Below are 144,179 nucleotides of genomic sequence, written 5' to 3' on the forward strand. Positions count from 1 at the left end.
GGGTCAACCTATCCACCACAGCATAATGCGGCACCACCAGATTATAACACCCAAGATTATATGCAGTACCAACAAGCAAAAGTGCTGCAAATGCTACAAACACAGCAAGTGCCACAATAGCACATGCAAAAACCACAGAAGGTGGTACAATCTCACATACTGAAAACACAAGTGCAACCACAAATACACCAGACTCCAGTAGTACAATGAGATGCACGCACATGTTTCCTGCAGGCACCTGTAGCACCTAGAGCAGGAGAGGTGACAGTAGTGTGAGAAAATCCTTTTACAGGACAGGACTGACCCTGTATCCACAATAGGACAGCCCACAGCCCACAGCGAGACTTAATGCGCTCAATTCTATCTATTACCCCAGGCCCAGGCCCCCAAAAGGAACCAAGGGACAGGGTGAATATAGGTGACAAGACCCTGTCCTTCTTGGTAGATACGGAGGTGATGAGATCCTATGTTAGAGAGAAGACGTTTCCAATGTCAGGAACATCAATATATGCACAAGGGACATCTGTGGCTATGCCAATGGTTCCTGTCACAGAAAAATTGTCTATCAGCATAAGAGAGCACGGGATGGGTAAATGAAACATGACAATTTCTTTCACTGAAAAGGGAACTATTTGATCTACATGAGGCATCTATTATATACATGCTTGGGAGATCATTTGAGCATTCTTGAGTACACATATTATTGGCATTGCTTACATTAAAACAAGATACACTGTTGAGATTACCTGCAGAATTCTTCCTTAGACCAGAGATACCCGTGTATGTGGTGGAAGGGAAGATAATCACATTTGAATTAGAAGCAGAAATTGTGAGAAAAGACAGAGTAATTTTGCATGGAGTTGATAGCGAAAGAGTGACCTGGCATACCATAGTAGTGCTTGACTCAATAAACAGACTAAATGACTTGACTGTTGACCTGTTTGCAGATGACGACTCAAGTGACAAAGTGATTTTTTATATTTTTCATATATATAATTTGCAGAAAGTGCACAAAGAGGGCCCCAATTAATATTGTTGGTAGGGAAAGTACCATCATGTATGCAGGAACGTTTAGCAAAGGTACAGAGTTCATTGTGGACCAAGGATCCATATGATATTGGCCTATTAAAAAGGGGTAGGAGCAGTAAAAATAAAACAGAAGAACAATGCCATTTTACCATGAGTGAAACAGTATCCCATGTCCAAGGAAGATGATGAGGGTATCTCTGAAACTATTGCTGCCTTGGTGCATCAGGGTATATTAGTGCTTTCAGAATTGCCATGTAACACGTTTGTATAACCCCATTAAAAAGGCAACAGGGGGCTTGCAAAGTTATACAGAATCTACGCCTTCTGAACAACATTGTTGAAGCTGAATTCCTGATAGTGCCAAATCTGTCAACAATATTATGTAACATATTGGGTACAGCTCAATGTTTTACAGTGATTCATTTCTTTCCCATTCTCCTGCAAGAAGACTCACAAAATGTGACCACATTTACTTATCGTGGAATCCGATCACAGCACAGCCGCTTTCCACGGGGTATTGTGACCCAGTGTATTTAATCGAGTGCTGTAAATGAACTTGTGAAATGTCCAAACTGCCAGCATGGCATACAATATGTGGATGACTTAATAGTTTTCAGTACAAAAAGTAAGAATGCAGGACACACTGGCAGAAAAAGGGTACAAGGTGGATAAAGAAAAATTGCAATATTGTCAGGAAGACATATTGTGCATAGGCAAGCTAATATCAAAGGAGGGGAGGAATGCGAAACATATAAGCTATTAGCCTAAAAGCTATTTGCAACATGGCCGGACCAAATGCTTTGAAGGAGATGCAGCAGTTTTGTGGGACTCTGCAGTTATTGCAGAGCATGGATTTTTCACTAGAGTGCATATGTTAGAAGAATTGAAAGAAGCACAGAAAGAAAAGAGATATATGGTATGGGCAGGTGAGGTGATAGATACATTTGATGAATTGAAAAAAAAAACAATCAGCACAGCTCTGGTGTTTGGGATCACAGATTACATTCAAAACTTGCTCTTGTTTTACCATTCAAACGGAGTGGTGATGATGGCTGCCCTCACACAGAACTAGAGAAAAGACCAAGACTATTAAGTCATCGGTGTGGGCCGCACACCCTTTACCCACTCTTGGGTTCAGCAATTTAGTGTAATAAGTTAATTAATTCTCATTCCAGTATATTTGTATTTTGGTATTTTATTTTCATAGATGCTTATTCTGTTTCAATTTTTCAAAGTTCTAATGATAGAGCTCCACCATTTAGGCAAGTGCTGAGGCAAACAAGAGTACAACCCTATGTGGCTGATGCATTTCGGATCAAAAGATCCTTCTTCAGAGCCGGGTTTTTAAAGTTATAACTAATTCGTAGACACCCCAACATAAGGCCATATGTTGTGTATACGCATATTCACATCATTTACATATATCAACGTTGTGTATAACATATTAAGTTATTACAAATTGTGCAGGGCGCCCACAGTTACATACACACAATCAACAGATAAGAAAAACAAAAACAAAAACATGAAAATTCATCAGTGCATTTGTTAAAGCTGTTTGTAATTCCCATTTACCATGACATCTGTGAATTGGCTCCGTTGATAGTGTCACGGTGTGAATATTATCATACAATGAATTGTCTCACATTTGTCTACTAAGTGTTTATCTGCCCTTATTCTGTCCTTTACAAATGCTTATGTGCACCATGCTCTTGTCGTGACCTGACATGCTTGTGAAAGTGACTCTGTCTATCACTCTGTTTACCAATTTGTTCCAAATAGTGTTCTTATTTACTGGATATAATTCATGCAACGTCTGTGCTGAGCTCGGATGGTAGCCCAAAACCTTATCGTGATAGGTTCTCGTGAGGATGCATACTCTAAGACGGTCACTGACCTGTTTGCCGCTGTAAACCTTATCCATACGGGGATTCGCAAGCCCGTTAGTTGAAATCTAAGAACAAAATGGGTATCGATAGTGTTAGCGGTGTGCTACACGTTTTGCTAGATAGATTTGCTATAGTGAGTGGCGATCGCTGTTAACTTACCTTGCGGTAGCGTTAGAGCGTCCTTACTCTCTCGCGCGCCGGTTGCAAATGCTGCTTGTGTTACTGAGCGTTGCTATGTCAACTCTGTGTCCCAAAATGGCGGCATGCAGTGGCGCATGTCGGCCATCTTGGTAGGGGCATTTTGTTGATGGTTATGGCGCCTACTATTGTGGGATGTTTTTATCCATGCATCCAAGCCCTACCACAAAAACTGTGCATTACTGGCATTGAAAACATCATGATGGCCAGAGCTCCCCAGAAAATGCACAGGAAAATCCCATTTTGCCTATGTTGTGAGCACAGAGGGGCAATGCTGATTGCCAAAAGCAAACCCATAACTGTTGGGAATTCATTTTTCTTGAATGTCAAACATGGCAAAATCATGGGCACAGAATTACTTTACTGCAGAAACACACCAATGCCATGTCCTGAACATGGACAATATACTCCATGTAATATCACTTGCTGAAATGAATCAATCTAAAAAAAATCCCAAGGATGGATGCAGTAACCACAAAATCCTGAGGGTGGCGCTAGCGGTCTAAACTCTGACAGGAGAGCTGTCTGTCTAGTGCAAAGAAAGGGGTCTTATTTAATTAAAAGTTCAAAGGGGTTGCCTGTACTGAGAACTCTTGACACTTAAGAACTCAACACAAGAAGCCAGGAAATCACAGGGTTCTGTTAATTAAATGCAAAGTGGCTCCCTGGCCTCCTGATCTCAGCTTCCCAGAGACCACACAATGGCCCCTTTCCTCTGAAAGAAATATGTTGATTTTGACTGCTTCCTGTCAACAAGAGCTGCCTGTGAGCAGAGCCAGGTCATCTGACCCACCCAAGTTCTGGGGGCGGAGACAAACGCTTTGGGGAGGGGAGTTGCAGCAAAAATATATTTTATTGAAACACTGATAACTTATCGTGATTAAATGGCAGGAATGCACAACTTGGAGTTCCTTAAAATGACGATGTTGCCTACAATTGAAGTCAAAATTCGAAATTGTGGGATATTCTGGGACAAAACCCCGCTAATTATTAATATTACAGACACTGTGTTTAAGCTAGACAAATGAAAATTCATTGGTATAAGTATGGACAGGCTGTGTACATTTGTATGAAGTTGGAAGAAAATCCGATATTGGGAACCAACCTAAAACGCGCAAAATGTTGCCATTTCTGGATGCAAGCTCCTAGAAACGCCAGAGTCAGAACAGGGGCTATCATCAGTAATGCCTCATGTGTGTATGTCATTATAAACCACTGCATACTTGTGCAAATATGTATTTTGTTCAAATCTAGATTTGTGTGCAAGTTGACAGGAGGAGTGGACTTTCTGCAGGCTGTAAAATGACATCACGCTGACACACACTTCAGTTTCCCAATCAAGTGAGAAATGGAAATTTGACCAATTAGAAGCTGAGAGAGAGGCTGGCTCAGTGATGCTAGCACACACCCACATTCTAAACAGATAAAAGCAGATAGTGCAAGCCAAATAGGAATTCATTTTCCACTTGCAGCTGGAAGCTCTGCCAAAATTCCATACCTTACCTCCATCAACCTTCAGAGAGCCAACACTTAGACTCCAAGATAAACAGAGACTACAGAACCTTAACCAAAAAGGCCACTGCCAGCAAGAGTATTTGTCAGCAGGCCTCAAAATCTTTTTGCAACTGAACTCTTCAGACAGCCGGGCGAGCCGTCTGAATTTTGCCAAGAACTTTTGCAAGAACCCGGTGACAGAAATATCCAAAGAGAAGGCAGGACCCGACCCAGAGAACCGGTGCCTAGCAGAACCCAGGACAGGAGTGCAGTGCTGACCCAGAAAGACTGTCCATGGCCAGAAAACCGGTGTCCAGGACAGAGAGCAGTTCCAGAGACCAGACGCTGTGTGCCGAGACTGTCCGTGGCATGACCCAGATCTTCTAAAATATTTTGTGAGTAATTAGATCAGATTGTGCGAAACCAAATCTCTTAGTTTTAAAATAAATCTAATCCAAGCTATTTTAATCTAAGTAGAACTGTCCTTTGCAAGCTGCACCCCTGTCATTTGTTAATTCTGCAGCTGCACAACTGACACATGTCATTTTCAAAGCTTCACTTGTCAAATTGAGTAACTTTTAAAGTTGCAAATCCTGTCCTAGAGACATGCAGTAACTTTCTTCTGAAAGCTTAGAATCTCTGCTTTTAAACGAACCCAGAACCGCATTCCTATTCTTTATAGTTTTGCCGCAATCGCGAAACACGCATTCGTGAATTTTGCCGCGATTTGAAAATGTCTCCACTTGCAAAAAGATAGCTGCTTTTGCTTTCCTCTGAAAAAAATCTTTTGCCTCATAAAAACTATCCCTGAATAATTGCTAGAGTGAGCCTGAGCTAATATTAACTAGATACCACTCACCTGAACTCCTAAAGGGAATTAAAAGCCTTTTTCAGCCTACTTCTCTCTTCCTTGCATACCATATTAAAGCATTTGGGCCTGTGTTTTGTTTTTAAAACTCCTATCTGTTTTCTTTAAGCGTGCTGGGGGGGAAACTGAACTGAATTACATTGTGATTGTATACCTGAACTGTGTGCTTTCCCTCCCATTGCCTTACATTGCATTAAGGGGGGGGGGTGGATTGCCAGAGAAAAGGGGTTACATTGTTTTGTTGAAACCATATTGAGTATTTTCTGTACTGCATTTCCATTGAATCTTGCACCCATCTGAGCTTACATAAAGCATTCGTTACCACCTTGTTCTTCAGTTCCTATTCCTAAGTTTGCTACCTTATCTGTTATACTATTCCTGAGTAACCAAATCAGTTTACTATTAGAACATTATTCATTGTTCACTACTGCTCATATTTTTAAGTGTGATATTAATTATTCATTCCTATAAAAGTGTGATAGATATATATTGCTTTACTTCTCAAATAAACCTTCTAAACTTGCAAAACAGAACTACTTCTTGGCTCAGTGGGGTCAGGGGGATTCTGAGAGAGGGGTGTTATATGAGGGTTGTCATCCAGAGTATGAACCTGGACATCAAGATATATCAATAAGGGTTTTTCATTCAGCATCCCTGACCAGGCATTGACTTGGCTGTAGTGCTGGATTAAATATTCTTTACACTATATGCATGGATACTTGCATTAATGATCAACATATGTGGATGACTGTAACCACTATGTGGTCCATATATTCAAGGCAATACCGTATGTAGTGTTCTTAAAACATACACTTGGGAATTATCTTTCTAACTATATTTTAAAGTACATGAGCTATTTGTTTTCTTAACAGTGTTAGTAACTGAACATTTTCATTATATGATAACGTGTATGTATACATCTTTTCACGTTAACATATATACAAGTTTGGACAACATAGAATTACATTAATTTCATAAAAAACTATTTAAGTCCAATTCTTCATTAGGACCTTTCGGGCACAATGCCTCTAATCGGTCTATCCAGAAGGCTTCTTTCTGTTGTCTTCTTTTCTTGACGTCCATGTGGGAACCTTGTGTTTCTATGATTTCCAAAACCTGAAACCTAACTTGTGCTATGCTGTGTTTCTTCTCATTGAAATGTCTCGCAACTGCTGAGTTAGTATTTCTATTGCGTATACATGACTTGTGTTCGTTTATGCGAGTTTTGATTTTTCTGCCTGTTTCCACTACATAGTATAGCCCACATGGGCATTGTATGCAGTAGATGCAGTTCTCTGTATTGCACGTGGCATAGTATTTGATTGAGATCTTCTCTCCGGTGTATGGGTGGGGGGCCACCCCTCCTTTAATGATGTTATTGCAATTGCTGCAATTCAAGCAAGGAAAAGTTCCTGTTTTTTTGGGATTGCTCTTTTTCTTTACTGTATCTCTGGTGTTCACTAGCATGTCTCTCAAATTGCTGGATCTTTGATAAGCAAAGGTCAGGGCATCTGCAAAGAGGTTTTTAGTTCTTTCGTCGTTTTTCAATATTGTCCAATGCTTATTAATGCATCTTTTAATTTGCATACTCTGTGCTGAGTATTTTGACACGTGTACCAAAGACGGTGGTTGTTTCTTATCTTTTAGTGTTAGTATGCTTTCTCTGGTTTTAGCATCCACCTTGTCCTTTGCTGTTTGTAAATTTTCATCGGGGTACCCCCTATCTTTCACTTTTTCTTTCAATTTTTCTAACTCTTGTTCACATTCTTGATTGTCACTAATAATCCTTTTCAAACGCAACATCTGTCCATATGGTAGATTCTTCAAGGTGTTCTGGGGGTGAAAACTCATACGGTGTACTAGATTATTCCTGTCAGTTAGTTTAGTAAAGAGAGAAGTTGTAATCTGATTATTGTATACATTCACTTTGATGTCCAGGTAATGTATGTCCGGAGTACCAATTTCAAAGCTGAATTGAATGCGTGGATCTATATTGTTGATATAAACCATAAATTCATTGAGTGATTCTTTTGTTCCTCGCCAAATGCCGAAAATGTCATCGATGTATCGTACCCATTTGGTTAGTTGGTTTCTCCATTCAGGTTTTTGTAGTATGTGTGTGGTTTCAAATCTATACATAAATGCATTGGCGTATGCAGGTGCCATTGTTGCGCCCATAGCAGTCCCCGAAGTTTGTAGATAAAAATCGTTCTTGTATTCGAAATATGAGTTCATTGATATGAATGTAAGTAGATTAAGGATGAATTCCTTTATTGCTCCTATTTCTCCTTCCTGTAGAAGTAACCACTCTACTGCTTCTTGCCCCAGATCGTGGGGAATGCTTGTGTATAGATTCGTTACATCAACGGTAAAGAGAGTGTCTTGTTCCGTTAGGTCTATTTCTTCCAAGATGTTCAGAAAATGAGTGCTGTCTTTGACATAAGTTGGTGTTTTTTGTATCAATGGCTGAAGGAAGTAGTCAATGTAGGTACCTAATGGTTGTAGAATGCCGCCAGTGGCGGCCACTATAGGTCTTCCAGGTGGGTTATTGAGACTTTTATGAATTTTTGGCAGAAGGTAAAAATGTGGGGTTTTAGGATTCGAACTTAGTAGGTATGTCTTGGTTTTTCTCGTTATCATTTCTCTTTCTTCGGCTTTATCAAGTATCGAATCCTAAAACCCCACATGTTTACCTTCTGCCAAAAATTCATAAAAGTCTCAGTGCTCATTTCCCACTGGATCAAAGCAGGTCAATGCACACATCAAGATGCCACCTCAACTGCAAAATTCCTTGTGTGAGATGTGTTTTCCAGATGGGGGTGTATGTGAAGTGCTACACTCCGATAATGGACCAAAGTTGGCCAACAAAGTGTATGAACTGTTAGAACAAATAAGATCCCTGTTGGGAATGAGACATGGATTCTCATCTGCCTACCACCCCCAAGCAAGCGGGTTTTGTGAACGCCTCAACAGCCTCTTGAAGGAACGCATTACAAAAATAAAAGACACATTGCATAAGAGTTTATTGCATTGCCTTTCCCTAGTGTTGTTTTGCCTTACGCAACCAGCCAGGCTCTGACCACAACCAGACACCTCATGGGCTTGTTAAAGGATGCAGAATGTCTGCCCAATTGCTCCTCCCACACGGGCTCAAACAAATGTCTAGAATGCACCTACTGTACTTGAGAAATACATGCCTAAATATTTGATGGCTATGACTAATTATTTGAAATCTATCTCCAAACAGGTCAGTTGAGGCAGAGGGGCTCACGAGTCACCGGAAATTCAGATGGACACATTGATGCAGATAGATTGTTACAGCCCTTCAGCTCTATCCAGGGGATGAAGTGCTATGCAGAAACTTTTTGAGGCTGTGGCATACGCTTAGGTTTGAAAGGCCTTATGTTTTAGAGGCAGCAACCTCTTCTGCAGTTAAAGTACAGGGAAATAATTCCTGGCTTCACTTGAATAACATCAAAATGTATTGTCATGATCCCCCCCGTCCATCGATACAGAGGTCTGAGGTGAAGAGGACCTCTGAATACCTCAGATGCAATCCATGACCAGAGCCAATCGGCAGCAGGAGGAACACAAATAAATACAACATATTGGTTATTTACTAAAATAAATGTTTTTCAACATTCTCCAAAGGGGCCTAATTCACCAAAGTGTTTTATCATGGCAAAATCCCATTGGAAAACACACTGTGAAAAAGGTCCAAAGAAAAAGAAGACTATTAGCTGTTTCCCATAGACATCCTGTTTTTTCTGGTCCTTTCATTTCTTTCAGAAAACGTATCCATTTTAGGAGCTTGGGGCACTTGCATAACGGTTTTGTTGTACAACTTAAAAACATATATTGTCCTAGAAAGACATTTCCTTTCACTCGTAACAAAGTTTTTCCTGTCAACCTGTATTCACTTAACAAAGAGTTTACTTGGGGAAGACATATTGGCATCCACTATAGTGCCCTAAATATGCCCCCACCCCAGCCAATCAAAAGCCTCAAAGGAATCTGCAGTGAAGCAGAACCGATTTTCTAGAAACAATTCTCCTTTTGTATGACATAGTAATAGTATTTTCTTTCTATTTCTAGTGCAGGTGGAGGGAGTATTTTCCAAACCATGCTTGGGAACAAATACTATTCCATTATGTTTTCCTTTTCAAGCATGAGATAGAATAGATAGAAATGTATATGTTAGCATGTGCACACATAGAGGGAACTCCTAAGCTTATCATGTGCCACATCTAGATAGAATTGTAAATGTCATCGTATGCCGCACTTATTTGGAATCCTCAACGTAGTCTGCGTCGCATCTAGATAGAATTGTGAATGTTAGCATGTGCACACACAGAGGGAACCCCTAAGCTTAGCATGCGCCACACCTAGATACAATTGTAAATGTCAGCACATGCCGCACTTAGTTGGAATCCTCAACGTAGCCTCTGTCGTATCTATACAGAGATGTTATTCAATGATTGATATACGAATCTCCTGCCAAGCCTAGACCAAGCACGCAATCATGAATGAATAATCAACCCACTAACAATTTCACTCCTCTGCATACACCTCTCAAACTCAAACCAAACACAACCACAAGCCTTAAACGCAGCAAACCGCACAAACCTCACTACACTACAACAACACAACAAACCACAGATAGACTTGCACAACAGCACACAACGACTACCAACTGAGAAACACCCCAAGCCCAGCAAACGGACCCACCGGGCTGAGGCTGCCAACAGCACATCACTGCTATCTTGCACTTATCCAGCTCATTCCCACTAACACCCCCCCCTCCCTTTTTCAGAGCCTCCAGAGCACCAGGGGACCACTCCGGTGGTGATAGTGCACGGTACAAATATCCTTTAACATTAACATGAGGGAAATGTACATTTTCTATTGCCTACGTGTGGGCAGACATGTTCCCTGCTGCTGAAGGGAGGTATGCCAAAGGGGGGTATGATCCCTTGGTAAGGGAGGCATTCGAAATTGGAAAAGCAAATAGTGCCCACTGGACAGCCGCTCCTGATTCCCACTGAGATGTGGGATTGTGTTCATGAATATAATTCATGAACACTATCCCACAGCTGAGGGGCACTAAATATTTAAAATGGTGACCCAAAATATTTGCTTGTAACAATTGCAAGTTTTTGACCCAGATTGATGTTGGCCACTGGGGACTATGATAGTCCTGTCACCCTTTTTTCTCTCTGTCCTTGTTGACCCAAGTTATATCAGACAATGACAGTATTATCGGCTACATTTCTACCCTTGTCTACCCTGGCCTTCAAGAATCTGTTCTTAATTGAATAGCACTAGAATGTTCATTTGAAACTTTCTTTGAATCAAGGAACTTGAGTTAGATTTATATTGCACCTCATACCTTACTCCTCTACTGGAGTACTTACCTACTCTAGCAGACTTTATTATGATTGATTAAGTAAAATGATAATTGTTTTTCTTTATAACGAGCTTCTTAATATTGAAGAAGTTTCTAATCGCACACCCGGGATTCGAACCTGTGTTGTTCTGCTTAGTCTTGTATCCAAGACGCACGTTGCCGCATGAGCTCTACTACCAGTGCCCAAAAAGATGAAGACGCATCCTGCATGCACCTTTCCAGATATCTCACCCAATGATTTCATTTGCAGGGAGTACTGTGACAGAAGGGACATGGAACACCCCTCCCCCCAGCCCCACTTAGTCACTCCACAACTGAAAATGGACATTCCATCTCTGATGATGTCCCCATATATGTTTACATTCCTATTTGCTACCATATACAATATGAAAACCAGAATGTATTCTATTGAATTATTTCAGTTCTTTTTCAATTATTATGACCCACAACTTATTCGAAACAAAGTTGAAGTTTACAACACAAAACAATCGGGCATGGACTGCGTATGGGTCTGCTCCAAATGGAGTGATGTTATTGCAGACATACATGTTTACCATGGAAACACAGGCTGTATTCATTTACAACATGTATACCAGTTGTTATTTAGCGCGGGTTTTCTTTTACCGATATGGATTAGAATTCCAGTACAAACAATGTGCTTCCTCGGTGCCCAGCGGACACATACCCAGACGTCCTTGCGCGTCGTCTGAGTCAATACCATTGCATTGCTTAATTCGGTAAATACATTTTTCAAAAATCAATACATCGACGCGACAAAAGTTTGTTCTGTCAAGAAAGCACATGAGGCTTCAATACAAATGAATGCATGAGGACCATAGAGTGTTGCGTTTGTTTTGAAAAGCTACATTCTGCAATGTGTGTAAAACATGTCGCGTTTATTTTCAGTTTAAACATTCACAATAGGGTACCCATCAACTTCGCCAGAATCGAATCGTTCATTTGTACGATGGAACATAATGACCCTTAACTAGGGAAATCTCTACACATGCACACGTACACAATGTGAGTCTCTAAAAGGGAGTTTGAATGAGTGTGTGTGTGCATACGAGTAAGTAAGTCTGTAGGCATAACAGCCTGAGTCTGAGTCAGTGTGTGATTACGTGTGTGCACAAGGGAGTGTCTGTTTGGCACGGCAGTGGGCACCTCTGAATTAACGTGGGACGCTGGCATATGCTTGTGGGCACCATCATGAACATAGTTAAAGTAGCACTCCTGGCATATAGTTGAGAAGAATAATGCAAGTGATGTTCAGGTCCATGCTGCATATAATGAGGGCATGATCAGTGGCAACATTGGCACATATTTTGGTGCAGGAAGACTTAACATAGGGTTTTGCAGAGCAATGTTGGCATATATTGTGGACACCTGTAATAAAGTATTTTGCAGTGGCACAGCTGGCATTAATTTGGGCACAGGCAGCATGAATCAGGGTTTAATCGGACCACGTTGTCATATATTGTGAACACAGGAGCAGCGTAATGAGCATGGCGAGTATGTGCTTTACGATGTGTGTGGTGGAATAGATTGTGGACATCATGAAGTATGCAATTCTGGCATCCACATCCCTGAACAGAACAATCAGAAAGAAGAGATGCAGCCATGCAAAGCTGAAATATCAGTGCTGTCAATAACTTGAAGATGGCCATCCGTGTTCCTAATGCCAGCAGGGACCTCAGAGTGGGCAACACACCAGCATGTGAGGAGTACTGGACGTGACATCATATGGGGCATGGCCTGCCCTATTACTTTGCAGGAAGTGACACCACGCGTTCTTAGACGCCACAGACATCAACACACGTACCACCACATGTGGACCTTTATTGAAATACCAGAGCAATACTAAATCAGTGTACTTAAGCTGATTAAAATGTTATTGCGGTCGGCAGCCAGCCAGTGGAGGTAGGTGATGACGTTCTTTTGTATATGTTTGTATTCTTGCTTATTTCTTCTTCCTTCAGTCTTAAGTGCTAACATGTTGAAGAGAAGTGCGTTGCATGGGGTCGGGCGGCATTTTGGCTTGAAATTGGTCAATTTCGCTCTATATTCACTATCAACATCTCATGGAAAAAAAGGCCATGTTTGGCAGCACATTTCGCGGGTTTGAAGGTCCGAAAATGTGTATGTCGCGCAGCTCCAAAAAATCGCAGTTTCATAAACTGCCATTACACTTTGAAACTTTTTTTTTCACTGGGAAATGTACATTTTCACTTGGGGTGACATTGCGTCACACAATATCTGCAAAACGGATTCCAACACTTTTGCCCAGCCTTCAGCCTCACAAGTAACTTTAAAGTGCACAGTGAGTACTGCAACACACATTGAATGCCGCGTTCAGCATAGGGTAACCATACAAAACCCGGACAGCGCAACTGACATAAAAGTAGGACTACATCTTGAATTTGGCTGTCAAAGCAATACACCTCAGTTGCAGTTGCGTGAGAAGGAGGTTTAAGTGCTATTGGTGGCATGAACACATATAATAATTGATTTATCACAAACTACCTCTATCTTTATTCATAAAATGCAGCATTTCTTCTGTGTGAGATTGGGCATTCCTGCCTGTCAGCTGTGAAGACCTACTAACAAAAACCAGGACCACTGCATTTGCCAGTGGAAAAATAATCTTGCGCAACGGGGGCAGAGCACCCAATTGCGGGACTGTCCTGTCAAAACCGGGGCGTCTAGTCACCCTAGATTAGCACTCAGTGGTGGAAGGTCCCATAAATTGGGACATTTGGGTAGGAATGAGAGAATGTTACGTGATGCAAATTCGGACAAATTATCAAGAAGTAATTACTTGTTTTAAGGATGTTAAACACTAAAATAATGCAATGTACACTTTGTGTAGCAAACACAACCGGTGTATCTATTGGCGTTTGATAGTAGGTCTCGTGATTACAGTACGCCATGTAAAGACCTTAGAAGGATGGAAGAAAGGTTCTTCCCTGTTGGGAATTAAGCTCAAGACTGCTGGCTGAACCTAAAGGACCGCTGCTGGCACCCTGCTCAGTGAGCTATCTTAATATTTATAGGTGGGAATTGTTAAAATGCACAGGCAAGAGCCTTATAATTTGTACAGAACATAGTGGACCTGATTCACAGAGCGTTTTCCAATGGGGTTTGCGCCATTATAACACGCGTATGAGAATCAGGCCCACTGTCTTTGGTATGCATGTTCGTGCGGCGCATAGGTCCATAGCATTCTGTTATGATATGTGTCAGTTTCAGTCATCAGGGGCGGGTATATATGATCGGCGTATGACATATTGACATTAGACTGTGGAAGAGAACACCTTCAGATAAACATACCTTGCACTGCCAAGTTGAATGTGCACAGCGAAGCACTACATAATGCAACCTCCTCACAGGCTACTCTAAAAGAAACCATGCAACAAGATTCTGTGCATAACCCATCTTGTTTGCTTGCATGCGTTCTATTCTTGTAAGAGCTAGGGAGCATGAGATCGGCTGGGGATCTTCCATCATGTCTTACAGTCATTTGATTGTCATCAGACTTTGTACTGGGAACATCATTTCAAAGGCATTGCTTAGTGGAACATTAATAGCACCAGTGACTGTCCGGTCAGCCCGGTTCTCTGTTTCAGGCAGAATCTTGGGAACCGTGTAATTAGGCCAACCCCCACCTCGGTGCCAACCCCCCTCGTTCTTGACTGTTGGGCACAGAAAAGAAATGACTGGCAAAAAGGCAGAGGCGTCTTAATTGTGGCGCCCGCTTCTTATTAGCAATTGGAATCCCTGACTCAGGAACTGCAGTGACGGCAAAGGTGCAAGGTAAGTACTGGGAATCCCCATTTACAAACAATGGAAGTGGGTTCACATATGTGAATCAAGAGTCTGAGTACCCGAGCTCCTGATAGGTCACGCTCGAATGGCTATTGTCTCTTCAGTCTCAGACCGTGCAGTTGACCGTGTGGTTGCCGGATATAGTCCTGCTTATCTCACTGCGGGACACATTGGACTAGGTGAGCCCCCCTGGAGAGTTCCAAGAAATCAAGTACTTGAATAGATACAGCGTTGAATTCTAAGACAGGTGTTTAGAAACGATGTCCTCGTTGTAAAACGTCCCTGTGAACATGCAATAACCCCAGTTTGTACCGGGCAAGGATTCAAGTGATTAACAGTGATCTGACGCAAAAACGAAAATCATTGGGTTTTAAAAGTATTCCCCTTTAAACAGATAGGCTAAATACGTAGTTAACTGAGGACATGCGCATGGAGCAGGCAATCGTAGCAAGTGTATTTGCGAATTGTTAAACGCTGCGGCAGTTTTCGCCTTGCAGCCTTTATTCTGTTGCAGGGAAATAGCAGATCGGAACGTCATAGCGTGTGCATTCAGTGCAAGTGCTTCAGGCAAGTGCTGTTGGCTGCGCTCGGCTGTCCTCCACTCAACCTCTTTGGACTTTGAACTAACTTACACAGACTCTTTGGCTCCACCCAGCACCGCCTTCAACACCAGGGGCTCACACGCATTCAGGCACGCATGCATTCAGAGCACGGGCTTCAGTCAAGTGCTGTTGGCTGTCCTCGGCTCTCCTCCACCCAACCTCTATGGACTTTAAACTAATTTACAGAGATTCTTTGGGCGACGCCCACTCTCCCAGCACCACCTTCGAAACCAGGGAATTGTGCGCGTTCAGGCGCACGTGCATTCAGAGAAAGTGCTTTAGTCAAGTGCTGTTATCCTCCACCCAACCTCTTTGGACTTTGAACTAACTTACACAGACTCTTTCAACTCCGCCCACTCTCCCAGCACCACCTTCAAAACCAGGGGCTCACACGCATTCAGACACGCACGCACGCATTGAGAGCAAGTGCCTCAGCCAAGTGCTGTTGGTTGTCCTCGGCTGTCCTCCACCCAACCTCTTTGGACTTTGAACCAATTTACACAGACTCTTTGGTATGGAAATACTAGCTATCTGACAAATGAATGTACTTTAAAATATGTTCTCTATGTATATATAATATGGGATAATATAAGCTAATATTTTTGTTATTTGCTGTTATTTTTCATTTTCATTAGGATTCCACCCACTCTCCCAGAACCACCTTCAAAACCAGGGACTCGCGCGCATTCAGGTGAACGTAAATTCAGAGCAAGTGCTTCAGTCAAGTGCTGTTGGCTGTCCTCGGCTGTCCTCCACCCAACCTCTTTGGACTTTGAACTAACTTACACAGACTCTTTGGCATGGAGATACTAGCTATCTGACAAACGAATGTACTTGAAAGACTTTCTCTATGTATACTATGGACTAATATAGGCTTATATTTTTTTTATTATGTGTTATTTTTCATTTTCATTTGGGCTCCACCCCCTCACCAGCTCCACCTTCAAAACCAGGGACTTGCGCGCCTCCAGGCGTGCACGCATTCAGATCATGTAAAGGATGCGGGGGACACCCCCACAACTGCCAGACCCATTATACAATTTAAGGTGAGCGGGGGCCACCCCCGCAACCCCCACTCCCCTTAAATGGTATAATGCGGTGAACCTTTACCGGGTCAAACTACAGCAATTTTGCCGCAATTTTTTTTACCAGCGACATTTTTGCCACAATTTTATTACCTGATACCGAATGTCTGACCTATTACTTAGAGTTTCACTTGAGGAAGCAACCAACATGCTAGATTAAATAAAAACCACATGACGTGGCAGAAGGGTATGTCCTACAAAAACAATAACTCACCCAGCCACAATATCAAAAAATATGAAATTAACCACCTACTTCCCGAAAGTCCCATTTCTTTCTAATGTAGATTAACTCAATGCTGCCAATTAACTTAGAGCTGCCTCTAATGTATCACTAAGCTGTGTTGGAACAAAATGTGTTGAAACGCTTACCAGAACCTCCACCATCTTTAGCAGACTCAATCGTACATGTCTTCCAGTCCACCCAATCACGAAATCTGTCCCCTTCTCACCTGCAAATAGAATTAAGACTCTAGGTCTGTCCACAGGTGATCCACCTCTAACCTGCCTCCCTGTTGTGTCCGTTGTGCCCGTTGACCCATCCCTGCCTAGTCATTCAGACCACATCCAGACAGTAGTCTTTGCCCAGATCCATGCTGCTGAGAAACTGAAGGCCTTACCTCGTCCACCCTCTCTCCTCACTCTCAACTTGATTGATGAAACATCTGATTTAAAATACCTGGTCTCCCATACCTGTGAGGCTGACGCTCCCCCCCTACATAGTTGCCCCTGTGACAGCTGGCGACCTTGAAGAGTACAGTCGATCACCAATTGATTTGTCCAACTCCCCGCTCCGAAGAGTGTCCTTGCCCATCCCGTCATCCACAGCTTCCCACATCCCAGACTCAGGCATCATCGACTCTGACGGCATAGCCAACTCCAGCATTTCATCCGATGAGATATTCATGGCATTAGAGCGCCTTCTCATATCGCTGCTTGAAAAAAGTGAGCACCTCAAGAATACACTAAATATACAGTCGGTGCTCCTATACAAAAGTATCAATCAGGGCAGGTCAAGTATGTACCTCTATTCCAACACAACCGGGGGTGAAACAGGGCTGTACAGTTGCTGCAATCCTCTTCAATCTATATTTGGTCAACCTCCCACATGTTTTTAGTAATCTACATCTATGTCCATTAAAGGTCGGTACCCACCGAACTAGTTGGCTCACCTACGCAGACGAGTTCCTGCTCATGGATCACACCCTGACCGGTCTTCAAGCCTGGTAACTTTCTTTCAGTGGGTATGCAATCACAAACGGTCTGTCAATTAACATCGCTAAGAGCAAAACCATGTTATTATCCCATAAATACCCTCTGCGCAAGACTATCAAGTGTGTCCTTAACAGATCGAACCTCGAGTGTGTGAGCTCCTACACATATCTTGCCATTTCTGTTTAGAATACGCTCAACTGGTCTACTCACTGTCTTAATATGAAAAACTAAGTGCATGAAATCTTTCAGACCAAATAATAATTATATTGGTCGTCAGGGTGGTATTTCGATATCGACTGTGCTGCTACTATACCGAACAAAGATACTGCCCATCCTCTACGGTATTGAAGTTTGGGGTCATCACTATTTAACCAAACTCCACTGCTTCAAAGCAACGGACTCTCTTTAGAATGCCGTGTGCATTATGTATAGAGTATCTATACTTGGAGGTTGATATAAATGGAATAGATTGCGACTTCATACAGAGGGTGGTGTTGTGCTGAGAACACCTGTGGGTTCTTCTGCGGGTTCTTCAAAACAGTACCTTAATGGTTTCCTGTTTCTCTTAATTTCTTCAATTAGATAGATGTAACTCTTTAGGCGCAGTCATTTACCTCTCAAATGAAAGATAGGCTTATGAACCTGTCACCCTCTGGCGACCTGTATCTGGCATAATCACGACTATAAACTGTGCCACTCTAACTCAGTTATGAACAAATAGTGCCATAATGTGTCAATATCTGTTACTGAAATTTAACATCAGTGAAGCGCTTGCAACCAAAGGGGCCATCTATGGGATGGGCAGATCAGAATGCAATTGTTGGCTATGTAGCACCTTGTTTTCGAAACCTTGGGACACTTACTGATTGACTGTGAGAGTCTAAAGTTAATTAGGCAAACTAATCTGTTATTTTACATGGTAAAGTTTTACTGGAGATACGTGGACATTGTGAATGTTTTAGGTTGTTGTAATTGATTCATCTTGATGACCTTATTGATGTCCCTTGACTAATTGTAAATAGTAAATGATGAATTTTATGCTCTGTCGACTATTTATGATTTATGATTTTACTTAGACTTTTTTACTGATTTTCTAAACAGCAAGTGATTTTCATGTTTTTCTGTTCTCTGACCAATCGATTGTATATTTGCTCCATGTTGTTGATCCATATGTTGTGATAACCTGTTTTGTGTTATATGCTTTGTTGAACTTCTATGTACAAAGTGTAAAGAAGCCACAAACTTGGTAAGTGAAAGCCAGTTTATTTGGAACAGCTTCAGTAACTCACTTAAGACCCCCAACACAGGCAGCATCCAGGGTATAACTGACTTCACTCCAGAGTAAACATCTCCAAGCACACATCATTCCAGAATGGCACAGTAGCCATAAATCCATTCTGGAATTACAGATGATGTGCTTGGCATAAACACAGCTGAAAACCATAGCAACAAGAAAGCATACAAAGGTTTAGCTTTATACAACAAAGCATACAAAGGTTTAGCTTTATACAACACAAAGCCATTTGGCTACACGTAGATCATCAATAAATAAATAAATAAATAACGTTCCCTGCTGGCCATTTTAGGAAACACTAGAAATGCCACTCTAGTTACAAAAAAGTGCATGTGGCGGCCATCTTAGAATTCTAAGGACCTTTATAGAGCCATTGAAAAAACATGGCAGGAATCAGTAATTTGATTAGAATCAAGATTTTACTCTTCATAACAGTAGATGCTTCATTGCACCCTGATACCTACGGGTCCACATGGGTTGTCAGAGATGGCCTGGCAATAATGGAGCTGTCTGGGGACGGACCCTAACAGTGACCCAGAGAGAATAATAATAGCTTTATGGAACGTCTTCTGTGGCTTGCGACCTCTCCCAAGCATGTCATGTTGGCTGTGCAAACTTTAAGTAACTAAAATACACTTAAGCATGATGGCAAGTACAAAGCTAATGAGGTCATGAAGGAAGATATTTCTAGGCAGATTATTGGTAACACTGCTGTCTGTGGGCCGCTTGAATGGATGCTTTTAGAATTGATTCCTAAACTCTGCCCTGGTGAACAGATGTTTAGAAGGCCACCCTTGTTATAGTGAACAGGGAGCAACTTCTGGGAGTTCAGTCAAACCAATCAAGATAGCATCGGGAGAGGCCAAGGCTAAATCCTTGGAAAGGTGAGTGGGGTCAGGGGTCCACAATGAGTCCACACAGTGAAACACCAATCATTACCCTTAGACAGTTAGTTATAAAAATAACACATTTATTATAGGCCCAGAAAACACATGAAAAATGACTAATGGCAAGTCATATTATCACACAATACTAAACACTATAAAACATATATATACAGTCACTGTAGTTGTTGCAAAATAAAACAATCTCACCCCCAATATCTGTAAAGGAAGGCAGGTGATTAGGTTAGAACTTACTGTCTACAGGAATTGGCATCCTTACTTTAGAAGTCCAACCCTAAGTTTTATGGGGCCTTGTGCCCAAAAGTTTACAAAGTTTTCCAGTAGTTGAGGAGTTGGGAAAATAATTAGGAGAGGGTTCCTGGGGACATGAAGATGGATCCAAAATATATATGAAGTAGAATTATAGTGAATACAACTGTTTCCAGCTTTCGGAGAGCTTTAAGAAACAAGTCGTGCCACAATCAAACAATTGTAAATGTTTTAAAAGGTATGCAATCTTTTCAAAGGTGGAGATGGGGACATGTAATTATCAATATCGATACAACTTACCACCCATGCTCTGATTTCTCTTTAGACTTGGGGGGCGGGTCATCTGAAGGTCACCTGAGGTAAAATTTCCAGCTTTTATTTCTGGTTGCTAGTGTCCAGGAGCTGAGGGTGCAGGAAGAGTTCTGGTCGGGGATGGAAGCTTGGTGCAGCCTCTTCTTGATGACCAATGCAGTGAACCACCACTGCAGCAGTCCTCAGGGCACTAGACCAGGCACAGGAAATCAAATTACAGGGACGGTCACTGTTGCACAGTGACACCGGGCATCACAGTTGTTGCGGTCAAAGGAAGTCTCCTATCTCAGGACCCGTAAAATGCAGGGAGCTGAAGTTTTGCAGGGAAACCTCTTCTAGCACAAGCTGAAGACTCCTGGGGTACTGTGCCGAAACTAGGAATAACAGCGCTTATGTTGTGATAGCCCAGTCTGGAGCTGGTCAGTCCACTGGGTGGTGCAGGGACAATTCAGAAGATGCCAGCACCAGTGGTGTCTGCTTGTCCAGATGTTTGAAGCACCAACAAGGGTCTTCAGAGATCAGTAGCCAGACCGGGCTCCACCATTACTCCGGCAGGACTCGGTCACCAGGCCTCTTCAGGGATCATCCACAGGTCTTCCATGCATTTTACAGTTATGACAGAATACTTGACTCCTCTTCAGAACTGCTGGAATGACTGCAGGACACCTCTTCTTAACCCAAAGTAAGGTGAGTGATGAAACTCAGCCCTTCAATGGCTGCATCAGCCCCACCTTACAACACCAGCAGTGGTCCAATCAGGGAGCACTGTGGGTTTCAGGCAAGCATGCCTGCCAGAGTCTCGGGTGCCAGTATGGGGATTCAGACCAGACAGTCCCAGCCCACTTACTGGGCATCCCACTCATGTGGTATGCACTTGCCCATGAAAAGCACACCTTTCCTGGGCAAGTGCATAACCAGAAAAGGAAACGCCTTACCTGGCAGGGAAGGAAGAAGGCCAAGGGACAAGATGGCCATGGAACAAACAAAAAACCATATGGCACTGCCATGTTGGGACACTAGCCACTATTAGTAGCCAAATGTGGTAAATGTGGTAAGGTTAGCACACATTAATTTAAAAAGTAAGACAAAGTAACTGCTGCCACCAGTTTGCCCTCAGGCATACATTGGGTAACCAAAAAAACACTTTGTGTGTAGTATAGGGTCATGCAAAAGAAACCCCATTGCGGTGCATTGGAAGATGCATTGTGCAATGATAAAACGTTACCGGAAAAATTAACAAAGTCAAAAGACTGAGGAAAACATAGGTGCCCTGTACTGACAGCCAGTGTCCCCATAATATTAGAGCAAATATCCCAGAGGAGTGAAACTGAAGGCTTCACTTCACTGCAAACAGGTCAGTGTGAAAAACAAAAGCAAACAGTTTGGGGGTCCATAGAATATGGAGGGAACGTTTCTAAAAGAGAAAACGTTCCAAACAGATAGCATCGAATATGCCTGGGGTACCACATTGCAACAAATAGGAAGAAACAGATACTCCTGTCAAACACTGATTCCCTCCCCTAATTCCCTTGCTGGATTGCCATGTACATCACAGATGTTAGGTTAATTCTCCAGTTTTCTCTCAACGGTTTTCTATGCTGCATGACAATTTCAGGATTTCCAAATCAAAAAGGTAATTCAAATTCACTAGCAGGCCATATAGATGTGGCAGACTGCTTGAATTCCACCTGCATTGCCACTATGAGACAGTGCAGGATAGCATGACTGGTCTGATGTGTCTGTGAGATTGCAGATAGAGTAGCAGCCTAGCAGCCACATGTGTCCCTGCTGAATCCTCCCTGGTCTGAACTTAGCAAACACCATGTGTAGACCACATTGCAACAATTAAACATGGAGGAAATTAAAACATTCACCAGAGAGGATTTTCCAATGGACTAGTTTCTGCAAATGAAGCAAATCATTGCTTCAAATGGGAACAATTTGAAGACCCCGGATTGAAAAAATACTGAACTATTCCTCACCTGACAAAGTGCGCCTGGGCCCAGAATCGATGGAAATCATGATTACTTGTTTGTATTCAGCTAAATTTCAACGTGTTTCATTTAATTCAAGTTAAAAGCAGATGTTACTCTATACCCCTCCAAATGGAGGAGAATGTTGGTGTCATCAACACACATGCACACTAACATATGAAGAATAGAACATTTCAAAATCTTCATATAAATAGTAAACACAAGCGGCATCTGGTCGCACGCCTGGGGAACGTCATATTGGGTTGCCTGAAAGTCAAAAGATGGACATTTCTCAGGACTTTCTTATATCTGCTGTTGGCAGACAACTTGGACCGGGGTCCGTATCGAAACAGTCCAGGAAGGCTACTGAGTGCATGTGTTGTACCTGCATTTCTGCAGCACATGGATCCTGAAACATGAGATAGGCTGGGTGGACATTTCTTAGTCATTGTGAGGTTCGATCAAAATGACAGACCACGTAAATGCATAGCCTCCTCTTGGGTAACAATAAAATTGGAGGCCACCATAGTTGCCAGTGTTGAATACAGATGATCATACAAAATCAGGGCAGTGACACATGAACACATATATTCCCCCTATTTCACCATCCAGCACAAAGGTGTTGGAAATCACTGGAAACAGAATCCATTCTCAATCTGGATAAGTGTAGTCCATCCAAAAATAAAGGAGTGAGTCTGAGGGGGTTGAAGGTTGCAATGATGTCAATGGGCATCAAAGAAATACTAAACTCAACCAGTAGGAGCTGAAAGTCCCAGCAGATGAGGTGGCAAAATGTTATGCAAGCTGGTGGGAAATGTCACGGCTCCCAGCAAGTGTGCTGAACTGTGGGACAATGCCTAGAAGAACTGTGTTCACACATCCCTGTAGTACTATGGACTGCCACTAGCAGTGGGCTGACCTGAAGAGAGGAGTGTGTTGATGTGACATATTGGATTCTACCCTGCAGGAGTAGAGGCTACAATGCCCACTCAGCCCTCACACTTCAACAAATCAAGAGCCAACACAATTGTAAATGTTAAACATGCACAGTTAAGAGAAATAACTTCTTTGCCTTCTGTGGTAATGAGGGTAGAGGTAAAGCTATGTTCTTGAGAGGGTTGTGAGTGTGCTCCAGTAGTGACCCAAACAACACAGTAACACAGTCCAAAATAAAGGGAATGTCCAATCAAAGGTCTTTACATTATTTATACTGTAATTAGACATGCAATCTGCAAGAATGCTAAATAGAAAAAACTGAATAAATCCCCCCACCCCCGTGAAAAGAACAGAGAAGAGGCAACAGATAATAGCACTCTGAGAATGAAGACAGGGGTGATAGGCAAATTATGAACCACAAGGGCAACATAAAGGATATTTCTTTGGATTCAAATGGTGCAAAAGCGACCTAATCGGTCTCTAGGGCCCGAAATGAACCAAGGGGGCAGTTACTGCTTGAAAAATTGTAGAAAAGAGGTAAGAGGTATGGGCGCCCCTATGCGAGAACGAGCACAGACTAATGATCTGTTCTATGGGAAGGTGCCCACTTGAGAGTCCGCAGCCACATTTGAGCTCACTGTACCTTTCACAAAGGAGGAATATCCATTTGCATATCAGTCTTTATCCCACCCACTTGAGCAGCCCAGCACTGAAGTCCTAGGAAATCTTCCTTTGAACAAGAGTACCAACAGCAACCCCAGACACCTGGTTCAGCCTAGTCGGGCCTCATCAGTGAGGTGGAGCTGTGCCTCTCTGCGCACAGGGAGCAAGGGTTCCACGTCTGGATAACCCTAGGTCACTTAGGGTGAGCAATCAGCTACATGCTGTAACACCTCCATTTCACACAATGTCACATCCTGCTGTTCCAAATTGTAGGATGGAAACAAAGCAGAATTTGCATCTCTGCTCTGCCTTCCTCCTCCGCCGTGGAAGAGCAAATGTGTTTCTGCACACATGAGATCACTCTGCTTTGTGAGTGTTGAAAACTGCATGCAGGGGAGCCAGCATAACATACATGCTAATGTTGGTGGTCCCCTGCATGCAATTTGTATTATATAAGAGATTCCATTTGTTATATTTCTGCAACTCAGACATTTGTGAGATTAAAAGCATCATCAACAAGTGTTTTGAAATTAAAGCAAATACTAAATGCAGAAATGGTAAGGTGCAGATTCCCAATTGCAGAATATACATTTTCCTTGCATCCATCTATGATCCTGTTCTAGGGATCAACTCTGTTGGTTCCAACAAAAGATAAAACAGAGATGTGCTATCAGCAACGCGTTTATCTTGGAAGCAAGACAACACGGCGCAACACAGGTTCGAACCCGGATCCTGCGCATTGAAACCGATTGCTAGTATTAAGCGCGTTATAAGTGAACAATAAAATAAAATAAATTAAAATTGTATTCTGGCTTAACTTAAAATATCCTGAGACTCAAGTGAAGCTGAGACCAAATATTACTATGCATATCAGGGAATCGGCATTTGCCTCACAGCGTGGGTTTTGAAAGGTTCATAAAATGACTTGAAGTTCTTAGAAATATTTCAGTTCGGTGCTGTCTCACCTGAAAAAAATAACAATTTCTGTGTCTGTTCATTTCAAGTGAGTTATTACTTAAGTCTGTGTGATTTATAATGAACACATTCCAAGAGTGTCACTTTAACAGTTTTGAAACTTTTTCTTTACCTGTCAATTGATAGCCATCTAAACAAATGATGACAGCTATTTTCCCAAGATAGTTTCTCACCTCTAATCTAAAGGAATGGGAAAGATACTACATCTATCGTTAGATGAGGACTTAGGGGGATGGGAATTTCACTAATATCAGGTGAATAGCATATCTTGTATCTACAAAGGAACTGTTGCCCCGCAGATTAGCAGATATCTGCTTGGTGAAAACAAATTTAAAAAACGCACTTTCACTTATTATGTTTAACACTGAATAAAATTTACAACAATGACAGATGCCATGAGAATACATTTTGTATATGTCACATAAAGAAAACTTGTTCTTTTCGAAAATATAATTTTGCACAGGTCGAGTGTGTTTTGGCACAAAAGAAACCATTTCAAATCTTTGTTTCTACACATCACTTAAAACCCAAATTATATCATTCAAAACATCTTTCTTTTACAAATTCAATATCACCATTTTTGAAATTTTAAGGTGTTTGCAAATCCTGTTTTTTAAGCATGATATTGATTTCATTCAAACTATTCTCTTCATGATTTTACAATCTCTGCGGTGTGTTCGGCTTGGAGGGATGAGTAGAGTATGTAATAATTCCACTTGGAGGGGTGATGTTAAATCTGAGAGAATCGGAGACAATCACAATCACTAAAATCACATTTAGTAAATCTGGTCCTAGTGGTGGAGAAACAAAATATAGTAAGAGGAACACATCTTGATAGTGTATCCAGAAAATGGTAAAGACCTATATAAACTGACAGCCTAAGGTTAATAGGGAGTGAACCAGGAATACAACATAAAGGACATAAAAGGATCATGTCTGAATTATTTGTAGATCCAGAAACATTTTCTGAAGGCTGGGAATAAGGCCATGGGAATCCAGTGCATTGAAGTCCTGTCATAGTGCCTACACATTGATTTGGTTCCTTTTGCCCTGATGGCCTTGTCCTGTTGATGCCATTGGGTATGAATCCAGGCTTAACTAATGGAGACCATCAGCGTGAGTTGTACCAATGGTTTGTGTACTACAAATATACATTGAAACCCTGAAAGAATATTTCAAAAACATTACCCAACATTAACCAACAAAATCTAAAGTATATTTAATAAGACACATACTCCATTAGTTTCCCCTGTGATTACATCAACACAATTGTCTTACTGAATCTGTGGGGTATGACTGCACAGCAGGCTTCACTGATGAACAATGGATTTGCACAATTCAGTTCCTTCTGCAAACCTTATGTTGAATAATAGTCCTTAATGTGCATATATTAACACAGGCTATAGAAAAGCAGAAAAGATGGTGGCATGATGATAGAGGAGCAATAGGATTCCTGAAACCTGAAGGTAAGTCTTTGAGAAATGTAGTGTCATTTTAAAAATACCTGTGTCAATTTATCTGAATTTTGAAGCATCTCAAGAACCATTAACTAGTGCTTTCTGATATTCATTACACAAGGTTTATGATTGTTGGATTTCCATTTAAAATAAGTACAGTAAGTAGGCTTTAATGCATCACTCAGAGCAACCATCTACCTGTTGATTTAAAGGTAGGTGTTTGCTTTGAATCAGTTATGGAAATTAAATTTTGCATTGTTTATTCTATTGACTGGTGAGAAAGCTCGGTAGACGGCATTGTTTCATTTGCATTGATTATGTTCGTGGATTTGCCAACTGTGTCTCAGGTGTACTTCCCTCGTGTTGTGAGAAGTAAATCACCTGTGAATTACATTATCCTACAATTACATTTAAAGAAGCTATTATTACAAACTACTGTTTCTTGGCCTAGAAGTGGAATTGGGGTCGTTGTACATTGAGCCCCTCTATATTAGGGTTGCCTATGTCTGTAAAAAGGATGTATAATAAATTGCTTTGTAATTCTTGCTTGAGGTCAGATTGGTAAATTGCCCTGAATAATACAGAACATGTTAGGTAAGGTTTTCAAATCTATGATAAAGCTTCCTGACCTCTGTCAACCCAAGAACGGTTTGCCTTGACTAGGTAACTATTACACCTTGTCCCTAAGTGAAGGGGAAGGATTTCCCCTCTCACCTACTCTTTTATTCTTTGTATGGGTGACCTTTTTCTGTCTCTCCATAGTGTATGGTTGAAGTTATAGTTTCCTACAACGTTTGGGCTATGGCTGGGTTGCCCCTGGGGTTCCCTTGTTAATTGCTCTTTTATGTACTTGGGTGAACTACAGTAACCAAGTAGTAAAAAGGGATTTTCACTCCCCCCTACATTTTATATAGTGAACCAGCACACCCCACCGTATGTGAAATACTGGGGGGATAATATGTATCCCCTTTCTTACTTACCTGAGCGTTCATGACTTTACTCATGTTTACTTGCAAGCTGTCAATTTAGCCTCAGTAATACACAGAAGTGCAACCATTTTTCTAAAATCGTGTGATCCTTCTTTTTTCACCATGTCTTGCTTGCTTGTGGTTTATGAGGTATTCCCCTGCCATTCTAGGTGGGAACCACCTAAGTGGGAGTTTTGTCTTTGGCGGGAATCCTTTGTATTCCCCACAAGGCTCCGGAGTGTCTGAGAAGGCAGAAAGTGAGGGAGGTGTCCAAAACTCTTCAGCCCTTTGCCTTTCACCTTGTCTGAAAGGAGTCCAGTCTTAATGGGGGTCTGGCTGTCCTTTTTGGACAGCCAGACCGCCCTTTTCTGTAAAATTCAGGGAGAGAATGCAGAAGCTGTGCTGTAGTTCTTGTTAAATACTCTGAACCTGGAAGCTGCTGACATGTCGACCACCGGAGCTAAAACCAAAAGGGGAAGATGAAAATATGACTGTGTCGATTTCCAGGGACCAGAGAGCCTGCTATGTAACCAGAGCATGTTGTTACCCTGCTTTCCAATCAATCTGGGTGTCACAAAAATGACAACCCTGATCCAGAACCCGGTGAGATTTACGAGACTCAAGAGCAAGAAGGCCTGTAATTTGAGCCATCCCACTGAGTGCTGCAACCCCCTATACCCTGGTCACATCATGTGGTGCATAGTTTTCCAAATATCAAATTGAGCTGAAACCTTTGTGGCCTCCTCTTGTCCCTGTAGAAACAAGAATACAATCCTTGAAGTCTGCTCACCAGAGTGCTGGACCAGATTAGAGATGAGAATCCATCCAGCGATATTCAGTCTTCTCCTGGCCCTTGAAAAGGGTGCCAAATCCACAGAGGTGCATCCAGCAATGATGGAAATCTTCCCTGGAACCGTTCCCATTGATCCCTGCTACAAAATCTGTTTCAGTGTCCTGTCTTCAGTCTTCATGACAATGAATTAATCGACCAGGTTTTCGGAAGCAGATCCTGAAGTCTCCCTCTCTGCAAACTCTTCTTCTGCAATGAGGTACTGTGTTGGCTGGAGTATGTACTTATCTTAAGCCTGCGTGATTTCGGTATAACTTTGGGGTGTTTCTTGTGATTGGGTGTCCTCTCACTCAGTTCACCCAGGCCCACTGTTGGAATCCTCCTACGGTGTCTTCACAAATGTCCCTGGACCCTAACTAACTTTAAAGTGAAATATTTACTTCTTTACAGAGATTTCCTCAGGAACTCTGACTTTACCTGCAAATGAACCTTATCTCACTCTGCTTACAGCCGGCTCCTAGACCACCAAGCTCATGGAATGGACTAAGGAAGGACTGGATAAGAAAATAATTCAGCCTTGAAAAGTATAACAAGTGTTTCAAAGTTACTTCTGTGGGAAAGAGTTGGTTGGTAACTGCTCCTCTGAGGGTTAACAGTTACGAAAGTGCTTACTTACTTTGAATGTGTTCTGCCATTCTGAAAAATACATGTAAGGTTATTTTACTCACCTGTGAATTGGTTATGCTTCTTTCCAAAAAGTAATGCTGTTGACTTCACTTAAGCATTTCTTTCAGAGAATTAGTGTATAGGTTGACCAACTGGGTCTTGCTTCCCCTGACCTGCTCTATAGCCTCTCTAGAATAAGTCTGCCTTGAGGTTTGCTTATCTTGAATAGCTGTGTCCCATCCTAAAATGGTTCCATGTGTTAATAGCCCCGCAAAAATATTGTCATACAAGAATGGCGCCATATTTTTACAGCAATATTAACCCATATTGTTTTAAAGAATGAGGGGGACACCTCCTCAACCCCCACTCCCATTTACCCAACACATTATCCCCACTAATAATATTGCCTATGGCCGTTCCTGACAACTATATATATGGCAATATTATTGATGAGCATAATATTACCTGATAAAGAGTTATTTATTTATTTATTTATTTTGAAATTGTATTTATTTAATTTATAAATCACACAACAGCCCAAGGGCATTGTGGCACTGTTACAGTGTGTTGTTACATACAGTTATACAGCAGTTACGATTTGCAAGCATAATCAGTATATGTGACGTACATTTCAAGGTGCCTACCTTAGGTATCGGTGCAGACCTGGTATTGTTGAACAGCTCGTTTTTAAGGATTTGCATGAAGCCCAATAGGACGGTTCAGCTCTCAAGCAGGGCGGCAGGGAGTTCCACTGTGTGGCAGCAATGAAGCGAAAGCTAGCACTCCTGCTTTTCCCTGCCATTTGTTGCTTATCTTAGTCTTTGTTCCACTGATCTGAAAAGCAACTGTAATAGTATATTACACCCTTAGATTGTACCTGCCTAGAATAGCTGTATGCCATTCTTAAAAAGTGTCCTCTAGGTGTAGCTGACCTTAGTCTGCCTGGTGAAATCCCGAATTAGTATAGAAAGTTATTGCTTACCTTAGTTTGTGTTCCACTAATCTGAATACCAACTGTAATTGTACATTACACCAAAAGGTCTTATTCTCCTGGTATAACTGAGTGTTATACTGAATGCAGTTATAGGCTTATTCTGTTCCATGAATTTGTGTTCCATTATTCAGAAAAGTATCCTGGTAACAGGGTTGTCTTTTTTTACTTATTCCTTAACAGAGTGTCACTGGATGACTGAAAGTGTCTACTACCCTTGACCTACTGTAAAGTAATCTAAAAGTAACTGATGGTTTTACTCCCCATGAAAAGGTGTGTCCTATACAAAATGGGTTTTATACGGTCTGACTTCCCTAGAATTACTGTTAGTTATTCTGAAGAAGGTGTATGCTTTGGTATGTGTACATTCAAGCACTGTGTTGTGTTTTTATAATGTTTTATGACTCTATGAAAAAGTACTTACCCAAAGATTAACTTGGCCTAATTGTATTTATAATAAACCTTTAATTTGTATAATATTTCTGGTTGGAAGTGTTTCTGTAGAACCCTTTGTATACTACAAGTTCTTTGTACCTTCCTGCAGCCCTCTCCCCCTCCTAAAATAAGCCTGACTGCTCTGTCTATGCTACTAAATACTCAGGTGTTACAGCCTTATACTAAGAGTGGAGTTGTGTACTGTCTCAGTTGTATGGTTTTACTAAGCCCTTAATTGGACTTCAGAAAAACGGTCCTAACAGCACCCAATTCAAGTGTTTGTTTGTTTGTTTGTTTATTCATTTGTTAAGCGCACCAGACTCGTGAGTAAAAGGGCGCAGTTATATTGAGATGCAAGACTTACATAGTTGCGTATACACAGGTTACAAAATTTACATAATAGCAAGATATACAGTTTTATACATGAATACAGGATATATACAATGTACCAAATATGAGGAAGAAAAGAATAACCAATGAAATAATAAATGATCAGTAGGCACTGTACAGAGGATAAAATGTGCCACGTGGGTCCCTTTGCAAGATACTAGGCTCCCGAGTGGATCACAATGCGCAAGGTCTTCAGAGATTAATGCAAAAGTCAAAATTAGTACAGTAGTCCGCTGTTACTGCAGGATGACCAAGTCACTAAGGAAGTGGGAAAGTCCTCTAAGGGTGGTGGGAGAATAAGGATCCGTAGCAGTGATATGTTTTATAAAATTTTTCCTGAAATGTAAGCAGGGTTGGTCTGCTCTCAGCTCCTGAGGCAATGAGTTCCAACTTTTAGCTGCCTTAACAGTGAAGCTGTTACCCCCAATGGTGGTGAGCTTATATTTAGGAATAGTCAGACAATTAGTATTCCCAATTCTAGTAGGTCTGAGAGAAGTTCTTCTCTGGAGTTCATCTAAGAGGTATCTGGGGGCTGCGTTGTTAAGGGCTTTATGTGTCAAGGAAAGCGTTTTTAGTAGTATTTTGTTATATGTGGAATTTATGTTGACGTCTCAAGGAGGAGATGTGAGTTTTCTTATTTATGCCTAAGGCTGCTCTTAGGGCGTTTTTCTGTAGTGTTTGGAGACTTTGAATGGTAGATTTGTTGGCACCACTATAGAGGGCATTGCAATAGTCGATTCTGGAGAGTATTAGAGCTCTAGCCAGGATTAGGCAACTATTGTCAGAGAGGAACGGTTTACCAGCTCTGAGTAATTTACAGGTGTAGGCCGTGGCAGAGGTAAGGGATATGACCTGTTTATCAAAAACAGTGTGGAGTCCAAGTATAATCCAAGGGTTTTTACTTCCTTGGAGACTTTGATGGTCTTAACGTCAATATTGAATGATGAATATTCTTGGCCTAGTTTTTTGATATTAGCCTGCAAGCCCAAAATTATAAGTTCAGTCTTATCATCTTTCAAGCACAGGCCATGAGTGGCCATCCATGCTTGGATGATAAGGTAAACTTTGTTCACTAAACCCATGTCCGTACCATAATCCCCAGAAAGTGGGAGGATAATCTGAGTATCATCTGCATAGTTAGTGTAGGTGATACCCAGCTGGTCGAGATCGTCGAACAGTGGCTTAGTGAAGATGTTGTAAAGGTTAGGCGAGACGCAGGACCCTTGAGGAACACTGCATAGGATGGGTGTAGGGTCGGCAGCTGCTGAGGGGGAGAAGACGCTCATGGTTCTCTCACTCAGGAAGGACTCAATCCATTTGATGGCACCCGTAGAGAAGTGAGCTGCAGAATCAAGGTGCCGGCATAAGACCTTGTGGTTGACCAGATCAAATGCGGCAGAGAGGTCATTTAGGAGCAAGAGTACTGTCCTTCCTTTGTCTCTCGGCTTGTCTAATTGGGACTTTAGGTCGATTAGGGCTGTCTCCGTGTAGTGGACGGAAACCAGATCGTCTGTTGCCTAGTAGTTTATGCAATTCCAAGTGTTTTAGAATTTGAATGTAAGCGGCTTTATCCAATATTATTAATAGAAATGGGACCGTGGTAATGGGCCGGTAGTTCGTGGGAATAAGATGATCTAGTGTCTGTTTCTTGAGGAGGGGTAGCACCCAGGATTGTTTGAGGTTAGCAGGTATAGTACCTGTAGCAAATGAGGCATTTATCTGTTTAGTTATGAATGGGGAGAGTTCTCTGGCAGCATCTTTTATTAGCTGTGCTGGGCAAATATCGCCTTTCAAGTTTTAGGGCTTCAAAGATAGGATGATTTTTTATACCTCTAGGGTAGACATTTTAGAAAAATGGAAGGTAGTATTATGAGCCGATGGTGACTCGTTAGGCAGGAGAGTGTTAGGCGAATGCTGTAAATTCAGAACTTCTTTTTTTTGTTGAATTTTATTCTGGAGTGTGTCAATTTTATTCGCTAAGGCATGTTGGATGTCTGTACACCAGGATTTGTCCTTAGTGCAGACATCAGGAATAATAGTTGGTGACTCTAATTCTTTGAGTATGCAAAAGAGTTCTTTCATACTTGAATTTGAGTTAGCAATGCGCTCGTCGTATGAATTGCGTTTTGCGTGGCAGATTTCCTTCTTGTAGTGTGAGGAAAGTGAGGTTAATTTGGCTTTGTTCTCGCTAGAGGGGCAAAGTCTCCAATTGGTTTCACTTTTATTCTTTAAGGTGCGGAGGTCTTTAAGTTGTGGAGTGAACCATTTGTTTAAGTGGGCTATTGGTTTGCTAGGCCTAAGTTTGATAGGGGCAATTTTATCCAGTGTGGTGAGCATAATATTGTTAAATTCCTGAACTAGGCTACTAGGGTCAAGATTTTCAGGTAGTGCGTTAAGTGTGGGCAGAATGGCAGGGATAACTTTTTCTACCGAGATACTTTTTTTACTTCTGGTTGAGCATGGTGGCGCTAGTGGTTGAGCCAGTGGAGTAGGTCTTGTAGTGGATAGGTGAAAGGAGATCAGAAAGTGGTCTGTCCATGCTAATGGTAGGGTAGATGAAATAGTGGCTGAGCAATTAAGGTCCACTATCCAGTCCAAAATTCTCCCTTTAAGGTGGGTAGCTTTATTGACTTTTTGGGTGAGGCCTAATGCTTTGATCGTATTGGCTATTTCAGTTGCATTTTTATCCATTTGGTCATTAAAGCCTAGGTTAAAGTCACCTAATAGGAGTAGTTGCGTGGTAGGTTTAAGGTTATTCGTAATTATATTATGCAGGTCTTCCTCAAAGGTACCAAGAGGGCCAGGTGGTCTATATATAAGGTGTATAGTAAGGGATTGCGAGTTATTTATTTGAATTTTGGCAGTGAATGTTTCACATGATTGTGATAGATAGGTGGGGACTTGTCTGAGGCCAAGAGCAGTTTTAGAGATAATAGCAATACCGCCACCTCGGGCATTATCACGGTCTTGTCTAACTATGGTATAGCCATCAGGGATAGCTAGCATAAGAGCAGGTCCTGCTGCATTATGGAGCCAAGTGATTAAGTCGGCAATATCAGTGGCGTGTGCGACTAGTGATCTTGCGTTGAGAAGCGGTCCTTTGAGAGGGAGGGCCTCAGGTGTTTTGTTGACTCGGGTAAGTTTGTCAGAGATATTGCAAACTTTAGGCTTATGGTTGTTGAAATGAGGGGTATTCGCGAAATGTCACTACATTAATTCCAGGGACTTGGCAAGCAGTCCAAAGAAAGGCATGTGATGGTTGGCAATCTGCAAGGTTTGAAATTACAGCAGATAGAGATCGCCTGCCAGCGAGATTGTGCAATGGATCCCTTTGGGGCCCACCTGCTTTATACTGGTGCATACAGCTGGTAGGCCTCATAGGGATATCCAGCATCTGTGCCTGCATGAAAAACAGGAGCATTTGTAAGCAGTGAGAAAATGAGCATTGAAAATGCAAGTTGCTTTCCATCCCTCCTCTCCGCCATACACATGTTTGGAAATGAGCCGTGGCTTGAATGGAAGGCAATAGAGCCATACACACTGCTCTTACACCTTCCATTCAAGTTACGGATCAGTTGAAAATGAGTTCCACATGCGGATGATTGTATATATGCATGCATACTAAGTCCTGATGGGAATCATAGCTCCACTGGACTGAGAGATAGCAGAGCAAAATTCTTAAAATGTTACTGCTGGAAGTAACTCTTGAATCATCATTTGCACCCAATGTTAAAAACCCGAATAGGTGTATTAATTGGGGGGTATGCCTTGGTAGCAGCATGCCTTTAGCAATACCGTTTGATTTGTTACACAATTAAGAATGAAACTGCATGTGTTATTTCACATGTAGTGTCTCCACGTGTGTTAAATATCACTCACAGTGTTTAGCAGAAATCTGGGTGCATTATTTGCTTCCTCGCCAAACATCGGCAAACTGCCTGAAAACCTCCAAATATATCTTCACGATAGTACTCCAGGCAAAGGGTGTTGTTAATGGTTGGCCGATCAGACAAAAATGCACGATGAACAATCTCGATCTTTAAATTGACGATGTATACAGTTTCACATGGAAATAATATGTGACTCTATCACCAAGAAATGTTCCAAATGCAACCAGGGACGTCATTTGTGGGTCGCCAGAAATCGCAATTGCGACCATTGGGTCGCAGGTTTCTTTCCTGGGGACCCCGTTGCGACCCCAATGATTTGAAAGAATAAAAACAAATCTTTTTAAAAAAAATAAAATAAAACTGAAGCTCATGGGGTAGCAGGTGCCTCCATAGCCCCAGCGGTGCGGGGGTTCCTGCCACACCAGGTCTGGGGTTCCCCTGCCCAATCCTCACCCATCAGGGTGAAGGCTGGGCCAGGGACGCGCTCGGTAGTTGTTGGCTTTGGAGCTGACCATGACATGTGGCACATGTCACATGCCATGTTCAGCTCCAACCCCTTCTGCCTTGGCATCCTTGCAGCTCACATACACGAACCAGGAAGGTCTCCCAGATTCCTGTTCTGAGCAGCCCGGAGGAGCCAACGGTGGCCTGGAAAAACAGACCAAAGTAGAAAGGTAAGAAGGCTTTTTTTTTTTTAAAATGTGTGTATTTTTCTACATGTGTGAAGTGCATGTATGTGAATGTTGGGTGCATGAGAAGTGATGTGATCTGTGTATTTGAATGTTCTGGGTGGGTCAGTGTGTATCTGTGTAGAGAATGCAATGAGTGGATGCAAGAGATGGTGTGTTTTTTGAATGTTGGGTGGCTGTGTGCCTGTGCAGAGAAGATATGACTGACTGTTGGGTGAATAAGTATGAATGTGATGGTGTGATTAGCATGTTCTGGGTGGGTGGGTGTCTGCCTGTGTAGAGAATGGAATATCTGGATGTAAGCGAAGGTGTCAGTGACTGGTGGGTGAATGGGTATGAATGTGATGGTGTTTTCTAATGTTCTGGGTGGGTGGGTGTGTGCCTGTTTATAGAATGCAATGGGTGGAGGTAAGAAAAGGTGTATGAGTTGGTGAATGAGTATGAATGTGATGGTGTGTTTTTTAATGTTCTGGGTGGGTGGGTGGGTCGCTGCCTGTGTAGAGAATGCAGTGAATGGATGTAAAACAAGGTGTGAGTGAGTGACTTGTGGGTGAATGAGAATTAATGTGATGGTGTGTTTTTGAATGTGCTGGGTGGGTGGGTGTATGCCTGTATAGAGAATGCAATGGGTGGAGGCAAGAAAAGGTGTATGAGTGAGTGACTGGTGGGTGAATGCGTATGAATGGGATGGTGAGATTTTGAATGTTCTGGGTCGGTGGGTGTGTGCCTCTGTACATAATGCAATGAGTGAATAAAAGAGAAGGTGTGATTGAGTGAAGGGTGAAGGGTGGGTGATATGAATGCAATGGTGTGTTTTTTTAATGTTCTGGATGGGTGGGTATGTGCCTGTGTAGAGAATGCAATGAGCGGATGAAAGAGAAGGTGTGAGTGAGTGAGTGAGTGAGTGAGTGACTGTGGGCTGAATGAGTATGAATGTGGTATTGTGTGTTTGAATGTTGTGGGTGGGTAGGTGGGTGGACAGTGTTCCTGAGTTGTGAATGCAGTGTGAATGAATTTGAGAGGGGGTGTATGGGTGAGTGACCGGTGAGTGAAAGGGGATGCGTGTGTGCATGTGTGTGTTTGTAAGGCGCTGGTAGACTGGGGATCACTAGAGCATTTTTGACACATTCTTTATTGACTTTGCATGTTTTACTGGTATTTTCGGGCAACACCAATTTCATGAGTGTAATTACCTGGCTAGACTGGTATTTTGGTACAGTCAGTCTAGCCATTGCTTACTGTGGCATAACTTTTATTACTCGTAATCTTTAAAAAAGCAAGCATGGTAAGTAGTGTTACCTTGCTAGACTGATGTTTTGGTGTAGCGGCCTGAATATTTTTTATGGTAGCATGACGTTTTATTAACTGAGCATCTATGATGAATCAAGCATGATAAGTTTGCTCATGGGTTTAGACTGGCTTACAATGGAACCAGTTTGGACAGGTTTTCATATTGTGACATGTTACTTTTAATAGCCAAACCAACAGGAGTATGTTCTCACATAGGAGTACTGCCATTTTTGTGCCCAGTTCCAGTGATGATAATTTAAAAGAACATCTTGAAGCGAACATGAGTATGGTTTTATATGGGAATACTAGCATATGTTGGTGTAGCCAGCATGGAAATGTATGGGCACATCCAGCATGAACGTGTTTTTTATGCAGGTATGTATTTCAGGGACCAGCATGATAATGCATTGGGAAATGCCCTGTGCACGTTTGGTGACTTGCATCTATTGTACCTTTTTCATGATTTACCCTACAGTCTGCAGCACTGATTGTTGGCCATTTACCCACATTATCACAGAAAGTGTGCTCTGTAATGGGCCATTTTAACCCATTATTCAAAACATTTTCTCATAAGAGGGGGAAGAATCCGCCCCAACCTCCAAACCCCTTTTCATTCATTCGTGCTCCCTCCCTATGCTCGGGCATAATCGCATACTTGTGGCAAATATTGACATAGTCCAAAAAAACAAAAGACTCACCAGCCACCACTGGTGGCTAGTATATTTGTGGACCCGGCACTGCCCACTTCTTTCTGCTCTACGTGAAAGATTAAAGCTATGATTAAGAAACATATTTACTTCGTTCACCAGTAGTGCATGCCCCTGCAGCGGCATAATCATCATGGACATTGCACAAATGTGGTGGTCCGGTCCGGCCCAGGGTTTGGCATTCCCTGTTCTTTGTTAAAGAGCTTGTGGAGGGGGGCGGGCCCATAGCATGGCCCACAGGGGGCCGTCAATTTTGTGCTACGCCATTGTCTGACAAAGTGGTAGTGTTAAGTGCACGCCTTGAAGTCTGCCATTGAGTCCCCGAGTGATAAGCAACTTGTGGGTGATTTCAATTTAAAACAAATGTGTGGTGCCACGGATTTATGTGTGCAGCAATGATATTACATTAAATGGTGGAGGCCTTTTAAGTCCTCTGGCACTCGCTTAGATAATAAAAACTATGGGGGGCGGTATTGGGTATATTGAAAGAACCTTTCCCAGGTATTATACTCCAGAAAAGATAAAATTATCAGGTGCACTCCCCTGTGTGCATGCATACCAGTCTAATATGTTTCTTCTATCGAAGTGGTAGCTGACTCATAGATACATTAATTTATTTTTAGTTTACAAGATTTTTATTATGAGAAATCACATACAAGATATTCAAAAACATTAATAATAAACAAGAACAAGTGTCAGTTCGTAAATAAGAGATATCAACAATATTATTTAAAGAAGTGCATATGTTTTACAACAATATCCGGTATGTGAAAGTAAAAGGGTGTGGTTAATATCAACAAAGCAATATTTATTGATATCAAAGAAGGGGGGTAACGAAACAATAACATAATAACAGGTTGTACACATAACAAACATGACAGACAGGACGGAACACAAACAAAAGGAGAAGTGGGAAGGGAATAAAGAAATACATAATGATAGTATTAGTGGTAATCTGTATTAGATAAAAAATCAAGAAATGGTTGCCATTTCAAATTATGTTTGCATAGTAGAGCAGGAGAGGAAGCTATACAGTTTTATAGCCTATGAATGTTACAAATTATTCCACCAACACTTGTAATGAATGCGTTGCAGACTTTTCCAATTAGTAGTGATGGTTTGCAGTGCAATCATGAGACATAGATCAAAAAGTTTTTTTGTATGTTTGTTGGCTATTACTGCTTGTAGGACGGAGCTCCCAAAGATGAGGAAGTCGAAACAAAAGTCTTGCTGTGTTTTAAAAATGAGTTTGATTGTTTGCCATACAGAAATCCAGAAGGGTTTAACATGTTGACATTCAACAAACATATGTTTAAAAGAGCCTGAAAGTAGAGAGCAACTCCAGCAAAGGTCATTAGGTAACAGGCCACATTTGAAAAGGGAAGCAGGGGTAGCAAGGCCCTATAAAGGAAGAAAAATAGAGTTTGAGTTAGACTAGCTGACGAAGTTATTCTCGAGATGCATTTCCACTGTGGAGGCCAGTCATATGGAAGGTCCGGCAGTGTACAGTCATCTCTCCAATCATTATGTAGCGGACCAGCCTCTGGAGTTGCCATCAGAGAACTATAGAAGAAAGATGCAGTACGTGTTAGTATATAAAACAATCTTAGTACATCGGGTGTATTGGAGTTATGAATAAGTTGATCGTTATTTTTGAACAGAGCAGCAATAATAGTCAAGTATTGTTTCATGGCAGATGCAGGCGGGTCGGGAATGCATAGATACATTTATAACCAGGGAATTTTGTTGATACGAAATCCTGGTCAATTATTTAATTTTCAGGCCTTGCTCGTGAAGCATTTTGCTCCTGGGTAAAAAGCAGCACACGCCTTCCGAGGTGAGCACTTTTTTGGGTTGTTTAACACAGCAATGACACAAATAACAAGTACTTCTCTATCCATTGATCTATAGATGTTTCAGACACTATCTGTAGCCGGTATTAGAGATTTTGGCTACCCTGTTACAAGTACTGCATTATGTATGTTTTACAAATAGACGCCACGTCGAATATGGAAAATGACATTCCCAAATATGTGATCACGGACAAATCACGCCTCAATCTGTGCCTCAGTTCTCATTCTTGGCTGAAATTAGAGTGGCCGGAAACACTGGTGTTAGACGCATCTCAACAATCTGAAGGTCATTGGCCATCAATTCCTGTGATGACACTTGGGGCGGGGTTAAATGGCATCAGTTCCTGTGATGTCTTCAGGGGGGTCAAGGGTCATGTGTTGTCACTTCCACTACCCCTGGCATTTTGATGAAATGATGTCCTTGATGGCAACTCCCTCATGAGGACACCAAGCTACCCGACATATTGTAGAGGAAGACATATCTTGTGAACTGTGAAATGTGTAGTGTTATTTAAAAAAATATCAACTAAACTGGTCAAACAAACTATAGATGTTACCTGTTTGTGAGTTTTGATCTCCGTGAAGATCCCTGCTGTTATCTCATATATGTGCTAATGGTCTGAGCAATGTGTAAGATTCCAAGTGGACTCCAAGTTAAGATTTTCATCAATTCCCACACCCACTGAATTGCATGAGTTTTGTTGTGATAAAAACTGATCCCTGCATTCAGCTACATGGAGCTGGTAGGAGCCCCATCTCTAGTGGGTGCTGCAGGAGCAGCGTGGAGTCATCACTTTGCTGGTAAACCCCACAAGCCTGTTGGGCCCAGAATTTCAATTTCAATCGCCCTTTAAATTAATCACCGTAATTACGGATTTCATCCTCCAATATGCCCAATGTCCAAGATCTAGTAGACCTCTACATGTTTCATGCTTCCAACCTAAGAAAACAGTGAAGCAACACTTTTCCAACTACTTGCCTGTAAGCATTTCAATTACTCGTAACACCGACTGCAGTATTTCAAAATGGCAGATTTGTTCAGCATTGAAGAGATGGCCCTCTGCCCTGCCTGCTCTCACAGTGCCTCATGTTGATTGGCGCAGACACTGTACTTGAATGCAATCACAACACTGGCAGGTGTAAGCTAGCACCTTTCTTCCGAAGGCCCCGCTTTCAGAGGCTCCTATCTGTGCCTTGACCGGCATTGATACCTGCATTCAGCTACATCGAGCGGGCAGGAACCCCATCTCCAGTGCACGCTCCAGGAGCAACGTGGACACATTACTTCGCTGGTAAGCCCCAGAGGCCTGTTGGGCCCATAATTTCAATTTCAATCGCCCTTTAAATTGACCGCTGCAATTGCAGATTTCATCCTCTAATATTGCCCTATGTGCAAGATCTAGTAGACCACTACATGCTTCATGCTTCCAGCCTAAGAAAACAGTGAAGCTCTGCTTTCCATTTACGTGCCTGTAAGCATTTCAATGACTCGTACCACTGACTACAGTATTTCAAAATGGTGGATTCATTCAGCATTGAAGAGATGGCACTGTGCCCTACCTGCTTTCACAGTGCCTCATGCTGATTGGCCCAGACACTGTACTTGAATCCAATCCAACACCGGCAGGCGTAAGCCGGCCCTTTTCTTATGAAGGCCCCATCTTCAAAGGCCCCTGTCTGTGCGTGTCCGTATTGGGAGTGTCACACGCAGCACCTCCACCTTGACTATTTAAAGTATGTCACTGAGAACGCTATACCACTATCAACCTCTGCTTGGCTATAAACATATCACTGCACAATGCTTGCCATGCATCGCACCTAATAACCATCTTATCGGCTAACTAATTAACACGTCGGATGCTAGCCAGATAGACCGACTCTGCCGTGATTTAAGAGCTTCACACAAAGGTTCCAAATTAAATCTGCATCTCTGTGGCAGCCCCATTAATAACCCTGATCTAATAAAAAGTGCTTTAGGGGACTATGACATCATGACTATCTAACCATCGCTTCACATTGCCAATTCACTTGAATGTCTGCACTATCCTGATATCACATGCTGGACAGTCACCCCACTACACTGCCCTCCAATGAGCCACAATCAGTTGCACGCATATGAGGTTTAACCTTCCGTATGATTTGTTAAATGGAACCGCCTTCCTCCTTGCCGCTGTACACTATTAATCACACTTGTATACCTGTACATGTTGGCATGCCACACATATGATCTGGTAAATATGCCTTGACTTTGTTGCGCACAGGCGCTGCTATATGCTTACTTTGATGTGCTGAATTTACCGCCACTCTAGTATTGTATCTCTGATTTGTAGCCTATCGGCATACCCCATCTATGTTTTGCCAAATTGAGCCTTGACCTCGTTTATCACAGGTGCTGCTATATGCTTACTTTGATGCGCTAAATTGAGCACCACTCTAGTGTTGTATCTCTGATTTGTTGCCTGTCGGCATACTGCATCATTGTTTTGCCAAATTGAGCCTTGACCTTGTTGCGCACAGCTGCTGCTATAGGCTTATTTGATGTGCTAAACTTAACCGCCTCACTGGTATAGCACCCTTTTCCATGAAATTAACTCTCGCCCATATGTACTACAATCTACCAAATTAGCTTGGACCACCACTTTGGTGCTGTATACATGCAATCCCCATGCAACGTATTATCCAGTTTCATCCCATTGCGTCTACGTACTAAATTATGTTCAACACCTAGTCGAGGACCACAATTCACCTGCCAGTAGAACCTTACTTAGGAGACGGCACAGCGACTTGCTTAAACCCTAAGGCATCACCCTCCACTTAGCACCCTGTTCTGGCACTTAATGAATTCACAGCCACCGCTCCCCAGTAGTCCTACACACCAAATATACTAAGAGGCATTATGAACAACCAAGGCAATGTGAAACCCACCACTAGTTCAGTCACACCCTGCCACTATGACAACACTCATCATAAACCCACTACAACCCTAAGCATGGCTTTAAACCTGCCAGAATCACATACCATCTCCGCCACTCGCTTTCTGCCACCTTTTCACAGGGCCATCCCCAATGACCCCTTAGGCCCTAGTGATCCTCAATACAAGTCCTGCCAACTCAAGCATCTGACCACCCAGTGCGCCACACACATGGCCAATTTCTGCTATCAACCTTATCCACTCTCCACACGCAAACGCAGTCCCACACCGTAGACAAACACAACCCCTAGACCAACACAAACCATTATTCCATCAATATCATGGAAATATACGCAATATCATGGAGATATGGAAAGATGATGCTTGTGGAGTTGGTGAAGCTCCATGAACACAAACATGTTAAACACACACAGCAAAAGGCTCACACTCTTACCAGGTGAAAAAAATAAATCTAGAAATCCAGCAAAGCTGCTGAGGGAGATAAGGGAAATTAGCCATTCTGGAGAATTCTCCCTAACACTGACCCCCCCCCAGATTAAGGGACAGGAGGATCTAATTCCCACCAGGATGAATCTCCTGTTGCAAATCGGTTAAATGGCCTGCTGAGTACACCAGCAACCTTTTGTAACCCTTGCTAGGACATTTTTTTACCATTGGTTTTCATCTGTAGACTATATGACCTACAAACCTGTTGTGGTACATTTCTCTTTTTTAAGGTATAGGGGATCTGTTCTAACAGTCCCTCAGAAGTTGTAACAACCTCTGAACCCACAATAGACTTTTTCAAGGGGTCCTTGGAAAGGGATCCCTTAGATCTAGAGGGGCCTCCATGCTTCCTAAGCACCTCTCTCACAAGAGCAGGGTGGGTCTCAGGTTGGAGGGGCTGTGGTCAAGCAAGGTACATGCTGCCACCTCCTCTGAGATCTGACCTTACCTATTTTAGAAGTTTCTCTCCTAATACTAGGAGTTACATTGGAGTCTTCAATAGAAGCTCCAATTGTTAGTAAAAGACCCAAAACAAACCAGAACATATGGGCAAAAGGTGTTAAAAGGGCTCAGGGAGGTAAATATGCATGTGTGGTACATCATGGGTTCTGTTCTGATAATACACGCTTAGTGAAATCCAGCAGGAGAAAGGTGCTGCCCTACAGGAGACTGCTATGTCCTCTCTGTAGGGTAAAGGCACATCTGTACTACATTGCCCAGCATGCTTGGCGCATGGGCAACCAATCAGGGAGTGGTTCGGGTGTGGCACGCATCAACGTGCATGCCTTAGGACTCCAACATGGGGCTTGTGCTCGAGAGTCCCGAGGAGGAGGACGTGTTTTGAAGAGCTCCAGCAAAAAGCTCACGCGAGGGGCCCCGCCCCACCAGATTCTGAATCTGGCCCCTTGCCAGCCTACAGATAAGTCTCCTACGCGCAGAGGAGGGTGCGGGGACGCACAACGCAGGGAACCCCGCAGAGGGAGTTGGGGGAAGTGCAGGGGGCACTCAGCCTCAGCCCATACTGTTCGCCCCTGTGACGGCACAGCAAGCTAAGTAGCAGCACGGGGGGTGTTGTACGCAATTGTTGCAGCTGCCTCCACGCTCCGGAGGCAGTTGTAATAGTCATTAAAAGAAAGCAGCGCTGGTGTCACTAAGACAAGGAATAAAGTTAGATGCCTCAAGCCACATACGACGAAGTTCGCGTTGGCATTAGTAAACAACTTGGTTGCTAAGACTAGTCCCATGCGAATCACAGTCCGTGGGGAACCACGTTTTAAATCTAGCTGGGGAAAATAATGAAAGTGTGTGTGTGTGTATGGATGCGGCATGAACAATGAATGACTGCATGAGTGCATTCAAAGAATAACACGTTATTCTTTCTTGTAGCGTGAACCCAGCCTGCACAACCTTCAAGGCACAGCTCAACACTGACGACTTGCGACTGGTGACAACAAGAACCACATTTAAGGAATGGACAATGAACAGAGCAAAGTGATATATGCATGGCTAATCTGTGTCAGTGGTCTATCACTGTGTGTTTGTATTTTGAGGTTGCATAAGATGTTTAACCTTATTCCTGTGTGAAATTAACATGGTGTCAAGAGTCTTAACAAAAGCAACGAGGGGATAATTTGTCAGTTCACAAGCAATGTATGCTATGAAGGTGTGCAGCAGTTAAAAACTTTCCCAATCTCCCCATACCTACCCACAACCTCTACCTTAACCTTTTTCTGTTTTTCAAAAATACCCTAACCTATCCAACCAACGAGACCCTAACCCTCTTTCCCTGCCCTGGTCGCGAATGCCTGCGTAAGCCTTGACTTGCAGGTCTCAAGACCACTGTGGGGGTCGTTGGTTAAATCCACTCCTGTGCCAGGGATTGAAGTGCCCCTTGACAGAAGCACAAGCCCACATATTTTTACGGTACCTGAGTGGGTGTGACCCCCCCCCCCTTTTTCCCTGCAACATGGAAGGGATTGCAAAGGCCCTGCAGGACATGCAGAATGAATTGGCAGTGTCTAGACAGGATTATGCCACCCTGTTGGTACAAGTGCGCAGCCTGGCAGCGCAGGCTTCACCATTGCCTGGTGCAGCCCCGGTTCCAGTACAAGTGCAGCTGTCGCCTGAACCAACGATTCCACTAGCGCCCCCAGAGCATTATTCAGGGGATCCCCAGAAGTTTACCACTGTTATTACCCAGTGTCGCCTTCAGATTCTCACTAAGCACTCGGCTTTTCGATCCACACAATCCAGAACAGCTTTCGTTATCTCCTATTTTACAGGGGATGCTGCCGCATGTGCCAATCCTTTAGTACATAAAGATGACCCGTTGCTGTATGACTGGGATGAGTTTTTGAGTGAGTTCGAGAAGGTATTTAATAGACGGGCAGCCACCCTGTATAAATATAGAGAGCTGTTGACGCTCAGACAGGGCAATAGGGAATTAGTGACATATGTCACACATTTCAATCGCTTGGTAGCTGAGGCCGAGTGGCCTGCTGAAAAAAGAATGTCCCTATTTTATCAGGGATTACGGGACGATCTGAAGGATTTGATTGCCCAAATTGATCCGCAACCAAAATAATGTTCTGACATGATTGACCTTGCCTTATGACTCGATCACCGTCAGGCTGAGAGGCGCAGCGATAGAAAAAAGACGGAACCCCGCCCAATGGTCCGGTTAGACCAGTCACGGGGATCCTGTGGGTCTGTGGAAAAGTCAGGTGGGGAGGAACCTATGCAAATATGTTCCATCTGAGGACCCCTGTCCAAAGAAGAGAAGGAGCAGAGGAGGAAGGAGGGTGTCTGCCATTATTGTGGCTTATCAGGACATTTTGTTTGAGAATGCCCTACCAAACCTAAGGGTCAGGGAAATGCCTCTGGTCGGCGGTAGTGGGGGTCACCCGACCAAGCTTTCCTGAAAGTAGGGCCCCAATCGCTGACAACCCCAATCATGCCTCCCATATTAAGACATTGGGCCTCATTACAGGTCGGGCGGTCCGGAATTAACAGTGGCGGTAAACCCGCCGCCACTGTTAATTCCGGACCGCCCGATCCCGAGTCCTGCAGGCGGGAGGTGATCTTCCCGCCAGGTCTCACCTGGCGGGTTGAACACCTCCCGCCTGTAGGCGGACGTGGAAACACCGGCACCATCACGAGATGGTGCCGGTGTTTCCTCTTCCCCATTCCCATTGAGTCCAATGGGACTCAATGGGAATGGGGATTAACACCATTACACCTCCGTGACTCCCGGGACCCCGGGGCTGTAATGCCCTGGTAATTCCAGGAGTCACAGAGGCGGAATGGTAATACAAGTCCGGCGCTAACCAGGCAGTTTTACCGCCGCGGTTACCACCAGACTCGTAGTGAGGCCCATTGGGTCAATTGAGTTTTGCAGGTCACCAGAGGTCAGTATCTATGCTGGTGGATTCAGGAGCAACGGGAAAATTTGTAGATGCCAAATGTGTTGCTGCACTAGGCATCCCCGTTCAACCAAAGATAAAACCAGAGCCGGTTCAGGCAGTCAATGGTTCTCGCCTGTGTTCTGGACCTGTTACTCATAATACCCAAAAAATTACCCTATTATGTGGGGACTCTCATTGGGAAAAAATCACCTTTGATGTGATTGCCGCCCTACAGATCGGATTCATTCTGGGGTTACCCTGGTTAGGGAAACACGATCCTGATATTCAGTGGGGCTCTGGCTGAATTGAATTCTACTCCTCTTATTGCCGATCGCATTGTAAGCCAAAAACCACTGCGACCCTGTCTATCATTGGGGCCCTTGAAAATCAATCGGCCGTGGTAAGTCCCACAGCTTTGCCTGAGGAATACACTGACTTTGCTGATGTGTTCAATAAAAAGGCAGCAGAAACCTTGCCCCCGCATAGATCATTTGACTGCGGAATAGACCTTGAACAGGGCGCTGTTCTCCCATGTAGTCGTATCTATGCCTTAACTGAGGCAGAAAATGAACACATTTGCGAGTATATCACTACGAATTTACAGAATGGTTTTATTCGCCATTCAAACTCGCCAGTCTCCTCTCCCTTATTCTTCGTTCCCAAGAAATCCGGGGGGCCTCTGGACCTGTATCGATTATCGCGGAGTAAATCGGATTACCATCAAAAAACTATATCCCTTTCCCCTCATACCAGTATTATTGGATCAGGTATGAGACGCGCTAATCTACATTAAGTTTGATCTTAGAGGCACTTACCATCTAGTGCTGGTGCGTGAGGGGGACGAGTGGAAAGCGCCTTCCGTACAAGGTTCGGATAATACGAGTACCAGGTTATGCCATTCGGCCTCTGCAACGCGCCCGCAGCCTTCCAACACTTCTTGGATGAAGTCCTCTGAGAGTATTTGGACATATGTGCGGTTTTCTATATCGACAACATCCTAATATACTCTCGCAGTCCTCAAGTACATGTTCAGCATGTGCGAACTATCTTGTCTAAATTACGGGAGCACCACATCTATGCTAAGTTAGAGAAATGCGAGTTCCACTGGGACAATACCCACCGGGGTACAAACGGACCATAAAAAGGTGCAGGCAATATTAGATTGGTCATCCCCTACTAACGTAAAAGAAATTCAGTCCTTTCTAGGCTTTGCCAATTTTTATCGGCAATTTGTTACAAATTTCACGGAGCTGGTTACACCCATTACCAGATTACTAAGTAAGGGATATCTTTTTGCGTGGGATCAAGCCGCAGAACTGGGTTTTCAACAGCTCAAAAAGGCCTACCTGTCCTGAGACATCCTGACTTAGCCCAACCATTTGTAGTAGAGACCGATGCCTCTAGTTATGTCTTAGGGGCCGTACTGTCCCAAAGGAATCCTGAATCAGGCCTACTCCATCCAGTGGCCTATTACTCACTTAAACTGCTTCCAGCTGAGGCAAACTATACCATTGCGGACCGTGAATTATTGTCCATTAAGGCCGCCTTTGGTGAGTGGCGCCATTACCTAATGGGAGCCCGCCATACGGAAACTGTGATAATGAATCATCGTAATCTGCAATTTATCAGAACCGCTAAAAACCTAAGCCCACGTCAATTGCGTTGGGCTTTATTTTTCGCAGAATTTGATTTCATTATCACGTACAGACCAGGTACTAGCAATAGAAAAGCTGACATACTGTCAGGGTGTCCTGACCAGGTCAAAGACCAGGAAAAGACACCACAGACCATAATTCCTTTAGCACGTATTCTGGGCACCACGTTCAACTTATCTGAGGTGGTGCAAAAAGAGCTAACCGTACAAGACTTACGCAAGTGGTTTGAAGAGAACCCACAACACAAGGTTGTTGCTGGGCTTCCATATCACGTTCAACTGTTATTCCTACCTACTAAGGAACTGCAAAAAAAAGGCCATGTCCTGGTGCCACGATTCGTCTCTGGCAGGCCATCTGGGCAGAACAAAAACCCAAGAATTGATCTCACAATATTTTTGGTGGCCTACTTGGTGACGGAATGTTAACCAATATGTGAACAACTGTGATACATGCGCACTTAACAAGGCAGATCACCATAAACCTGCAGGATTGTTGTGTCCTTTACCTACCCCCTCTGTGCCTTGGCACACCATCACTATGGATTTTATCGTGGACTTACCCGCAGTACAGGGGTTTACTTCCATATTAGTGGTGGTGGGTACCTTTTCTAAAATGGCACATTTTATCCCCTGTATAGGGGTACCCACAGCGGGTCAGGTTGCTGAATTGTTCCTCCAACATGTAGTGCGTCTCCATGGACTACCAAACCATATCGTGACCGATAGAGGACCGCAATTTACCTCTCGGTTTTGGCGTGAGTTTTGTAAAATCATAGGAATGGAGATAGGTTTAACATCAGGCTATCATCCAGAAACCGATGGTCAATCGGAAATGGTAAATCAGGGTCTAGAACAGTACCTACGGTGTTTCCTCACCAGTAGGGAAGTATCTTGGCTACAACATGTGTGGCTGGCAGAACTGGCGTATAACAACGCAAGCCATACATTCACTAAGCAATCACCCTTTTATTGCCTTTAAGGCCACCACCCCAGGGTACATCCTGTTGCACTAACAGCTTCTGAGACAGCCCTTCCAACACTCACGGGGCAGAGGAAGTGTATAGAACAGGTATGGAAAGAGGTACAGGATAATCTCGTGCAATGCAAAAACAACTACAAAAACTATGCCGACAAACATCGTCAAGCTTGTCCCCAATACCAGGTAGGGGATATGGTTTGGCTCTCCACTCGAAACATTTCCTTGCATGGTCCACGAAAATTGTAGCCTCGATATCTAGGACCATTACCCATAGAACAAATTATAAACCCAGTGGCCATGCATCTGAAATTGCCCCCTCAAATGAAGATTCACCGAACATTCCATACCTCATTACTGAAGCCTGCCCCCAAGACCACCAAGACCCAAAAGCCAACACCCATTCTAGTACAAGGGGAGCCCGAGTATGAGGTCCAAGCAATCCTGAATTCCAAAAAAGACAGAACTGGGCGAGTCTTTTATTTGATAGATTGGTTCGGGTATGGGCCTGAGGATCGCTCCTGGGAGCCTTCCACTCATGTGCATGCCCCACGACGGCTGCGCACCTTTCATCGCAATTTTCCAGCCAAAACCCCGGCCACTGCCAGCCTTCTGTGGAGGGTGCAGTGATGTCAGGATAAGACCCAAAACAAACCAGAACATATGGACAAAGGGTGTTAAAAGGGTTCAGGGAGGTAAATATGCATGTGTGGTACATCATGGGTTCTGTTCTGATAATAAACGCTCAGCAAAATCCAGCAAGAGAAAGGTGCTGCCCTACAGGAGACTGCTTTGTCCTCCCTGTAGGGTAAAGGCACATCTGGACTACATTGCCCAGCATGCTTGGTGCATCGGCAACCAATCAGGGAGCAGTTCGGGGGTGGCACGCATCAATGCGCATACGTGAGGACTCCAGCACGGTGCTTGTGCTCGAGAGTCCCGAGGAGGAGGACGTGCTTTGAAGAGCTCTAGCGAAAAGCTCACACGAGGGGCCCCGCCCCACCAGATTCTGAATCCGGCCCCTCGCCAGCCTACAGATAAGTCTCCTACGCGCAGAGGAGGGTGTGGGGACGCACAACGCAGGGAAGCCTGCAGAGGGAGTTGGGGGAAGCGCAGGGGGCACTCAGCCTCAGCCCATACTGTTCGCCCCTGTGCTGGCACAGCAACCTAAGTAGCAGCACGGGGGGTGTTGTACGCAATTGTTGCGGCTGCCTCCACGCTCCGGAGGATTTTACACTGTGTGTAATAACGCGAGTAACAGTCATTAAAAGAACGCAGCGCTGACGTCACTAAGACACTAAGACAAGGAATAAAGTTAGATGTCTCAAGCCACACGCGGCGAAGTTCGCGTTGGCATTAGTAAACAACATGGGGAACCACGTTTTAAATCTAGCCGGGGAAAAGAATGAAAGTGTGTGTGTGTGTACGGATGCGGCATGAAGAATGAAGGACTGCATAAGTGCATTTAAAGAATAACACGTTATTCTTTCTTGTAGCGTGAACCCAGCCTGCACAACCTTCAAGGCACAGCTCAACACTAACGGCTTGCGACTGGTGACAACAAGGACCACGTTTAAGGACTGGACAATGAACAGAGCTAAGTGATATATGCATGGCTAATCTGTGTCAGTGGTCTATCACTGTTTGTTTGTATTTTGAGGTTGCATAAGATGTTTAACCTTATTCCTGTGTGAAATTAACATGGTGTAAAGAGTCTTAACGAAAGCAACGAGGGGATAATTTGTCAGTTGACAAGCAATGTATGCTATGAAGGTGTGCAGCAGTTGAAACCTTTCCCAATCTCCCCATACCTACCCACAACCTCTACCTTAACCTTTTTCTGGTTTTCCAAAGTACCCTAACATATCCAACCAACGAGACCCTAATCCTCTTTCCCTGCCCTGGTCGCGAATGCCTGGGTAAGCCTTGACTTGCAGGTCTCAAGACCAGTATGGGGGTGGTTGGTTAAATCCACTCCTGTGCCAGGGATTGAAGTGCCCTTGACACCAATAGTCTTAAGGTGTTTAGCCTCAGGCATATTTTTCCTGGTTTCCCACCAGCTTTGAGAATAACCAGTTCTCACAGGCCTAGAGAGGGGTCCGATTTGTCTATCCACCTCTTCCTCAGAAGCCGGGGGAGTCAAAGACTTTACAATTGGATGGGCAATGATGGAGCTTTGTTGGGGCTCCCATTTCCCTACTATACTAGCCTCCGATTTTCCTGGGTTAGAGGTCAATTTACTAACACCAGGGCTTGAAGTGGGGTTTTCTGTAGAGGTTCCCATGGGCTCAGAGTGGTCTCCTAAGCATACATGCCAACCCTCCCAATTTAGGAGGGAGACTCCCGATTTTTCGGTCAAATATATTGCTATTTTTCACTGTCTCCTGCCTGAAATACCTGTAGCTCAATGCATTTCTATGGGGAAATGTTTGTCTCCCGATTTCCCTGTGAAAATCTCCCTCCCAGCTGTGTCTGAATGTTGGCATGTATGCTTAGGGTTGCCTCTCTAGCCAATTTGGTTTGGTTCTGTTTTCTCTCACTGAGAGGCCTGGAGAACTGGATACTACTCCTAGAGTTTTAAGATCATTCCCCAACAGGACTCTCCCAGGCATCTCATTCTGGATACTGACAGGGATCCTCACTGTCATATTATTACACTGAATGAGAGCTTGCAGAATTGGAGCCAACTGGACAGAGCCTCCAGAGAATGTAGTGGGACCTTTGGGTGCCTTAGCAACATCCTGGCCATTGATAAGAACACAGTCCATATAATACCTTCTAGAGTTTTCTGGAATGGAGTTGTACACATCCATATACTGTTTCTTACCCAGACCCATGGACTCTAAGGATATAGTTGCCTGAAGACCTAAGGGTGCTTCAGCAAATAGTTCAAAGTGGGCACTAGCCAGTTGTACTTCTTCCTCTGGGGAGAAGGCTAAGGAGGCAGTGCTGATCCCTGAAGGTTTACCCTTGCACCTGGGATCTCCTTTGACATGGTCAGTTGATCCACACACATAGCATTTACCAAATGCTCTTTGGAATGGGGGCTTCTGCTGACCTCCCTCTGGTTGAGCACCAGAGGATTCACTAGCTCTATTTGGTTTCCCATGTGGCTTACCCTGGTTATGTTTGGGGGCCTTTTCAGGATGTTAGGTATTCAAATTCTCCTTGTTATATCTGTTTGGCTGCTTTCCCTTAGCCTTCTTCTGAGTTGTCCCAGAATCCTTGTGAGTAGCCCTGTTGGCAGCCCACAAGTCAGCAGCCTTAGCTAACTTCTTTGGATCTATTTCCTTAGAATCAGCCAAGTGCTGTCTGAGCTCAGGAGAGCAGGCATCATACATTGACTCCAACATAACAGGGTTTCTCATAACTTCATAAGTGTTAACTCTGTAACCCTTACCCCAACCATCTAAGTTCTTCAAACATTCACATACCCAGGTATCCCAAGGGGAAGCATCATGTTTTTTGAGGGTCCTAAACCTCTTAAGGTACTGGGAAGGGGTCCTCCAAAATCTATCAATTAAAGCTAGCTTCTTACACTCATAATCCATCCTATCCACCTCCCCCAACTCCATCACAACAACAGATGCAACAGTGGGTAGCCTAGAGAAGAGCCAAGGAAGCAACTGATTCCCTGTAATGTCTTGAATCCCATGCTTATATTTAAACATTGCCAAACAATCCAAAATACCAAGCTTAACCTCATACATACCCACAATTTCTTTAGGCATACAGGGTCTCTTAGGACTGGGAGAGAAGCATTTTCAATAGACAACTTTTTCATTTCTAGGGCATGGTTCATCTCCATTTCTCTGAGCTTAAGTTCTTGATGCTTTTTTCAGTTTGAGCATTTAAACTTTTAAATTCCAATTCAAGCCTCATCTTTTGTAGAGCAATGAATTCAGGACTGAGTATAGGACCTGTAGGGGTCCCAGTGGATAAGGGTTGAGGTTGCTGAGCAGGTAAAGGAGCAGTGAGGCCTACATTGTGGGACACATCTGTTTCATCTAACTCATCAATAATAGACACATTATCATCCTCACCATTTTCCACATTTGCTGGGGGGTTAGGTATTTCAGACCCACCCTTCAGACTTTGTTTCTCTCACAACCTTTCAATCAATTCAGACGTTTTGCCTTTAACAGAGAGATTCCTTTCTCTACACAGATTTTTCAGATAATCCACAGTATAACTAAGGAGGGTTTTCTGACTGTAGCTTTCCACATCAGACATGATTAATTGTGCTTTTTAGTGATGTTTAGCCATTTGGTTACTTGATCCCTGGTAATAGCAGCACTCTAAGTGTAATCACTTTACTTGATCCTCACCGCTGTACACCAGTGTTAGGCAGAATCATATGCAGCACCCTTTGGGAACACCACACACAATTAAGTCTACAAGTGACAGTACAAATTCATCTTTGGTACAAGCCTGTACAACACAGTAAAATGGTAGCGATGGATGAGCAGCCAGACCTATCCCAAGAGTAAAGTGAGCAGTACCAATAGTTACACAAAGGACAGCAGTTACTATGGTTCAAACAAACACTGACTCAAGGTTTCTGGGTAAAATAAAATACTTTTATTTACACATCAGTTATAAAACATTTCACTATTATCAAGCAGTTGAAAAATAACAATCTTAATACACTACACCACACCCAATAGATTCTGGACAAGTTAAGCTCAAAATGAAGTGTGAGCAAAATGGCACTCCAGTAATTTAAAAGGGAGGGAAAGACAAAGTTAGACAAAAGTTGAGTAGCACCAACAAGTAAGTAAGCAGGGCAATCTAGAAAAAGTAACTACAGTGAGGAAATCAAATCAAGAGGCCTGTGCCAAAGTCAATGGACCAGAGTCTATGCAAAAGATCACACAGTTCAGAGTAGTTAGTTGTTAAGTCTTTGCCAAGAGTTCAGAACGAAGTTGGTCGGACGAAAAGTTACTTTAAATAATAGAGAAGGACAAGCCCTCGGATTGGCAAAAGCTTTCAAGCAATTTTACCACAGTCAGACGGAACGAGTGACCGGATTTTAACAGTACCTTAAATGGAGAAGAAGGCTGTAGCTGAGGCAGACGTTCCTGGCAGGTCCTGCAGGCTCACAGTTCCTGAAGCGAATGTCGGACTGACACGAAGTAGGAAGAATGGAGGGTGCTGCACTGCCCAGGGAAGAAACCAGTAGCAGAGCAAAGCAACAAATAAAACGTGCGCTCCTTAAAACCCAAGCAGGGTCTGATCCTCCTGGCTATCCGGTTCACTGTAGCTGTGCATAGCAAATTTGAACAGAGGAGGGAGGCCTGACTTGCAGTTTGGCGAGCTGGTGTTCACACCAGCTCAAGGGGAGAAGATTCCTTGCAGATCTTCCCTGTCGTCGAAGTTTGAAGATTCAGACCCACAGCAGGGCTTCACCGGGAGTTTCAGACGTGGTAGAGGTCCTCTTCTGTCAGCTTCTCTTCAGTTCTCTGGATCCAGTGGCAACTCTGCCTTCTCAGTCCCAGAGACCTGCTTTTTATGCAGTTTTCTCCCGTTCACACAGCCTGGCTGTCAATCACACAGCCGGGTGGCTGTCCCGCCAGGACAGTCACCACAGCCAATCATACCAGAGTGTGACATGGGTCTCCAAGGAGACCCTGTGCAGGGAGTCTCAAACCCCTTCCTCACATCCTGTCCCCTTCAGACATTCAGGCGCCTAAGGAGGGCTTCTGTGCAGAAGCCCGCCAAAGGACGGCGAACAAAGGAACCAAACCTGGTTTGGTGCACCGAGTAAAACACGAGAAAAACTTTTACAAAAAGAAATGGCGAATAAACCCAGCCAGAACCGTATCAAAGTAAATATGGTCAAGCGGGTTTAAGTTCGAGGCTACTAAGATAGCCTAAAACAATACCGAGGCTATTTAAAATAACAGCAGTAGAAAAAATAGGGTAGTTACTACTGCCACCAGCCAAATCTTAATGAAAAGGGAATGAAATAATGTTCCATGAGAAACAGACAAAAAGGGATAACTATTAACCCTTTCCAGAACTCTATGTAAGATAGTTTGTACTGGGTCTGTGAATTTAAAAAGACTAATAAAGTCAGTGGCAACTTTACATGTTCTGTGAGACAGCAGTCAATCCCAGAAAATGGAGTCAGAGTGGGGAAGTCTTAAAAAGAGAACCCTGTGTCACTGCACTAAAGGTGCTGTGTAACACACAGTAAAAAGATGATGCCTGTGGAGTAGGTGAAGCTCCACAGTCTATGAACACAAAAATGTTAAACACACAAAGAAAAACACATGTAAGAGTGGGAATAAAGGCTCACACTCTTACCAGGTGAACAAAAATAGATCCTAGAAATTCAGCAAAGCTGCTGAAGGACTTAGTAGGAAAGGGAAATTAGCCATTCTGGAGAATTCTTCCTAACAGTAGCTCTACGAGAACAGCAGAAACCACTTGGACAAAATCACCCACTGCATCGACTAAAAACATCTTTACTAGTACTTCTAAAAAAATCAAAGAAGCTATCCTTCAAACGAAGAGATCCATTTACATCGACAGAATCACCAAAGCCAACTTTGGCACCAAAGAGATGTTTAGCATTTTACGCAAACTTGAGTCTCCATTCCGCTGCCTGGTGCTTGACTTACAAAAAGCTCTCCTTGGAAAATTTTGCCACACTTCAATAAAAAATGTTACTAAACAAACTGAACCTCGCTCATAGCCAACTTACACCGATCCCTATATACTCAGCACAAAACTCGAATTCCCTCTTCACTTAGCTTCAGTCACTACATCCAAAGTATTGATCATAATCACAAGTCTCAAACTATCTAAATTTCAAGGTGACATAGGCCCAGCCTTACTCATTACAGAATGCGCATGCAAACTCAGCCCCTTTATTACCACATTAATCAATGCCTCCTTTGAAACTAACACTGTCCCCACCAACCTTAAAGACGCTTGGGTTCTCCCACTATTAAAGAAACCTACCCTAGATGCCTACATTCCCACAAATGACCACCCCATAACAACGGTCCCATTCCTTCTCAAAATACTTGATCAAGCAGCCTACCTGCAAATACAAAAACACCTTGAAATTAACAACCTTCTAGGCCTCCACCAATCAGGCTTCCGACCATGACATGGTACCAAAACAGCCCTGTAGGATCTCAAAATATAAATGAATGAACTTAAAGACAACAGCAAGTTAGCCCTCCATCTCCTACTCAATTTATCAGTGGCCTTTGACTTAGTCGACCACAACATACTTTGCAATCAATTCGCATCGGCAGCCCACTTCTCAACTGATGCCATTGACTGGATACAATAATTCCTTACAAACAGAACTATGAGGGTCTTCTCACCCTCAGCAGCAACGCCCCCAGCCCAAGTTTCATGTGCAGTGCCGCAAAAATCTTGTGTATTACCTACACTTTACAAAACCTCTCTTTTACCTCCTCAATGACATGTGTGTCACCTACACCAACTATGCAGATGACACCCAAATATTCATACCCCTAAATGCCTAAATCAAATTTACCAAACAATCCAGGCATAGATGGCCCAACATAGCATCTGCCTAAATGACGATAAGACAGAACTGCTCTTCATCGGTTGACAACACCAACTCAACAAACTTGACGATTCCTTCAAATCCTTTACCATAGACGGCAACACCATTAAAGTATCTAAGGAAGTTAAAACCTTGTCTTACATATCTAAGCTCATCAATGCCTGCAGACACTTTCTGTCTTCAATCATTTGTATTACACTAGCTAGAGCTCTCCTCCTATCCAGACTGGACTATTGTAATGCCCTCTATATCGGAACCAGCATATGCAACATAAATAAACTTCAATTGATCCAAAATAATGCCTTAAGAGCATCACTTAACATCCCTAAAAAAAATCACATCAGTGAAGCAAGATGCTGTGCCCACTGGCTGCCAGTCCAGTACTGTATCCTTTTCAAATCCTTCTCTCTAACAAACAAATGCATCTCGGAATCAGCTCCTAAATACCTCTCAAACAAAGTTGCAATTAACAAACCTAACAGACCTATGTGTGCTTACATACATCTACTCAACTTTCCCTAATACAAACTTCAAAAAGCAGGAGGCAATAGCTTTCCAGTGTTAGCGGCCAAACACTGGAATTGCCCTACCCTCACTACTAAGATCTGAAGCATTTTTCGGGACCTTTCCGAAAAAATATGAAAACACTTCTATTTACTCAACGGCATCCAAATTCACCCACTTCACATCAGCGCCCTGTAAATATCAGCCACACCATTGTTCTACTCTTACTGGCCACCCATCATGGCCGACACCTCTCTTTGCACGATAGCTTTAATCAGCTCTTCAACACATATTAACCTATGATGTGCAACTATGTATAACGTGTCTTGTATGCTATGTCATCCCTAAATGTATTATGTTTTTGCTACTTCAACTGCTATTGATATCATGTAGTTACCGTTTTTAAGACAAAGAGCGCCCAGATGCCTCAGGAGTAGGAGCGCTCTAAAAATGTCAAAATAAATAAATAAATACATTGGTCTATATTAGCAAAAGAAAGAAAGAAATTTGACATCCCAATCTTCCTTAAATCCTTTCAAAATGGGCTCTGCTATTGAGCAATCCCTCACATTATAAAACTCCTTCTCTCATTCCTCACTCTAACTTCTAACGTGTTACAAATGAAATACTTTTTGAATTTTAAGTTTTTGACTGCCAGTGAATAAACTCACCTGGCCTAGATATGTCAGCAAACAAAAAAAGAAGGGGCTAGACATGTGATGTCATCAGTGATATCATCAATCATATTTGTGATGTCATCTTTGATGTCATGGGTGTTATTCTTAGCATTGCACAGTGGTGGTGTGAGTTATGGTTGTTTAGCTTACCATAACTGGTGAATTTCAGGGGGTTTTCGGTTTTACTTGTAACCATAACGTCCCTTTAACAAAGTAATTTCACTGAATTCCATAGGGTTTTAGTAGCGCAACTTAATCATAACGTCCCTTTAACAATGATTTTTCATTGAATTTATAGGTTTTTATTACTGCAACTTGACCATAACGTCCCCTTAACAAAGTTTTTTCATTGAATTTCATAGGTTTTTATTAGTGCATTAACCATATGTTTTTTGGTAGAATTTCATTGTTTTTTTTTTAGTGCAACTTAACCATAACATCCCCTTAACAAAGTGTTTTCATTGAATTTCATAGGTTTTTATTAGTCCAACTTAACCATAACGTCCCTTTAACAAACTTTGTTCAGTGAATTTCATGGGTTTTTACCAGTGCATGCTATTCTCCTAGAACTTACTAATATCATACTTACCCAATATAGCAATTTATTTTGTCCATTTTACGTATTGTCACCTTAAAACTTTTCCATTTCCCACCTTCTAGAATCATTTTTAACACTTCTATACACTTTTTGCAACAATTTCAACTAGTTTTGCATCCGTAGACAACTACGAACATCTGACTTCATTGCGAAACTTCCAGACAGTGCCACATGACCACACGCTGGCGCGCGGCTTGATGATGTGTCCGAGAACCCACTGCACTTCACGATAAAATATGTACTTCGTGGACTGTTCAAAACTCCATTTACTACTGATCTAGGAACTTTCAACTTCAGAATTTCCCTTGCACAGCTCCAACAGCTATTCCTAGTCATCCATTAACAATCTAGTACACAATATATACATTTAGCAAAACTGCTATTTATCTTACAATGGAATCAGCTAATGCCATCCCTCCTGCCCAACAGACACCACCATTGCTGTAATCAAGGAGCATGAGAAACACTGCCCACTACTTTAGAAATAACACGCACAACATTTACCCCTGTCCCCCTGCCCCTCCATATTAGTGTTTGGTGCCTCTTCCCTCATTTACCTCACCACCTTTTGTTCTAAGATTTGCAGCAAAACAAACAAAATACATCCAAAAACAATAAAAGAAACGTTCCTTTAGGAACCACCTTTCACAGTTAAAAAATAGAGCTAAAAAAACGTAAAGACTCCATTTACTTTATATTTCTCAGTAAAGTACATACACTCAATAAGATTTTCCAGCATTTCCATTTGCACTTTGTGTTATGCTAATGGAAATATTGTGGCGTTTATCCCCCGTTCCAGGGGGTGGAACATTGGATACCGGCCTGGGAGCCCAAGTTATCAGCCCAAGTGAAGCGAGGATGGATAACGAGTTCTCTGGACCATTATCCCCCCATTCCAGCCCCTGTAATGGGGGATGAAGGCCATTAGCACCCTAGGTTCCTAAAGCGGAAACCTGGGGTGCTAAAACAAAGATTTTTCTTCCTACACTGGGATGCCTCCGGCATCCCGGTGTAGATAGGAAAATCATTTTCCAAGATTGACACAATGGAAAGGGAAGGTGGGGTTCCGTACAGGGCCCCTATACCCTTTCCATGGCAGCCTGCAGAAAGCGAAAAGAGAACCCTATGATCATATTACCACAATCACATTTTTCTTCCCTTTCAGTCTATCCCAATTTCTAATAACTTAACCACAAAGCGAGTCACAGGTGGACATGGCCACTTTAACCCCCTGTGTTGTCCCTCGTGGTCATGGCCAGTAGCTAGATTGCCCGGATCATGACCTTATTCCATGACCCAAAAAATCTGGCCACTGCCCATGGCCATAGACACTTGCCAAAAAATAAAACACGGGCACATTTGCAAAACCATGCTTGTAGATCCTTGCCAATGTTCCTTACACAAGTTTGCTGGAAATCCACCCAAGTGTAATTTTTTCAAAAGTGTCAAATGTATGCACATACAATAGTCATATAACCTAGCACCCACTTGACAAAATCCATTCTGACTTTACGAAAACAGTTATATCTTGATCTATGATCTTTTTTCAAACCTTTGTGTAGATTTGTCAAATGGCACCACATTTATAAGCCTACACAAAATTGTGGGACCCCCTCTAATTTTACCCCCTCTTGGCAAAATCCCACCAAACGTTGCAAAAACATGTATATCTAGATCTATTATCAGTTCGCCAAAGTAAGTATAGATTTGTCAAATGGCACCTCATTTATAAGCATTTACATTAGTTTGGGACCCCCCTCTAATTTTACCCCTCTTGGCAAAATGCCACCAAACTTGGCAACATTTTTTATATATAGATCTGTTATCAATTTGCCAAATGAATTGTAGATTTGTGAAATGGCACCTCATTTATAAGACTTTACATTATTTTGGGACCCCCCCTCTAATTTTGCCCCCTCTTTACAGAATCCCACCAAACTTTGCAAACTCATTCGGAAGTAGGTCAGGAATAAAATTGCAACATGTCATGAAGTTTCATTAAAGGAGTGCTCCGCTCAAAAATATTAGTGTCCCAAGCGTTCGGTCATGTGTATTTGAGCATACATTGATCGATCGTAAAAACTTTGCCTATGCACCTTACCGTGGTTTTCCTCACTTTTACATATGCGGAATCAGGCAGCAGGGCGCGGCCATTCTGTGCTAATCTTATCCGTTGCTGCATCGCCCTAAGCTCAAGTGCCCTTTCGGCACTAAATCATAGTCGCCACCCCTGAAGCTGATATCACCATTCCTAGCAATATTTTCCACCTATATCCATGATGCCACTGTGCAGCGTAGCCAAACTCAGCCAAACGCAGCCAATCATCACCTACGTACAGACGTCGGCATGCTAAACTTTGTTTTTTTGTCTGTTGACTTTTCTCTCGTGTAAGAAATATAAAGGAACCTTAATAATATTCTTTGGGTGCTGTGACATGGTGGGAGGCCATACGCAGAAGAGAGAGGTGGAGCAAAGGAAGGCACGGGGGTGTTTTAAGGAGGCAGAGTGGGTCAGGCACACAACCTTGAAAGTGTCTCCCAAACATTTCTGGGAAAAATACCTTTTGGCTACGTGACCAGTGAATTTTTATGGACATAATTTCGAAGAGGTTTGTTCAGCCTTAATAACCATATTGTGCAGCTTATAAAGTATCCATGTACCACGTTATGATAAGGTGCATGTCTAACATACAAATAAATAGATAGTTAACATTTACCAATTATTAATAATGAGTACACAATTATTAATTATTGGATATTTTACCTGCAGTTACATTGTCTGGCAAAAGAGGGTGCATGCAAACATATATATGTCTTGCAGTAATATGAAACGTATCCTTCAGATGTAATTTCAATTGTACATCCATGAATGTTCTGTCAGTACGAGCAGAAGGTGGAAATATGGATTGATATCAGCTGTTACAATACCCAAATGACCTTGGATCCAGATACACTCGATTGAATCAGGCATCTGCAGGAAAATTAACATTTGTTCAAGGTGATTTCACGAAACATATTCTAAAGCCAAAGCTAGTGTTTGTTGCTTGCGTTCCCTTCAATTCAAATTAAAGACCTCTGAGAAAAGGTGTTGTATAACAAACGTTCTAATGACAAGAATAGCGTGCAGTGGAGGCAGGCAGATACATCTTTCAGGAAGATTAGACCCAACAGGCAACAACTGGGGGGTTCTAAAAAGAAATACATATATATTACCAAGACAAGTGGCATACACTTTCTCTACGCTGTACTGGAAATCCAAAGATCTTAACACCGGAAAGCCAGCAGAACACGCGTAGTTAGGTCAATAGTAATATCAAACTAGTTTCCAATCAATAGCACGATTGATTATGACTGATGAATTCTGGCAAACATGAATTGCACTGGGGGTTACCTTTGTATAAAGGCAGCCTGCTGTTAAATAACCCCGCCAGTGACTTTCTAATAAACAGAGAGGGGTACATTTTATGTGGAGAACAACATATTAAGAAAGATGTCTTCCGCGAATATGCTTCCAAGGTCGCACAGATCCTCTCTTCGGATGTTGCAAAGTTGTAAGATAATTGTAATATCATGTTTTGTAGAATTTCATGCCGTATTCCTTTTGCTTGGAAATGTTATAATAATTGTGACTAATTGTCCACTGTTTCTGACAATACAAGCCTTTTATGTTATGTTATGCTAAATTGTCCTATACCATAAACCGTTACCATTGGCAAGGTCTCCAGGCTCTGACATGGCTCTGTAAGAAAGAGGATGGGGTTGGTTCGTGCAGGAAGAGGGAATAGGCTAGAGGTTGTTATTTTCAGTTATTGTGTGTAGAACCAGGAGCAACTGGTGTCTAGTCCAGGTCTGGTTTCTAGGTGTGTTTGAATTGTGCACACTGGGATAATGTGTCTGGATGGGCAGTGTCCAGTGATTGGATGTTTGTTATTGGCAGTTGTTTTCGTGGTGGATGTGTGGGTTGTGTGTTTCAGTGTGAATTAGACTGATCCGTGGATCGTGTGAGGTAAGTGTGGATATGATGGAGAGGAGTTTGAAATAAGGGTTAGCAGTTGGTGGCTTTCCATCCATTCCCATTGGCATTGTTGGCATTGTCCGTATTGTGCTGGTCATTGTGAGTTGAATAGACATGTTTTCAATCATTTTCTGAAGGTGAGGTGGTTGTCTGTTGTCCTAATTTTCTTCAGCATTGTGTTGCATAGATTATCAATTAGATGTAAGAATGCTGAATATCCTTATTGCGTATTGTTTTCGTTTCAATCTGGAGGTCATCCCTTATCTTAGGTCTCTTCCTGGTTGGTCGCTATGGATCTTGGCCTGGAGGAAATTAGCTTCTTATCCGAGTAATGATTTGTGTGCAATACACACAACTTCGAATTTAATGCATTTTTTTTTACTGGGAGCCAATTTAGGCTTCTCAGAGCTGGTGTGATATGGTCTCTTCTGTTAAGTCTCGGGAGTATCTTTTGCATAGTCAATTCTTGATAATACTAGTGAGATGATTGAAAGGGTTCTATTTGGGAAGGAGAGTTAGGGGAGCATCCCTCTAAGTCAGCGGTCTTCACACTTTTGTATGCAAAGCCCCCCATGGCAAAACATTTTTTGAAGTTGGGCCCCCTGCTAAGTAAGGTTGCTGGATGGGTTATGGACAAAGTTTTTAAGAGATCAGTTCTACCCATGTTAGATGGAGGTAGTTGTGAGCAGGAAGCATGCCAAGTGACAGAGCACCCACACACTCTAATATCTCTTAATCCCCAGTCTCCAAAGAAATTTAAATGGGGCTGCTCTCATTAATTCAATAACAGGCAATTATTTTGTAAGTACAATTAGTACAATAAGAATAATACCATTAAAAGCAGGGTGAGCTGAGATGTTTGCTTTTATGCAGTGGTGAACTGGCATGTCTGTAGATTTCCTGGTAGGCCTCTGAACCATGGGCCTCTTTTCTGAGAATATTCAGAATTGTGTTTATTGCCACAGGCAGCATATACAATTAAGATTAATTTATATGGGGCCACTCTGAAACACAAATCAGGCCTCTTATGGTTCTCAGTCCACTCATGCTTTTGTGGCAGATAGGTTTGGGAAGAAGTCTACTGCATCAGCCTTGCATCTAGAAATGTGGACAGTAGGTGCATACTTCCCCATCTGACAGCATAAATTCTGTCCTTGTCCCCGTGTTCATTCTACCCTCATGTTCTGTCTCCCACTCTTGTTCTGTGCCCCCCTCTGGTTATGTGACTCCCTCCTGTTGTGTCACCCCCTCCTGTTTTGTCCCTTCCTCTTGTTATGCCCATCTCCTGTTCTGTCTCCTTCTCACACTCTGTCTTGGCCTGTCCCTCCCTCTTGTTTTGTGCCTCCATTTCATTATCTTCCTGTCTTTCCCACCTATTGCGTTTCTCCCACTATTCTGTGTATCCCGCCTATTCTGTCTCCCACCTACTCCCTCTTACTCAGTCTCTCATTCCTGTTTCCTGTCTTCCTGTTATTCTGTCCTATTATATCTCTTCTTCCTGTTTTTTGTTTCCAGGTTTTTTTTCTGCCCTAGTCTGTCCTTTACATTCTGCCACGATCACTGTTTACTTGTCTGTCTCTCCTTTGCATAGTGTGTTTCTGTCTCCATCCTAGTCTAAATATGTCTCTCCCTCCTAGATTTCCCCTCCTATTCTGACAGTTCTCTTCCTTTTCACTCCTTTCCATCATGCCTCGCCCTCCTATCATGCCTCTGAGCTCTTGCCACCTCTTTCACACGTCTCTCATCTCCTATCACGTCTATCCTTCCATCAGAACACTCGTCCTCTTACCTAGAGTGACCACCTGCTTATCCCTTTTGACATCCTCTCCTCTTACCCTGTCTCTCAGTGTGTCCATCCTCCCTCGAGAAACAAGATGATGGGGAAATGGCATTCAGTTTCTCTCTGCAATGGCTCTTGTGGTAGAACAGCTTGAATAGGGCCTTCTTAACATCGGACTGTCTTAAAAAATGCAGTTGAGCATTTAGCTCTGTTAATAGCAAAATACCTTTCTGATAAAAACACTGTCTGCTCCTTAGTTAATTGAGAGGCTTAAGGCTGCAAAACATAAAGTAAGGCATCTTAAGGATGAGGCCTAGTCAGCTGGCCCTGACAGTCATCAATCATGTTCACTCTCACTGTCATGCCTTCCTTTGTCTTTCAATCTGTTTCAAACCTGTTCTTCTCCTATCTAAACCGAATTTCGTGTCACTCCCCACTTTTGTCTTGTATCCACTTTTCCTCCCATTCTGCCTTTTTTACGCTGGCTTCCATTCTTCTTCTCTCACTTGAGTATCCTGTTAGTGTCCATTCCTGTTTTGCACTCATTTTCTTCACCTTACCCTCATTTAATTCTGTGTAATTCTCCCTCCCTCTGAATGTCCTGCTGTACTTTCTCTTGTCCCTGCTTTCTTCTGCTCCTTGGTTGGGAGTAGCAGATAACACTGAGAGAGGGCAAAGTGCCCACTAGCACCCATGCTGACAAAGAAAATAAGCACAACATGGAACCTCTTTCATGCTGTGTTTATTCTTGGAAAGGTGCACCTATGTCGAAGCCACAGAGAGGCTAATTATTTTTCAAGCTGTCGGTCTCGCGCCCCCCCTCCCAGGTATGGTGTCATGCCCCACCAGGGGGGCACACCCCACAGAACACTGCTCTAAGTATTCTCAGGAGGTAGAAGCATTTCTTTTTAATAGTGTTGACTTTTGGTTGCAGTGAGAGTTGCTAGTTTGTTTTACTGCGTTCAATGTCTCTGGTTGTGTTCCCATGCCAGGCAGCCAGGAGCAGTTGTGAGTCAGTTGTGTTCTCCCCTAGGGGACAGATCATTATTTCTGTTTTGTCTGGGTTTAATTTTAGGTTGTATGTCGGTGAGGCAATTGTTGAGGGTTTGCTTGGTCTTAGGTCGTGGCTGTCTTGATGTTGAGTTGTGTGTCGGCTGCATAGTTGTAGGTGGTCAGTCTGTGGTTTTAAATGATTTTCATCAGGAGTACATATACATGTTGAGAGGGGGATGAGCTGGAGCCTTGTGGCACCCCACAAGCAATGTTTTTGCTGTTTTGGGTAAAAGGCAGTAGGTAGGTTCTTTCAGTTTGATTTGTGAGGAAGGATTTTAGTCATTTTATGGCAGTCATTTACACCGCAATCCTCCAATCTTTCAATTTGTGTTGTGTGACTGATTGTGTCAAACGCTGCTGATATGTCCAGTAGTGGAAGGGTAACTTTGGGTGCTGCTGTCTACATTTATTTTTAAGTTGTCTCATATGGAAAAGAGTGCTGATTCCTTTCCTCTCCTGGGTCTGAAGGCAACTTGTGTGTAGTCGAGTATTCCGTTAGTTTCTACATAGGTAAGTAGAACTTTCTATACATGGTTCTCTAGCATTTTCACTGTCTCGGGCAGATTGGATATATGTCTCTAATTAGTTGGGTCTTCCGTGCTTTCCATTTAATTTATTATGATATGATATGATAGTATATGGCATTTATAACGTGCCCATACACAAGTGTTTCAAGGCGTGACTAGGCAAGGGAGAGGGGCAGAGGTAGGACAGAGACAACAATCTTACTAGGCCAAATGACATTGGGATCGTGCAAGTGCAATGAAGAGGGGAGGGGAAAAGTGCGAGGGGAAAAGGGAGGGTGGAGTGCTGTACATGGGATCAAACAATAACAAGAAGTGCGGCCAATGGGTGGCAGGTGCAAGGATACGTGCAGACAGCAGGTGTCCAAAGTGCAGGTCTGGGGACTGTAGGGTAACAGATACAGACCCAAGTGCAAGGGTTGGCGGGAGGCAGTACGGGTATGCAACTGGGCAGGCAGGGACCTGAGCCAGAGATCAGAGGGTAGCCAGGTGACCAGTGCAGTGTCAGACAGGAAATCAGCAGGGGATAGGAAGAGAGAAGGCAGAAGCAAAGAGGAAGGTGCTTCCAGAACCAGAGATGGTTCTACTCAAGTTTCAGAGAAGCAGGGAGGCTGTTCCAGAGGGAGGTCCCAGCCGAAGAAAGAGATCTAGCACCAGCGCGTTGTCTGGAGAATTGACTGACCCTGAGGGAGTTGGAGGTGGAGGAGCAAAGAGCTTGAGTAGTAAGGTATTTATAGAGAGAGAGTTGGAGGTATTTAGGCCCCAAACCCCAGAAGGCCTTGTGTACAATGCAGAGGTTCTTGAACTTAATCCTCACAGCCACTGGGAGCCAATGCAGAGATTTCAGTGCTGAAGAGATACGATCCCTGGGCTTGAAGCCAAGGACAAGTCTTGCCGTCCTTTTCCAGATGAGTTGCAGAGAGCGGAGAGTAGAAACAGACAGATTTAGAAAGAGGCTGTTGTAGTAGTCCAGCCTAGAGAGAACCAGAGCTCTGCAGACAGTGAGCCTCTGGGGGAAGGAGAGGAAAGGAAGAATACCTCTGAGAAGGTGCAGTTGGTAGTTTGACTTCTTAGAGACATCAGAGATGTGAGGAGAAAAGGGGAGAGTGGAGTCGAAGATGACCCCAATGTTCTTAGCCACACAGGTGGAAGCAGGAAGAGGGCCAAGGGAGGCCGGCCAGAGAGTGACAGGAAAGGAGGGTGCAGGTGTGACGATGAGGAGAATCTTCCCCTTACTGGCATTAAGGCAGGGATGATTGGTGGCATACCACTCCTGGATAGCAGACAGAGAGTCAGAGATGAGAGAAGGAGAAGAGGTGGCAGAGGGGATCCTGAAAACGAGATGAGTGTCATCCGCATAGCACTGAAAGTTGGAGCAGAGTGTGGCAATGCAGTGGGCAAGGGGTGCCAGGTATTGGTTGAACAGCCAGGGAGAGAGGTTAGACCCCTGGGGAACACCACAGATAGAGAGTGAGATAGAGGAAAGGAAGGATCAAAGTTGGACCTGGGAGGGTTGATCAGAGATGAAAGAGGGCATCTAGGCCCGGGCCTGATCGGTGATGCCCAGGATATCACTGAGACGACTGAGAAGGATGGCGTGGTTGACCATGTCAAAGGCACAAGACAGATTGAGTAATATGAGAACAGAGGGAAGATTAGAATTGAGGTTAGAGTGCAGGTCCTCCCATAGGTTCAGGAGAGCAGTTTCCATGCTTCTGGCTGCTCTGAAGCCAATCTGATGGTCATGGAGACAACCAAAAGATTCAGTATGAAGATTAAGCTGGGAGATGGCAGCTTTTCCAGGTGTTTGCCCAGGAAAGGAGTGATGGAGACTGGGCGATAGTTAGCCGGGCACGAGGTGGTGGCAGAGGGTTTTTTAACAAGAGGGTAAACAAAAGAGTGCTTCAGGGGGGAAGGGAAGGCTCCAGTGGCAAAGGAGTGGTTGCAGAAGTCTGCCAGGGCAGGAGAGATGGTGCCAATGTGGTCCTTGATCGTTTTGGAAAAACAAGGAAAGAACCTGTTTTGACAAGACTTTCATAGATCAGACTTGTCTAGAAACCTTGTCAGGGGAGAACAGAGGAAAGCAGAGAAGGAGGGAGGAGAGGTGGCCTCAGGGGGGCCAGAGGTAGAGGAGAGAATGGAGGGAGGAGAAAAGGATGAGAGAGTGGACAGGATGAAATGCGAAGCCAGGGCCATGCAGAAGGCCTGGGAGGTGACAGGAGAGGTAGAGACTGCAGCAGGATTGGCCAGCTCTATGCAGATTTTAAAGAGTTTGGCCGAGTTGTTAGATGCCACAGAGCTGCAGGCTTGGATCTGGGCTATCTTCTTGGTGCGGACAGAGAGACGATATTGTCTTTGGAGCAGGCGGCAGGCCAGTTTGTCAGAGGATGCACAAGAATCTAGCCATTTCCTCTCAGCCACCCTGCACTTGCGATTAAGGGTGGCAAGGTCAGAGTTGTACCAGGAGTTGCACTTGGCTTCAGGCTTCAATTGGATCTTCATGACAGGGGCAAGAACATCAAGAGTATTAGAGGTAGAAGAGTGGAGCATGGAAAGGGCTTTGTCGGGATGTGAGTCAGCCAGAGTTGGAGGAGGGGGAGAGAAAGTGGTGGCGAAAGCCTCAACTGACACACGCTTCATCAGTCAGATGACCGAGAAGGTAGGTGGCAGTGCTGGAGTTGGCTAGGCCTGAGGGGAAGAGAGGGAGAGATGGGAGAAGAGGAGAAAGTGATAACTGCAGGAGAGAGAAGTGGAGCGAGAGATAGTTAGCGGGAGGTCTGAGGAGATCAGAACATCTAGAGTGTGCCCTGCAGAGTGAGTCGGGACAGAGGGGAGAATCGAAAGAGAGAGAGAGAGTCACAAAAGTCACAAAAGAGTCAGGAGGATGGACATGAAGCATCCAGGTGGATGTTAAAGTGTACAAGAAGGAAGAGTTTATTGGTCGAGACCAGGACAGAGGAAGAGAAATCTGACCACTCAGAGAGGAAGGAGGTGATCTGGCCAGGTTGCCGATAGATAGTAGCCACTTTAAGAGAATGGCTAGGAGAGAGAGAAAGCCTGCAGACAAAGCAGTCCAAAGAGGAGGAGCATAGGGATGACAGAGGTAGGAATCCACTCTGGGAACATCAAGGCTATACCCCCTCCATAACAGTTGGATCTGGGCGCCGAGAGGATCTTGTAGCCATCAGAGTGTCAAAGCTTGTGACACAGCTGGCCGTCAACCATGTCTCAGTGAGACTGAGGACATCGAGGTCAAGTTCTACCGGGAGGTGGCAGATGTCAGAGGAGTGTTTGATAGCTTAGCGCGAGTTGAGAGTAGTAATATGGAGATGGCTGCCATCCTTGAAAGACTTACGAGGAGGGGTACAAATCAGAGGTATGCCCTGCAGAGGTGTATATAAGCCTGAGGGGAGCAGAAGAGGAAGGAGGAGAGAGAAAGGTAGCCAAGGAGGAGGCAGAAGGGGGAGGCAAGGAAGCTGAGGAATGGAGAGAAGGGACAGCAGGAGAAGAAAGGAAATTGATGAGACGCGGGATGTAAGAGGATTCAATTCAGCACTACCGCTAAGTTAACGCCTAGTCTAGAATACTGAATGAAAACCCTTATTGATATATCTTTAGGTCCAGTTCATGCGTTCTGGATGACTACCCTTGTATAACACCCCTCTCTTGGAATCCCCCTGACCCCACTGAGCCAAGAATTAGTTCTGTTTTGCAAGTTTAAAAGGTTTATTTGATAAATTAAAATATAGATATCACACTTTATAATAAATTAATAATTGAATATCACACTTTATCTGATATGGGAAATATTAACAACGGAGAATCTGGCACTAGCACACTTCTTTATAATGACTAATGAGTGGACATGAAATGAATAAGGTAGCACACTGGTAAATAGGTACAACAGAAAAAGGTGGTAAAGAATGCTTTATGTAGTTCAAATGGATGTAATGTTGAATAAAAATGCAATACAGAAAATACTCAATATGATTTCAACAGACAATGTAATCACTTTTCTCTGGCAATCCCTTCCCCCCCTTTTTATGCAAGGCAAGGAATGGAAGGAAGCACACAGTTCTCAGAAATGCAATCAACTGTAATTCAGTTCACCCCAGCAAGCTTAAACAACAGAAAACAGATAGGAGTTTTGAAATCACAGGCCCAAATTCTTTGATATGTGTTAGCAATGGATGAGAAATATGCTGGAAACGCTTTTAATTCACTTTTAGAGGTTCAGGTTGAGTGGTATCTAGTTAATATTAGTCCAGGCTCACACTAGCAATGATGCAGGAATGATTAGCAGGTTAAACGAATTTCTCGCAAATGAAATCAGGCAGCAGCAGTTTTTTTACATGTGAAGAAATTGCAAATCGCGGCAAAATTCGCGGATGCGTGTTCCGCGATTGCGGTAAAACTATAAGGAGTAGGAATGTGGTTCTAGGTTCCTAGGAAAGCCACGATTCTAAGCTATCAGAGGAAAGTTACAGCAAGTCTCTAGCCCAAACGGTTGCAGAGATATGAGCAATTTAATAAAGGTCGTTTTTGGTTTTGTAAATTTTAAACGCACACTTTTTCAAAATGACAAGTGACAAATTTTTGCAGCTAGAATGACAGGTGACAGCTAGGAGGCAGTTCTACTTAGATTAAATAGATTGAATTAGATGAATTTAAACTAAGAGATTGGTTCTGAGTTTGGCTAAGTACTCACAAGAGATTTTGAACAGGAAAGCGACTTGGTCACGGACTTCAGTCTGGTCAACAGTCTGGTCAGGTCTTTCCGGGTTCTGCTCACAGCGCCTGGTCTGGTCTCTGCTAGGCACCGGTTCTTTGGGTCTCTCTGCTCTGGATAGATTGAAGTCTCTAGTTTGGCTTTCAGGAGGTGGATGAATTTGAAGTCTGGATCTCTGGATGTTGTATGGTCCGGCAAAGTGCGCTGCAGCAATTGGGATTGAAGGTCCCTACCTAAGTTTCAGTGGTCCATTTATATGTTCTCCAAGTGGGTGTGTGTGTCGCATCACTAGCCTTGCCCCTCTCCACTTGCCATAGGTCACTTCCTCCTCTTCCCCTTGATTGGGGGAAGAAATGAAGTGTCATCATGATGAGGTCGGTTTATGATACAGAGACCCCACCCCTGTCAACTTTACACACAATCTATATCTGACCTAAAAACATATCTGCACAGGTACACATTTGTTTAAAATTACATATACATGGTGTGGCTGAATTTAGCCATGTCTATGTCCAAATCTGCTCATTCTCGGAGCTCGCATTCAAAGAGTGTACATAATTGACTTTTTAACTACTTTTTCAATTTCCGACATGGACCCAACTTTACATACATGTGTGCAGGGGGTAGGGACATTAACTGATGAAGTTTCAGATTTTTAACATGCACACATTTATAGTAATATCCACTTTTCCGCTAAAACCCCCCTGAACATACCACCGGTTCCTACCACGTCTTAAACTGTGGGCAGAAAAATCACAAGAATTATGGTATCATTTATAACATTTTCACATGTCCGCACCATGAGTTATTAATCTTTTTCTAAACCCATATCCTTGCAGCAGGGGTGTGTCTTTTCAGGTCACATGGTACAGAAACCAGTCTTTCCAGTTTCTGCCAAGCCAGCTTGCTTCTCACAGGCAGTGCCCCTCCCAGCTTCTCCAGGAGGAAGCCACTTTTTACGACGTCCGTAATAAAAACCTTTTCCTAAGTGAGGAGGGCTTTGTTCACTCTCTGGCAGAGCACAGGAAATTCAATTATCAGATAGGTGGCATATCCTTAGTGTGGGCAGCAAAAGGAAGGTTGGCCTGGGAACATAGTTGTGACTCAAATTTCACTCCTGATGAAGTTTAGTTGCTAGGCAAAATCAAGTTCCTTAAGCCAGACCTTCAGCTAACTTTTTGTTGCTTTTAAAATACTTGTAATTTTACACATGCAGCTAGAATGCTGATTCTAAGTGCAAAACTATGACATTTCAACAGTTACAAAGGCATGTGACACCAAGCATAGGTCACTCATTTAATTTAACATTTTCGATTTTGGTGGTTTTAAATCCAGTTTCAGTTAGGCTTAAGCTGCTGACTCCATAGCATTTTTGTTATAAGCATTGTTTTTGGGCTCTTCATTTCCCAGATTTTGTAGGCACACAAAACTCCATTCTGCCAAATGTCTGCTGGTGTTCAGTAAATATTTTGCACATGTGGCAATGTTTGAAAATAGTCATTTTGGCTTGCCTTCAGAAAAACACACAGAGTGGTTTTAAAACGCCGGCTTTTGGATAGTGGTGAGTACTGGTACTGCACCCATTTTTGGGATTTTCTTGGATTAATGCATTCTAAACACATTTTGGTGTGCGCACAACTGCGCAGCTCTCCTGGATTCTGGGATGAAATGATGGGCGGCGACAGCGCATCCCCATCTTTACCCACTCCAATGATTTATTTTTGTTCTGGGGCAAAATGATGGGCAGCGACAGCTTAATCCCCACATTCACCCCGTCTAATGATTCCACATGGGTCAAAACCCTCCACAAGCCCCCCCGCCCGACTGCGCTTTGACTTGAGTCGAGGGGGAGTCGGTTGCAAGGGAGGTTTTGAACCCTGGCGCTGGTATGTCCACATTATCTTCTTCCAATTCTGTAGATGGCACAGTTCAGCATCTTCCTCTCTATCCGGTCAGATCGATCAGTTCTCCTCGCCGGTCCTGATGGGAATATTGGGCGGTCCACTGGGCCCATTGCGTCTCTGCCTCCGGTCTCCGGATCGTCCTTCTTGGTCATCCTTCATGGTTTCATCTCTCCTAGGATGATAAAGCAAAAGCGGCAATATCTACTCATAGACGATTTTTTTTCCACCACTGTTGAGATAGTGGGGAGGCATATGCATTTCATCATAACGAAACATTACATTCTTATTTTGAAAAAAAAAAACAGTATCACTAGAGACAGTTTCATGTAAATCACAATATTTTAGAGACTAAATGTGGTATGTTTTATGATTGGAACTGAATTAGTCTGATACAGTACCCGCTAGGATTCCAGAGGATTCCTCCAGTTGTTGCAGAGTGTGCCTGGGATGGCAACGTTTCAACTGGTTTATGTGGACCCACTTGTCTTCCCCCTCTGCCGAACCGCCTTTGGGGATGCGGATCTTGTAGGCCACAGGGGAGATCTTATCGACGATCTCAAAGGGTCCCTTCCATGTAGGCAAAAATTTGCGCTGCTTGGCCTGGTTCCTTTGGAAGTTGTATAGATAGACCCGGTCTCCCACCTGATATTCCTTCCTGGAAGTTTTCAGGTCATAATGGGTCTTCATGCTATCAGCCGATCTTTCTAGATTCCGCTGAGCGTAAGCAAAAGCATGTTGGAGGTGTTTCCTTAAATTCTCTACATACTCATGAGTAGTGGAGGCATTTATCAGTGTCTGCTCTTGGGTCCTGTAGAGCAAATGCTGAGGAAGCACCATCTTGCGCCCAGTCATCAACTCAAATGGTGACATTTTGGTTGCAGATGAAGGGGTAGATCTGATGGCCATTAGGACCAGAGGTAATCGGATATCCCAACTTGGCCCAGAATCTGCCACAAACTTCTTTAATATGCTCACAATTGTCCGGTTATATCTCTCTACTGCCCCAGAAGAAGCTGGTCTGTAAGCAATATGCAGCTTTCTCTTGACCCCCAGTATCTCCCACATCTTTGTCATTACTTCGCTGGTGAAGTGGCTACCTCTGTCTGACTCAATCCTTTGAGGTAGACCAAAACGGGAAAAGATGTGGTTAATCATCAAGGCAGCTGCAGTTTCTGCCTTGCAATTTGGGGCTGGGAGACATTCCACCCACTTGGTAAACAAGCATGTCACCGTCAACATGTACTTATTCCCCCTAGCCGAGCGAATCACAGGGCCTACAAAGTCGATTTGTAAATCTGACCATGGCAGTGTCATTCCCCTCTTTTGTAAAGGCGCACGGTGTGTGAGGGATGATGGCTGAAATTGTGCACACACAAGACAACCCTTCAGGTACTGGTCGAGGTCCTGCCCCATGTGTGGCCAGTATGCAACCTCTCTTAAGATTTCCAATGTTGTGTGAAACCCCCTATGACCGGCGGTGGCCGCATCATGGGCGTGACTTAACATCAGGCTTCGGAATGAGGTAGGAACCACCCACTGATCGTGGCCAGCTTTGGATTTCCTTACCAACAAACCGTCTTGGATCCGGAACATTTTTGGACATTTCATCAACACTCTTAGGTCCTCTTTCCCAATGTAATCGGTATCCGTCAGGGGAAAGTTCTCAGGGTCCTCAAGGTGCTGGTAAAATTTACCAATTATTGGATCCCCCTTCTGAGCAGTAATCAAATCAGCATCAGGGGTCTCCTTACTCCATTGTGCAATTGAGAGGTCGTTGTGAGCATTTGTCTGGGACCTAGTGATGGCAGTGACCTGGATTTCCCCCAACAGGGACTCAATCTCAATTAGATCCCCTTGGATGGCTCCGGTTTTGGCCAGCTGATCAGCTAAGTCATTTCCAGTTTTGTCTGGTCCCTCTACTTTGGAATGACCCTTGATCTTTTTCCAGTAGATGGTCATCTCATTCGAGTTGACCAGATCATCAATGTTTTGGATCAACTTCCCATGTTTCAAGGGTTTGTTGTTAGCACATAACATGCCTCTGGTTTTCCAATTAACCAGGTGCTCCACGAACCCGTTCCGTACATAATCCGAATCTGTGATTATGACCAGTTTGTGGAGTTGATGCTGGACAGCAGTGAGGATGGCCTGATGCACAGCCATCAACTCTGCCACCTGACTACTTCGGGGACCAATTTTGTATCCAGCGGAGGGTTCTGGGGACTCATTCACCCATGCATTCCCTACGCCGGCCACCAGTTCTTTCTCCCCGTTGTTGTCGACATGGTAAGAGCATCCATCCACATACACAGTGGGCATTCCCTCACACTTGTCTTCTTCAAAGACTTTGTGGGGGGAATTAAGGTATGCCTCCATGTTGTCCTTTATTTTTAGACTTTCGTCCTCGAGACAGTTTTCTCTGGCACAATCATGCAAGTCAGCCAGACCTTGCGCGAGGGGACTCTTCTTGTTTTGGCCATATCGGACCTCCACAGGAAAGCCTTGCATTGACAGAATCCAGGAAGTAATTCGGGAATTACTCACATTTCCGGCCCGGATTCTGTCACTTTGGAGATATTGCAGAGGCTGGTGTGGAGTCTCCACTATGATGTGTTCCCCCTGGATAAACGGGCGGTAATTCTTCAATGCCCACACCGTTGCCAGGAGTGCCTTCTCACAATCGTTGAATTTTTCCTCCACAGAGGATAAAGTTTTGCTCGCATAGGAGATTACTTTATTGACCTTGTCATGCTTTTGATATAATACTGCCGTCAAGCACGTATTAGAGAACCCCGTCTCCAGGAAGAACTCCTTGTTTCTGACAGGGTAAGCTAGGCAAGGCGCTTGTGAGAGGCTTCTTTTGAGTTGTTTTACTGCCTCGGCTTGTTCTGGACCCCATTCCCACTTGACCCCCCCCTTCAGGAGATGAATCAGGGGTCTGGTGATCTCTGCGTAGCCCTCAATGAACTTTCTGCTGTAATTAGTCAGTCCAAGGAGGCTCCTTAGTTCCCGCAGAGTTGTGGGGTCTTTCAGTTTCTGAAGTGCTTCCACTTTCTTTTCCTGGGGACAGAGACCCTGAGGAGTAATCTCATGCCCCAAGAAATTAACACGGGTTCTACACCACTGTGCTTTCTGAAAGGAAAGTTTTGCTCCGGCGGCCCTCAACTGTGTCAGAACATAACGGATCTCCGCTATGTGTTCCTCCACAGATGAACTTTTGATGAGGACATCATCTACATAAGCCAGGTTACCCCTTGAACCCAAGTCGGGCATGGCCTTGTGTAGAAAAATGTTGAATTCATTGCCGGAGTTGAGGTATCCGAAGGGAGTCCGGGTCCATGTGTACTGCTGGCCCCCAAAGGTAAAAGCCAGTTTGTATTGGTCCTCCCTACTGACAGGCACAGTCCAGTATCCATTGGTCAGGTCTATTGCAGTGAATACCTGTGACCCCTGGATCTGGGCCAGCCCTTGGTCAATGTAGGGCAGAGGCCATCGGGAAGTATGGACCCGTTTGTTGAGCTCCCTCAGGTCGGCGCAGAGTCTCCACTGGCCGTTCGGCTTCAATATTCCCAGCACCGGATTATTGAAGGTGCTGTGGACTGGACGGATTATTCCCCGGGACTCAAGGTTCTGAATTATTTCAGTAAGGGACTCCATTGATGCGAGAGGCAAGCGATATTGCTTCACAAACACAGGAGTCATGCCAGGGTCCGTGGGGATTGTTGTTGTGTGGATGTCAGTGCGACCACAGTCATATGAGTCTACCGCAAAGAGATCTTGGAAATCCAAGAAAACTTGTTTCAACTTTTGCTTTTGTTCCAGAGTCACACAGGCATCAGCTAGGTTGACTCTCTCTTCCACCATCTGCCTGAAGCCTGGAAAGACCTCTGGTTTGGCTATCTCCGCGGCCTCTTCCAGCTGGGTGGAGAAGTCCCTGGTCAGAGTGCTGATTTGGACCGGAGGCTTCAGGTGGGAAAGGCAGCCCTCATGGACTTGAAAAATCACCTCATCCCTCCTGAAGTCACAAGTCACATCTTCCTTACCATAGGGGCAGGAAGTGTACACCAGGAAGTTCCCCCCATGCCGGGTGAAAATCCTGTCTGGTGTTGCGTTGTCATCACTGTCACTGTCAAAACAATCCTTGGGGATGGGTCCTAACAGTTCATTTACAAGATCAATGGAGAAATGTCGGTCATCAACCGCCATTCCAATAATGGTGCCTGCGGCTAGAGTAATACTCTTTAAGTCGCTGTTATCCACCTCTATTAGAATGGGGTCATGTTCTATGTTGACTAATGGAGTCGGGTTTACCCCCAACCCTTGCTGTTGGAGAGAAGCATTTAGATGTATGTAAGCATCAGGGTTTTTCAACTCTTGTCCCCTTTTAACTTTCACTTCCAGGGAGAATTGTCGGGTCCTTTCTGGGATGGTGACTTCCTCTTTAACCTGAATTTCAACTGCATAAGGTAGCAATTGAGCTGACCTAAATGCTTTTTCTGGATCATCAAAGCCCATGGGATTATCCGCTAATCGGGACCAAGCTTTGAAGTTTATTAGGTCCAAACTAATGGCAAAGCGATTGAGAATGTCACTGCCTAAGTAAAAGGCGGCAGTGACGTCTCGCACGACCCAACAATTATGGACTATACTCTTGTTGCCAATGGAGATTTTGAGCATACACCTGCTTGGCAGGAGATGTTTTGAATTGGGTGCTTCCAGGTCCATTTCCCATTTGTCTATCAGTTTGAAGGTGGGAATGGCTGGATCTTTTGGGAGTTGGCGGAACATGGCTTCGCTGATGAAGCTCTTACCGTTGTTCACACACACTCGAGCGAGAACAGAGTCCTTCCCATCATTTAACTGAACAAGAATGAACAACTGCTCTCCAATTTGCTGAATATCAGCCAGGCTCTGAGCTGATTTCACATCTTTCTGGACTATAGGAGTGGGAGTTTCAGATTGTGGATTAGTATAGAATTTCAGAGTGTTTCCTTCCAGCGTGGAATACCACTTTAGACTGGAAGGAAGGTTGATTTTCAGAAATAGAGAGGACCCCCCCTCACCAGTCTGTTGTCCTACTGCTATTACTGTCACGTCTGGAATTTGGTTGTTCTGGAAGTGAAATTCTACTTGGTCAGATTTTTGTTCAACCATGTGGCATGTGCCGTTTAAACTAACATGGTTGACACTCTGTTTTAATTTTATGGGTCGGCTAGTCTGAGTCCAGAGGACCTTGTTTACGCAGTCTATTAGGGGTGACAACCTTCTCAGGAGGTCATTCCCTAGTAAACAAGGGGTGCCCTCTGGGGTCACAACTATGACCGGGTGTTTCAACTTATGTCGCCCGATCTTAATGTCCAAGTCTGCAGTCCCCTCAACAGGAATTTCCTTCCCGTCAAAGTTCTGTAGTTGTCCAGGAAGAGAGGTGAGAGGAATTTGGTAATCCTCTCCCCTTCCTGCATTCAGTTCGTCAAAGGCCCTTCTGGACAGAAGGGTAGCTTGAGATCCAGTGTCCACCAGCGCTGAGATTGTACCCTGCCCCTGTACTTGTACCGGGGCATAATATCTTCCCTCCTTCTCCTCAAGGGGGCACAGATAATGTACATTTTTGGACAACTGGTGGGCTAACTTTCTGGTTTTGGACATCGCTAGCGAAGGGATTTGGGCAGAATCTTGTGGAGAGCCTTGGGAATCTGAAAGAAAAATTTTGCAACTGGAGATCAGAGCCATTGTGGGTTCCCCTGGCTCCGTTTCTGGGCCGCCCCCCCCCTTTTTGGAGGCAGTCCCCAGGATGGGTTTGAACCAGGGGATTTTCTTTCTGTTGGTTCTGGGATGAGATAGTGGGCGGCGGTAGCTCAGTCTCCACATCTCCCCAGTCTGGATTTGCATCCCTAGGGACCCATTTTTCTTTGGGAGGAGTTCCCCCCTCTCTGAAGGAGAAGATCCTTTTCACAGGATCCTCTGAGGATCCCTCTCCCTCAAATTGGAAGATCTGTACCTCCTCCTCAAACTGAGTCTGTTTGGGTCTTTTGTTTCTCCTACCCCCCCTCTGCTCCTTAGGAGGCAGACTTTCAGGGGCAAGAGATTTTGTTTCCGGTTCCTGGGTTTCCAGGGGCTGTTTACAAGTGAGGAAGGAAGCTTCCTCCAAGGCTTTACACCCCCCTTCCCTTTGTGCCTCCTCCCTGGGAACCGGTGATTTATCGGGGTGCTGCCCCCGTCATTGTTCTGGAGCACCAGGTCCAGAGTTGGGTGCGTTCTGCGCTGGCACGCCGATCTGAGGGTTCTGCTGCGCCCTCAGTATATGACCCATATCCCGCGCCATGTTTTGAACCTGGCGCTCTAACTGGGACACCCGCTCTGGCTGATACGGGGCCGTGTTTTCTCCCCTGGGCTGATCCCGGGAAGGGTAGCTGTCCCTCCTTTGGTAATACCCCGGGTTGGGAAGATTTGGGTACCCCTCCACCCTTGGCCTCCCCTCTCCCGGATTCAGTGGTCTGGGCTCAGGGAATTGAGGAAAGAAGGATGGATGATTTTGGGGTTGGAAGTCGGGTGGATATCTGGGGAAAAAGTTCTGCCCAGGGTTTGGTAAATTTCTGCCCTCCGGTGGGAAGTTTGGAGGGAAGTTCCCTGGGTTAGGTGCTTGGCTGGATCCCCCCCCTTGGGCTGGAGGAGTCCACACATAACCCAGGATGGGTCTGTTACCCTTGTAACGGGGACTTACATAATCAGGAGAGCGAGGGACCCCATTTGTGGGGCTGCCTCCCTGGCTCCCTGTCTGTGACTGGCCCGAGGACCTTCTGGGCCTAGCATTATTAGGTGCAGGTAGGTTTTTAGGCCCCCCCATCTCCAAATCTAAAACGGGGGTGACCTTTACCTCTGCCACCTTGGCAGCAGCAGGGGTGCTGTCGGCTTTGGGGTTTTTCTGGGCATTGCTTTTATTTTCTATGGGCTTCTGCACCTCATAGATGCGGGTAGCCTGTTCAATGACCCAGTCTAAAGGTCTTTTCTCGTGAAAATCCCTCACGAGCTGGGTCATGATATATTTGGGCAAGGCATGGAAAAACGTGTTGATGAATTCACGGCTATCCGTGCGCACCCTTCTTGTGGTCTGTGCAAAAGCCCGCTTTAACTCCTGCACAAATTCTTGTGGGGCCTGATCCTCCCCACATTGCAAATTGTAGGCTGCCTTGCGAGCCTCTTGAGGATTTCTGTGAACAGAAAAATGTTTCAGGATGGCCGCCTTATAGGTGGACCATCTTAAATGATTTTGGTCCTCCAGCCCCGCAAAGAAACTGGAGTATTCCGGGGAGAAGGTCCACTTTACATATTGAATGCAGCTTTGGCTGTCCTTCAAATGGAAAGTCTCCATCATTTGTTCAAACAACTCTAAGTGCTCCCAAACAGAATACTTAGCGTTCTTATGGTAAGGCGTGATGACGCTCCTGATCGCCTTAATCTGCTTTAAGGGGTCCTTAAGCAAGGCCCTTTTTGCCTTATTGGCCTTTTTGGTTCGGGTAACCCTTGTCCACTCTTCGTCGGACTCAGAGGCACTGCTCCCAGAGGTTCCCGTCTGTTCTTCCAGGTTTTCCCGGATTCTGCGAGCCTGGGAATGGCTGGCAGAATGTGGGGACCTGGTCTCCTGTGTCCTGCGCAGTTCAGAGGAGTCTTCAGATTCCTCCTTGCTGCCAGGATTTGATGGGTACCCCCTCCACTGACCTAACTGGGCAGAGGTTTTCAGGATGCCCTTAATGGGCCTACTCTCCTGGGGTTCCCCACTGAACTGTATTGTACTTGGGTGCCCATACCCGGATGCCCACCCCTCCATTCCTGAGTGGTACTGGCCTATGAGCCCCATACTCTTAGCTGGATAGTAATCTGCCACCCCTGTGGCCCTGTGCTCATGTGCGCCAGGGGACATGGGGGTGGTAGAGTCCAGGGACTGGGGAAGATGAAGGCCCCTGGTGTTAGGGCTCCTGCGGTTATGGTCAGGAGTCTCTCTTTCCCAGCGGACCTCATCTCTATCCGCCCCTGCTCCCTGTTGCAATGCAAGAGCCTGCATTTGTGCTTTCAGTTCCTCTGTTAAGGCCTTACTCGACTCTATCAGTTTCTCCTGCATCGCTACCTGCTGTTGGAGCCTATCATTGTGTTGACAGAGAGCTTCATTTTCCCTCTGTGCTTCCTGGTTGGTCCTGGAGAACTGGGCCAGTCTTTGCTGCAGGAGGGTTACCTCCTGAGCAATGTCCCTATTGGCCTGCTCCTTTCTTGCTAGAGCATCCTCCACCCTTCTGGTGTGCTCTACCAAGTTCTGGTTTTCTTTTTGGAGGTCACCCAGCCCCTGGTGGGCCAGGTGATTTTCTTCAATTTTCCTTTTTAAATGGCAGACTTCCTGGCCTAAGGCGTCTCTTTCCTGACTAAGAGCCTGCATTTGTGCCGCCAGGTCGTCCCTTTGCCTTTGGAAGGCACCAGCTTTCTGGCGTTCTTCATCAAACTCTGCCTGGGTATCCAGGTCTTTCAAGATCAGCTTGTTGCTCTCTACCTTCACTCTATCTAGATGACTTTGCAGGGTGGCTACCTGCTCCGTGCATGCCCTGTTAAAGTCTAACTGTTGCTCCAGCTTTTTCTGGCTTTGCAGTAGGGAGTCCAAACCTTCTTGGTGTTCCTTCTGCAAGGCCAGAAATCTAGTATCCTGTTCTGACTTTTCCTTTTGCAGCACCTCCATATCCTCCTTTATTTTAGTAATGTACAGTCTGCTGTCATTTTCTGACTCCTGGCTCCTCTGCAGCCTCTGCTCAGAAGAGTCCAGATCAGATTGGACCTTCTGTAATGCCATCTGTTGCCTATTTGCCAGATGTTGGCTTTCAGCACATCTATCCTGCATGTCTCCCATATATAGGTACAGGTATGCTGCTATCCTGGCAATCTTATTGTGTTCCTCTTTGGCTTTAGGAGCCATATATAGTTCACTCAGGGCCACATGTAATGGACCCTGATCTCTCCATAAGTCTGACCCTGTTTCCGTGACCTGTTGCATGATGGCCTGCAACCAGACTGTTTGGTCCTGGTGAGTCCACTCACCTCTCACAAATAACTTCTGTAAGAAGTGCTCTCTGGCTATTTTCATGTCTACTAAGGCCGTCATTCTAGAGATTGGTCTCTGTCCTGACTTACAGAAGTTAGTAATTTATTTTTGCAGAACAGAACTTTTCTTGGAGTGTCCCTTTTGAAGAATGCTTCACAGCGTAATGCAGCGTGGTGATCCGACTGGATGTATGTATCCCGTCAGTTAGCACACTGTATTAATCTGCACAAATGGTAAATCTAACCCAACGTCTCGGCTCGAGCCCCCAATTTGTAAGAGGATTCAATTCAGCACTACCGCTAAGTTAACGCCTAGTCTAGAATACTGAATGAAAACCCTTATTGATATATCTTTAGGTCCAGTTCATGCGTTCTGGATGACTACCCTTGTATAACACCCCTCTCTTGGAATCCCCCTGACCCCACTGAGCCAAGAATTAGTTCTGTTTTGCAAGTTTAAAAGGTTTATTTGATAAATTAAAATATAGATATCACACTTTATAATAAATTAATAATTGAATATCACACTTTATCTGATATGGGAAATATTAACAACGGAGAATCTGGCACTAGCACACTTCTTTATAATGACTAATGAGTGGACATGAAATGAATAAGGTAGCACACTGGTAAATAGGTACAACAGAAAAAGGTGGTAAAGAATGCTTTATGTAGTTCAAATGGATGTAATGTTGAATAAAAATGCAATACAGAAAATACTCAATATGATTTCAACAGACAATGTAATCACTTTTCTCTGGCAATCCCTTCCCCCCCTTTTTATGCAAGGCAAGGAATGGAAGGAAGCACACAGTTCTCAGAAATGCAATCAACTGTAATTCAGTTCACCCCAGCAAGCTTAAACAACAGAAAACAGATAGGAGTTTTGAAATCACAGGCCCAAATTCTTTGATATGTGTTAGCAATGGATGAGAAATATGCTGGAAACGCTTTTAATTCACTTTTAGAGGTTCAGGTTGAGTGGTATCTAGTTAATATTAGTCCAGGCTCACACTAGCAATGATGCAGGAATGATTAGCAGGTTAAACGAATTTCTCGCAAATGAAATCAGGCAGCAGCAGTTTTTTTACATGTGAAGAAATTGCAAATCGCGGCAAAATTCGCGGATGCGTGTTCCACGATTGCGGTAAAACTATAAGGAGTAGGAATGTGGTTCTAGGTTCCTAGGAAAGCCACGATTCTAAGCTATCAGAGGAAAGTTACGGCAAGTCTCTAGCCCAAACGGTTGCGGAGATATGAGTAATTTAATAAAGGTCGTTTTTGGTTTTGTAAATTTTAAACGCACACTTTTTCAAAATGACAAGTGACAAATTTTTGCAGCTAGAATGACAGGTGACAGCTAGGAGGCAGTTCTACTTAGATTAAATAGATTGAATTAGATGAATTTAAACTAAGAGATTGGTTCTGAGTTTGGCTAAGTACTCACAAGAGATTTTGAACAGGAAGGCGACTTGGTCACGGACTTCAGTCTGGTCAACAGTCTGGTCAGGTCTTTCCGGGTTCTGCTCACAGCGCCTGGTCTGGTCTCTGCTAGGCACCGGTTCTTTGGGTCTCTCTGCTCTGGATAGATTGAAGTCTCTAGTTTGGCTTTCAGGAGGTGGATGAATTTGAAGTCTGGATCTCTGGATGTTGTATGGTCCGGCAAAGTGCGCTGCAGCAATTGGGATTGAAGGTCCCTACCTAAGTTTCAGTGGTCCATTTATATGTTCTCCAAGTGGGTGTGTGTGTCGCATCACTAGCCTTGCCCCTCTCCACTTGCCATAGGTCACTTCCTCCTCTTCCCCTTGATTGGGGGAAGAAATGAAGTGTCATCATGATGAGGTCGGTTTATGATACAGAGACCCCACCCCTGTCAACTTTACACACAATCTATATCTGACCTAAAAACATATCTGCACAGGTACACATTTGTTTAAAATTACATATACATGGTGTGGCTGAATTTAGCCATGTCTATGTCCAAATCTGCTCATTCTCGGAGCTCGCATTCAAAGAGTGTACATAATTGACTTTTTAACTACTTTTTCAATTTCCGACATGGACCCAACTTTACATACATGTGTGCAGGGGGTAGGGACATTAACTGATGAAGTTTCAGATTTTTAACATGCACACATTTATAGTAATATCCACTTTTCCGCTAAAACCCCCCTGAACATACCACCGGTTCCTACCACGTCTTAAACTGTGGGCAGAAAAATCACAAGAATTATGGTATCATTTATAAAATTTTCACATGTCCGCACCATGAGTTATTAATCTTTTTCTAAACCCATATCCTTGCAGCAGGGGTGTGTCTTTTCAGGTCACATGGTACAGAAACCAGTCTTTCCAGTTTCTGCCAAGCCAGCTTGCTTCTCACAGGCAGTGCCCCTCCCAGCTTCTCCAGGAGGAAGCCACTTTTTACGACGTCCGTAATAAAAACCTTTTCCTAAGTGAGGAGGGCTTTGTTCACTCTCTGGCAGAGCACAGGAAATTCAATTATCAGATAGGTGGCATATCCTTAGTGTGGGCAGCAAAAGGAAGGTTGGCCTGGGAACATAGTTGTGACTCAAATTTCACTCCTGATGAAGTTTAGTTGCTAGGCAAAATCAAGTTCCTTAAGCCAGACCTTCAGCTAACTTTTTGTTGCTTTTAAAATACTTGTAATTTTACACATGCAGCTAGAATGCTGATTCTAAGTGCAAAACTATGACATTTCAACAGTTACAAAGGCATGTGACACCAAGCATAGGTCACTCATTTAATTTAACATTTTCGATTTTGGTGGTTTTAAATCCAGTTTCAGTTAGGCTTAAGCTGCTGACTCCATAGCATTTTTGTTATAAGCATTGTTTTTGGGCTCTTCATTTCCCAGATTTTGTAGGCACACAAAACTCCATTCTGCCAAATGTCTGCTGGTGTTCAGTAAATATTTTGCACATGTGGCAATGTTTGAAAATAGTCATTTTGGCTTGCCTTCAGAAAAACACACAGAGTGGTTTTAAAACGCCGGCTTTTGGATAGTGGTGAGTACTGGTACTGCACCCATTTTTGGGATTTTCTTGGATTAATGCATTCTAAACACATTTTGGTGTGCGCACAACTGCGCAGCTCTCCTGGATTCTGGGATGAAATGATGGGCGGCGACAGCGCATCCCCATCTTTACCCACTCCAATGATTTATTTTTGTTCTGGGGCAAAATGATGGGCAGCGACAGCTTAATCCCCACATTCACCCCGTCTAATGATTCCACATGGGTCAAAACCCTCCACAGGGAAGCGTCTATCAAAGAGGAGAAGGTTGGCCTGAGGGTCTTGTACCACGACGGTGCCATTCAGTAAACATTAATGATGACCGTAGAGGAGTGGAAAGGGGTCAGGAGGGCCTCCCACCGGGTGCCATCATTAATGGGAGAAGAAGATAAAGGAGAGAGCACAGAGATCATATGAAGAGTCCATAGGTCTGGCGAGGGAACGACACAGAGCATGTCATTGATGGTCTGTCTGGAAGAAGCACTGGTATAGGTATCAGTGATAGGGAGGCCTAGGTTGGAGACCGGGATTTCCCTCTTGAACTTCTTCCTACTAGACTTTGTAAGGCCAGCAGAATAGTTGATAGAGAAGCAGTTAGAAAATATAGGAGACACAGCTAACACCTTAGAGTAGATGGGTGGAGAAGAGAAATGAAGGGGTTTGGAGGGGATGGTAGGGGGAGACACTAGGGGAGGACACAAGTAGGGGTGCAAGCAGACGAGACAGATAGGGACCACACAATAGTATAGAATTTAACTAAGACAACAAGAACTCTGATGGAAAAGCGGAGGAAACAAGGCAGTCCGACAAACACATTAGGTTACCAGGCCATCAAGAACAGAGGTGTAGCTAAAAAAAGTAACCTAGAGGAGGGTGGCACACAAAAAACACAGAACAATATGCAAAAGGACAACGTTGTCAGCAAATGTAAACCTGGAGGAAGGAAGAATGCAGCGCAACACACACAGCAATACAATGTGAAACAGGGCAGTCAGTGAGGAAAAACACAAAAAAACAATGCAAAGAGCAGAGCAGTCGACAAATGATGATCTAGAGGAGGGAAGAATACAATAGAACACAAGGATGTACAATGCAAAACAAGGCAGTCAGTGAGGAAAATCACAAAGCAATGAACACAGAGAAGAGCAGTCAACAAATGATAACCTAGAAGAGGCATGAAAACCGCAGAGCACAGAAAAATAGAATAATACAATGAACGGGGACGTCAGTGAGGAAGAGCATAAAGCAGCCATGATTTGAGAAGGACCAGCAGTCTGGGGTGCGCGATGCGACGGACCAAGGATGAAAGTGCACGGAGCAGGCAGTAGGAAGTTGCGAGGAACACGCGAACAGGGAGTTGCGAGGAAACACGCGATCAGGGACGAGCCACTGTAGGTGAAACCAGGGTGGAAGTGCGAGGAACCACGCTATCAGGGATTGCTTGGGACCAGAGGGGAAAATATTCTGTCTGCCTCCTGTCCCCTTTGATATTTCAGATTGTTAGTCCAGTGTTTAGATACCAAGGAATGCTGTTGGCACACATAAAAAATCACTCAAAATCAAATGAATATAATATTTCGGTGTTCGGCGGTTTACTTCAATATGCTTTTGAATCAAGATGATCTAGCTCATAATTTATACGCTTATTGAGTACATTTGGTGATGTGTTTATTCATTTATATACTGAGATGAAATTATATAATTTATTTAAGCCCTGCATTCTCTTCTCTTCTCTCTTGCTGTAAACATCGGTTTACTCTTTCCAAATGAAAGGCACTCCACGGCTTACATGAATTCTATTTCAAATATGTTTTCTACATTCGTACTGTATTGATTATGTGAACAGATTGGTCGGGCTATATCTGTATTGTGACATTTTTTGGATGTGAGCAATGAGATGTAAACTTAATGTTTTCTCTTGTTTTCAGTATGAAATACTGCACTACTCTCATGGTCAATGCCAGGTGTGGTACTACATCCCTTCCTTAGGCACTGACTGGACACCAATGGCATATAGGAATTCAACAATACACTCCTTACATGGACTATCGTCTCCATACATTCCAATACTGTCAATTCCCAGTCCACCATGACAAATTCTTGCTACTACTAAAGAGTAATTTTACTATAATGCAAACCTGATTCGGTCTCATAATATTAAGACCAATGTTTTCCCTAAAATTCGAAGCACAACATGGCAGAAATACAAGTGCTGATCCCTTAGTGCCTCCTATGACATGAAATGTCTTAAATTTTCCTCCTACTGCTCTGTATCAAATTCCAATTCGGGCAGCCATAATCACATCCTCATGTCACGTGTTCACTTTATTTAAGCCATTTATAGTGAAATGCTTTTGCTCATTGAATCAATAGTAAAAGGATGATACAGTACAACATTGTGACATGATCAAAGCATAGATTTAGACGATCATTTTTTAAACTTTTTATTTGTGCCTTGGTTTACATAAGAGCTTTCACAATTTACAAAGATAATTACAAAATATCATAGATTTTCTAAATAAAATCTACACAAGAAAACCCCAACATTATGTCTCCGAACCTTCAAATGTATACAAAAAACTCCTCCTCCACTAAAATGTATTGGATATCCCTAAAACTTTATTATCACTAAAATAGGGTAATGCCAATCTTAATTTTTTGTATTTTTATTTTTATTTATTGTGCATTTGCAAGGCGCTTATACAGCATGAAATTGTGTTTCTAAGCACCCACAGGGCAAAGAACATCAGACAACGGCAATAGAACACAATAATGAACAGGAGAGAGGTGGGCATACTAGGCCTTGTGAGCATTCGAGTCGTTCAAGTGCAGAGAGAGAGAAGGGGCAGGGGAAGGGGGGTAAGTGCTAAGAGATTCTCCAGGGGGAACGTGCCAAGTAGCAAGTTGCTGGGAAACGTAAAGTGATTGGCAGAGGTCACCTAGTAAAGAATTGTCATTTGACAACACAGAGAACAGTGCTGTGAGGGAACGCAGGCCAGTGGGTGCCCAGGGCAAGTGCTAGGAGCGGGAGGGGCTGAAGGCAATTGGGAGGAAGGCCAGGACCCAGGAGGACACATAATGGACAAGGCCGTCAATCCCAGCGACTGAGGTATTTAGCATGGGAGGGGTAGGCGGAAGGAGGAGGTGAAGAGGAAAGTCTTGAGGCGCTTCTGGAATTTTTGGAGATCCTGGTCAAAATGGAGAGGGAGGGGGAGGCTGATCCAGAGGAGGGAACCCGCTGAGGAAAGAGTTGGAGCCGGAGGAACATAAAGGCCTAGAGGAGAGTATTTGATGAGAGTAGATTGTAGATAGTGTTTTCCCTGGCCCCAGAAATACCTATGAATGATGCAGAGGGATTTTAATTTGATCCTTCACCAGCCGGGAGCCACTGGAGAAATGTTAAGGCTGGAGAGATACGGTCTGTTGGCTTGAGGCCAAGGATAAGTCTTGCAGCTCTATTCTTGATAAGCTGGGGGGGCAGAGAGAGGAAGAGGGTTGATTAAGGAAGATGCTGTTGCAGAATCCAGCCTAGAGAGCGCCGGGCTCTAGAGACATTCAACTTCTGGAGAAAGGTCAGGAAAGGAAGGATGCCTCTGGGGAGGTGGAGTTGGAAATGGGCCTTCTTGGCAAGGTCCATTATATGAGGGAGGAAAGAAAGAGAGGAGTTGAAGATGATAGAGGAAGGAGGAAGGTGGGAGCAGGGATACCGATTTGAAGGATCTCAGTCTTAGTGGCATTGAGGCAGAAATCATTAGAGGCACACCAGGACTGGATAGCATAAAGGCAGTCAGGAATGGTAGAGGAAGTAGCAGAGGGACAACAGGAAGTTTGAAGAAGAGTTGAGTGTCATCTTCATAGCGCTGGAAGTGGGGGTGAAAGTAGAAAGAAGGTGAGCAAGTGGAGCGAGATGAGCATTAAAGAGCCAAGGTGAGAGGCTGGAGCCGTGGGGGACACCACAGGTTGCGATATAGCTGGGAGAGGAGAAAGATCCCAAGATAACCAGGGAGGGATGGTCGGGGAAGAAGGAGGTCAGCTAGTCCAGTGCTCGCTCCAAGATACCAAGAGTATCATGGAGTCATTTTATGAGGATGGAGAGGTTGACCGTACCAAATGCAGAGGAGAGATCAAGTAGAATGAGAACAGCAGGAGAGTTAGAGTCCAGAGATGTGAGCAATTCTTCTCAGGTGTTCAGGATAGCAGTTTTACGTGCTTCTGCATGCTCAGAATCCAGAGTGATGGTTGTGTAGGCAGCCAACCAGCTCAGTATCCTGAGTCAGTTGTGGGAGGACCAATTTCTCCTGGAGTTTCCCAAGGAAGGGGGTGATAGAGATGACATGAGGAGTCTGCAGAAGGATTTTTAGGAGGGGGCGCACAAAAAAATTCTTCAAGTAAGAAGGGAAAGATCCAATAGCAAGAGAGTGATTGCAGAAATAAGCAAGTGCAGGAACAAGGGAGCTATTGTTGTCCTTAATAGTTCTGGAACAACAGGGGGGACCTGTTTGGAGGAGACTTTCATAGAGCGGACAACCCTAGAGACCTTGTCTCGTGTGATAGGAGAGAAGGAGCAGATAAAGGCAGAGGGAGGATGGGAGGCGAGGGGTCACAGGAGGGTTAGAGGGGGGAGGCCAAAGGAGCAGGAGAGAGTGCTCAGGATGTCCTGAGTTATTTAACTGAAGTGGTTGGCCAGTGCAGTGCAGAGGGCCTGGGAGGGAAGAGGCGTGATGGAGACTGCGTATGGAATGGCTAGTTCCTTGCTAAATTCACAATTTCAATCGAGAGAGAAAGGCTATTACATCAACATCAACCGTTTCCAGACAATGTCCCAAATGATCATATTGGTGTCATGGATGAACTTCCCCAAATAGCACACTCTGAAATTCATCCAAAATTACCTTTGCTTATAATCAACCCAAAACTCTCTTTGAAACTTTGGGAAACTGTGCCAATCTGTTGCCGCCTTCTCCTCTTACTCTGTCTTCTCTACAGAAATGTATTGAGCAATAGTTTCTTTGATGAAAGTATTTGTTCACTTCACAATTGGAACTTTCCAACACATCTCTGCCCATACTATGCATTTATGCCGATGAAAAATCCCAGTTTGGGTGTATTCTTCTCCTGTTTCAATATATATGTTTATCAATTCTAACCTCATTGAATACCATCGTATATATGGAGGTATTCCTTTTCACTCACAAATTATAAAAACTCTTTCACCTGAATTTTTTGGTGCAGATGTTTAACTTATCACTTACTCATGCCTCATTTCCTGAATGACTGAAGTTCAGCCTTGCTTTACCTTTGTTGAAAGAAGTTTAATTAGACCACACTGTGCAATATAACTACCGCCAGATATGGAATTTGCCTTTCATTGGGACAACCCTGCAAATGTCAGTTTCATCCCCATTGCTGGAGCTTATGGAGCAGCATCAAATGCATTACTTTGACCAGTCTGCAATCAAGGCTCAGCATGCAACTGAAAATGCCACCTTCTGGGTCATGGATGACACGTCCGGAGCTACCGATGGTGGTGGATCCTGACTACTCGTCCTTCTCGGCTTTCTGTGGCATTTGATACAGTATTTCGTGAGGTGCTCCTTTGCTATTCTAGCTGTGTGAATTTGCTTTTGTTCTTTCTTCCTTGACAGCAGTGGTCGAAGTGGCCGGCAGCGGCTGGGAGCGGTGCTTACCTACTTTTTCAAATTACGCTTTACTGTTCCTATACTGTTATGGAATTGTTTCGTTTCAAAATAAAAGTGTAGGACGAAGTTGAAACTTGCATTTCGGTGCACTGCACTGACCAGTGCTTTAAATGAGAGGAGGCATGGCGATGGGGTTTGTGGGCAGCGGAAGCAGGCCAGTGGGGAACATAATTCCACTACTTCTTTTCGTACACTTCAACCACTGCCTGGCAGATCTCAATCTGTCCTCATGTGATATGTTCCCTGTTGCTTCTTGCCCGTATTTTGTGAAGAGCATCAAGGGAGCACCTGAGGGGCCCAACCTTTCCCCAATTGTGTTCAACCTTTACATGGAGCCACTGGGAGGTCTAATGGCTGAGTGTGGAGTCAGCTTTAATCGGTGAAGTTACGTTACTCAACGTTATCTCAACATGTGATCTGAGGATGATGTTCTACACCCGAGGGAGTGCCTTGACCAGGTTCAGGACTAGTTGCTTGCTGAAAAGAAAATGCTAGTCTGCCAAGACTGAAATTCGCCTGTGTTTACCTGGCAGGCCAATGACGAGCTCTAATTTTGACTATCCATTCTGAGCAAGACTGAGATTTCTCCACTGTTACTTTCTTCAGACCATTCTCTTGCCTCGTGGCAGGACAAAAGTGATTAATGAAAGTGCATTCATTTTTCACGCCTTGAAACACTTGTTTATAGGTACGTTATAAATGCCTTATCATATCATATCAAATCACGCTGGGGAGAAATATCAGAGGGCAGTTTTTCAGATTCCTCTGATTTGCAGACTAAATTGATTTACTCCAGTGCCTCTCTCTGGATCTGTAGCTCAGGTTTTCATCCTCTCCCTTATTGATGAGTGAATGCCCCTGTTATAGGTATTCCACCATGTACACCTAGACCTGTCAGGTTAACATTTCAATGTGCAGCCTATCATGTGGAGTGTGACGTTGTCTCTCATATGTTCACTCAACTCCGCTGGCTACCACTGGAATCTTGTATCCATTGTACGCTCTGCTTTACAGTCTTCCATATCCTGTGTCTGCAGCGACCTTCCGAGCTGGCAAGGAAGCTTCAGCTTCTCTGTAGATTTACAAGATACCCACAGTAAATCACTTGCCCGTTTAGATATTGAACTCCTAGAGTGGTAGAGGAGGAGGAAGAGGAGGTAGAGGACGAGAGGGTGGACAGAGGCTCTGGGAGAGAACTGGAGAGGTATAGACAGCAGCAGGATTGGCAAGCTCCTTGCAGATTTTGAACAGTTTGGCTGAGTTCAGTATAAGTCCAAATGGTTTGTGTTAGTGTCTGAAGAGGCACACAGGCACAGAAAGATGCAGGGAAGGTTATTGTCCTCAGTAATTCGTACTGTGTTGCTTCCTAGCTACGCCATCCGACTGCAGAGGGGATGAGGTTCCACATCACAGCACAGCGGACAACACTTAGTCAAAGTACTTGGCAAAAACGTGCGCGCATACATGATTGACCGGCATAATGCTTCCTGCCTCTTCCCCAGATTTCAAATTCCATCTGTCTACATTAGCGCCTAGCCCTTTCTCTCTTTGCCTTTCACAAAGATTCAAAAACCTTTCCCTTCCTTAAGCGAGTCTCCTGATCAAGCTCACTCATTCCTTGTCATTGTCCTTTTAGTTGGACGTCACCTTTTGTACTAAAGCTCTTGCTCTGAGATTGTGCTGTTACTGTGTTCTATAGTATTCTGCAGTGTACAGTTGCACATTGTAGAATCTTTGCAGGCCATGGGGTAAGGCTCACATTATTTATCAACTTTATTAAGTAACATTTAAATAAATAAATGCATCTCAAGTCGTCTGTCACAGATGACCAAGTGAAATTAGTGGTCGCCCTCTGCACAAGAAGTCCTAAATGCAAACTGAAGGGCCACTTAGTCTTTTAATCAATAATCTGCTTAAACGTAACTTACACCATCCTTTTTGTTTGTGAAATTAGCAACTCAAAAAATGCATTCAAATAAAAAGCAAGGTCTTATTTTTCTCCAAGAGTTGAAATGAGCTGCAAGTCATGTATCACATGTTTGCTTTTCGGTCTGGATTACGCCTATATATAGGCGCTTTGAACCATTAGATGTAATGATCCCCAGCTGAAGAGGAATCGATAGCTGATAGCCAAGACCGCAGCATTCAGACAATTGGAATACAGAAAGTGTTCACATGATGAAGTGTACAGATGAAATATAGGAGATATGGAGAAACAATCTAAATGTTTAATGTTGAAGGAGTATCAGTAATATCAGGGACAATACCTGGAAATTAGTGCATTTAAACATAATTCCTCTATAAATATTTAACATTCATATTTAATTTCAAAATGATTCTCTGGAATGCAATGTTCAATGCAATGCTGGATGCACTACAGAACGAGACACGCTGTCTGTGATTCTATGCTTGGTTTTGGTTTGTGCTGGCATTTTACTATTCCAATGTTGTGGGTACAAGATTGAATCATTTGGGGAAACGATTTTTGCCCAGGAGGATTGACAAACACGATGGCATAACAACTACATCTGGTGAAATTCCACACACAATGCTTGTTTCTGCACCATTCACTCTGAGCGTTATTTCTTGAGGAGGAATCATGCGGGAATGTGTCAACCTTCATAGAAGCAGGAAGGACGTGTTGACTAAAAGGGGCTAAACGATATATTCCTGGGATACTATTGCATACAGGGCCTCATTACAAGTGTGGTGGTCTGGAAACAAGGGTGCCAGTAAACTCACCGGCACCCTTGTTTCCCTACCGCCACACTACGTCTGGCTGCTGGGGCCGCTGCACCCGACAGTCCTGACCCTGCTGAGCGCAGTGGCCATGGCCGGCAAATTTGCCATGGATGCACCGTCAGCAACAGTGCTGATGCTTCCAAGTTCCCATCCACATGGAGGGTACTTACAAAATCCGGCGCCTGACTTCCCGCACCACCGGGACTTGTAATGTCCCGGTGGCAACGGAAAGTCATACGCAGTTACTGCCAACCTCGTTACCAATGTCGCAAGGGCCGTTAGATGTTTGATTTCACGTTCCACACCTTTTTAGATATCATTAGAGCAATAGGAGTTGTGCATTTTTCCTAAATACTCACATTTGCCCAGGAAAACATGCTTTACACGATTCTTAGTAGCACTGAAGAACTTGTGAGAAACCAATGCCACTGTTAAATAACTTACATTTCACCCATTTCCTAACTGAAATCTTAGAATTTCATGATTCTGTAAGAACCTATACGATTATCATGAGATCATTATAAGGAAATCAATGTTTAATATTTGAGTGGTAACCTTCCGATTACAGTGCAGACATACTAGAAGTCGTCAGTGCCATTTTGGAGTGGATAGGGTTAAAAAATGCTTACCTGATATAGGAGGTTTGGGACAGTTGTTCACTGTATATTTGTAGGCACCACCCTACTCCCATGCCGATTTCATCAATATCACTACTGTTTTTTTAAAGTTTTTTTTTAAAGTAAAGTTGCCTAGACCCAATTATGTACGTTAATAATGTGGGTAACGTCTAGAGTTGTGGACCTGGGACGATCGACAACTCATTTGCTGGTACAGTGGTCAGTATGCACCTCTGAGAGAGAGTTGCAGAGGCTGCCACCGTGAACCAGTGGTATTGAGATTCTGGAGAGGAGAAGAGATATGTTACAAAGCCTACAAGGTGCATTGCACGGGGGCTAATGTAGGGACAAGTGAAATGGGAGAGAGCAGAGTTGCCTATCCCTGTTCCATCAACCAGATGCTGCTAATCTCTGTGTCACTTGCAGGTTTATAAAGACGAAGTGGGTGTAAACTGGCAAGTAACTGAGTTCTGAAACGTAATTCGAGAGAAACATACAACAAGAAGCCATTTGTATAGCCTCTGATATGCTTGCAGAAATATTAATTGAATACCATGATTTCATTAGTATTGTACTTATCATTACACTTTCTATTAGTTGTAGAATACCAGCGTAATACTTATGGTTTGATTGGTACAATACAAAGGGCCTCATTACGACCCAGGCGGTAAGGGGTTAACGGCGCCGTAAAAGGTGGCGGCGCCGTTAACCCCTTACCGCCTAATTACGAGGTCTCTTTGCGGGTCCCTACCTTAACGGCTGGTTTTACCAGCCGTTAAGGAAGGGACCCGCAAAGGGACCTTGGAGGTAATTACGGTACCGCAATTTGCAGTACCGTAATTACCGCCTTCCCCATTCCCATTGAGCCCTATGTGGGCTCAATTGGAATGGGGAAGGGCCAATGGTGAATGGGGAATTACCGCCCCACCAACCTTGTAATGGGGAGGTAATTCCGCCATTCACCATGGTGAAATCCGGCATCAACTATGGCGCTAATAGCGCCATGGTTAACGCCTGGGTCGTAATGACCCCCAAAATAAATTATTAGCACTGCAATCCTCCTAGCCACTGCCTCCAAGAAATACAGAAGTGGAGGCCATAGACTCACATTCAAGACCTATAATATGTGTACTGGCCTACCGATCCATAATACTTACTGAGCTTTGCCTTATCTAATTCTGCCATTTGTCTCCTCACTGCCTCTTAAGGCTCTGGAGCAAGGTTGTTTCATAGGGTGCAGACCAAATGGCAATAATAAATAAATAAATAAAGTTATCAACATGAAGTTTTTGGAATAGATGTATATGCATGTACATCTATATTCCTTCCTATTCTGCATTTGATTATGTGGCGTGAACAAGGTTCTGGATCCAACTGCACAAAGGGGCATTTCCGAGGGACTGCTTTACAGTTTGAATTCCCTCCATAGAGAGGAAACTGTACAAGTGAGAATCAACATGTCAGCTAATATTACTAGGGAGGTACATACAAAGCTTGGACTGAGGCAGGGTTGCATCCTATCACTGCAACTCTTTCATTTATATTTAGCCCACATGTTTGATGCACTGGAATGTACTTGATACTTCCCTCCAAAGATCAGTTACTTAACAGTAAGAGCACTTGCTTCTGTGGATGACAGAACAGTCTTTGATTTAACTCCAATTGGTCTAACAAGTACTATCAAAGCATTAGAGCACTTTATTAGTGACGTCAGGTTAACAATCAATTCATGGAAATCCTACGTAATGGTCAGTAGGAAGGGTAAAAATCCATGCAAGTATAAGTGGTACCTAAAAGATACGCTTATTAACATATCACATCAAATAATTTATTTGGGTTTTCACTATACAATGCAAGGAGGCCAAGGTTAATCATGGACAGATTACATGGAAAGCTAATTCATCTGGCCACGCATATGTGGAAAATGCACATTAACTATTGTGTATTTACATTACTATTACACATTTTTCTGACATTACTTTATGGTTTGAATCAGACTTCACTGGGTAAGTTGGAAAGTCTCAAAATGTTTCCAAAGCACAGACCCGTTCGCGGACACGTCATCACCAAAATCTGGCACTGCAAACAAGGTAAAACTAGACCAGCAGTTACAAATCAAATATTCATAACAGTTTGTTTGCTTCAAGCAGACCCAGGTTCATCTACGACTGAGAACAGCCATCGAGAAGTTGAGCAGTTTGCATCATGGTTTGCTTGCCTTACATACAGTTCTGGTTTGCTGGGGTTGTCAATTTCCAGACAGTTTAAGGGTTCCTGCAATGTGTACATTTTCTGCGAAAAACATACATTTCTCATCAGTGTCATGTTTGCACAAGTTAACCTTTCACAAAGTTCAAACTGTTCCCACGGCAAGGAGATATTTGTGTGCATCTAATCTATGTTTTGCCTGATGAAAGTTCGCTGTGCATCTGTGGCTGAGTAGTTTTTTAGAATAGCCCTTTCCTGGAATGTACAGAACTTGTCATGCTTTTGTTAATCATTTGTACATATATTTTCAGGCCTGGGCAATTAGTTTTGGGAGATGAGAGATGGGATGGCAAATATTTTCTCTTATCTTACTTGCACCAAGCTTTTCAATGTCTGAAGCCTGCACAAACACTGAGTTAATAATTCCTTGAAAAAGCAAAAACATGTTTTTATGAAGAACTCAGCACTTCATGCTACGAACATTGTAAGCTGGCAAATAGGGGACACAAAATGGAGTTGGATGGTGAACGAAATGTGAGAGCTTGGACTAACCAAAATGGATGGCTTTGCACAAACACTACTGCAGCCTAAGCTAACACATTTTGCTGAAACATCATCATAATCATCTATATCAATGACCATACATTGCTGGATCTCCATATCCTGCACAATCAGAGCATTATTCATGTTGATGGGGGGACAGTGTTCAGGCTGTAACTTTTCCAGAGCCCTAGAACAGCAATGGAACCGACAAAAGGTAGATAATGTATGCAGTAGCAACAGAATAAAAGGACCGCAACAAATATTGCAAATGCCGAGAATATTTTCCAGCTCTAGGCTGTAAGCAAATTCCAAGCCCAGGTACCAATGTCCCAACTACCCTCATCAATGTGAATTTTGCATCCCAGTGTTTGTGAACTCTTAATCGCCTGAAACACAGTGAAGGAAGAGTTGGCTATGTATACACAGCTAGCTGACCCGAACATTTTGCAAACTCCTCCTCTTTCAGCGAGCATGGTGCCTAGCACCATTCTATTCTGAAGTGCAACTAGTCTAATAGCTCTCTGTTCTAAAATCATATTGATTAATACATCAGTGGTCTCATTAATAGTTTTTTTCCAATACTCAGGCCAACCTTCTAATATTGTGTTTTTTTTTCCGCTGGATCCCAGAAGGAAACTATTTATTTTGACAAATCCCCTAATATTTGGCCAGGCGTGTCGTCATTTATATATGTCCTAGGGAGATGTTTTAATAAAGTTGATGTCAGGTAAACCCATGGCAACAGTATTGATATGATATGATATGATAGGTTATTTATAACGCGCCTAATACCCAGAGGTTTCTAAGCGCGGACCCGGGGATGGAACCTGTGTGGTTCCATGTCGTCTTGCTGCCAAGGCGAGCACGTTCCCGCTGAGCTATCCTCCCGAGTAACAGGTTCCTCTCCAATATTTGGGTAACCAGGGATATGTTTGTTTCCCACAGACACAGTAAATGGATCCTCCAATGTACAAGGGCCTTGTCTCAGGATCCAAAACTGCAATGTGCATACATTTGTCATATGTACCCTTATACCTAGAACCTTTCTTACTTAAACAAAATGGTTCTGTGTCAGTATTATTGTTGATGGTGTATGCTGGGGGAGTTGCTTTCCTATTTCCTACTGGTGACATTCAAAATGATATCATTGATTGATGCAGCCTAGAATTCCTGCCTGAACAGTTGATAGAAGTGGTGTTGGTAGTGCTCTTATTAGAAAAAAACAGAGCATCCCAAAGGCAATAGTACCTGTTGATCAAACTCATTTAAATTTGTCCCATGAAAGTTACCAGTTGTGCCGTCATTCCTTCTACTAAACAACATAGCCCCAAAGGAAGCATAGCAAGCCTTTGATAATGGAAGAGCATATAGGTACCAACTTAAACCGTTCTCACTGTGTTGTGGAAGGTGAGAACATACCCAACAATTGGTCTTGTTTATCCTTCATTATTCTTAAGAGGGTGTTATTGAGATACCCCTCTCTGTGTGTAGGAATGCACATGAAAAGGAGAGAGGGTAGTGAAGCTGACTGTAGGCAATAATGAACTAAGGGGGTGGGAGCTCCCAGAAACCATAATGTACTTTTTAGTATGAGTACAATATATGCCACAATAGTTATAATTACACATTTGTCCCTAGTTGACCATAAACCTTTGGACATGGTCACTCCAGTGGCAATACTTTCCATGTCCTTGCTCCTACATGCCCCAAACAGAGGCATAGGGCCTCATTACAACCCTGGAGGTAACCATGCCGCTTTTTGCAGCATGGCTACCCCCATTCCGGGTACGGGGTCTGGGATCCCAGAATGGGGAAGTACCGGGCCATTGCAACCTTGGAGGGCCCAGTAATTCCCCATCCTGGGAACCCGAACCCAGTACATCCCCATTCCCATTCAAGCCCCATAGGGCTCAATGGGAATGGGGAGGATGCAAACAACCGTCCAGTTAATGACGGGCCCGTTGTTTGCATCCTGGTCTGCTCGCGGTACCTGCTAAGGATGCCCGGTAAAACCAGGCGTCCTTAGTGGGTCCCGCGAGGAGACCTCGTAATGGGGTGGTAGAGGGATAACGGGGCAGGTATCCCTACCGGCCCCGTTATCCCTCTACCGCATACCTCGTAATGAGGCCCATAGTCTTTCAGTGTCCGTAAAGAAGCCTCACTGATACAGGCTCTTTAAGTTCATCCATGGGTGGCACCTAACCATGTGTCCAATCTTGCTTGTAGACTTCCTTTCCCTGCCCACCTCTACCTATAGGTGTCTTTGGGGGGTATGTAGGAAATATTGTTGGTTTCTTGTGGGTGCAGTATTTTGCCACACTTTCCTTCTTGCAAATGTTTCTTCCCTAGCTATTTCTGTGGTCAAAGGTTATATTTGGACACACCAGGTATAGAGTGATCTGCAAACAGGGTGCCAGTATCCAGAGGAGGTGAAAGATCTGGCTGCTCAAACTCAGGATCAGTTTTGGCATCACTGAAGGGCATGTACTTGGGGATGTACTCGTGTTCAGAATCTCATACCCCCTCCTTTACCCATTTGTAATAGGGCAGAGGCAAGGGCACTCATTTTAGGTGTGCAGCATGGATCCAGGGCTTCTTCCCGTCCAGTCTTACAACCATTTGAGTGGCCAGTAATACCAGATAGGATCCTTTTCAGTGAGCTACAAGCCTGGATTTTCGCTCGAAGTCCTCAATTAAGACATAATCCCCAGGTCGAATGTGGTGACCAGGGCCCACCTATTTATCGACAAGTGCTGAACGAACCAGTTGGTGAATCATACACACATTTTAAGTCAACTGGTCACAATAATCAACCAATAATGGGTATTCAATGTCGGACAGTTTCTTAGGCTTGGTGCGTTCCATACATTAGCAGGTCTCCCCATCACTATCTCATAGTGAGAAAGGCCTGTTTTTGCTTGAACTGTTGTTCTCATGGGCAATAGAGCTAGGGGTAGGGAAACAGGCCATTTTAGTTTACTGTGGGCGCACAACTTCGCTAGATTTTTCTTCAGTTTTCCGTTGTCACTTTCCAACAAACCGGGGGTGGTAGGCTGAGTGAAATTTCTTTTTCATCTGTACCCCATCACACACTTGTTGTATTATGGCTGCAATGAAATGAGGCCCATTGTTGGACCAGATTACTCTGGGTAACCCAAATCTAGGTAAGTACTCTTTGATCATATCTTTGGTGGTTGACATAACAGTATTATCTTTCAGAGGGAAAGTCTTGACCCATTTGCTCAATGCACACATTACTACTAACACATATTTGTAATTTTGTCATTGTTCCATTTGAATGAAATCAAAATGTATTACTTTGAATGGCATGGAAGTTGGTGCAAAACTACCCTTCAGTACTGGTGTTCCCTTCGCAATCTCATGCTGCAGATGGACCATACAGTTCTGAACTACTTGTTCTGGAATTTTTGTGGATGTTGTCATTTTTCCATACTGGGGCTAAATGTTTACAAATGCCTTTCACAACTAATGTGAGTTGGCCCATGTGCCATGGTAACTACAGCTAGTACATAAGCATTAGGCAACAGCCAACTTTGTTTATCATGATCAATCCAACATCCTTCATCATCCAGCCCTGCGGTTCCAGAACACCATTGTTTCATTTACTCTGTTATGGCCTCAGCCTGAATTTCTTTCACACTGATAATGCCCTCTTAGATCATCCCACTTTCACTGCTTCACCTGGCAGGTCCTAATATGTGCATTCCTTATTGTGGATCTGTGGCAGTTTGTTTAGCTATTCTGTCTGCAAATGCATTCCCTTTCCCAATCTTGTCAGTAATTCTCTGGTGTGCTGCGCATTTCATTATGGGCAGTTTTTTAGGAAAAGCCAATGCTGACAATAGTTGCACTATCAAGGAATCGTATTGAATCTTAGTGCCATTGGATGTTAAAAAATCCCCTCTCGGACCATAGTCTCCCAAAGTTGTGAGCTACTCCAAAGGCGTACTCACTGTCAGTATAAATATTCACTTTGAGCCCCTGCGACACAAACTCGACTCAAAGTGATTATTTCTGCAGCCTGGCAGAAATATGAACAATTCTCCCACATTCAACAATAGTGTCTAAGGTGGTGATGGCATAGGCAGCAGTAGAGTTGCCGTCCATGAGTTTAAAACAAGAACCATCACAAAGTATTTCCCTTTGCGTGGATGGCAAGGGTGTGTCACTCAAATGAATCCTTCCTTTTGTGTTTTGCTCAGTGACATAGCGACAATCATGATTGGTGTCATTAGTACTGTCCTCGTCTAGTGGAGGTAAAAGTTCAGCCGGATTAATAGAGTTGCATCTCTTAATTTTCATGTGGGGTGCAAACAGAATGAGATCGTATCTCATGAGCTGGGCAGATATGAGATGCTCAATTTGTATTCTATTCAGTTGTACATCGACCGAGTGAGGCACCATCACAGTTAAGGAGTGACCCAAAACCATGCCTTCACTTTGTTTTACTGAGGTGGCGGAAGCAGCCGCAGCCTTGAGACATTTTGGCAAAGCGCATGCAACAGGGTCTAACGTGGAGGAAGAAAAGCTGCAAGGCCTGCTCGTTCCTCCATGTTCCTGTGTCAAAACAGCCAAAGCAGAAACATCTTTTTCATGCACAAATAACACAATTCTGTAGTGTAATTGTGGTGTGCCCAATACTGGCGCGGAACATAAAGCAGTCTTGAGCAGATCAAATGTGTCTTGACAAACTATACCCAAAGGTAGAGATACATTTTTCTTTGTTAGCGCTAATAAAGGCTTAACTGAAAGGGAAACATTTGGAATCCATTGCCTACAATAGGAAGCCATCCCCGTAAAAGCGCTAACCTCTTACTTGGTACCACCATGTCAGGCATAGTTTGTATCCTTTCTGGTGCAAGGCGCCTACCCTCCTTCAACAGGAGGTTCCCTAAATAGGCGACCTACTGTTAACAATACTGGAATCTCTTTAAGGATGCCTTATGTCCGTTGTCAGCTAGATGTTTCAACAACAATATAGTACCCTCCTTACAAGCGCTCTCTGAAACTGCAGCGATAAGCAGCTCATCTATTTATTGTATTAGCGTGAAAGAGGAAGGTAATTGAAGCACATCTAGTTGTTCCTTGAGGACCCTACTGTGAATGCTAGGGCTTTCTTTGTACCCGTTTGCTATTCTAGTGAAAGTAAAGGAACGTCCACCAAGAGTAAAGGCAAACAAATATCTGCTATGTGGGTGTATGGGGATGCTAAAGAAAATCATTTTCCAGGTCTTTTTACCCAAAAATGGGTAGCCTGTGTGGGGATCATGGTTAGAATGGTAGTGATGTCAGGAACAATGGAAAACTGGGGCGTTACAACCTTATTAATAGCTCTCAAATCAGTAACAAAATGGTATGGTAATGCATTGTCACTTTTCTTGTAAACAGGCAAAATAGGGCTAGTTCATGTGCTACGAGAAATTGCCTCTATCACACCCTGATGTTCGAGGTCAGAGACACACTTTTAAGTGCTTGCTCTCCAGCAACCAAAACCGTATATTGGGGAATGTGAGGCAATGAAGCACCTCCGGTTTTGAAAACTACATGCACTGGCTCCACATCTAAAATTCCAAGATCATTGTCATTTATTGCCCACAAATTTGTGGGTACTTGGTGCAGCTCACTGGCTAAAGGCAAAGCCATGAATTGAGAGGTGGAATTCCGCTGGGGAAATGGTCAAGCAAACTCCATCTGGAGAGCAATACATTACTGTGTGTCATTTTTTGCAAAAAGTTCAGCCCCAGCAGGGTGTCACTGCAGTTCAGTGTTAACAAAAAGGGACACAAGTCAGTGAAAGGCCCCAGAGAAATGGGCGCCAGTTTGGAGAGTGGGCTTACCACCGGAGTACCAGAGATGCCTACTGATACATTTTATTGCCCTGACAGGGAGATGTCTGGAACCTTTAAGTGGTCAATGAAGCATTTTTTAGCACCCGTATCCATTAGAAAAGTGATTGCCCTATCCCAAACATTCATTTTTATGTATTTATTTATTTATTCACATTTATAAAGTGTGCAGCAGCCCTGAGGCATCGTGGCACTGTTACAAGCAGAATGACTTAGTCACATAGTACAAGGAATATTTACAGTTTAAGAATGACTTAGGTACATAATACAGTGAATATTTACAGATGGATAGAAACGAGGGGGGAGGTGAGATAGGCAAGAGTGTATTCAGGGTGTGTTCAGTTGAAGAGTGATGTTTTTAGAATTTTCCTGAAGGCTGTGAGGGAAGTGTCAGCTCTGAGAGCCGGTGGTTGTGTATTCCAGAGTTTAGGTGCTTGGTAAAGGAATCCAATCACGCCTGCTTTTGCCCAATTTATGAGCGGAATGTGTAGTTGGTTAGAGTAGCAAGATCTTGTGGGGCGTATGGAATTGGTTCTCGCAATGGTCTCTGATAGGTATGACAGGGCTGTGAGCGACATGCATTTGTTATGTAGGGACCTTTCTGCTCCACAGGATAGGGGTGGGTTCCAGATCATGCTTCGGGATCCCCTAGTGAAATAAAATATTGTTGAATGTGTAATCTTCAGGAAAATAAGTGTGGGTAGTGTTGTCAAAAATGTTTGTCGCCTGTAGTATTCTGTTGCCCACCTTGACTCCCCAAATCATTGTCATATTGCTGGTTCTGGGAGAACTGACTTCTGTTTGGCCCCTGCTTGCCACTGCTACACACTCTCTGCCTTCTACCGGGCATCCCATGCACTTTCTGCTGGAGGATCGGACACTGTGCCGTCCAATGGCCTTCTTGTTTACAATAGGCACACTGGTTCAAATTCACAGTTCTCATGTGTGGGGTGAACTGTCTTCTGGGTTGGACATTCCCTGCCCTTGGTCACCTTACAATATGCTGCAAGAGCACTCTTGTTTTTAAATCAACTTTTTTCTTTTGAATATTCTCCTTCACACTAGTCACTCTATTCTCATAATACTGAGCCATATGTCGGATTTCGGATTGTGACTTAGTCTGCCAGGCACTTTCAGAGGCATTGATTTGAAACTGAATGTCAGGCAACAGTCCACGAACACATTTATCAACAAACAATCTTTTTCCTGGTTCAGTACTCAAATCCTGGCCGCTGTAATTCAAAAACACAAATCTATTAAAGAATGATGTGGCCCACCCTCTTTTTTCCCTTGCATGCAGGCAGTCAATTTATCCCAAATAATCATTTTCTCCGGGACCAATGACTTAAGTTTGTTTACAATCTGGTTAGGTAATGTCAGTATGCATTGTGGAGGTTTTTCTCCTGCCTTCCATGTCTTGTCTGCCTGCACAAGGTCAGCCCATGGGTAGCCAAATGCAGTTGCATCGTCTACGGTTCTGACCTGTTTCCATAAATCTGATGGCAATATGACAGGAAATAACAAGTCTATGTTCCCTAAAGTGAAAACTCAGGATTTTAAAACAGACTCAATTTCCTTTTGAAATCCTGTGGGTTTCTTTCTGATGTCAGGGATGTCTGATGTCGGGGATGGACTGTTTAAGAGTGTTAACCTCCTGCCTTCAGACGGAGACATGTACACATTCTGAGATATAATGTGCGACAATAGTCCTCGCAGGTCCCTCGCTAATGGCAGGTTCTTGTTTCTGTGGTACAAGAATAGGGGGCACTTCCCTCATTGGTTATTGTGTATTGGGATTCTCAAATCTAGTACTTAGGAGCAAGGCTATGTTGAGAGACAGTGAAGTCGGCGGTGTGTCATCAGCAAACTTGTGTTTGTATATTTTCATAATATCGACCGCAGAGCATGATTTCTTCTTAAGCCTTTCGACTTGCAAAAAGTCAGCCATAACTTGCAACACTTTCCTCTGAATGGACAGGGAATATTGGGTGAACGTGTCATGGATCTCCTTAGGGGAGATAGAGACATCAGAGATCCACCTGAGAGTGTCCCTTGTGATGACGCGTATTTCTTCAGTATCCCTAATGTGTATGGGTAAAGTCTTTTTCTGTACATAGGATGTAGTGAGTGTAGGACCTGCCTCTCTATCTAATTTCGATTGGTGTTGCTGGTCTAATTCTCGTTTAAAGGAAAATAATCTTAATATGTGTTTGTGTATTTTCAGTGGTCTATCCCGGGTATAGGTCTAAAAATTCAAATCCTGCAAGTCCTGGGGGACTGGGGTGTCGGTGTGATCATCCCAAATCTGGAACAGGTATTGTCCGATTTGTTCTAACAATATTTTCTGTTCAGGGATGTTTTCGTGATTGTTTAGAGAGCTGGAAGTGGCTGCTTCATCGCCCTCTTATATATATTTCTGCTAATCGTTTTAAGGCCATTCTTTGTGCCAGGGTTACTGTATTATGAGACACAGCACTCCAGTTGCTTTGGGAGCGTGAATATTGTAGAAGAGGAGTATTGGAAGTGACAGGAGATGTCAGTGGTGAGGGCTTAGGTGATTTCAGTGTGAGAGGGGGTTAAGGCCAATACTCAGGGCATGTGTTGGGAGCTGGTGGCTGTGGCTGGACTGGCCCAGGCAGAGGTGGAACATAGGGGGGGTGCTGCTGAAGGAGGTGCTTGCCTCTCACTTAGCAGTTTGTCCATTAACTCATCAGATATGTGCAAATCTTTTGATGGGTATATTGTATGTATTTGTAAGTTCCTGTCCATGGCCCTAATCCCCTCATCCTGCTTCTGCTGGTCATATGCTAAAGCTTTTTCTTCTTGGATAATGTGTCTGAGTTAATTTCTCCCCTCTTCTGAGGTGCTGGGTGGTATCTTTGTGCCAATCCCAAACCGTATCAAAAGCAGCAGGTCTAGCCTTCTTCTGTAACAGCACTGATTCTAAGTGCTGTACTCTAGTGGGTTCAAAAGATCCATTCTCCGGCCATTGAAGGTCTACCACATGTCTGGTCTTGTGGTGCCAAATACTATTAAAAACTATTGCTCCTATCCCAAACTTAATGTACATCTCGTATGCAGGGGAACCCTCAGGTGGGTTGGGCTGACCATATTCTAACCCATGGGGATGTTTTCTATTTCAGCAGAGCGCTGCCCAACATGTGCGCATTTTATTAAAACCAGGCATTTGTTAACTATTAAACAGTCTTACTTGGCAATATATTTTGCTAAATATTTATATTTTATATATACAAACAGTTTCAAACAAACTCACTTGATTCAAAATGAAAACCAATGCCCCATCAAGCGAACCCCATCGTGGCTGGTGGTCTTTCAACAAAGCAAAAACTGAGTCGCAGCTTATGGCTTCGGGACTCTCACCCTGATGACATCTGGGTGAAGAGACAGATGTGGATCCATGAGTAACAGCTGGGAGAAACTCAGTCTTAAATTATCAGGGGCCCCCGGTACTTACTGGTCCCAGCGTCCATTTACTACATCGTCCGAAAGTGATGGATCATCTTCGGAAGAGCCCCAGGTCCCAGGCGCCAATTTGGGAAGCCAAAATATGGCACTGCAAACAAGGTAAGAAAAGACCAGCAGTCACAAATCAAATATTAATAGCAGTTTATTTGCTTTAAGTGGACCCAGCTTCATCTAGGACTGGGAACAGCCATAGAGAAGTTAAGCAATTTACCTCGTGGTTTGCTCACTTTATATACAGTTGTGGTTTGCTGAGGATGTCAATTTCCAGACAGTTTATGGCTTCCTGCAATGTATACATTTTCTGCGAAAAACATACATTTCTCATCAGTGTCATGTTTGCACAAGTGAACCATTCACAAAGTCCAAACTGTTCCCAGCACAAGGAGACGTTCTAGTGCACCTAATCTATGTTTTGCCTGACCAAAAGTCGCTGTGCATCTGTGGCTTGGTAGTTTGTTCAGAATACCCCCTTCTTGGAATGTACAGAATGTGTCATGCTTTTGTTAATCATTTGGTACATATGTTTTCAGGCCTGGGAAATAATACGTTTTGGGAGACGAGAGACGTGAAGGCATATATTATCTCTTATCTTACTTGCACCGGGCTGTTCAAGGTCTGAGTCCTGCACAAACACTGAGCTAATCATTCCTTGCAAAACCAAAAACATATTTTTCTGAAGTGCTCAGCACTTCATACTGTGAATATTCTAAGCTGGAAAATAGGGGACACAAAATGGAGTTGGATAGTGAGCGAAATGTGAGAGCTTGGACTAACCAAAATGGATCCCATTTCACATATCCGACTGTCCGCGGTCTGTACAGCTGCTACCTTGAGGATGAGTATAATAAAAGGAACATGTAGCAAATTAATGGTGCACTGGTAAAAACCTATGAAATTCAGTAAAAAACCTTGTTAAAGGGACGTTAGGGTTAAGTTGCACTTTTATAAACCTATGAAACTTCCTAGATCAGCTGGAAATGCAGTTTCAAAATTTTCGCAAAGCACTGACCCTATCGTGGACACGTCATCACGTTGCACATGCATGCGCGGTCACGTGATGCTGTACGGGAAGTCAGCAATGATGTCAGACGTTTGTGTATGTCTGCGAACAAGAAACGGTGTAAAAAGTTGTAGAAAGCTTAGTGTTAAGAATTGTGCTAGAAATTGGGGAGTGGCACGGTTTTCACTTGAAACTTCCTAGATTGGCCGTGAATGCTGCTATATTGGGAGCTAGTATGATATCAGGAATTTGGAACAAATTAGGGTGCACTGGTAAAAACCTATGAAATTCAGTAAAACACATCGTTAAGGGGACGTTATAGTTAAGTTGCACTAATAAAAACCTATAGAATTCAGTTAAAAAACATTGTTAAAGGGACGCTATGGTTAAAAGTAAAACCGAATAACCCTTGAAATTTGCCAGTTGTGGTAAACTAAGCAACCATAACTCACGCCATTTCCGTGCACATGCTAAGACTAATAGCCAGGGCATCAAAGATGACATCACAAATGAACAAGTGTTTCTGGCTTTCCAGAAAATGTTCTATGTTGATCCATATGACTGTGGACACAAGTCCCTATATTACACAAAACCTACAGATTCTGATAAGGTGATAGAATGTGTGAGACAGCACATCTTCCTTCTCATGACCATGAAATCACTCACAGAGATTATCAAAAACTTGGAATCCTATGGGGTAAGTTGTCCAATCTACAGCACTATTAATAAGTCAGTACTTGAAATACTAAATCCCAAAGGACAGTGGGGACTCTTTGCAGAAAAAAGGCAACTGAACAAGAGGCTACACATTAATCAAGGACTTTCACAGATCCAAGGTTCTAAAATATACTCTCCTCTTATTTTGACAAATAGATATTGGACTATGTTGGTACTGCCCAAAAACAGTATGTACTTGCCTTTACCTTTGTAGACAGAGGTATGTCATGATGCCTACCTCTAAGGAGCCAGGCCTGGCCCAGCAACCCGAGAGGCAGACATCATTTTCCCCAGGGAAGTCTCAGCGGGCCCAAGTCGGGGCCCTTTGGACTCAGTCCTGGCGCTTTAGGCGCCAGACTCATAGCGGACCCCAGTCCTGGCGCCTTAGGCGCCAGGCTCATAGAAGAGGATATGTGTTTAAGTGCTTGGGTGCACACTTACCTGATGCAGACCTTGCTGCTTCATCCAGGCCCTCTTGAGGCCTGAATGGGACTACTTAACCTGTAGGACTACTTCACCACCCGGGTGTGGTCGGGGAAGGATACATACCTGATTGGTGGAAGGATACATACCAGGAACTTCTTCCAAGGCTATTTAAACCCCACCCAAACAGCCACACATGCTTCGCGTTGTTCTGCACCTAGCAGCTGGACGCTCACCGTGTAAGCTCCTGCATCCTGACTTCAGCCACGCCTGCCAGCACCCTGGAACACCTGCAAGGGGAGAAAGGAAGAGAATAGGAGAAGAAAAGCCCTTACCTGCTAAATCTGCATCCCAGAGTCATTTCTCCAACGGCCCTGAAAAGGAAGACATCATTTTAAAGGCATTTCGTTTCGATCGCTGCAGCGCTGCATTTTACTCACCTTTGCAAGGCGCTTCCATCTTCAGCAGCGATCTTCCGGATTCAGCTACGCCCCGGCGCCTAGAGGAAAAAAGACAAGAACAAAGGTGAGAGGGAGAAAGGAATAAGGAAAGCTCAGTTTCCTTTTAAGTCTTACCTGTTGGATTATTCCCACTGCATTTCGGGTCCTGCCGCTTCCTGGCATCTCCGGACCCCGGCCCCTATGGGGAAAAAAGACCAAGACATTGAATGAGCGAATGCAAAGACATTACCTGAGCGTTCATCCAGAACTGTTTCACTTTGGGTCGGCGCCATATCTCCGGCACTCCGAACCCCGCCCCCTAAGGGGAAAAAGACATAAGCATTAGCGCTTGCTGCAATTAGACAACGAACATTATTATTAAGCTTGAACTTTTGAACAGAACTTTTACAGCGCCTTACCTGAACAGTCAAGCTTACCTGAACTCCCATCAATCCTCAATCCAGTGAAGTAACTGGGTTTCAACGCGCCCCTGCATCAGAAGCAGGATGGAGAGCTCATCCTTCCAAACCCTAAGGTGAGGCTTCACGGGGAATCATGGAGGAGGTATCGTGGAGGGTTGGAAGGGAGTGGGAGGCTTGAGCATTGTTCCACAGTTGGTAATACTCCCTTTTCACGCACAGGAGGGTATCCAACGAGCCAGGGAAGCCAGAATAGAGGGGCCCTTCCTGTCCATCTTCAGAGTTCTGCGCCTTCGACGCCGCGCCTCCGTGGGAACCAGGTGAGCGTTACAGAACGCGAAGCCTTACCACAATTTCCCACCTGGGCGCTATGGAGACTTCCGAGACAGATCAGCTGGCCCATCTTTTAGGGGAATTACGGGCAGAAGTGCACTCAGCCCGCCAGGAGACTAATGCTCTCAGAAGGGAACTAATCCTATCCAAGGAAAGAACTGATGATCTGGCCAAAAGGTTATTGCAGGGTCAGGCAGAGCACACTCCTTTACCTGTTTTCGGAGATATTTCTACAACAATGGGTTCGAATAACCCGGTACAAATCAATCTACCTTTGGCCCCGCCGGAACGTTTTGCGGGGGATCCCAAGAAATATGCCGTTTTTATGAACCAATGCCGTTTACACTTTTTATGCAGGCCCGGGGCCTTCCCCAACGACCAGACCAAAGTAGCCTTTGTACTATCTTACCTCAGTGGCTGTGCTGCCGATTGGTCTATTCCATTGGTAAATCAGGATGATCCCATTCTCCGGGATTTCCAGGGCTTCCAGGCCAGCATGGAAAGATTGTTCGCTCGACACTCGCAGGGACAGGCCCTTGACAACGAACTGCTATCCTTACGACAAGGTAATCAGGATCTTTTGTCCTATATCGCCAGCTTTAATAGACTAGTTGTGGAAACCGGATGGCCTGAAAATAAAAGGATCACATTGTTTCATCGAGGCCTGCGCGGAGAGCTTAAAGATGTTATAGCTCAGATAGTAGATCCACCCCAGGCCTGCGCAGACTACATAGACTTAGTGGTTCAACTTGATCACAGACTTCAAAATAGAAAAGCAGATTGGCTCAAGTATGAAACCAGAGTACCTATCAAGACCCACGTTAACTCCAAGAGTACTGACGTTTCCGAACCTATGCAAATTGGCAGTGTTAAAGGACCATTAACGCAGAAGGAACGAGAGAGAAGGCGACAAATGCAACTTTGTCTGTATTGCGGAACTTCCGGTCACTTTCTTCAAAGTTGTCCAGTTAAACCACCCAAGAAGGTGGTTGGAGCTACTGATAACGAGTTATTGACACCTGGTTCGGGAAACGACCTAGCCCGACAAGCGTAGGGGTCCGCTTGCCGAGCTTGAAAACAAACTCTTTGACCTCGCATTTTGTCATGCCAATGGTGCTTGTGAACCCAAAACAGCCTCAGCAGTTGCATGCTATAAAAGCATACATAGACAGTGGAGCTATTGGAAATTACATAGACCGTGAATTGGCTTCCAGGATTAAGCTTCCTCTCAGCCCGAAAGTAACCCAAGATGTAATTACTACAGTTGATGGAACCAAAATAGCCTCAGGGCCTGTAACGCATTCCACAGTTGAAATCACTCTGGTGGGTCAGGACGGACATCGGGAAGCAATCGTGTTTGATGTGATCAAGGCCCCACAATTTCAAGTACTTCTTGGAATCCCTTGGTTAGAAACACATAATCCGAGAATAGACTGGCGAGCAAAGAAGATAACTTTTCCTGATTGTGAACCAACCTGTTACCCAAGGAATCCAGCTATGGGTCTAGCCTCTGTAACTTCCACCCCTGTACAGCTACCATCTGAATACCAAGAATTCCAAGACATTTTTCAGAAAGAGCAGGCTACTACCTCCCCATCGATCTTACGATTGCCAAATCGACTTGGTACCCAATGCACAACTACCTTGTAGTAGGATTTATGCTCTTACTGAACCTGAGAACCTGCATTTGCGCCAGTATTTGGATCAATACCTGGCCAATGGTTTCATTCGCCCATCAAAGTCACCAGTCTCTTCCGCTTTGTTCTTCGTACCTAAAAAGGAAGGAGACCTTAGGGCCTGTATTGACTACCGCGCCCTAAATCAGATAACGATTAAGAATCGTTACCCTTTGCCCCTGATACCTGAGCTTATCGACCAAGTAAAAGATGCTCGTGTGTACACCAAGCTAGATCTCCGAGGAGCTTACCACCTGGTACGTATAAAAGAGGGCGACGAGTGGAAGACTGCATTCCGCACCAAATTTGGGCTCTTCGAATATCAAGTAATGCCCTTCGGTTTGTGCAACGCACCTGCCGCCTTTCAGTACTTCATGAATGATGTTCTTCGGGAACTTATCGATGTTTGTGTCATCGTTTATATTGACGACATCCTGGTGTATTCCTCCTCAGAATCTGATCACAGAAACCATGTTAGGGCAGTTCTTGAGAAATTGCGCCAGCACAAATTATTTGCTAAGCTCGAAAAATGCGTTTTTCATACCACAGAAGTGGAGTTTCTCGGATTCATCCTGACACCTCAAGGAATCCGAATGGACTCGCGGAAAGTGGACGCCATTCTCAAATGGCCATCTCCTAGCTCTGTGAAGGGGGTGCAAAGCATGCTTGGCTTTGCCAATTTCTATCGAAGGTTCATCCCGGAATTTTCTCGAACTGTTCAACCCATCACAGCTCTCCTAAAGAAAAATAAACGCTTTGAATGGACTCTTGAGGCTGAACAAGCCTTTCAGGACCTGAAAACCAAATTCACCTCTGCACCTGTATTGAAGCACCCGCGCCCAGATCTCCCTTACATCGTGGAAACCGATGCATCCAGTTCGGCCATGGGAGCTGTCCTGTCGCAAAGAGACCCAGAAACTAACCAACTACACCCTGTAGCCTTTTGGTCCAGAAAATTCTCTCCACCTGAACTCAATTACGCAATTACCGACAAAGAACTACTGGCTATTAAATCAGCTTTCAAGGCTTGGCGTCACTATCTTCTCAGTGCAAGACACACCATCACCGTAATTACGGACCACAGAAATTTGCAGTATTTAAAGACGGCCAAAGCTCAATCTTCGCGACAACTCCGATGGGCTTTATTCTTTGCGGAATTTGATTTTGTAATTACCTATCGCCCTGGCTGCAAGAATGGTAAGGCAGATGCCTTATCCCGGATAGGCATGGAAGAACCCAATTCGAGTTTAGAACCTGTGCCAATCATACCTGAACAAAGAATTCTGGGCCTGACTTCATTGCAAACCATTGAGGACATCCAAGCTCAAGTAAAACAGCTTTTTGACTCTTCTGCCTTACTGGAATGGAGTCAAAAGGGTCCTCACTACACCGTTAAGGATGATTTACCCTACTTCCAAGAGCGGTTATTTCTGCCAAGTAAAGAATTGCAGGAACTTGTCATTACCCGTCATCATGAATCATTAATGGAAGGACACCCCGGTATCGCGAAAACAGAAGAAAAGATCAAACGCCACTTCTGGTGGCCTTCTTGGAGAAAAGACATAAAGTCATTTGTGTTGTCTTGCGGCATCTGTGCCCAAAATAAGAGTCAAAAGAAAAGGCCAGCCGGCCTACTTCAACCTTTGGACATTCCACCAGCACCTTGGCACACCTTGTCAATGGACTTTATAACTGACCTGCCTCCTTGTGGTGGTTACAACACGATTCTCGTAATAGTGGATCTATTCTCCAAAATGGCCCATTTTATCCCTTTCAAAGGATTGCCATCAGCTTCCACCTTGGCCAAGGAATTTATGGAAAATATAGTGCGGTTACATGGTTTCCCTTCCATATTAGTCTCAGACCGTGGAAGTCAATTTATCTCCCACTTTTGGAAGAAATGTTGCCAACTAGCACAAATAGACGTGCGGTTATCCACCAGCCACCACCCCCAGACCGACGGACAAACCGAGAGAACCAATCAGACTCTCGAGCAATATCTGCGGTGCATGTTACACCAATCCGAGTTGAATTGGAAGGACATCCTTTGGATTGCAGAATATGCATACAACAATTCAGTGCATTCTGGAACCGGACAGACTCCTTTTTATACCCTGTATGGTCACCATCCTCGGACCTCTGACCTAGATCCACGTCTGACCCTGGAGATGCCTGCAGTAAATCACCTACATTCCACAATAACCCAAGCCTTCAAAGAAGCTACAACCCACTTACAGCAAGCCAAGAAAAGTATAAAGAAAACGCTGATTTGCACCGAAGTAAAACTCCTCCTTACCAAGTAGGAGATCAGGTATGGCTAGCAACTAAACATCTACCCCTCAAGGGTCAGCGAACTTTTAATCCCAGATTCATTGGGCCTTACCCCATCAAAGCTATTATCAACCCAGTGGCCTTTAAACTCGATTTACCATCCAACATGCGGATTCATCCCGTTTTTCACGCATCTCTTCTAAAACCAGTACAACCTGGAACCAGACTGTCTGAGCCCCCAGGCCCTGTCCAAATTGATGGAGAATTAGAATTCGAAGTGAAAGACATTTTAGATTTCAAGATAGTTAAGTCGAAACTCTTCTATTTTGTTGATTGGAAAGGATATGGACCTCAGGAAAGATCTTGGGAAACCAGTAACTATGTTCACGCACCACGATTAATTCAAAGATTCCATCGAAGATTCCCGCACAAACCAAAACTCCCGGAGGAAAAGACCTTGGGAGGGGCCTTGAGGGGGGGTACTGTCATGATGCCTACCTCTAAGGAGCCAGGCCGGGCCCAGCAACCCCAGAGGCAGACATCATTTTCCCCAGGGAAGTCTCAGCGGGCCCAAGTCGGGGCCCTTTGGACTCAGTCCTGGCGCCTTAGGCGCCAGACTCATAGCGGACCCCAGTCCTGGCGCCTTAGGCGCCAGGCTCATAGAAGAGGATATGTGTTTAAGTGCTTGGGTGCACACTTACCTGATGCAGACCTTGCTGCTTCATCCAGGCCCTCTTGAGGCCTGAATGGGACTACTTAACCTGTAGGACTACTTCACCACCCGGGTGTGGTCGGGGAAGGATACATACCTTATTGGTGGAAGGATACATACCAGGAACTTCTTCCAAGGCTATTTAAACCCCACCCAAACAGCCACACATGCTTCGCGTTGTTCTGCACCTAGCAGCTGGACGCTCACCGTGTAAGCTCCTGCATCCTGACTTCAGCCACGCCTGCCAGCACCCTGGAACACCTGCAAGGGGAGAAAGGAAGAGAATAGGAGAAGAAAAGCCCTTACCTGCTAAATCTGCATCCCAGAGTCATTTCTCCAACGGCCCTGAAAAGGAAGACATCATTTTAAAGGCATTTCGTTTCGATCGCTGCAGCGCTGCATTTTACTCACCTTTGCAAGGCGCTTCCATCTTCAGCAGCGATCTTCCGGATTCAGCTACGCCCCGGCGCCTAGAGGAAAAAAGACAAGAACAAAGGTGAGAGGGAGAAAGGAATAAGGAAAGCTCAGTTTCCTTTTAAGTCTTACCTGTTGGATTATTCCCACTGCATTTCGGGTCCTGCCGCTTCCTGGCATCTCCGGACCCCGGCCCCTATGGGGAAAAAGACCAAGACATTGAATGAGCGAATGCAAAGACATTACCTGAGCGTTCATCCAGAACTGTTTCACTTCGGGTCGGCGCCATATCTACGGCACTCCGAACCCCGCCCCCTAAGGGGAAAAAGACATAAGCATTAGCGCTTGCTGCAATTAGACAACAAACATTATTATTAAGCTTGAACTTTTGAACAGAACTTTTACAGCGCCTTACCTGAACAGTCAAGCTTACCTGAACTCCCATCAATCCTCAATCCAGTGAAGTAACTGGGTTTCAACGCGCCCCTGAATCAGAAGCAGGATGGAGAGCTCATCCTTCCAAACCCTAAGGTGAGGCTTCACGGGGAATCGTGGAGGAGGTATCGTGGAGGGTTGGAAGGGAGTGGGAGGCTTGAGCATTGTTCCACAGTTGGTAATACTCCCTTTTCACGCACAGGAGGGTATCCAACGAGCCAAGAAAGCCAGAATGGAGGGGCCCTTCCTGTCCATCTTCAGAGTTCTGCGCCTTCGACGCCGCGCCTCCGTGGGAACCAGGTGAGCGTTACAGGTATGGGTTGAATTGTATGGTTTTTGAGTACACAAACAGTGGGAATGAATTCAGGATATTCCTACAAGAGGCCAATCCTGCTCTTAAAGGCCCTTTGGCTATGTGGGTTTCTCTTGCTAAATAGTAAAAATGTGGAACACACTTAATGCAGATCCACCACATGCTGACACAATTAAGGACTGCAGGTGCAAAATGATCACTTCAGAAAGTAAAATTGTATAGAACCAAAGTAAAAGTTATAGGCCATAAAATCACTGCCACAAACCTTAACCCACAAAAAAGAGGCTTGGAGGTTTACCGAAGTGCAAGAACCCTGCTAATCAATGTGACTGATGCTTTTAGGATTAAGCAACTACAGTAATAGATTCATAGAGAAACATGCAGACATAACTCAGCACTAATCCATCTGTTGAAGGCAAGTTTGAAGACTGCCTGGGTTGATTCACAAATGAGGGTTTTAAAACAATTCAACACAAATATTTCCCAAATGCTGTGCTTGGCATACCTGATTAAAACTGTTGTTCCTTGAGACTGGCTTTTTCCACACCTATGTAACTCTGGTCTTTAATCAGAGACATGTCCAGCATATTATTATTATTTTTATTATTTTAATTTTGTTACAAATACTTAAAATGTTTCATTACATAAATTGATTTGTTTACAACACAAAAATGCCAAAATACCAGAATAACACAGATGGTGAGAACAATGTGAGATGCTCTGAAACCAATGATGACAACAAACAATCGCACAACAATATGTGCCACTTCATATTGCTTACATAATTGCGTACATGTGTATATAGTATTAATACAGAGATGAAGAATTAATTTCAGTCACGGAGGTCTAGAGTTTCTTTCCTCCCATCAGAAATATATGTTGATAGATATGTATGACTCTCTTCACTCTGATCAATGTTGTGTAGCAACTGAGATACCATTTAGTAATATAGGCCATCATTTATCTGTTATTTTTCAACAGATTGTAATACCAGTCTTGCAATCATTCTTAATCAAAATCACTGTGTAATTCATCACACATTAAAGGAGGCAAGATAATGTCTAAACATTGGACAATTGCAATCTGTATTGTGACTCTGGGATTCGAGAAAAGCATTTGACATTTTTCTAGTTGAGATACATGATTCTGAAATATCACCTTATTTTTGAAGCATTTGCTTCTTACACTGCTTATTGCCTCACAGTGAACTAGTAAGTGATGTAGGGTCTCAGTTTGATTGGTGTCCATGCAATAACGGCAGAAGTTTTGTTCAATGGAAATCACTTTTCTACGATATAATATATTGCGAGATGTCCATAAGTTGAGCCTGAATCTCATATATTTCCTACAGAACATCATGCATGGGTATTTTAGTAAATATTAAGCACTCACTTCCAATATGTCGCCTCTATATGATCCCAAAACTTGCGTTTTTTTGGCAACAGGGCTTCAACGCCATACAACAATATTGGTATGACTTTTGTTTTGTAATACAGAATAATGTGTTTTAATGAGAATTTACCAAATTTTAGGGTGAGTATTTTGGTTTGGGAAATCAGTGATTGCAATCAGTCATCTGAATATAGCATATATGGAACTTGCTGTGTTCCAATCTTTGGGGGATCTCCCACACAGTCTACTAAACAATTGCCTACGTCCAAGATGTAAAATTTGAACAAAAATGACGCTAAAGCGCAACCTTGTTTCAGGCCTTTATGCATTGCAATTGGAGGCGTGAGCATCCCGTCTAATGTGACGCGCACACGCATTGAGGTGTTTGTGTGAAAGAGAGTGATTAATGATAGCAAGGAGGGTGGGCAGTTGTGTTTTCTTAATTTTGACAAAAGCACAGATCGATCAATTGAGTTGAATGCGGCTCTAAAATCCACGAATCCCAGATATAAGGGTTGACTTCGTGATGACTGGTGGGCTTGTATCAAGGATAGAGCAAATATGTTTGGAGTCGTGCCTAAGCCCTTCATGAACCCCGCCTTCAACTCCTTCAATATTATTCTGCAAAAGATTTTGCCTGGAGTGTCTAGCAGTGAGATTGGGCGGTAACTGTCTGGCGATTGACGGTCACCCTTCTTGTAGATCAGTACCGTTATCACTTCTGTCCAGGTGTGTGGCAGTCTTTGGCATTTATTAACAGCACTAAAGATGTTGTATAATATAGAAGCCCATATCTCCAGATGTGTTTGCATGACAGCATTGGACAGGCCATCTGGCCCTACTGCTTTTGATTTACTGGCAGATTTGATCAGGTCTAAGATCTTAATTTCATCGAAGGACAGATTGAAATTGATTGGTGTCTTTACTACTTCTGAATTGGAGCCGTTTCTGGGGGTGGCAAAGAGTTGAGTAAAGTGAGTTACCCAGTCATGCATACTAACTGCCATAGTCTGAGCAACTATTTGATGCTGACCCACAGCTTGATTCATTATAGACCACATTTTTGAGATATTCTTGCTTGCCAACGTACACAACATTTTCGCACCATCTCTTTGTTATAATGCGGCTCTATGCCCCTTGACCCAATTCCTGTACTGATTGCGTAGATCTTTGGAGAGTACCGTTCTGATGGTTGGAGGTAGCTTAGTGAGTTTTCTTAACTCAGCTCGAAAAGCGGTTTTCCTTGATCGAATCATATTATCAAAGACTAGCAAATGATGTTGTCTTATATTGCTGGGCGTTTTTGTTTGCTGAAACGTCTGAATTGCATTACTATATATAATTCCAACGTTTTCTAATGTACTTTTGTTGCCCAAATTTGACGTCTCTAAAAGTTCATTAAAGTAATTTAAAGCTTCCTCCGACCATCAAAGACGGTTTCCTCCTGTATTTGCCACCAATCATCCCTTTGTAGAGGACTTTATTTTACAGAGACTGTGAGTTCGAGAACCCCATTCCATTATCAGCAAGTTGTGGTCGCTACCATCAGTATTGATGACATTAAATTTGAGAACATTCAGCCACAGTTCCGTATTCAAATATATATAATCAATGGTCAAGACCAACAAACCTTTATGCCATGTTGGCGCCGGTGGTATATCTGAAGCAAATGAAACATTGAGGACGTGTAGACCTCTGTCAGCAATTAAGCCCTTCCATCGCAATAGACTTTGGTTTACATGTGGACTCTTGTTATTTAAACACCTTAGGTTCAAATCGCAGGCTAGTATAAAATACCTTATGTGACTATCTTCCACTACCATATCTAATAGGTTGTTCAAATCTTTGAAAAAGCAGTCATCACTTATAGCCATAGAATTCCAATACACATTCAATACAGCGTATCTATCACTGCCGGCCTCGACACTCACCAACATCATAAAGTTATTTGGCATCACCCACAATTTAGATGTAAAGCTGTGTTTGATTTTCACAGCAGTCATGAGCCCTGGCATGGGTCTTCCCATGGTTGACTTAACAGCAGGATTCAGAAATACTTCATATCCCACCCAAATTGGGATCGAGAGTAACCATGTGTAACTCTCACCTGACTCCCACGGGGGCGCTGGCCTGGTTCGTGCTGCTGTGTCCTCGTCTAAGGTGATGCGCAGTGTGGGATGTTTTTATCCATGCATCCAAGCCCTACCACAAAAACTGTGCATTACTGGCATTGAAAACATCAGGATGGCCAGAGCTCCCCAGAAAATGCACAGGAAAATCCCATTTTGCCTATGTTGTGAGCACAGAGGGGCAATGCTGATTGCCAAAAGCAAACCTATAACTGTTGGGAATTCATTTTTCTTGAATGTCAAACATGGCAAAATCATGGGCACAGAATTACTTTACTGCAGAAACACACCAATGCCATGTCCTGAACATGGACAATATACTCCATGTAATATCACTTGCTGAAATGAATCAATCTAAAAAAAATCCCAAGGATGGATGCAGTAACCACAAAATCCTGAGGGTGGCGCTAGCGGTCTAAACTCTGACAGGAGATCTGTCTTGCAAAACTGTCTAGTGCAAAGAAAGGGGTCTTATTTAATTAAAAGTTCAAAGGGGTTGCCTGTCCTGAGAACTCTTGACACTTCAGAACTCAACACAAGAAGCCAGGAAATCACAGGGTTCTGTTAATTAAATGCAAAGTGGCTCCCTGGCCTCCTGATATCAGCTTCCCAGAGACCACACAATGGCCCCTTTCCTCTGAAAGGAATATGTTGATTTTGACTGTTTCCTGTCAACAAAGGCCTGCCAGAGGACACATGTGACTGACCCACCCAAGTCTTGGAGGCGGACTCCAACATTCTGAGAACTGAATTGAAAGCAAAATATATATTTTACAGAAACGCTGATAACTCTTTGTAATCAAATGACAGGAATGTATAACTTTGAGAGCCTTCATTTAAAAAATGTACCTTCGATTCAAGCCCAAACTCCAATTTGTGTGATGTTCTGGGGCAAAACCCTGCTAATTATGTATACTACAGACTCTGTGTTTAAGCTAGGGACATGTTAATTTACTGGAGTATGTATGGACAGGCCGTGTACATGTGTACAAATCTGGAGAAAAATCTGATGTTGCAAAACCACTAAAAAGCCCAAAATATTGCCATTTCTGAATGCAAGCTCTCAGGAAGAGCAGATTTGGACAGGGTATACCTCCTGTGATATGTGATGGGTGCATGTAATTTTAAACAAATGTGTACCTGTGCAAATATGTCTTTTTGATCAAATATAGATTGTGTGCAATTTGACAGGAGGAGTGGACTTTCTGCAGGCTGTAAAATGACATCACGCTGACACACACTTCAGTTTCCCAATCAAGTGAGAAATGGAAATTTGACCAATTAGAAGCTGAGAGAGAGGCTGGCTAAGTGATGCTAGCACACACCCACATTCTAAACAGATAAAAGCAGATAGTGCAAGCCAAATAGAGATTCATTTTCCACTTGCAGCTGGAAGCTCTGCCAAAATTCCATACCTTACCTCCATTAACCTTCAGAGAGCCAACACTTAGACTCCAAGATAAACAGACACTACAGAACCTTAACCAAAAAGGCCACTGCCAGCAAGAGTATTTGTCAGCAGGCCTCAAAATCTTTTTGCACTGAACTCTTCAGACAGCCGGGCGAGCCGTCTGAATTTTGCCAAGAACTTTTGCAAGAACCCGGTGACAGAAATATCCAAAGAGAAGGCAGGACCCGACCCAGAGAACCGGTGCCTAGCAGAACCCAGGACAGGAGTGCAGTGCTGACCCAGAAAGACTGTCTCTGGCCAGAAAACCGGTGTCCAGGACAGAGAGCAGTTCCAGAGACCAGACGCTGTGTGCCGAGACCATCCGTGGCGCGACCCAGATCTTCTAAAATAATTTGTGAGTAATTAGATCAGATTGTGCAAAACCAAATCTCTTAGTTTTAAAATAAATCTAATCCAAGCTATTTTAATCTAAGTAGAACTGTCCTTTGCAAGCTGCACCCCTGTCATTTGTTGATTCTGCAGCTGCACAACTGACACATGTCATTTTCAAAGCTTCACTTGTCAAATTGAGTAACTTTTAAAGTTGCAAATCCGAAAAACAACCTTCACAAAATCGCTCATATCTCTGCGACCGTTTGTCTTAGAGACTTGCAGTAACTTTCATCTGGAAGCTGAGATCCTACGCTGTCCTAGGACCCCAAAACGATAGTGCTAGTCCTTGTAGTTCCTCTGTAATCGCACCCGGCGCACTCGGAAAAATCTGCCGCGATTTGACATTTTGCCGCGAATTGAAAGGTAGCTCACGTGTAAAAATCTGCAGCTGCTTGCCTTCCGTTGCAAAAATTCATTTGCAACCTGACAACCATTCATAGAGCATTGCTAAAGTGATCCTGAACTTATTCAAAGTATATTTCACTCACCCTGAACCTCTAGAGGGAATTAAAAGCATTTTAGCATATTTTTCACTTCATTGCCAGCACATATAAAAGCATTTTGGGCCTGTGTTTCAAACTTCTGTAGTCTAAGCTTGCTGGGGTGAACTGAATCACATTTGATTGCATTTCTGAGAACTGTGTGCCTTCCTTCCATTTCCTTGCATTGCATAAAAGGGGGGGGGGGGTGAATTGTCCAAGAAAGTGATTACATTGTCTTTTGCTGAAATCCTATCAAGTTATTTTCTGTACTGCATTTCATTCCACATTGCATCCATTTGAAACCATAAAAGTATTGTTGCTATCTTGTCCATCCTATAACCACTCATCATTGATTATAAAGAAGTGTACTAGTGCCAGACTATCCATTATTGATTATTGATCAGATTAAGTGTGATATCCAATTATTAATTTATTATAAAGTGTGATATATATCTATATTGTTTAAATTCTCAAATAAACCTTTTAACTTGCAAAACAGAACTACTTCTTGGCTCAGTGGGGTCAGGGGGATTCCAAGAGAGGGGTGTTATATAGGGGTAGTCATCCAGAACGCATGAACTGGACATAAAGATATATCAATAAGGGTTTCCATTCAGTATCCCAGACTAGGCATTGACTTAGCTGTAGTGCTGGGTTGAATCCTCTTACAGCAGGGTTCGGAAGACGGACTGGACCGGGCCCCAGATCTGGCTTGTCTGACTCGCAGAAGTATCCTTCTGTAGGTGAGAATATGGGGTTAACTGTCTGCGGGGTAATACAATCGGCCTCCCACTTACCCCTCTCACCCTCCTCAAAACCCTTCTGTGCTTCCCCGTAGCGTCTCACCTTAGGGTCTGGAAGGACGAGCTCTCCATCCTGCTTCTGATGCAGGGGCGCGTTGGTATCCAGTTACGTCACTGGATTTTCGGATGGGTGAGAACCAAACTTGCTTGGCTTCCAGGTAAGTTTTCTATAAGTGGTTCCCCTTGTGTCCATGCATTAATGTTCTAATGCTAGTGTCTTTTTCCCCATAGGGGCCGGGGTACGGAATGCCGGGGAACAGGCACCGACCCGAGGTGAGCGGTGAAATCCTTGTGGAAATCAGGTAAGTCTTTAATGAGTGTTTTGGTAATGTCTTTTCATTCACTCATTAACGCTGATGTCTTTTTCCCCTTAGGGGCCGGGGTCCGAAAATGCCTGGATGCGGCGCGGACCCGAAATGAAAAGGGAATGACCCAACAGGTAAGTCTTGACATGGAGTTTTAGCTTCCCTTTTCCCTTCTTTCTCTCACCTTTGTTCTTGTCTTTTTCTCCCTAGGCGCGGGGGCGCGACTGCGAATCCTGATGGTCGCTGCAGAACATGGAGGCGCCCTGTAAAGGTGAGTAGAATGCGGTGCTGCAGCGATTGATGCGATGTGCTTTTAAAAATAAATGTCTTCCTTTTCAGGATTTTCGGCGAAATGTCTCTGGGATGCAGATTTAGCAGGTGAGGCCTTTTCCTTCTTCTGTTCTCTTGTTCCCTTCCTTTGCAGGTGATTCAGGATGCTGGCAGGTGTGGCAGAAGTCAAGATGCAGGAGCAGACACGGTGAGCGTCCAGCTGCTAGATGCAGAACAACGCCAAGCACGTGTGGCTGATCGGGTGTGGTTTAAATAGCCTTGGAAGAAGTTCCTAGAATGTGTCCTTCCTCCAATCAGGTATGCATCCTTCCCCGACCACGCACGGGTGGTAAATGAGTCCCACAGGTAAAGTAGTTCCTTTCAGGCCTCAAGGAGGCCGGGGTTCTGCAGCATGGTCTGCATCAGGTAAGTGCACCCAAACACTTTCATAATGAGCCTGGCGCCTATGGCGCCAGGACTGACGTTTTCTATGAGCCTGGCGCCATAGGCGCCAGGACGCTGTCCAAAGGGCCCCTATAAGGGGTTGCTGGGACCTTCCCCAGAGACTTGATGTCCGCTTTCGGGGACGCAGGGCCTGAGCCGGCTCCCCGGGAGCGGGCATCGTGACACCATGTCTCCTGCAGGAGTATTACATCATAATTGTTTAATTAATGTTGATCAGAGTTCACCAGGTGTTTAAAACCTCTAGAGTTCCAACTAACAAGAGAAAAAGTCTGGATGTCTTCTAGAAGGCTTAGTTACTTTTGTTGTTTGTTATGATGGCATAGACATTGCCCATTTGGAACATCATTGTTCCCTTTTTTAGTGTACTGGTGCTCTGTTGAAACTGATTTTGAATAGAAATGGTCACATGGTTGTTGGATTGATCAGGGCTCGCCAAAGGTTATTTTGCTTTCCAAATCAAGTTCTGAACTACTCTGTAGTTCATCCAGAGTTTCACAGCATTTAAGTTTCTTTTGTCTGGAAACTCAACCAATGCCAAATCATCTGATCTGACATCCTCCAATAGTTGAAAATCGCCATCACTGCTCTACGATTTAAATCATATTGAACAGAGGGAGAGGGATTGCAGGATAAAACTAAGGCAAAGGACGCTGGATTTTTCTTTTTACAACTGAATTTTTCATTACTTGAATTTTTGCTCTTAGTCATTTCAATTTTTGCCACACTCTGATTTGGAGAGCGAGAGGCCTCAATGTTTCTCAACGCGTTCTCTATCAGACGTGTGACCATCCCTGAAAGATCATTCATCCGCGGTGGGTCACTTACTTGCTTGCTTGTTGGTCTTGCATGGTGTGACTCACTTTGGATGGATGTTTCAGATTCTTTTTTTAGAATATTGTGATTTTCAGGGGCCTTTAATAGCGTGTCTACTGCACTCAACTCAAGATTAAGAGTCTGGCTCTCAGAGATAGAGTTGCATGATGGATGAGCTAAAAATGGATGAAGTGCAATGGATTTATGTGTTTTATTGCGTATTTCAATGCATGGTTGAGAGTGCTCCGACATAAAGGCATCAACTGCTTTTCTCATGTCACTTTTTTCTTGACTGTCGGTAGGCACCGCCTTTGTTTTATTTTTTTGTTGGGTCACGCCTTGAGTTTGATTACCAGAGTTCACATTTGAATTGATGGCTGATGCGTCATCTGAACTCGATTGCTTCAACATTTTAAGGAGTTTATCTAGAGGAGGATAATTTAATGCATGAGAGGGTTGGAAGGTCTCAGAGCTCATTTTCTTTTTAATGAGTGGTTGTACAGAGTATTTCTTTTTTATGGCTTGGGACACAAGCACATTATTTCTTTTTGGGTAAGGATATTGACTTGATGAACCGCTTGGTTGATCCATTCCCCAGCTGTTTCGGTGCGCTCATGTTTTTTGACATTTTTTGGTCAGATATTCTATTGTTTTTTTGATGTTTTTTATTATTTTTGTTGTTTTCATTGGCGTCCTTGAGCTCTATGTTCAATGACTGAAGTTCATCATTGGTCATTGCTACGTCTGTCTTTTTTTTGTTGGGCTTGGACGTAGTCGCGTTGAAGATGGAGTATAATTTCCCCAAAGAGGGTGCAATATGCCCATTGGGATTGCTTACATTCACTTCAGAGGATGTTAAATTGTCCCATTCTAAGGGATCATATATAATGGCATTGATGTGGGGGAGGGCACTTATGGGGTCATTACTTCAACCTCTTACAAGAGGCAAAGAAGCCGGGGATTTTTCTTCATGCTCAATGTCAGTCTGGCATGTAACAGAACACATGGCAGGTTTAAGTGGTAAAACTGGTGATATAGTGGACAGATGCCTCTGTATGTCAGATTTAATCGACTTTTGCGACATCAATATTTTGAGCATCAGCGCTTCTTGGGTTGCTAGTCGTGTGTCAACCATATTATATATTTTCCCAAGGGTCTGGATTGCCAAATTGATTGCTTGTAGAGTGACATCTGTTAACATGTCAGGCTTAAATGAAGCTAAAGACGTGTTGGGCCCAAGTGTATTAGTTTGAATTGTACTGATCTCAATACTTGAGGTGGAAGTGACAGTCTCCACTGAAGAACGGGAAACTTCCGTGAACATTAAGGGAGATTTAGAAAGATTTTCAGATAACATTTTGTCTGAAAACACAGAGTCATTAAGGTCTAAGTCAATAACAACAACGTCTTTTGCAGACAGAGTTGAATAAATGGATTCAGTTGGGTGCACTGTAGCAGGAATATTCTCGAGAATTGCCGTATCAGAAATAGAATGGTCTATTCTTTTGGGGTCTTGGGATAACATGCTAGACTGTTCTTTGAGTTGTTCCCTATGATGGACTAAGGGTGGGACCATTTCTTGTCTGCTCTTGGCTCTGTGAGCTGATAAGGATCCGCTGCAAAACATTTGAATGTGCATGTTGGTTGAGCCACTTATAGATGTTGTGCTTCTAACTGGCGTGGAGGTCCGAAGCATGGCTGTGTGGCGGGATTGCGTTGGGTCCGCTGAGCTAGTTGATGTAAGGAGGCTGGTTGGCATACCTGTTTTCAGGGAGAATGTCGTCATGATGTTATAACTCAGACTAGTCATCTGATCAGTGCTGCCAACGGCGATTTGCATTTTGCAAAAGTAAAGCAGCGATTCCCAGGAAGTCTCTCCTGCCTCTCTGCTGTGACGTGGCGAAGAGGCAAAGAGGTACTTGCTGGCACAGCTGATTAAATAGGTGGAAACAAATGGGCGTGGCGTCAGCACACTACGGGGACACAAGTAAGCAGAAATTAATGTTTTTTCCTAGTTATTTAAATGTTTAAATGTTTAATTAATTCCAGATACGGTTAATTACTGTTTGTTTGTCCAATACAGCACACGTAGAAACATGGAGGAGTTGATAGCAGTTGCTCGCAGATCTCGTGTCTCTCTTATCAGCAAGGAAGCAGCATCCCGAGGCAAAGAGGTACTTGCTGGTACTTCGCTCGGTGCACGTGCACTGGTGCGCACGCACAGCTGATTAAATAGGCGGAAACAAATGGGTGTGGCTTCAGCACACATTTGTTTGTCCAATACAGCACACGTAGAAACGTGGAGAAGTTGATAGCAGTTGCTCGCAGATCTCTTGTCTCTCTTATCAACAAGGAAGCAGCACCCCGAGGCAAAGAGGTACTTGCTGGTACTTCGCTCGGTGCATCAAGCATATTAAGTTAATATCATATGCAATAGGAGAATGCCACCTTTTACAGTGAAATGTAATTAATGTGAAACAGCACTCCCAACAAGAGTATGTGTACTACCATCAGTTCATCCATAGGGAACATATTTCAGTGGAGACTTCCTATCAGTCTCTACAATATGTCCTGAGCGACTGGATACAGAATGGGAATGTCTCTAATCTAAGTATTCATTCCTGCTATGTTTCTATGCAAGGTTATGTTGTGGCTCTATGCGGATGTGACACAGTTTAGTTATCACCACCATGTCCAGATTTGATGCAGGGCAGTCACCATAGCTATGTCTCCAGTGGGGGTGTAACGGTATAACGGTATACCGTCATAGATACCGTGAACAGCTTAATTGAACTATAATAATTGTCATGTTGTTTATACCGGTGTACCGTTTTAGGGCTTGCAGCTTTTAAGTGAACTTTTCAATCTGATTAGGAAAGGCTGCAGTAAGCATGTGCTGCGCATTCTGGATCTTGCACTGTGGGATGTGGCATTTTGGAGACAAGAGCATTGGGAAAGTGAGGCCACATTAGTAAATGCAGCTTTCTCTGTGATCAGTAGAGTCGGGTTGGATCAGCCAATTTGTAGTTTTCCCACCAATGTGAAAGATGGGGAACTACACATCCCAGAATTCAAAGGGGGAATGAACTGGATGCCCTTCTGATGCATGTCCACAAAAAAATGTTAGTTCTGTAGACTGTGTGAACACTGGGTCTATCAGTGCTTTGTGCTAGTATATAAACTGCCCCCACCCCCCACTGTCCTCTGTGTAGATTTACACATAGCACTACAGTTGTTGCTTCGCTTGATCCTTCACCTGTCTTCTGCATATGACGCTGGACTCAAGCAGGCAGGACAGATTCTACATTCAATTTGAAGTACCCAGAGCAATGGGGGTGAGATATTTCTCAGGTCTATCCTCGATTTGTGACACCACCCATGAAAGCATTCCTTGGTCTCAACTCACATGACAAGGGTCCTAATGCACTCAGACCTGGGGAAAATGGTAATGATGGGGCTGTGGTGATGTGGTGGTCTAGGCCATATTTGTGCCTATATGCACTTTGTCATTTTCAAAAGGTTTTTGTGCCACTATCTTTAAGAAGGTAAATGAACATGTATTGCAAGAATCAAGAAAGAAATCAACAGCACCCACTGAACGCTGTCCTGTTAGGATGACATGGTCAGTGGTGACTCCAACATCAGACCTTTATATTACACCAGGCAGATGGTTAACAAGCTATAGTGATTTGATCAATATGCAACCTTTCGGTGAGTGTGTGTTGGCTATGACATTTTTACAAAAGAAACACAATGACATGGGCTTTCAGACCTCACACAAGTGACTTTTCTTCCTTTGATGGGATAAAGAGTTATCAAAACAAACTTTTATGACTGATCGCAGCGAGGGGTCATGATGCCCATGCCATGTGGTTCCAAAATAATGCAGGTCGAGGCCGATTTTCAAAGCGATGACGTGACTGAGCAGCAAGCTCATTGCTCAAAATGTGCATATTAACACTTCCACTGGTCACTCTTTCATTCAAGGCGAACAACGAGTGAGCGCCATGAAATACCAAATCTGCAGCCACCTTAGATTCCTGGAGGATCAGCTAAAAATTTGCAGAGACAAGTTTCAAATTCTGACAATTTATGTCCTTTAAGAAAATATTTGTTAAGATTAGTTAACTCAACCTGCTATACCGTGATAACCATGATATACCATCATTTGGCAAGAAGGTTATCATACCGCCATAAAACCAATACCGTGACACCCCCTTAGTCGCCAGTTCATTTTTTCTGAGTGTGTCAGGTTGCTCGTGTGAGATGTAAGTCCATCTCCAGAGATTCTGCCTGGGATTTTTGTATGTTAGTGTAGTGGATTCTATCTTCTACTTACTAGCTTAGGTGTTGGTTTCTTAGTGTGAACTAGTGGACTCATTTTGGCTAGCAGGGAGCTTATATGTTGATTTTCCTTTTTGTTTTTGTTCCAATGGTGAAAGCAGTTCAATGCACGCACAAATAACACATTAACAGGCTGCATAAACTGATGGTTAAAGGTCTCACACACTGGCCTCACACTATAATGTATAGGCTTTATACATCATGAACCAATTAGATGGAACACCTGCAGGCAGCAGGATGCATCAGAAGGGAGTATGGAATGAGCTGTCCAAGGTTAGGCAAACTGTCTGGGAGTTGGTCCTGGTGTGAAAATTAGATGGGAGTGAGTTTGATAGTTGCATGGCCAGGCAGCGTTTTGATACCTCCTTTCCCACCAGAAGTTAATTGGACCATTGTGGATAAGTGCAACATCCAAGGGCAAAACAGTAATAAGCACATTGTTGCAACTGTGTCAGCAGGTTGTAGTGCCAACCAATTAGAACACGGTGTGATGATGCAGGAATATGATGTCCTGCATAATGGGACGGGCCCTGGACATGGCTAAAGATATGAACCTTCAATAAAGAGTAGGAATGTATAGGATAATATAGCCATTTTATATTAACAGCCAATCGTAGTTTGTGAATTTTGTTATTTATGATTATGATGATGTAATGTCTTCAGTTTATAATCCCTAAACTGAAATGAAAGGAATAGAGAATGTCTGTGGACCTTCTTCTGGCCGCTTCAATTAATAAAGCTGGTTTCTTCATGCACTTTCGTTTACTCCCTTATTTTGGTTTGGGTTGGATCATTGGGAGCGCCATTACACATGGAGGCCCCAGCAATATCTCGAGCATTCTCAGAGGCTTGAGTGCTCCTAGCTGCACCCGTTTGGCAGTGGCGTTGACCCTCTGAGACAGGAATACATGCACAAAACAAGGAGGTAGCAGGCACTGAGTTCTATGAGAGTCCTGACCAATCTTGTAGGCAGCATGCTGTGCCAGGGGAAGTGAAGGCAGTTAAGGGAAGCTCGACATTGAGGGACCTCAGAGATCTCGAAACATCAGTATAGCTGTGCAAGAAGATTGATAGCTGTGTACCTATGTTTGATGTGATTTCTGTTTAAGTGTGGCCAAGAAGAAATTAAAAAAGAGATATTTCTGGTGAACTAGGGAGTAATATCCGGTTGATGTACTCCACAGAGACCACATGGTTGTAGAAGTAGATATGATGAATAGATATTAAGATGAGGTTACCCCTTTGTTTGTATTGTGGGAGGACAGCTGTGTAGTGTAGGATGGTAATACCCCATAATAACGAATGACAAAATAACGAGGATGAAATTGCCAAGTATGTTTGATTGAATTATTTGATTTTCCTGCACTTTTCTGAGCAGAACATAGATGGGTGGGGGTGTAAGGGACTAAAATTAGGAAAGGGGAATGTGAGAGGTTTACGAGTGTCTCCCCCACATTTCGTTTTTCTAAAAAGTGCAAAAAAAGAAAAGGCATTTTAGAAATTCAACCAATTCGTCCCCATTATTTTTAATTTGGTATTTCACAGAGAACCGTGTAGGGCGGTCCCATATATCAGGAGAAGACCTGGTTGTATAGCATTGCGGTTTTGATTTTGTGTAGTTGTTGATTGGTATATTGTGTAGAGTAGGTTTTTTTGTGTCAAGAAGAGTTAAGGGTATAGGTAATAGTGAGACAAAAATAGGCAGAGTGCAGTTGTAGTTTGTTGCATTGAACTCTTAATACAACCATAGAGTTGTGTGGTGATTTTCCAGCATAATGAGTGTGGGGCTGCTTACGTTATTTTTTATAATCATCAAAAATGATTTGAAGCAATCTGTTTCTTGTCTCTGATGGTGAGGAGGATATATTATCATTACATTTAAGAACTTTATTGTTTGAACATTCATCTTTGGAAGTGTTGACCGCCTGTGTGTGTCCCACACCTGACACTGTCTTTTAGAAAATTCTAATTAGTTGCAAATGCTTCACTAGTTCCTATAAACATTGGGTCCTACACCTTACATATTTGTGAAAATCAAGTATACTATATCATACCATATCAGTCTCGGGAGGATAGCTCAGCGGCAACGTGCTTGCCTTGGAAGCAAGACGACACGGAGCAACACAGGTTGGATCCCCAGGTCCGCACTTAGAAACCTCTGGGTATTTAGCATGTTATAAATAACTTATCATATCATGTCATGTGTCTGATTGCTCGGCCATATGACAAGACGCAAACCAGCTCTGTAAGCTCCAGGTGAACTTCATGTTGTAGTGCCCTGCACTCCAAACTCAGATCAGCCTCATACCTATTTTGATATATTAGAACAACTGAATTATGAACATTGATCCTATCATTTGGAACAGAGAAGTCCATCTCAGCATTAATAGAGATAAATCCACAGACCTGCAGATACTTAGGGTATGATGCTTGAGGGCATTGCTGTTAGATTGACTGATGAGAAACGCACTGTCTGACTATTCCCTTTGGTCACACCTATTCTATGCCTCTTTAGCAGCAGACAAGCTTTTTGATTCTGCAAGCAAGAGGCCATTCTCTCCTTCAGGGGCTCAAGGTTGCTGGGTTTTCTCCCTTATTGATTCTGTCTTAGCTACTGTTGATGGAAGCTCTCAACTATTAAAAACTACCAGAGACAAATCCATTGGGTATTGTCGCCTAACTTGCTTATAGCTAATTAAAATCATGGTTTTGAATGTTCCAACCACCCACAGGACACACTGGAATCACCCTCAGAGAGTATTCTCCCTCTTTGCTGAAATTCCCTGGGTGCCCTGTGTCTGATGCACTTGTTTTGTGGCAGAAGCTGTTGATAGATTCATCTCCCAGTGCATTTTAGCCCTGCCTATGTCATGCCTACTTCAGATCAACGTATACTGGATGCAATTTCTAATTCCCTCCTCTAATCACAATCTATAAACATGATCCAAGAGTGTGTTTTGAATTGAGCCCTGCGTTTAGAATTGCCTTCTTTGCACCTAGATGAGTTGTGGATTCTGCTGGTAAACTAAAAGGGCCTTCCTGGGTTGGATGTAGTCCAGCTAGTCTCAGTTCTGTTAAATGGGGCTGCCAGAAACAAATTCCAAGTGTTTGATTATGGTTCAACATACTAACTGAACTCTGATGACAGACAGGGATTATTTTTATATTTTAAAATACTTTTGGTAACATGCTACTTTGTGAGTAGTGCTAAGACACTGCCTATGACAGAAGATTAAAAATGCAAATGAAGTATTAACACAGGGCTTCATTTAGTAATAACTCACCTTGCACTTAGCATCATCTGATTGACACAATGCATTCCCTGATTAATAGCCCTGGTGCTGATAAGGAGAGTGGTGGCAATTGAAAGCGTATAATATTAATGCATGTTCTTTACGGGGGAGGGTGGTGAGAGGGGTGGAGGGAATTGCTTTCCATGTTGTAAAATCAACAAAGAGAATAAAAAAAAAATACAAATCAGTGTGCAAAACACCAACATAATTCACGCAAATTCAAGATGCAATAAGATTAAACATTACAAATCTTAAAACTCGTATTATAAAACTTTTAACGTTTAACTTTTAACTCATTCTGACGCTATTTCTCGTTCAACAGCAATGCTCCTTCTAAAAACGTATACATCAGCTGCAACCTCTTTGGTCTGAAATACCCATAACTATTTAACAGCTTCTCTAATTGTCCTACAATTAGATCTTCTAAGTTTCAGAGTTAAAAACCTCGACCTTAGGTTATGAGATAAAGGACAGAAGAATATAAAGTGTGAGGTCACCCAAGGTGGCATGAATACAGGGACAAAAGGAACTTGATTCTGAGCCATGTTCGTCCAGGTGACAACTTAAGTCAAGTGGTATCAGTAAAGGACTAGCTCTTAAACTAAATAGATCACTCCCCTTTCGCATACTTGGAAATCCTGCTTAAGTAATCGGCATTTAACTTATTACATCCATGTACAAAATACTGAGAAACAGGGCGTTTTCTCAATACTTTCATCAAGTTATTTAACCATGGGATTTTTATGCCAATATCTGATACGAGTAGTTCCTTCATGATGTCATGTGATAAATCGGCTTTGTTTTTTTACCATAATTTGGTCCAGAATGTTAAGGATTTTAGACTTATAAAATCACTTACATAGTCCAGGCCTAATTCCTGATGAAGCAGGTAGGTTGAGGCCATTTTCATTGCCTCCAAAATGTTTTCAGGAATTCATGTTTCTTTACCTGTATAGACACATCTCAGCCCTAAACACACAAATTGCTATTGGCCTGGCTCAATAGATAGTGAGAGCAGTTTGGATGTCAAATCTCCCATCTCTGCTCTGAACCTATTAAGAGTGCCACACACTTGTGTTAGTTTTAGCGTTGAACTATTGATGTTGTAGGACCAGGTTTCTCTGCTATTGAATGTTACCCTAAGGTACATACATTTTGAGACCCAATCTATTGTATGGCCGGCTCCAGAAATGTCTGGTAGTTGTCTACTGGGCCTACCCACACACATACGTGTTGATTTGTTGATGTTAATTAACAAGTCTATCAGATCCATGTAGTCAGCATAGCTAGTGATGAGTTTTTGAAGGGGTAAGTGGTACGTGCTAGTAAGATGGCATTGGGCCTCATTACAATGTTGGCGGTCTGGAAGTAAAGGTGCCGATAGCAATGGTCCAGCACCCATTTCCAAACAGCCAAACTATAAGTATGCTGGCACGGGCACATAAATACCTGCAGACCTTAACTAACAGGAGATCAGATCCCTACCAGCATGTTTTTTCACTGAAGCACAGGCACCGTTAACAATGGTACTGGTGCTTCCGGTTTCCCATTCCCAATGAAGTCCTATGGGACTCCATGGGAATGGGAAATGACCGTACAGCCACCTGTGATATCCCAGTAGTGCCGAATGTCAGGCAGTGGTAACAGTATTACGGTGTTGCCGGTAACCCGATGCCTACTGGCTGGGTTTACCGGCAACCTCATAATGAGGCCATATTCTGCATATGACAGTACAAAGATATTTCTTCCCACTATAATTGGCATGTCCTTCGAGACTTTGCTTAACTCTGATGCTAAAGTGATTCCATAGGGCCTTATTCACAGAGCCTTTCCTATGGGATGTTGCCATTATAAAATGCTTCTGTGAATCAGGCCCATAGAGGTTAAATAGTAGCGGTGCCAGGACGCAACTTTGAATAACCCTGCGGGACACGCTGAACGATGGAGAGAATTTACCCATGTTATCCAATTTCAGTGCTGCCTTGAGATCATTTCGTAACGAAATCAGCAGGTTCAAAAAGGGTGCAGGCATTCCCAAAGAGTGTAATAGTTTCCACAACTTTTGACGATTCACCTGTCAAAGACTTGGGTCAGATCCATATACCCCAAATAAATAGGACATCCATAGACTTGCACATAGATGTCCAAAATCAACTTAAGGTTGGGGACATGCTCCACTGTACCGACTGCCTGTCCCTCAGGCAAGATGTTACATATTTCTGCCTAGTCAACTATACAGTGGTAGGCTACCCTACCAAACCATTTTGCTGAAGACTCAATCAATGATATTGGACACTAACAGCTTCGATCAATTCTGGCACCTTTGAAGAAGGGTATTATTATTGATTCTTTCTAGCTTTGTGGTAGTGTGTCCATTAGCCACCAGGTAAAAGAAAATATGGAATACTGGCACCCAGAACAGATGCTATAACTTAAATACATCCATTGCCACCTAGTCTGGGCCCGGGGCTTTGCCCGAGGGGGTAGAGAACTGGGCATTACTTACTTCTTCTGCCTCTAACTGCAGTGAAGGGTTGTGGAGCGCAAATTACCCTGAAAGAAAGGCGATTAATAGCACTCAGTTGCCATTTTCTACAATATGTTTATCCAATTCAGAGAATTGGTCAACCCAGGTTGCAACCGTTGGAAATATATTTAAGTTTTCTGGAGACAGCCTATTTCCCTGTGATGCAATCTTTAGAATCCACTTTTATTGAGGTATTTTACAGCCACCTCTAGCCGTTACCAGGACCTCTGCATCCACAGGTCTTTGGCTTTTTTTAATGTGCTTTTATTAAGTTGTCTCTCTCTTTCCGGGGCTTTAGTTATCTCCAAAAGTATGGATTTTATCTTTCTACAATCCTCCTTGTGCCAGCAGCTCCACCTTTTCGCTACAGACTTTGGGCCTGATTCGTTGAATATTTTGCACGGTGTAAAGTACTTCTCACTTTGCACTGCCAACAAACACCTTGATTCATGGAACCGTGCATAGTGTCGTTTTGCTGTGCAAAGTCACTTTGCACTGCAAAAATACACCTTGCACTGCTCCACCCTGATTCACGGATCTTTGAATTACCTGCAGTCACAGGATTCACTATTGGCGGGGTCAATAGAGCACTTGTTTTTTGAGAATGGCAAACTGAGCATCAGAAACATGGCCAAAAATAAGACCTTGAAGCACGAAGATTATGTCATGACGTTCTATATAAACTTGTATTATTCTCGTGATGCTGTATTGTTTATTATTACTATTATTATTATTATTATTATTATTATTATTAGGACAGCCGTGGCATCAAAGTGTTGATGGGGAATTTGTTTTTTGCCACCACATATAGGTTGGGTAACAAATATTGTCCATTAGTAGAACCCTTAGAGGGGACCTCACTCAGTGACATCTTATGTTTCCAACAGTGAGGTGTCATAGGGAAGGACATTAGAGGGAAAGTAAACATTCCAAACCTAAAAGGGGGGGGGGGGTATTCAACTGGGTGAGTGCCTCGGGGTGACAGTGTCCTAGATGCAGGGACATTACAAGGTACGTTGACTTTAGAAGCATCAAGCAGACTTTACTCAAGAGACATGTCCCCTCAATACATGGGCGTAGGACATGGGGGGTACAGGGGGGACAAATCCCCCCCACAATTTTAAGTGGGGGGGATTTAATGTCATTTATCCCCCCCAGAATATGTGTTTGGTGTGTCGTGCAGGGATCTGTTTTTGAAGTGGGGGGAGGGGCTGCTTACTATGTAAGCTGCCCTCTCCCCCCTCAACCTCAAAGCATGGGGGCAATACCCTGGGGGCAGATGGGTGATCATCTGCCCCCAGGGAAGGGGGGCAAAAATAAAAAAAGATGATCTTTTTTTTAAACGTAGTTTTGGGTGGGGTGGGTGCTGGTGGGACCACTAGCCACCAGGGATTTTTGTAAGGGGGGTGGCCCTCTCCCACCCCACCCTAAGTGGATAGGGGGCACCTTATGTAGCCCTCCCTGGTGGATTGTCATCCATTTGGGGTGGGAGGAGAGGCCACTGCAAATATTGGCAGAGCCACCCCTCCCAAGCCTGGGGCAGTACGTTTTGACCCCCCCGGGGGCAGATGGCCACACATATGTGCCCATCTGCCCCTAGGGAAGGGCAGAACAAAAATATATATATTATAACTTGTTTTGGGTGGGGTGGGGGGGTATGTGGGGGGGGCACTAGACCAACAGGATTTTTGTGTTTGAAAGGGGGACGGCCCTCACCCCCACCCTAAGTGGATGAGGGGCTGTAACGCTCACCTGAACTCTGCGGGAACCTTCTGGAACTCCAACTGACTTCTACCTTCCTGGGAACTAGACACAGAATTTCTGTGAAGAAAATAACAATTTTCCCTTCCTTAGTTTTCTTGTTAAATAGGAGGAACAGACTGGCAACTATAGGACCAGCAATAGCTCACCTTGGTATTTAATTTGTTGAGCTCTCCATCCTGTTCTATACAGGGGCGCAAGTCCTGAAGATGGGACACAGGAGAATGTTTCTTTTTTTTCTTTTTTTTATAAGGGGGCTAAATGGGCTCTGTGATGGAGAGCAATTATCACTGGGAAGAGGAATGAAAGTAACCCTATCCTAAATTGACCTAAAAGGGGAAATATGCTGTGGTGAGATGCGTGTGTAAAAATACAGACAAAGAGCCGTAAGAACTATTATGACTTGCCAACTTCCTCACAACAATGCGTGACAGAATAGTAAACCCCTGAAACTAAGTAGAAGGGTCAAAGAATTACTGAGCCGGAAACATGGAAGCACTTTATGACTTTGCGTAATATGAACATGAGTGTGACCAAAATATCTGACTAGAAACAAACTTCCAAGGCAAACTCCACAGCCAGGCAAGAACTCGCTAATAACAACGTAATACCATGGAATGCGTGAGGAAGCCTAATAACATTTATACACAATTCGAAGTATCTGATAAGGCAGCAAAACGAAGAAAATGCATTCGCATATCACTAGGAGTACTTGCGTGAGAGAAACTGCAACAAACTGTGAGGTGAGGAGACCGTTATGACAGGACTCCGGACTACAGACTGTGACTGGAGCTGGAGCGACTGCAAACTGGAAAAACAGGAAGGGAACTAATATCTAGTAATAGTTACTAATGGAATGAACGGTAATAGTATGTGGACAAGGAATATTTGAGCTGTGACAGGAAACGGAGGTACGCGGCGAGCGTTCCATCTGAACTCAGACGAACGACGCGAAGAGCGAGCCTGATGGGCGGGGCTTAAATAGCCGGCACATGAAAACAACTAGACCCACTAGCTAACTAACTAAGAGGCACCACCTAGCGACCATTAAAGAAACTCCAACCAACCATTAACATGGGGAAATTAGAATCAATAACCAACTAGGGCAACATGAATTCCAAATGAACCTGTATCTCTTAGGACTAGTATGGGAAACCTAACCTGTGGTCATGACAGTACCCCTCCTCAAGGACTCTCCTCCCGGTTTATTGGGGTGATTCTGATGAAACCTCTTTAACAATCTAGTGGCATGTATGTTTTCTTTAGGTTCCCAAGATCTATCTAAGGGACCGTAACCCTTCCAGTCAACCAGATAAAAAACCTTATGCCTAAAATATCCTTCACTTCATATTCAGATTGATTGTCTTCAAGCTCAACGGGAGCAGTAGCTGGTTCTAAACGAGTATCTGGCGTTACTGGTTTCAGTAAAGACACATGAAAAACTGGATGAATTTGCATCTTCCGAGGAAGGGTCAATTTCATTTCCACTGGGTTGATGATGGCTTCTATGGAGAACGGACCCAAAAATCAGGGAAGAAATTTCTTTGAACCTTTCAACATCAAATTTCTGGAGGATAGCCACACAGAGTCTCCGACTTGAAACTTAGGAGCTACACTTCGATGGCGGTCAGCAAACTTCTTCTGACTTTCCTTAGCTGCAGATAAGCTAGCTTGAGCCCTAGTGTGGGCAGTTGAGATGAATTCATGGAGAGTTTTCACAGCAGGCATCTCTAAAGGTTCTGGAGGGTCAAAGGCAGAAGTTTGAGGATGTCTACCATGTAATGTATAGAATGGAGTAAGCCCAGTAGAGGAATTAGTTGAATTGTTGTAGGCATATTCTGCCACCCACAATATATCCAACCAAGAATCTTCTGTTTGGTGAAGCATGCAACGTAAATACTGTTCTAAAGTCTGGTTAATGCGCTCCGTCTGACCATCGGTTTGGGGATGATGGCTGTTGGATAGTCGAACATCAATCTTGGCCAGAGCACAAAATTGCCTCAAAAATTTAGAAACAAATTGACTACATCGGTCTGAGATTACAATGGAGGGAAAACCATGCGCCTTAACAATGTTCTCCAGAAATATCTTGGCCAATCCAGAAGCAGTCGGAAGTCCTTGGACTGCAATAAAATGTGCCATCTTGGAGAATAAATCAACCACCACTAGAATGGTGTCAAAACCCCAACATGGAGGAAGATCGGTAATAAAAACCATTGACACGGTATGCCAAGGACTCAGTGGTACATCCAAAGGTTGAAGAAGACCGGCCGGTCTTTTCTTAGTGTTCTTATTTTGTGCACAGGTTCCACAGGTTTGAATAAATTGAATGACATCCTTGCGCCACGTAGGCCACCAGTAGTGTCTCTTGATTTTTTCCAAAGACTTTGTGATCCCTGGGTGACCCTCAATCAAGGAGCTATGGTAGTTAGCAATTACTTGTCTTCTCAGTTCTTCAGTAGGTAATTACAAGCGATTTTGATAATGAGGTATATCCACCTGCAGGGGAAATTGATCACCTCGATTAGTCCAGGCAAGCAGCTCTTCAGGAACCACATTCCTCTTGACTTCCTTCAGTAGTTCTTCATAAAAAGGGTCTGAAGTGTTTAGTAATCCTAAAACCCTTTCTCCAGCAATGATGTTGTTTGGAACTTGGGGAACAAAGGTCTCGTCTTCAATGCCAATCCGGGACAAGGCATCAGCTTTCCCATTTCGAACTCCTGGCCGAAAGGTGATGACAAAGTCGTACTCTGCGAAGAATAAAGCCCATCGCAGTTGTCTAGCCGATTGGGCCTTGACTGAGCGGAGATACTGCAAGTTTCGGTGGTCATTAAGGATGGTGACTGTGTGTTGGGCACCTAGCAAATAATGTCTCCATTCTTTTAAGGCGCACTTGATTGCCAACAGTTCCCCGTCTGTAATTGTATAATTTCGTTCTGCAGCTGACATTTTTTTCGACCAAAACGCCACTGGATGCAAAACTTGAGTCTGTGGATCTCGTTGTGACAAAACAGCCCCCATGGCAGCACTAGAGGCATCTGTCTCTACAATGAAAGGTAAGTCAGGATGAGGATGTCTCAATATATGAGCCTCGGTAAACTTGGACTTGAGAGTCTGAAATGCAACTGTGGCCTCCGGGGTCCAGGCAAACTTCTGGTTCTTTTTAAGCAAAGACGTGATGGGATGAACCAACTGCGAGAAATTTTCCACAAATCTTCTATAGAAATTTGCAAAGCCTAAAAAACTTTGGACTCCTTTCACAGAAGTTGGAACCGGCCATGATAGAATTGCCTCCACCTCACGAACATCCATCTTAACTCCTTGAGAGGACAGCACAAACCCTAGAAACTCTACTTCAGAAACATGAAATGAAAATGTTTCCATTTTCACAAAAAGGGAGTTCTCTCGCAATTTTTTAAAAACTGCTGAAACGTGATTCACATGCTCCGAGGGGGTTGCTGAAAAAATCAAGATATCGTCAATGTAGACTACTGCGCAGACATCGAGCAAATCTTTCAAAACGTCATTCATAAAGCACTGAAATGCTGATGGCGCGTTGCATAACCCGAATGGCATGACTTGGTATTCGAAGAGGCCATATTTTGTGCGAAATGCAGTCTTCCACTCATCGCCTTCCTTAACTCGGATTAGGTGATACGCCCGTCTAAGATCCAGTTTGGTGAATATCTGAGCTCCTTTAATTTGGTCCAACAAATTTGAAATGAGAGGAATAGGATATAGATTCTTGACAGTAATCTGGTTGAGTGTGCGGTAATCGATACACGTTCTGAGATCGCCTTCCTTCTTGGCGACAAAAAAAAGAGGCGAAGCAGCAGGAGACTTAGAGGGTCGAATGAAACCATTGGCTAAGTATTGGTCTAAGTATTTCTTTAGGTGAGAATCTTCCTTCTCCGTTAACGAATAAATCCGACTACACAGAATTTCACCTTCAGGAAGAAGATCAATTTGACAATCATAGGGTCGATGTGGAGAAAGCTCCTCGGCCAATTTCTCTTCAAAGACGTCTCGGAATTCTGCATACTCGGGAGGTAGTAAGCCGATTATTCCTAACGTTGAAACAGAGACCTTCTTCATTAAATGGGAATCGTCCTGGGTGTTTGTTTTACAGTAAGATTCTCTACACTCAGCAGAAAAGGTCAGAGTCCGAGTTCGCCAATCAATCCTTGGGTTATGTTTCTCCAACCAGGGCAAGCCAAGTATAATTTGGAGTTGGGGAGCGCTAACAAGGTCAAACGTGATTCTCTCTTCATGTTTCCCCTGACAACACATAATAAGGTTCGCTGTGCATTGAGTAACAGGACCTGAAGCCAAAGGCGTACCATCAACTGCTGATACATTTTCAGCTTCGTGCTTGTTCACACGAGGAAAACCCATCCTAGTTGCCAATTCGATATCCATATAATTTCCAACTGCTCCACAATCGATGTATTCTTGCAAAGTCTGCGTTCTGGTGGGCAGTTCTGTACTGGATAAAGTAATGGGAAAAACAAAGTGTGAGGTCACCAAACCTTTTTCCATGCTCGACAAGTTGACCTCTACACTTGTCGGGCACTGGAGTTTTCCGAATTCAAGTCCTTCTTTTCTGGGTTAACACCTCCAATTGGCTTCCGGGAAGGTTTAATAGAACACTCCTTGAGAAAATGACCAGCCTTACCACAGTAAAGACACAACTGTTGCTGGCGTCTCTTGTCTCTTTCAGCTTGTGATATCGGTCCTCTGATGGCTCCCAACGGCATGGGTTCAACTGAACTCTCTGAACTGGCTCTCAACTGATTTTCCTTGGGGCGCACAAAATAAGTTCTGTTTTCTGAGCGAGAGCGATCCATCCTTCTGTCTTGCAATCTCTGATCAAGTTGTATCGTTAAATCAATAAATTCTGCAATTCCTTCTGGAGGATTCACCACCTGAGCCAAGACGTCTTTCAATTCATTACGTAGTCCTCTCTGAAATAAGGTGGTTCTTTTCTCTGTGGGCCAATTTGTTTCTGCCACCAATCTGTTGGAAGTTGCTACACACGCCAACAATTCCTGGTTACCTTGGCGAAGTGAAAGCAACTCATTATCCAGAGCCTGACCCTGAGCATGACGTGCAAACAATTTCTCCATCTCCTTCTGAAAGTCTGTAAGATTTCTCAAAATCGGATCATGCCTATTTACTAACGGGATTGACCAATCAGCTGCATACCCACCGAAATAGGATAATATAAACGCTACCTTGTCCTGATCAGAAGAAAATACCCCAGGGCGACAGAGGAAATGAAGCCGGCATTGGTTAAGAAAAAACGCAAACTTCTTAGGATCTCCTTGAAAGCGTTCAGGAGGAGCTAATGGGATATTGCCGGGAACAATTACTTGAAATGGTGAAGGAGGCGTGACTGAAACGGGGGCAGAAGCACTGGCAGGAGGCAAGGGAGTTTGGCCCGCTTGGGCTTGCAACATCTGGCGAGCTAAATCATCAGTGCGATCCCGGTTAACAATTAATTCTCTCCGGAGAGCACTGGTTTCTGAGCGGGCTGCATGGACCTCAGCTCTTAGTTCCCCCAATAACTGGGCCAACTGGTCTACATCTGGAGTTTCCATAATGTCCAGGCAGAGTATTTTTCAAAGTAGGCTTCGCGTTCTGTAACGCTCACCTGAACTCTGCGGGAACCTTCAGGAACTCCAACTGACTTCTACCTTCCTGGGAACTAGACACGGAATTTCTGTGAAGAAAATAACAATTTTCCCTTCCTTAGTTTTCTTGTTAAATAGGAGGAACAGACTGGCAACTATAGGACCAGCAATAGCTCACCTTGGTATTTAATTTGTTGAGCTCTCCATCCTGTTCTATAGAGGGGCGCAAGTCCTGAAGATGGGACACAGGAGAATGTTTTTTTTTTTTTTTTTTTATAAGGGGGCTAAATGTGCTCTGTGATGGAGAGCAATTATCACTGGGAAGAGGAATGAAAGTAACCCTATCCTAAATTGACCTAAAAGGGACAATATGCTGTAGTGAGATGCGTGTGTAAAAATACAGACAAAGAGCCGTAAGAACTATTATGACTTGCCAACTTCCTCACAACAATGCGTGACAGAATAGTAAACCCCTGAAACTAAGTAGAAGGGTCAAAGAACTACTCATGGAAGCACTTTATGACTTTGCGTAATATGAACATGAGTGTGACCAAAATATCTGACTAGAAACAAACTTCCAAGGCAAACTCCACAGCCAGGCAAGAACTTGCTAATAACAACGTAATACCATGGAATGCGTGAGGAAGCCTAATAACATTTATTCACAATTCGAAGTATCTGATAAGGCAGCAAAACAAAGAAAATGCATTTGCATATCACTAGGAGTACTTGCGTGAGAGAAACTGCAACGAACTGTGAGGTGAGGAGACCGTTATGACAGGACTCCGGACTACGGACTGTGACTGGAGCCGAAGCGACTGCAAACTGGAAAAAACTGGAAGGGAACTGATATCTAGTAATAGTTACTAATGGAATGAACGGTAATAGTATGTGGACAAGGAATATTTGAGCTGTGACAGGAAACGGAGGTACACGGCGAGCGTTCCATCTGAACTCAGACGAACGACGTGAAGCACGAGCCTCCTGATGGCCGGGGCTTAAATAGCCGGCACATGAAAACAACTAGACCCGCTAGCTAACTGACTAAGAGGCACCACCTAGCGACCATTAAAGAAACTCCAACCAACCATTAACATGGGGAAATTAGAATCAATAACCAGCTAGTGCAACATGAATTCCAAATGAACCTGTATCTCTTAGGACTAGTATGGGAAACCTAACCTGTGGTCATGACCGGGTCACCTTATGTAGCCCTCCCTGGCGGCAGATTTCTGCCCCTAGGAAGGGGTACATGATATGCCCCGATCCATTTGGGGTGAGGGGAGATGCCACTGTAAATATTGGCAGAGCCACCCCGCCCCCCATGCCTGGGGCAGTACATTTTGCCACCCCCCTGGTGGCAAATGGTCACACACATGTGCCATCTGCCACTAGGGAAGGGCAAAACAAATATATATATATTATAACTTGTTTTGGGTGGGTGTGGAGTGCCATTGAACCTCCATGGATGTTTTTAGCGGAAAGGGGGGTGGCCCTCTCCCCCCACCACAAATGGATGGGGGGCATCTCATGTAGCCCTCCCTGGGGGTAGATTGCTAGCACAATCTTCCCCTAGGAAAGAGGCAAAACAAAAACAAAAATAAAAAAATAACTTGTTAACTTGTTTTGGGTGGGTGTGGGGGTCACTAAACCACCATGGATGTTTTTAGTGGAAAGGGGGGTGCCCACGGGTGTCCTCTTTTTGGAAATGCATGGGGTTCTCTGTTTTCCTCGGTGGCTTCGACATCCTAAGCCCAAATCTGTAGTTTGTACACATGAGCAAAATCTGCTTTGCCGAAAGTCTTGGGGTTATCAGTGGGTTAGCCTTTTCCCTTTGCGCCGAGGTAGTTTCAAACTTTGTCAGGGATTGTGGGTCATAAATTATGGAGCGATTCACGCAAGTCAGACCTCTGTGGATTCCCACAGGTGTCTTCTTTTTGGAAATTCATGGGGTTCCCTGTTTTCCCTCGTGGCTTCGACATCCTGAGCCCAAATCTGTAGGTTGTCCACATGAGCAAAATTCCTGAAAATCTGCTGTGCGAAAAGATTTAGGATTACAAGGGTTTCTAGGCTTTTCCCTATGCACCCAGGTAGGTACCGTTTTCATCGGGAAACCTGTGGAAACGCGGGAAGGTAGGCCTTGTGTTGTTGGCTGCGTGTTTTGGTGGGTGACCAGAGTGAAATGTGCGGAAAATGTTTTTTATTTTCTGTCATTTTCCCGATTTCCCCCAAACTATGGAATCTTTCCCTACATAGTTGTTGCCTGACCTGCACCTCTTCCTAAACTTGGAATCTTGTCTACTTTTCAGAAATGTATGCCTTTCTGGCTTCCCATTCAGCTTTCCTACCCTTTTATTCCATTCCGTCCACGCATGTCCAATTGGACAAAAAACACCAAAATCACCTACCTCTCACAAAACGGCTGATTAGCATATCAAAATATGTTATTTTGGTTTCCAATCAATCTGTTCTTGAAAGCCTGGAAAATGGCAAATCCAGCACAATTTGTTCCTAGGTCTTACAAGGAAAACACCACAGGCTTCTTTGTACAACATTTTATTGTCATTTTCTGGAGAAAAAAAACAAATGTTCTCCTTTTTGGTTATTTTCTCTCACCCCCCTACAGCAAACTAGGATTCATGGGTGGTGTTACGACCGCCTACATGTGGCAAAAAGGGGCCAACTTTGGCCGAGATATCTCATGTAACAAAGAAGTTACAAGGGATTGAATGGCGACATACCAAAATCACCAAAAAAGGCCTTGGCAGTGGGGGGAAATACCCATGGCAGTTAAGGGGTTAAGACGGTAAAGCCACAGAGGAGATTTCATTTGTAAGGTAGCTCAGTTAGTTAATTCTCCAAATGCAGATTGTGCACAGGAATATGTAACACCTGTGTTCAGCACCTGGCTTAATCTTCCGGTGGGATAATAGGCAGAGTGAATGCATTCAGCTTCCAATGCAACAGAGCATTTTCCAGGTCAATTGGTTCAGAAAAAGTGGTTGAAAACACTATTACTGTCGCTTATTCTAATTAGCCAGATTTTCGTGCATTTTCTGGGTGGAGTTCGGGAGGGGAGTGGACACACCAGGACCCCCTGTATTTCCCGCTCCACCAGACAAATGCGGCCTTACTGCCAGCATGGATTCTCATGCTGGAAATAAGGAAAGGGATTCCTCTGGGATCTGCTTGGAAATGAAACCTTGCAAAAGCGGAAGCCATTGGCAATTCCGCCAGCAATCGCTAATTGCGTGAGGTATTTACTCTCTTCCAAAGTGGAAAAGCAATGTGATTTCATCTGCCCTTTACGCTAAAATCTTCCATTTTGTGGCGGAAAAGTAAAAATATGCGCCAATGGAAGTGGTCCACTCCATGCAGTTTATTTTGCGCCTTGATGCTTGGGGGTGTTGCGTGATGCTACACATGTAATAAATAAATAAATACATTTAACATGACCCCAGATAAATGCCAATTCGTAATCAGAATGAGTGAGCATGGCATGTCACTGGTAAGAGGGGGTCCTGTGCTTCTTGAGTGCGTTGGCAAATGACCTTAATTGCCATCTTGCGTTAAGCAGGTGCTGAAAACCATCAGTGTGGATTGCGCAATAATAAGTCGACAGAAGTATTTCAAATGGCCAATTTTGCTCTTTGGGTGACATTGTCAAAGTGGGAGAATGTAGCCCAGCATGTGCCACTATCTCTGCGGAGTGAATTATGCCCACCCCGAGGAAGAAGTGTGAAAAACCCACAAGGGCACTGTACCCTGCTCTTTGTGTGTTTGTCTTCCCCACAGGGCGGCAGATGCCGACTCAGACATGGGTAAGTCTCAGGTGGCAAGCCTGTACCCTAGTTGATGTGGCA

The sequence above is a fragment of the Ambystoma mexicanum genome, chromosome 9, assembly GCF_040938575.1.
Source record: "Ambystoma mexicanum isolate Mex_15411 chromosome 9, UKY_AmexF1_1, whole genome shotgun sequence".
NCBI lineage: Eukaryota > Metazoa > Chordata > Amphibia > Caudata > Ambystomatidae > Ambystoma > Ambystoma mexicanum.